This window comes from Convolutriloba macropyga, chromosome 3, assembly GCF_964194025.1.
Source record: "Convolutriloba macropyga chromosome 3, txConMacr16.3, whole genome shotgun sequence".
In the NCBI taxonomy this organism is placed as follows: domain Eukaryota; kingdom Metazoa; phylum Xenacoelomorpha; order Acoela; family Convolutidae; genus Convolutriloba; species Convolutriloba macropyga.
This window is the reverse complement of record NC_134470.1, coordinates 25,572,760-25,716,938: the sequence shown is the minus strand read 5'-3', so window position 1 is coordinate 25,716,938 and position 144,179 is coordinate 25,572,760. Positions and strand designations below refer to the sequence as shown.

General features: G+C 34.6%; 2 protein-coding genes across 3 annotated transcripts; both read left to right on the top strand.

Moving 5' to 3' along the window:
* The first annotated feature begins 34,358 nt into the window (after nucleotides 1-34,358).
* Nucleotides 34,359-84,502, top strand: LOC142336101 (kinesin-like protein KIF9). Of its 2 annotated transcripts, XM_075384645.1 has the most exons (17): nucleotides 34,359-34,554; nucleotides 39,583-39,748; nucleotides 44,664-44,770; nucleotides 45,169-45,390; nucleotides 54,165-54,248; nucleotides 58,328-58,568; nucleotides 59,514-59,641; nucleotides 59,929-60,078; nucleotides 71,972-72,066; nucleotides 72,569-72,877; nucleotides 73,627-73,829; nucleotides 80,791-80,913; nucleotides 81,206-81,394; nucleotides 81,902-82,011; nucleotides 82,587-82,691; nucleotides 83,149-83,172; nucleotides 83,933-84,502. In XM_075384645.1, the coding sequence occupies exons 1-17, from the start codon at nucleotides 34,459-34,461 to the stop codon at nucleotides 84,029-84,031; spliced, it is 2,451 nt and encodes an 816-aa protein (XP_075240760.1). In that variant the 5' UTR covers nucleotides 34,359-34,458; the 3' UTR covers nucleotides 84,032-84,502. The 2 variants fall into 2 exon arrangements, with proteins under 2 accessions (XP_075240760.1, XP_075240761.1); XM_075384646.1 differs by lacking the exon at nucleotides 83,149-83,172 and having other exon boundaries at nucleotides 34,367-34,554.
* Nucleotides 84,503-103,152: 18,650 nt separating this feature from the next.
* LOC142336958 (putative N-acetyltransferase 14) lies at nucleotides 103,153-110,973 on the top strand. The gene is made up of 2 exons (XM_075385954.1): nucleotides 103,153-103,286; nucleotides 110,482-110,973. Exons 1-2 carry the CDS (start codon nucleotides 103,217-103,219, stop codon nucleotides 110,718-110,720), a joined length of 309 nt encoding a protein of 102 aa, XP_075242069.1. The 5' UTR covers nucleotides 103,153-103,216; the 3' UTR covers nucleotides 110,721-110,973.
* Nucleotides 110,974-144,179: the final 33,206 nt, after the last annotated feature.

The window sequence follows — 144,179 nt, the reverse complement described above, 5'->3', positions numbered from 1 at the left end:
TCGATCATCCACGCAAAAACATCGCCATTTGACGTGCATATCCCTCTAAAAACTTCGTATATATGGCGAGATCTGCCTACAGTGTTCTTCCTTCTGAGTAAAATTGCAATCACCCAGTTCCTTCTGAACTTCTTTGAAGGTTGAAATTGCTGGCATGGTCTTTACAAAAAAGAAAGTTGAGCGCATTGAGGTGTAGGGCAGGAGTTGGTGGTGTTGCGTTTGCAATGCTGTCATCAGCCTCTTGAGTTTGATTGTATTGGCGTGTCAATTGGCCAGCTCCATCTGAGAATATCGGGCCTTGGTTGGCTTATTCGATTTAATTGCTTTTAGTGTTTCGTCGTCACAATTGGACATTTTGAGAACCGATAGAAATTCGTCTGCAATTTCGATTATTTTTCGTGAAGTTGTGTTCCACTGCTTTCTGAAGGCGATTCTGTCAAAAAGCAATTCGTTATTTTGTAAATGCTGACAGTTTCAGGCAAAAATTGAATTGATTTACTTCATGAAAGCTGTTAAAGTCAATTCGATTAGAATTATAAACCGCCTGTTTTCGCGCGCTGCCAGTTTTGCACTTATTTTGTCGTCATTTGGATTCCTTAGATTTGCTTCCTTTTGTTGATGATTTTGAGGTGCGAAATCAGTATAAATATTCTCGATACATTTTATACTCCACGTCACATTTTATTGCATCTAATTTAGATACAACGAATTCCTTGCGACAAGTTGAATTTTTGACAGCTTTTTGTTGTGGTTGTCTGCATATGAAGTATTCTAATCCCATCATTGAGCCAGGAAGGCGGTCTATTGTAAAATCAAATGGTAGTAGTATACCGATCCAACGTGTTAGCCTACTATTGTAGGATTTTTTATCAATGTTTACGCATTATTGACAATAGAGCTCTATTATCCGTGATGACTGGCAAAATTTTTCCGTGTGAATAGTTTTTAATTGACCAAGCGATACATAAAAACAATTTTTGTTACGTTTCTCTTAAGAGAGGTGTAAGTGGGAGCACACTGGCAAAAAGCCTGGTATAAATATTTCATTATGATGAAGCGATCAAGAGAATGTTCATAATTTCTTGAAATTTCCAGGCATTTTTAGCTATGATAACCAGCAAATAATTACAGATAGATTTTCTCTGATATCATTATTGTAAACATTTGTTTCTGTTAGCCACGGGAAGAGCAGGTAAAATACTTCAGCTCAAACCGTTTACCCAGTTGCTGTATTTGTATTTCAATTTCAGTCTAAACCTGTACTAATTTTGAATGTTAAAATCATTCATTTGTGTTTCCGTTGTTTGCCTTAATACGTGTTCATAAGTACTTCATCTTTTTTTCAAATGTTTCTTGTTCTGATGAGTCATTGTCTACAGCGGAAGTCACGACCTACTTTGATCAACTAATCTTCAATTTTTTTAAAACTTTTGCTCGTCTTCATCAATGCTCAACTGATTTTAGTTCATTTCGTGTGATTTAATCGAAAACTTCAATTGTTCTCTTTGATTTTAATTCAAAAGTCAGTATTTAATTGTTTTCTGTAAGTCAACGATGCAAAATTTAGCTATATCCGAGCCTAACAAGTATTAGTAGGTTCCTAAGCAACTTACAGTAATGGTAGTCATCTGATTCAGCAATAAAACCTGAACAAAATAACCAGTAACCAAATAGGTCGTGATTTGTTGCCACCAAATTAATTAACTAAAGTGCCATGCTGTTGATGACAAAGCTGTTGCCCGCAAGGCAATCTCTATGAATGCTTGATAAAATCCGGATTTGTGTTGATTGGTTGATTTCGCCGTGATAAATCATCTATAATTCCGTTTTGTTACAAAATTTAGCTTGACTATACGGAATATAATCAGGTGACAAAGTTCCACGGTAAAATGCCTGATCATTTACCGTCAATTTTTGGATTGGTTTTTGCTAACATTTGCCTCGCTGATTCAAAAAGAGTATAAAATTATTTGAAAAAAGGTAAAACTTGAGCAGAGTGAAATTAAATTAAATCAGAGGAATTGAATTCAAAACCGTTCACGGCAAAGACTAACAAAATTGGTTTTTAAATTTCAAGTTGAGAGATCAAACTATAAAACTTCGGCGACAAGCAAGGAATCAACTGAAAGAACTTTTGCAAAGTTTATTGAAAATACCAAAGAAAGGAAACTACGAGAAACACAAAAACAAATTCAAATGAGAGGCAAGCTAACTACATATTGAAGCAGAAAATGATGAATTTACAAATTGAAAATTGGTTTGAATTGGGTATCATATCCCCCCGACTAAGAGAAACAAACGTTCAATTTCTTTTTAATAATTTTATCGTTAGATTAATGAAGTATCTACTGAGTTCTATTATAGGCTATCTGTCTCTGATGCTTTTTCTGCATGGTGAAGAGTCATGTCAACTCGTTGTTAGGTAAGATGTAATTTGTAACTGGATGGAATTGTGTGGGGGAACAAATTCTAATTACCAATTTTTTATCAGCCGTCGTTGCCTGTATCGGATGTATCGGATTTAGCGCCGTCGTTGCTTGTATAATTTCAACAATGCTTTTTTTCTCTTTGTTTCTGTTCAATAGCTTGTTTTCATTTTTGTCGTGATGGTGTATCAACTGGGGGATATGACTGTAGAGTCGTTTGATTCACCGGGTTCCATATTGGAGATTGGTGATCGCTTCCTTTTTGTTTGTTGCTTCTGAGGTTGGTCTGGCTGTTTTTTCAGCCTTGTTGTGGACTTGGGAGCAACTGCGTTGCGTTTTGGTTTTTCTTGTCTGTGATTGGCTTTTGCGGCGCGGGATTGGGCGTATCTGGCATTTATGTCATTTGCACCTTTACTGCTTGCAGTACGTTTGATTGTATGGTTGAACCGCAGCTTGTATCATCCTATGTTTCTTGTTTTTGATTTTTATTCTGTCTTCAAGTCTTTTTACTTTTGCTCAAATATTGCTAGTTTCAAAAATCTTTCTTCATTTGTTTTTCCTTTGAGGGTTGGTGGTTGCCTTTTGCATAATCCACCAAAACAAATCTTTTCTTCTCTTTTGTTACAAATTTTGCAATGTCACAGTTTCTTTTAGTGCCTTCTTTTTTTGGTTTCTTTGATGATAGAAGTGTAGTTTTTTGTATTTATCACTGTTGACAGTGGAGATAACACATCATAGATCCCATCAAGATCTTTTTTGGAGCTTTTATGTTGTGGCGCTTTTCCCTCGTCTGTTGGCGTTTTGCGTCTCCTTCGTGCAGTTTTGCCCCAGCTGCGAGTCATTTCTTTCTTCCACCTGGTCTTAATATTCGGGAATTACTTTGTCCCAAGTCACTGTAACAATACCTAAATAATCATCCAAGCTAAGTTTATAAATTAGTTTCTTCCAGATCTGACTCTGTATTTAATCTACTTAGATTTGAGGTGGGTTTTCTTTGAAATTAAACTTTGAATAAGGAGATTTTGACAGTCTTTTGACAACAAGCTCTTTATTGATGGACGACTTATTTAACGGATGCTTTCAGTTTAAATTTGTCTAAAGCTTTCTTGTTAATACAAGATAAACAGAATTTAACAGTTTGTTTTAGTCATTACACTAGTCCAATTATTCTGTGATCGTGTATTGGCGCCTCTATTTACTAAAAACTACTCTATAACTGTCTGTAATTGCCGGACAATTTTAAATTTTGCTTGATCCCTTTTTATTAAGCGTGGTACACCGTGTGAAAAAAAATAACTCTCTAAAAATTGATGTACACCATTTGTAATTTAGGAAGGCGATTCGATCATCCACGCAAAAACATCGCCATTTGACGTGCATATCCCTCTAAAAACTTCGTATATATGGCGAGATCTGCCTACAGTGTTCTTCCTTCTGAGTAAAATTGCAATCACCCAGTTCCTTCTGAACTTCTTTGAAGGTTGAAACTGCTGGCATGGTCTTTACAAAAAAGAAAGTTGAGCGCATTGAGGTGTAGGGCAGGAGTTGGTGGTGTTGCGTTTGCAATGCTGTCATCAGCCTCTTGAGTTTGATTGTATTGGCGTGTCAATTGGCCAGCTCCATCTGAGAATATCGGGCCTTGGTTGGCTTATTCGATTTAATTGCTTTTAGTGTTTCGTCGTCACAATTGGACATTTTGAGAACCGATAGAAATTCGTCTGCAATTTCGATTATTTTTCGTGAAGTTGTGTTCCACTGCTTTCTGAAGGCTATTCTGTCAAAAAGCAATTCGTTATTTTGTAAATGCTGACAGTTTCAGGCAAAAATTGAATTGATTTACTTCATGAAAGCTGTTAAAGTCAATTCGATTAGAATTATAAACCGCCTGTTTTCGCGCGCTGCCAGTTTTGCACTTATTTTGTCGTCATTTGGATTCCTTAGATTTGCTTCCTTTTGTTGATGATTTTGAGGTGCGAAATCAGTATAAATATTCTCGATACATTTTATACTCCACGTCACATTTTATTGCATCTAATTTAGATACAACGAATTCCTTGCGACAAGTTGAATTTTTGACAGCTTTTTGTTGTGGTTGTCTGCATATGAAGTATTCTAATCCCATCATTGAGCCAGGAAGGCGGTCTATTGTAAAATCAAATGGTAGTAGTATACCGATCCAACGTGTTAGCCTACTATTGTAGGATTTTTTATCAATGTTTACGCATTATTGACAATAGAGCTCTATTATCCGTGATGACTGGCAAAATTTTTCCGTGTGAATAGTTTTTAATTGACCAAGCGATACATAAAAACAATTTTTGTTACGTTTCTCTTAAGAGAGGTGTAAGTGGGAGCACACTGGCAAAAAGCCTGGTATAAATATTTCATTATGATGAAGCGATCAAGAGAATGTTCATAATTTCTTGAAATTTCCAGGCATTTTTAGCTATGATAACCAGCAAATAATTACAGATAGATTTTCTCTGATATCATTTTTGTAAACATTTGTTTCTGTTAGCCACGGGAAGAGCCTGTAAAATACTTCAGCTCAAACCGTTTACCCAGTTGCTGTATTTGTATTTCAATTTCAGTCTAAACCTGTACTAATTTTGAATGTTAAAATCATTCATTTGTGTTTCCGTTGTTTGCCTTAATACGTGTTCATAAGTACTTCATCTTTTTTTCAAATGTTTCTTGTTCTGATGAGTCATTGTCTACTGCGGAAGTCACGACCTACTTTGATCAACTAATCTTCAATTTTTTTAAAACTTTTGCTCGTCTTCATCAATGCTCAACTGATTTTAGTTCATTTCGTGTGATTTAATCGAAAACTTCAATTGTTCTCTTTGATTTTAATTCAAAAGTCAGTATTTAATTGTTTTCTGTAAGTCAACGATGCAAAATTTAGCTATATCCGAGCCTAACAAGTATTAGTAGGTTCCTAAGCAACTTACAGTAATGGTAGTCATCTGATTCAGCAATAAAACCTGAACAAAATAACCAGTAACCAAATAGGTCGTGATTTGTTGCCACCAAATTAATTAACTAAAGTGCCATGCTGTTGATGACAAAGCTGTTGCCCGCAAGGCAATCTCTATGAATGCTTGATAAAATCCGGATTTGTGTTGATTGGTTGATTTCGCCGTGATAAATCATCTATAATTCCGTTTTGTTACAAAATTTAGCTTGACTATACGGAATATAATCAGGTGACAAAGTTCCACGGTAAAATGCCTGATCATTTACCGTCAATTTTTGGATTGGTTTTTGCTAACATTTGCCTCGCTGATTCAAAAAGAGTATAAAATTATTTGAAAAAAGGTAAAACTTGAGCAGAGTGAAATTAAATTAAATCAGAGGAATTGAATTCAAAACCGTTCACGGCAAAGACTAACAAAATTGGTTTTTAAATTTCAAGTTGAGAGATCAAACTATAAAACTTCGGCGACAAGCAAGGAATCAACTGAAAGAACTTTTGCAAAGTTTATTGAAAATACCAAAGAAAGGAAACTACGAGAAACACAAAAACAAATTCAAATGAGAGGCAAGCTAACTACATATTGAAGCAGAAAATGATGAATTTACAAATTGAAAATTGGTTTGAATTGGGTATCATATCCCCCCGACTAAGAGAAACAAACGTTCAATTTCTTTTTAATAATTTTATCGTTAGATTAATGAAGTATCTACTGAGTTCTATTATAGGCTATCTGTCTCTGATGCTTTTTCTGCATGGTGAAGACTCATGTCAACTCGTTGTTAGGTAAGATGTAATTTGTAACTGGATGGAATTGTGTGGGGGAACAAATTTTAATTACCAATTTTTTATCAGCCGTCGTTGCCTGTATCGGATGTATCGGATTTAGCGCCGTCGTTGCTTGTATAATTTCAACAATGCTTTTTTCTCTTTGTTTCGTTTAATAGCTTTTTTTCATTTTTGTCGTGATGGTGTAACCACTGGGGGATACGACTGTGTAGAGTCGTTTGATTCACCGTGTTCCGTATTGGATATTGGTGATCGCTACCTTTTTGTTTGTTGCTTCTGAGGTGGGTCTGGCTGTTTTTTCGGCCTCGTTGGGGACTTGGGAGCACCTGCGTTGCGTTTTTGTTTTTCTTGTCTGTGATTGGCTAATGCGGCGCGGGATTGGGCGTATCTGGCATTTAAGTCATTTGCACCTTTTTTGCTTGCAGTACGTTCAATTTTATGGTTGAAAAGCAGCTTGTATCATCTTATTGTATCTTGTTTTTGATTTTTATTCAGGTCTTTTTGATCTTCAAGTCTTTTCACTTTCGCTCAAATATTGCTTACTTCAATAATTTTTCTGCATTTGTTTTTCATTTGAGTGTTGGTGCTTGCCTTTTGCATTGTCCACCAAAGCAAATCTTTTCTCCTCTTTTGTTACAAATTTTGCAATGTCACAGTTTCTTTTAATGCCTTCTTTTTTCGGGCTTTTTGATGATAGAAGTGTAGTTTTTTGTATTTATCATTGTTGACACTGGAGATAACACATCATAGATCCCATCAACATCTTTTTTAGAGCTTTGATGTTGTGGTTTCCTCTTGACTAATTTCAATTCAGGTGACGCTTCAGAACGTGGAATAGTCATGCCGATTACGGGAAAACGTTTTTTGCCATGTTAGAACAAGCTTTTTTTGCCTTGCCTATCGCTTTTCCTTCGTCTGTTGGCGTTTTGTGCCTCTTTCGTGCAGTTTTACCCCAGCTGCGAGTCATTTCTTTCTTCCACCTGGTCTTAGTATTCGGGAATTACTTTGTCCCAAGTCACTGTAACAATACCTAAATAATCATCCAAGCTAAGTTTATAACTTAGTTTCTTCCAGATCTGACTCTGTATTTAATCTACTTAGATTTGAGTTGGGTTTTCTTTGAAATTGAACTTTGAATAGGGAGATTTTGACTGTATTTTGACAACAAGCTCTTTATTGATGGACGACTTATTTAACGGATGCTTTCAGTTCAAATTTGTCTAAAGCTGTCTCTTTGGAACAAGATAAGCAGAATTTAACAGTTTGCATTAGTCATTATACAAGTCCAACTGCTCTGTGATCGTGTATTGTCGCCTCAATTTAAGAAAAACAATATTTTCAAAGAAAATGTCTCTATTTGCTGGACGATTTGAAATTTTGCTTGCTCTCTTTTTATTGAGCGTGGTACACCGAGTGACAAATATACATTTTTAAAAATTGATGTACATCAAGTGTAATTTGGGAACGCGATTCGATCATCCACGCAAAAGCATTGCCATTTGACGTGCATATCCCTCTGAACATTTGGTATATATGGGGTGATCTGCTTACAGTGTTCTTCCCTCTGAGTGATATTGCAATCACGCACTTCCTTCTGAACAGCATCTTTGGATGTTAAAATTGCTAGCATGGTCTTTAAAAATATATTGAGCGCATTGGGGTGTAGCGCAGGAATTGGTGGTGTTGCGTTGGCGATGCTGTTATCCGCCTCTTGAGTTTGGTTTAATTGGCGTGTCAATTGGCCAGCTTCATCTGAGAATAGGGTTTTGGTGGGCTTATTCAAATTAATTGCATTTAGTGTTTCGTCGTCACAATTGGACATTGTGAGAACCGATAAAAATCCGTCTGCAAATTCGATTCTTTTCGGTGAAGTTGTACTCCAATGGTTTCGGAGGGAGAATTTGTCAAAAAGCGATTTGTTATTTTGTAATTGCTGACTGTTTTGTCAAGAATTGAATAAAGTCAATTCGATTGGGATTAAAAACCGCCTGTTTTCGCGTGCTGCAATTTTTGCACTAATTTTGTTGTCGTTTGGATTATTTAGATTTGCTTCATTTTGTTGATGATTTTGAGGTGCGAAATCAGTGTAATTTTTCTTGTTATGCAAAAGTACTCCACGTCACATTTTATCGCATCTAAATTAGATTCAAAAATCTCCTTGCAAAAAGTTGAATTGTTGATAGCTTTTTTTGTGGTTGTCTGCATATGTAGTAATCGAATCCCATCTTTGAGCCAGGAAGGTGGTCTATTGTAAAATCAAATGGTAGTAGTATATCGATCCAACGTGTTAACCTACTACTGTAAGATTTTTTATCAGTGTTTTTGCATTACTGACTCTATCATCCGTGTAGAGCTCTATCATCCGTGATGACTGGCTAAATTTGCCTATATGAATAGTACTTAATTGACAAAGCAATACCTAAAAACTGTAATTTGCTTACACTATTTCAGTCTTTGGCTTTATTCAGAAATCGATACCCGTTTATCACTGTTCGCCTACTTTCTTTAGTTAATTGCTCTAACGTTGCTTGTAATCCTTGGCGCGAGGCGTCGCATTCGATGAGCATTTATAGTTCCGGATTGAAATGCAAAATTTCTATGTCGTTTGCAATCATCTTCTTGTTTTCTGTTCATTTTTTGTTACGTTTCTCTAAATAGAAGTGTAAGTGGGGGTACACTTGCATTAAGTTTGGTATAAATTTTCCAATATGATGAAGCGGTCACGAGAATGATTGTAACTTCTTGAAATTTCCCTGCATTTATAATAGTTGAAATGTTTCTACTTTATCATAAAGTGGTGTCATACCTGCTTATGTTATTCTGTGACCACGCCATATCCTCTTTATGTTCAGCAAAATGACATTTCGCCAGCTTTATTCAAACATTTTCCTCATCTGAACTCTTAGGGCACTCTTAAACTAAATTCATGTGATCGTCGTTGTTTCTTTTGCTAACTATCAGGATATTGTCCAGAAAACAAAACTTATCATCCCGTCCAAATAACATACAATAAAGGTTTTTTTGAATCAAGTCAAGCATGTCGGTTAATCTGAACGATTCCGTTTAAAACGGTAAGTGCTTGTCATATCTTCGCTTACAATAATGAATTTACTAGGACTGGCCGTCTCTGAATGCAAGTGTTTTTGGTTCTATACGTACTGCAATTTTGTCGCTGCAAAATCAGACGGATCCTCAGAGCGTCAAAGCCAGATGTTTCAGAGATTGCTTTCAGTAAATAGTTGAGGCTTAGTAATTGATATACGTTTTTCTGGGTTGATTTATTGAGCATCTTTGAATCAAGATCTACCTATCGATGAATATTTTTTAGACTGATGACGATTGAAGATAAAAATTTATGACCCCAACAATTTGAAACTTTTTTATACGTCCATCTGCTTATAGTGTTGACAAAAATGCTCCATAATCCCTGTTGTCTAGAAATTAGCGATTGTTGATTTATTTTTCTAATTTTCTAGACCCGACAACACCTAGTAGTTCTAATTCATTGACACTTTATGGCTCTTCAACCTTATAAAGAAATCGCGACGCCAAAGCAACCGTGTTTAAGTCTTCCTGAGATAACTGCTCTAACTTGGCGCTTTTTTTTGACATGACGCGTCACACTTGATGCGCGTTTCAGACTCAGGATTAACGGCTGATTTTTCGGGACCTTTAAGATTCTAGCTGTTATTTCGTGGAGTGTTCTTCTTGGCTTTCAATCCGTTGATACCTTACCTTTTTCATGATGAAGGTCTAAGTTGTGGCACACTTGGCAATAGGCTTGGAAAGAAAATTTCCAATATAATGAAGTTATCACGGGAATGATCATAACTTCTTGAATTTTCAAGCTAATTATAGTGCTTCAAATGTTTCTACTTTAACACGAACTGGTGTCATACCTGTTGACGTTATTTTGTAACCAAACCATTTGGTTTTTTAGTTCAGCAAATTGTCATTTGGTCAGATTGATTCGACAATTTTTATCATTTGATCTTTTAGCGCACTTTTTAACTAATGTCATATGGTCGTCGTAGATTCTTTCGCTAACTATGAAAATCTTGTCGAGAAGACATAAGGTATCGTCCCGTCCAAATAACGTACAATCGAAAGTTTACTGAAACAAACAGGTATGTTGGTTAATCTGAAGGATTCCATTTTAGAGCGGTAAGTGCCTGTCATATCTTCGCTTACATTAATGAAGTTACAATGGCGGTCCGTATCTGGATGCAAGTTTATTGGATCTATGCGTACTGCATATCAAATCTGTCGTTGCAATTAGAGCGCTAAAGCTTGATGTTTGAGAGATTGATTGCAGTGATGACTTAATGTTTAGAAAGTGATATATGTTTTTTGCGGATTAATTTATTGAGCATTTTTTAATCAAGAGATGTTTTCATCGAATAATTTTTTTCAACAGTGATGACAGTTGAAGACGAAAAAATTTGATCCGAACAACTTGAAAAATTTTGCTTTATGTTCGTCTGCTGGTATTATTGACAAAAATACGCGATGACTAGGCAGCGTTGTCTGTTAAAGATAAAAAATTTATGACTCGAACAACTTGAGCGTTTTTTCTATACGTCCATCTGCTTATGGTGTTGACAAAAAGTCTCCATGAGCCCTGATTACTGGAAAGCGTTGTCTGTTTTTTTATATTTCTAACGTATAAAAGACCTGACAACACCTAGCAGGTCTAACTAACTGACACTTTAAGGCTCCTCAATCTTATAAAAAAAAATTGCAAGCCAAAGCGACAGTGTGTCAGCCATCCCAAGATAGCTACTCCAAATCGGCTACTAATTTTTGATATGACGCATCACACATGATGCGCTTTTCACTCAGGATTTAGAGGCTGATATTCAGTCGCGTTTAAGATCCTACCTGTTTTTTGTTGGAGCGTTCTTATTGGTTTTTCAGTCCGTTCATACTATACGTTTTTTAATAGAAATTTATGTGGGTGACACACTTAAAATAATTTTGGTTTGACTTTTCTAAGATGATTGACCGATCCTCAGAATGATCATATCTTTTTCAATTTTCCTGGAAAAGTTAGTATTTCTTCGCTCCGATTTCATAATGGAGCAGTGTCATGTCTCTCGATGTTTTTTTTTGTGACCCAACCATTTTGTTTTTGCTCGGCAAAATGGTTTGTTTCCCGGGCTGATTCAAGATTTTCCTCACCCAATCCTATAGAACACTTCGTCACTAATGTGACAGGGTCATCGTAGGTTCCTTTGTTTTTTAGGGTATCAACCAGAAAGCAGAAGGTATTAATTATTCGCATTAGGATACCATCAATAGCTTTGTGAAACACAGCAGTCATATCTGTTAATCTTAGAGTCCTGTTTTAAAGAGGAATATGCCTGTCACATCTGCGTGTGAAATTTTAAAGTCACAATGGCATGTAGTATTGGAGTGAAGTTTTAGCCGGATGCTTGCGTACTGCGAATCTATCGTTGTAAAGAAAGCCGTATTTTTTCGAATCAAGAGGCATTCTCATATTTTTCGAATCAAGAGGTATTATCATCGATTGATCCTCTAAACAGTATTGACGGTTGGATACTCAAAGTTTTGATCCGAACAATCAGAGCGTTTTACTATACGTCTTTCTGCTAACAGTTTTTTAGTTCAAATTTGACTTTTGATTGAGAGACGAATAGGTACTTTTTGTCCTTTTTATTGATGTGTCCTATATCGTTTGTGGAATAATGATTTGACAAACAGGTTTTTTAATTTTTCGATAAAATTTTTTAATCCTAAAAACTCTTTTGCTAATTATTTCTTAATTAGACATTGATTGTTAACGCTATTAACTTTAATTTGTGCTATATGTTTTGGATTGATTCATATTCCTAGTTTATTGAAAGGGGCTCCCTCGAGGATTGCATGATGGCAATCGGCTACTACAAATATAGCTATTTTGTTGGTGGCAATCATTATATTTTACAAGTGTCGTCAAGCAACCAATTGTAACAACTATTTCAAATGCATAGGAGTAATCACCTTTGTAATTTAATCAGAAAATAATTATCCTAGGATGATTATAAATGAACGCACATTTTTTTTTTAATTTTGATGTATTTACTGTTCGTTCTATTTCATTCCCATTTTGAACAGTAATTACTTGTCTACAGTTGACATCTAATCTAATTTCAAAAAAACGTTTGAAATTAGCCAAGATTGTATTCCTTGCCAATTGCAGGGCAAGTCTGCTTGTTTGCAGGGTTCCCACTTTTGCCGCATTTGTTGATACCTCGGCCGTTGTTGAAGTTATTTGCCTCCGCATTTTTCCATGTTTTCTCTTTGCTGATTTAGTCTTGAGATCAGTCCGAGAAAATGCAGAAAACGGTGATGCTGTAGTATCACATTTCCGTGCTGCAGACTTTTAGCCTTGGCTGCAAATTGTTGTTTGTTTATCTGATCCATTTCCATGTATATTGCAATACTCAAAACTCGCTCGGGTGTTACTGTATCTCGCAACAGTTAGTTTTGTATGTCAACATTGGACAACTTCATGGTGAAAACATCTCTGGTTAATTCATTTTCACAGTGGGGTTCAAAATTACATGTTTTTGCCAATTCTTTTGGAATCGCATAGGATTGTTCACAGGTTTCTCCCTTTTTCTGCTTTCTTGAAAACGAAATTTAGCTTTCAGAAAATTTAGCTTTCTTCTTGGTGCAAAAAAAAAAGAGTTTTTTAGCATTTCACAGAGGCGTCGAATTCTAAAATCAAAGATTTCCTCACGTGGATTCGTTTTGTCAAGATTTGCTATCCCTCGGTTCCTAAACTTATATTTATGAGTGAGACATATTTCTGATCACACATTTTCCAGCGTCTTGAAGCACATAAAAAGCCTTTTTGGATCAATTTTTAGCATTTTACCTGCCAAAGAGAATTTAGTTGACTGTTTAATGTATAGCTGTCGCAGCCAGATTGTTCGGAATGGTCATCAGTTGGCTCTTCATATTTCGGCTCTTTTGGCAGACTCATTTTTTTGGGTTTTTTGTCGAGTGGAGTGTCAATTGCAGTTTTTTACTAATCTTATTTCTGAATTCGGCCGATCACAGAAAAGTTTGATGGAGAGGCTTTGTTTTTCTTTATGCTTCTCTGTGTGCTGACTGCACTATGTCGTTACCAGCAAGGCAATAACTTTTGATGTTGAATTCGCTTGGCAAATGCTTGATTTGTGTTTTGACTTCAATGGTTTGATTGTGCGGTGTAAAATCAATAATTATTTTGTTTCTGAATTTAACTCCGTTTTGTTACAGATTTAAGCTTGATTCAGCGGAGTTTAATCAGGTGACAATATTTTACTGTAATTTTTTTTTCAAATTTTACAGGAAACTTTTCGTCAATTATTTGGATTTAATTAGGCTAACCTGTGCTTCGCTGATTTGACGAGAATTCATAGAATTTATAATTACTGAAAATTAAAATAAAAATGAGCAGAGGAAAATTAATTTTTTTTCAGAGGAAATAAACTAAAACTTAAAGTTGAAGCAACGTATTAAAACACGATTTCAGCAACAGACAATGACTCATCTTGTATATTATTAATGAAGAAAGTTTGTTGATTCGTTCAGTGTTTCAAATCAACAGTTGAGGCCGTGACATCTTAGTTGTTTTTTTGGAACTCAGAGCAAAATATTGAGAAGAATTTTTCTTTGTAAATAATTAGTACGTCGTCCAATTGTCTACAGTGAGTTTCAAATTCTATTTTCTTCCAATTGCAGTCCCAAATTTAGACACCAAAATTACATTATTGTATGTTTACCGTGGTTGTTGATTAAGAATTTACTTATCTGACCACCAAGATGGGGGCTATAATGGGAGAGTTCTAAAATCAGCCTTTTCATGGAATCTGCAGAATTTCAATCTTTCCTGCCACTTATGGCAGCCTTAAAATTTTTACGTTTCCTCTGAGACGAAGAAGGCTAAAATAATCGACAAACTTTAATATTAGATTTTCATATAGATGGACAATCATTAAAAAAGTAACTTTCATTCAGCTGATGAGTGTGGAAGATTTTTAGAAGCGATGAAATGTTAAACAATAATGCGCAGCAAGACATAAGTACCCCCGAATAGCCACAAGTACCAGGAAAAAATCTTCCGAAGAAGGTAGAGGTGTGCTATGTAAAAAAAATGCGGAGTTTGCGCAGACGTCCGAGACTACTCGGCCGAGCACCTGGAGAGACTAGAAGCCAAAGAAAGTACTTTGACGTGCAGTTTGTGTGCCTACAATGAGATCTGGATACTGGAAAAAGAAATAGACACCCTAAAAAATTCCGCAAAACACTACAAAAGACCTAGTTATGCTGAGGTAGTTGCTAAATGATCTGCAGCAGCTTCACTTGAAACAATATGACGAAGAAAAATGACAGTCGGCTCTTGAGGCGAATCTGATTGCATCAAATCCACCAAATTTAGTTGATTCGCCAACGCAGGAGCTGTTAGTGTTGCGAATTTTCATCTACGTACGCACCAACACTCAAGCGCAAAATGTGGCAGCGAAAGTTCTCAGGAAAGCAACCATCGAGGCTCAAAGCGAAATTCTAATTGTCAAATTAAGAGATGCAGATGAAAAATGGGAAGTTCTAAAAACTTCCGGCTATTACCTCGGTACAGAGATAATTACATCAACCCCAATATGAAAAGAGAACAACGTAAAGATGAATATCTAGTAAGACAACAACTCCCGGAAATGCGTAATTTTAGCCCCCGAAATGGTTAAAAACTTCACCAAGTAGAAGTCAAGAAGTGTGAACCTGAACGGCTGATATCCAACTTAACACAGAAGTGTGACCAGCAAAACACACGCACTCTCCGGAAAAAACAGTTAAAATTATATTCTGGAAGGTGCTTGGAGCAATGAAAACTATCCTATGGGGACTAACAATTGCAAAAAAAACCAAGACACATTGATGTTTACTGAAACTAAATACTTGCGACTATTCATGTAAACGGAATCAACAGTTTCTATTCACCTGCTACAAAACTATCTGAGCGGGGCGGACTGTCTGGTGGCATTGCAATTATAACTAACTTTAATCTAGACTGCACCACGCAACTCCATTTTTTCATCATTGGAAACCCTCGAGATTCAGTTATATCAATTTTCATATTATTGTGGCATTTTTTCGACAACATAAGGTTATAGAGGTAATAAACGACAAAAATTGCGTGTTCTATCCAAAAACTACCTTCTAACTCAACAGCGGTTAAATGCTTTTGCGCGATTTCAATTGTCGTCTGGATAACAAGAACAAAATGGGCAAAATTTTGACTAATCTGTTGCTTGCATTCAATCTCTGCCTGAAAATGACACCCTAGTATCAACACACTGTTCCCAAAAACAGTAGCAGTACCAGAGACCTTGTTTTTGTTGTTAAACAAATAAACAAAAAATCAAGTTTTGAAATTAGAGAATGAAAGAAAACTACCAGGTTTTGTTCAAGGTTCCCCTGCACCTCGCCAAAAATAGCCAATGGCATCAATCTATCCGTAATTGCGGCCCAATCACAGTATCGGAACAGTTAAACGAAGAACCATGTTTGTTCTTTGACAGAAACGGCATAGATTATATAGGTAATTTGAATACCAAAGCAGTACGGCTTCGGCTCTTTCACCGAATGAACCAAAATTTAAACTTTTGTTCAACAAATACTCTACCAAAAATTGTGCCTATTTATTCTAATGAGACGCCCAGAAAACACATTGGTTGCATCCGCCAAATAATTTTTTAAACGCTCCTGTTGGCGACGCATTTTAGAATATAACAAAGACAACAAGAGCCGTATAGTACGTCAAGCTATTTATACGAAATCTTTAGATCGAAAAAACTTTCACCACAATTTTCTTCTCCTACGCAATTTGGAATTCTTTAAGTTCATCCTAGAAAAATCAGTCAGTGAGATACAATATTTCGTCACCAATTTTTATGATGATTACCAATCTTTTCAACGAAGTCGAAATATCAGACCATTAGCCAAGCGTCCCTTCAAAGTTGCCCTTGATAGAGGTGGTATCACTAACGATATCATGAAACATAATGCATATAACTTAATTGAACCCTTATGTCAATTATTCAACTTCATGTTAGCACACGCCAAGATTCCGGATTCTGAGAAAATCATTCTGCTGATGCCAGTATGCAAATGCAAGGCATCCACAATATTACCCGACAGTTAGGGACGTTTTGCTTTGATACCAAAACTCTTAAAAACTTTAAATTCACTGCTTTTCAACCAACCTAAATGGTGCGAAGCAGATAAAAAATTTCTACCAGACTGTCAATATGGATTCCGTAGAGGACGGTGCACAATCGATGATGCCAACGAACCTGAATCATTCATTTTAGCTTCAGTCGAATCCGTATCACGATGTTACTGCGTATTTTTTTATTCCAAGAAAGCCTTTGACAGCATTGACAGTTATAGACTGTTGCACAAGATTCGCGTTCATTTCTTACCTAAACGTCCACTGGATTGCATCACCACCATCCTGTCTAAAACACAAATGAATTTTGTGCAAATTGCTTACTTATCCGGAGAAATCAACCCTGACACGTATTTTTAGCAAAGAGACAAGTTATCACCTCCGCGTCTCAGTGTTTATATTGCAGACGTTGCCAAAACGATCCAAGCACTGGTTGCAAAGTTATTCCCTATGACGACGATATGGTTATACGATCAAGCGGTCTAGAAGATATTCGCAATACCATGTACGATTTATCCGCTTAATGTGCCGCAAAAGCCCTCTAATTTATTCAAAGACAAGACAAAATTCACGAAATTCCGAACAGGTGAACGCCTGAGTGCCGAGGAGGAAGTCATTGGAGAACCAACAGAACTTGTCAGTGAGTTTCCCAGCCCTAGAACACTGTTATTGCCGAAAGTGTTAACCATTTCTCATCTGAACCACTTCAAATTAAAAAGCACAAGGGCTGCAAACTTTTTGAGGTCTAAGGTGGATTTCCCTAAATATGTGTTTTCAGAGCGCTTGCAGGCTGCTGGAAGCAGTTATCAAGCCTCTGGCGACCAACAGCGTCTCCGTTTTTGCTTCATCCGAGACCCACGAATCTGTTAAAAACCACATTTTGTGTCATTGGATAATAGTGGAAGCGCTGAACCAACATCTCCAAGAGCCAAAGACAATTCCTCAAAAACACTTGCATGAAGACAACTTTCTGGGTTTTCAGAGCGCAAAACAGACTGCAATAGACATCCATCTGCCCAATTTTATGCCAACGGGATACACCAGCTGATGAGCAGTACCGGAGGCTGCTACAGTCAAGATGAGCCACGTAGATGCGTCTGTGAGCTCTGCAGCAATGCAATCTTCGGGAAATTTCACCAAATCACCTGAAAGTTCATTCAAACTCCAAATGAACGAAAGGAGGTACTACGTCTCTACCATAACTCTATAAATCTTTCTCTTATCGATTGACGCATAATATAAATATCCGTACAAAGGGGTTCAATAATGTTTTGTTGATTAAATTTGTTTCAAGATATGTTTTTAATACCTTATAAAAGGACGTAAATGGACTTCTCTCTCTCTCTCTTTTTCTCTCGCAGCAAGACATACGATGTTCTTATGAAATAGTTTTTTATCACAAGATCTGCAGAGACACAAGCTTTTCTCGCGTTTATGACAGTCTTCCATTCAGCAAAAAATAGTTGCACATTTTTCACAGTACAACTCGACCAGACGTCTGTGTTTTGGGGCATAGTAATTCTGCCCATGTTGGTCGAAGAACATTAGTTTTAATAAAAAATTTTTGTTGATGTGTATTTACTCACTCAGCACCACTTTCCAGAAAATTCCTTATAGTTTCAATTAATACTACTTCATCTCTATTTCAAATAAATAGTCTATGAAGTAGAGGAATTAAAATAGAAGTTAAAGAAAATTGAAATAACCATCAGATCACACTGACAGTCTGTTGAAATTATTTTTATAGTAATCAAAATCAAACAAACAATTTATATGAGAGCTTATAGATTTTTTAAAGGTGTCCAATTTATAAAATGAATACAATAAAGAATATGATCGGTTGAGAGTAGAGTTCATTCGCAAAATCTGCTTACATATACGTTTTACTCCCATTGGTAACAACCTTTTAAAAAGCAAAAGTTTTTTGCAGTCCATCGACATATAACTTGGCAATTATTCTCCTGTGTTTTGGCGGTGTCTCTAAATCCGTGTATATTTTGAAACATCAATTTATTTAAAAGCGTTTTGGTTGAGGTGTACATGCTCACTCCGCACGAATTTTTCCATAAAACGGCTTCATTTTTTTGATAATGCTGTTCCACTTCAATTTCGAAAAGCTCCTCGACTTACATGTCTAGTCCCGAGGTTGAGGTTGGCAAAACAAATGAATTGAAATGTTTTTGGGCAGAGTTGAAGTCAGCTTTTTTGCAGATTTAATTTTTGGTTGATTGAAGCTACTGACTGATAGGTTTTATTTATTAGTTGCTTCAAATGATGACGGGGGGATAACCTTCTTGAAAATGTTACAACTATATAACAGAAGGTGTTAGTTAATTCAACTTCTCTAATCGGTTTATAACTTTTCATCGACAGCTAAACGACCATCTCTACTGAATTTTATGTCTTCTCATCTTTTACATTGATTTTCAAATAGTTCCTTCTACAGTAGGTGTTGAGATTATTCAAACTTTGTTGTAGTTGGCATTGGCTATGGCTCTCAAGTACTAAGACATCAGCCTAAATTATAACATCTAGCCACTTGCATTTCAACTCCAAATTTAGATCAGTTATAAACTGAAAGAAGGTGGTGAGTTTGTCTGCTGGGGCTACTCCTGTTTTCTGTTCAGTTTAGTTTGACAGAAGGTCTCCGTCAAGGATCTGCTTAAACTTGCATTTTGCACTTATTGCATTGTGTGTAGCATGTTCCCGTCGAGCCCTAGTTTTATCAGCTGTGTAAGCAGCAGGTTCCTGTTTACGAAGTCGAATGCTTCTTCGTAGTCAAGGAAGCAAGCATAGTATTTGCTAATCTAGCTGGTGTTATGCTTGAATGCTTTTTTCAAGTGCGAAACTGCGTCAGTTGTTGAAAGTTTACGTCTCAATCAATAATGGCTTGGTTGTAAAATTAGATTCCACTCGACCCATGATCGCAAGCGATGGTAAATCATACCCGTGAAGATATTGTACATGCAAAGAAACAAGCTAATGCCTCTGTTGGAACTTGGTTCTGTTTTGCTCTCTTTGCTTTTATAAAGCGGTTTAAAATAAGATATTTTCAAATTCGGGGTACGTTTTGCTCAACAAAGCAGAAATTTAATAAATGGAATACGTATCTTTGCACTTGATCAAAAACTAATTTAATATAAGTGTTCGTTATTCCACATAGTCCCTCTGCTTCGAGATTTTTACTTCAAAGCTAGCTTTATCAGTAATTTCTTTGTGCTATTATAGCATTCAAGTGTTCAGTACATTTCCAAATTGCAAATCATAATCGTCGTCATTTCCTAAGATCTGCTCGAATAAAAGTTTATCCGATATTTTGTTCTCTGCTTTAAAGACCTTGGATGTATGATTCCCAGAATGAAATTGTAATTCCGGATACTTTTTTTGATTTGAGAAATTGCTGGTTCTTTGATTTGAAAAATTTCTCTGATTTCAGAAGTTTCCAACAATATCTCCTTTCCGACTCCGCTTTTCAGAATAGGAAACTTTACCGATCTATTTCTAGCATCATTTTGTTTGCTACAAAATTTCATAAAGGCTCTTTTCATTTCGATATAACTAGAATCTGCTTCAATTCTCTGTCTGTATCTAGCTTTCAACTGCTTTTGCAATATGTACAGTTCTCTTTTGAGCCATTTTTTCATTTTCTTTCAAGTCGAATGGTTGCCCATTCATGAATAACCTTGGAAAATTCGTCATATGTCCATTTTGTTGCTATCGTGTGGATTCAGATTTCAATCTAAATCCACACGAGATATTCTTTCTGGATATTGGTTCAGTTCAGTTGGAAGCAACATCTGATTGTCACAATCGTCTTGCCAACGCCTTCGTATACCATTTCCTTAATTCTTTTGTTCCGATATCCTTGTTGTACGCCTTTATGATGTTCGGGGGATTTGATGGTTCCTTCACGGGTGGTGACGTTACATTATACTCGAGTAAATCTCATGTTGGCGTCTGTCGTCTCAATGTGTCCTAAATGGTCTTTTCGACTTCTTGCATTTGTCTCTAAAATTGCTGTTTGTTTGGTTAAATTATGCAGTTTACAGTTCTTTATTATCTTGAAATATCGTATATCTAGGCATGTTTTGAGTTGTTTTCTGAGAAATGAATCAATTTTAGCGTTAGTAGACCTGTTTGCAACCCCAGTTGAGCTATTAAATAGTAAAATCGATCTCACATATACATTATAGATAGCTATCTTGTCTTTAACACCATGTGTCGATTTTTCCAAAGTTGTATTTGAGCAGGGCTATTGTTTCGAATCTTTTTCTTCTTTGGTATTCTGCACATTCATCTAGTGCTGTTCTCAGCCTTTTTTGTTTTTCATAGTTCTGTATCCTTGTGATAGATGATATATTTGGTCGTGGATTGGTGGACATAGAGATTGCATTTCTCTGGGATTTTTGTGGCAATTTGTACAGTTTCCTGTTCTTATTCAAGACTGTAACAGATGAAATCTTCAATTAGAGAGAGAAAAACTTGTCGACTCCTTTGTTAACTCTTCTGCTTCCGGATCGGTGAATTGGTTCTCTAAGTGTTTTAGTGATTTTACAAAGTGTTTTGTTATAGATTTACTAATCTATTTTAGGTCTCTTTGTTCTTTCGTTCCCTTTGATGATCTTCTTTAGGGCTAAGGCTGCTTTTGCGTTGTTCTTTGCTTGTAATTTCACCTGCTTCTGTTATCATTTCCTTTGTTGTGAGGAATTATTTTTGTTGTTTGATAGCTGTTGTTGTTGTTGTTGTTGTTGTTGTTGGGAATTTACGACTGCTTGTCGAGGGGTCTTTCTGACCCTTGAGTCTTGCTTTTAGAGAATTTTCCGTAAATTTCTGCATCGGTGACAATTGTAACACAGTTGCCACGTGCAGATATATTGAGTGCTGAACGATTTATTAACAAACTTCCACATCAAGATTAGTATTCGGTTTTTCAGTCATCGCGGTTCCATAAAACTTATTTCATTGTCAATCCGGTTTGCTGGTCTGCAATTTTTGTAAACGAATTCATTTCGCGCCTTTTCGAGCCTTACTTTTCTGAGCGTGTATAATTGTGTGGATCTTCCTCGAACTTTGTTTTTTTCAGGTATTTCATTATCGTCTCTTCCTTCTTGAGTAAGCTTTGAGAGAGTGAGGAGATCGTTCATCTGAATGTACATTGGTAATGGCAAGATGTTTAAAAGCCTTAGTTGATTCTCGTAGGGCTCGTTTCGTCCTGTTATCCACCTCACTGCTTTTCGCTGGAGTTTTTCAAGATTGACCAAATCAGATTTTGATGACGTGGTACAGTTGATTCCGTATAACAAGACTGGCAGAACCAGCGATTTGTATAATCCCAGTTTTATGAAGGGTTTTACGGCATAGGCGACGTACCTCCTTATCAGGTAAAGGACTCTGTTTGCTTTATTGAATCTGGCATTTATATGAGCCGACCAGGTCAGTTTCTTACTGACGTTGATACCAAGGTCCTTGACTGCTTGCAGAGAGTTCAAATTTTGATTTAAGAGTTCAAAATCCTTTTCTGGCCGTCTTATGTTTAGTATTGCACACTTGTCGACTGCAAGTTCCATTTTGTTTGTCGCTACCCAGTTTTGTACTGCATTTATGTCCTCCTGGAATTCGGTGTCACTGTATCCTATTGAGAGAACCTTCAGGTCATCGGCAAACAGGTATGGATCGCTAAATCTTAGGACATCTGGGAGGTCATTGATGAGTATACAGAACAGAAAGGGTCCAAAAAGAGATCCTTGGGGGACGCGACTTGTGATTTCAAGAATCCGGGAGCTTGTATTATCAGCTCTGACGAATTGTTTTCTACTTTGGAGATAGTCAACCAAAACTGTGAGGAAGCATCCGCCCACACCAATTTGACCTACTTTGAAGAGTAATTCTTTATGCGCTACTTTGTCGAAAGCTTTGGAGAAGTCAGAGTAGAAGGTAACTATGTTGTCACTTGTGTTCTTGTCCATTGCCTCGTAAATCTTTTGCAGGAAGGAAAGCATATTTGTAGTTACAGATCTAACTCGAACAAAACCATGCTGGTGCTTGCTCAAGTGTTTTCCAAAGTGTTCGAAAATTTTACTGTCGATCGATTTTCGATTGGTCGGGAATTTTTCTCAAGCGCTTCATGTTCTTAAAGACTAGGTATAAGACATCAGTCATTGGTATCGCTGTTTTTTGGTAGAAGATAGGGGGGTACCCGTTAGGGCCTCTAGTCTTAGTGATGTCGAGCTCCGATTGTATTTGATTAATTTTTTGTTTTGATATACAGAAGTTTGTTAAAGTTGGGTTCATAGAATTGATGTCTTCTATGCTAAAGGAATGTTTAGGAGTGTAGACAGAATGAAAGAAGTCATTTAGTAAGTTAACTTTGTCTTCAATGTTGGATGCTGATCTTCCACCATTGATTAGAACTTTTGGGAGGTTTGGTGACTTATTAAGACTTTTGAGATGTTTGAAGATCACACTGGTGTCTCTTGTGCTCATTATTTTCTCTTGATAATTACACCGATCTATTTCTGCGGCCTCTGTCACAACGTTTTGAAGTTTTCTTACGATGTTTTTCCGATATGACATTGGTTTGTTCGCTACAAGTTTACGCTGAGTATTCAACTTTTTCATCAAATTGGACGTACTTGGTGTAATCCAAGGTGGTAGAGATTGCCTATGCCTGGTCCTTTTGGGAATCGTTGTTTGTGCTACCTTGTCGAAAAAGTCGAACATCTCTTCGCACATGTTGTTTATGCTTGTGTAACACACTGGTTTGAAGTCAGCAATTTTGATCATTTTGTTTACTTCCGAGTAATCGGCTCTTCCAAAACTTCGAAAATTTCTGATAGTGGGTTTCATTTCCGTATGAGGGCACTCAACTAGAAAACTGATTGCCTTGTGATCTGAGCAGTTAAATGTTTTTGTGAATTTTTCGTCAAGAGCGGAGTGCATGTAACAATTTCGATAGAAGGCAACGTCCAGTATGTTGTTTTCGCGGGTGTTAAAACCAACACTTTGAAGAAAAAAGTTGTTTTCAAAGAGTTCTAGCACTTCCTGTTCGTCAGTGTCCTCACTTGAGAAGTTATGCCAGTTTGTGTTCGGAAAGTTAAGATCTCCACAGATTGTTGCTGTGCTGTTTTTTGGTAGGGCTGAGAGAAGTGTTCCGAAGTCCTCTTGTGTGTATCTGTACCCACTTCCTTTCGGGGGTTTGTAGAACACAGAAATAAAAATGCTGAGTATGTTAATTTTTAGTCTGCAGGTGAGTGAATAGTCGGGTTGGTCAGTACTAAGTTTTTCAGATGCTAGGCTGTTTTTGATGGCAATCATTGCACCTCCGTGAGTGTTGTTTTCCGCATCTTGTTTTCTGTCTGATCTATATATGGTGTAGTTGTCTAAGAGTAGTTCAGATGATGAAATGTTGTCGTTTAACCATGTTTCGCAAGCACAAATAATGTTATAGTCTTTAAGAATTATTGCATTAGCAAATTTGGATCTTCTTTCCAGGCTTGCTAGGCTTTTTGTTTTGATTTGAAGAATATTGATGAAACCTAGTCACCATCCTTCATGGTTATCTCCTAAATCTACTTTCTTACCATCATTGAACAACTCGAGGTTTCGAATTTTCAGTTTATGGCGGGGAACATTTTCCTCAAGTAGTTCTCTTCGTTTTTTTAAGACACAAATTTTCTTTAATTCCGTCTTTTTTTGACAAGGCTGGTAAAATGAACACACCTTTCTCAGTTAGAGTTGTTCTTTTTTCGTGGGTTTTCGCTAAAACTAATTTGGCATCATGTTCAGTCGGAAGCGTCAGAAGTAGTGTCCGTGGTTTTTTCCTGGTGTTGCTGAATTTACCAAGTCCTTTTAGCTCCGTTATTTGGGTTGTTACTCCTATACGGTTTAACACATCGTTCACTGCATTCGTAGGGGGGACAAAATTCTCGGCTTTGGATTTGTCGGGGTCTGCTGGAACCCCTTGTATTCGAATGCTTTTTCTGATATTGTGATTCAAGTCAGGCGGCTCTCTGGAGTGTGCTTTGGAAGTAGCACCTATATTTCTTGGCTGAACGGCAACAGCCTCTGCATAGCTCTTATCTACTTTTTCGCATGTAGTTTTAATGGCATTATCCACTCTTGTATCAACGACTGCTGTTATTCTCTCTTCCAATGTCTGCAATTTTTTGTTGATCTCCTGCGTTTCTTTTTCAACCTTTTCATTCATCTTGTCAATCGTTCGACATTTTATGAAGTTGTCTCTTTCATTAATACTCAGACATTTTACACAGAGAAGCATTGCCAGTTGACCCGCTTCTTTGAGACCATTAACTGCAACTTGCGTAAGTCCAGTACAACTTGGCTCGAAGTGCATATGAACATTACAGGCGACGCATATGTATCTTGGCGATGTTTGATTTATCACTTTTTTACAGGTGTTGCAATTTTTTGTCATTGTTAAGGCGGGATAAATAAAGCGAGACTCAAGGAACAGAAGGATAGATAATACTAGGAGTCTGGACAATTAAATCCATTCTCCTAGCAACAGATGAAGAGTCGATACAAAGTTTTGATCAAAGCCTGGACATTTAAATCCAGTCTTTTCACAAAAACTTTCGATAAATTATTCAATGTCTTGAGTTTCTTCCAATTTCTGTCGTTTCGCTTTTCGTTGTTGTTTGTTCGGCTTCTTTCGTTTCTTTAAGAGTCTATTGAGGTCGATACCGTTATTGATAACAATTTCGAGACTGTGAATTTCTAAAGAATGCTGTTGGTGAAGATGGCTATACTCGTTGGTCTGTGAGCTGTCTTTTCGTTTATTGTTAGATATGAGATCCTTGACTACGTTGACAACAGGTATGTTCAGAGTTTTCAGCTCTGACTGTATGCCGGGTGCACCCTCTCGCTCGCAATACACAACACCTACTATTTGTTTCAAAACCCGAATTTTCTTCAGCAGTTGAGCAGATGACAGGGGAGTTCGGGGGTCAAAAGGATGATCTGTTGTAGTGTTGTTTATAACGTCGTGCCACACAATAAATTCTTGTCGTAATCGAAATCTTTGATGATGTTCTGTAGCGATTTCCTTGGGTTTCTTGCAAGTGGATGTAGACAAATACCAGTGTCACTGTAGACGTTTGCTGATAGTGTCTCTGCTTTTTGATGTAGTTGAGGTTCTCTTGTTTGTAGTGCGTGGTGTATCGAACTTGCTCCAATAATAATAGGAACCATCAGAAAGATAAGGGGGCCACCTCGGCTGCCCCGTAGATCATGTTTAATCTGAAACTTTATAGCATGTGTTACACTGTTGTTTCAGGCCCGCTAATTTGTCCAACTTGACTTGTCCCATCTTTTCATTGAGTTTTTTTCTTTTTGTCTTTAGCTCCATGAGCACTTGATCTTCTGTCGCTCTTTTGGTTTCCTTTGCCTTGCCTCTTTCCCAGTCCTATTTGCGGTGCATCTCAACTAATAGAAGTCTGTGATCCGTTTTGATATTGTTGGCTTTGTAGCTTCTCGCATTTATGACTGAAAATTTGCGACAGCTGGGGATTGCAACGCTGTCTATCCGGTTGTAGACTCTTTTCTGTCTAGAGTTTTCCCATTTTTCACACTTTTCTATCTAGATCCCACTTTTCTCTCTAGATCCCACTTTTCTATCTAGATCCCACTTTTCCCACTTCTCTAGATCCCCTTTCTCTAGAACCCACTTTTCTATCTACATCCCACTTTTCTATCTAGAAGAAGATGAAGAAGAAGAAGAAGATTGAATCAAGCATCAGATCACACTGACAAATTGTCCAAATTATTTACAGATCCAGAAATAAGCATTAAATTTAATTGTTTAAGGGTTTAAGAGTTTATAGAACTTTCTTAAAGGTGTCAAGTTTAAAAAGTGACTACAAAAAAAAGGTCTGCTGATAAAGGAGTTCTTTCGCAAAATCTGCTCACATAGGTTTTCCTTCCATTGGTATCAACCTTCCATACAATTATTGTGCAATCAATTGGCATAGAACTTGGCAATTATTCTCCTGTGTTTTGGCGGGCAGTCTTTTAATCCGTGAATATCATGAAACATCAACTTGTTTAATAGCGTTTTGGTTGAGGTGTACATGCTCACTCCGCGCCTTTCCCAAAAAAAAGGCTTGTTTTCCGGTGTTTATTTCAATTTCAAAAAGTTCATCGACGTAGGTCTCTAATCCGTAAGTTGAGGCTGGAAAAACAATTGAATGGAGGAGTTGTTGTGCTGACATGAAGTTGACTTTATGCAGATTTAGTTTTTGGTTTAGTGAAGCTACTGACTGATAGGCTTTGTTCATTAGGGGCTTTAGATGATGACTGGGAGATAAAGTGCTTGAAAAAATTACACCTGGATAACAGAAGGTGTTAGTAAATTCATACTCTCTTTTCGATAAATAGAATTTCTCATCAACAGCTAAACGGCCACCTCTTCTGAATTTTATGCATTTTGTCTTGTTTACATTAATTTTCAAATAATTCCTGCCACAATAGTTCAGATTACTCAAACTTTGTTGTAGTTGGCATTGGCTGTGGCTCCCAAGACCTTGAGCATGATCATAACTCGCTTGGCGTGGATGGCGCACAAGTTGGTGTCCTCGAACAAGCTGACCAAGTAGCTCTCACTTGGTTCCTGGAGGGACATGATAGTAGTGCTCTGGAACCTCAGTTCAGTTTTCAAGTCCTGGGCAATCTCTCTCACAAGCCTCTGGAATGGAAGCTTTCGGAATAACAGCTCTCAGTCTTGACTCCACCAGTTGAGGGTGCAGTCTTCCTCGCAGCCTTGGTTGCCAGTTGCTTCCTAGGTGCCTCCTAGGTTCCTCCCGTGCTCTTCCTTGCAGTCCGCTTTCTCCTTGCCATCTCTCATCGTCTGTTGTACTTTTCTGAAGAAGAAGAAGAAGAAGATTGAATTAAACATCAGATCACACTGACAAATTGTCCAAATTATTTAAAGATTCAGAAATGAGCATTAAATTTAACTGTTTAAGAGTTTATAGAACTTCTGTAAAGGTGTCAAATTTAAAAAGTGACTACAATAAAGAATATGGTCTGTTGATAAAAGAGTTCTTTCGCAAAATCTACACACACATAAGTTTTCCTCCCATTGATTACAACCTTCCATACAACAAAAATTATTGTGCAGTCCATTGGCATAGAACTTTGCAATTATTCTCCTGTGTTTTGGCGGGCAGTCCTTCAGTCCGTGTATATCATGAAACATCAATTTGTTTAAAAGCGTTGTGGTTGAGGTGTACTTGCTTACTCCGCACCAACTTTTCCAAAAAACGGCTTCTGATTTCCGGTAATGTTGTTTTATATCTATTTCAAAAAGTTCATCGATGTACGTCTCTAATCCGTAAGTTGAGGCAGGAAAAACAATTGAATTAAAGAGTTTTTGTGTTCAGTGTAAGTTGACTTTCTGCAGATTTAGTTTCTGGTTTATTGAAGCTACTGATTGATAGGCTTTGTTCATTAGATGGCTTAGATGGTGACTGGGAGATAACGTGCTCGAAAAAATTACACCTAGATAACAGAAGGTGTTAGCAAATTCAACTTCTTTTTTCGATATATAGAATTTGTCATCGACAGCTAAACGGCCACCTCTTCTAAATTTCATGCATTTTGTCTTGTTCACATTAATTTTCAAAAAATTCCTGCTACAATACGTGTTCAGATTATTCAAAATTTTTTGTAGTTGGCCTTGGCTATGGCTCCCAAGTACTAAGTCATCAGCGTAAAATATAACATCTAGACCCTTGCATTTCAACTCAAAATATAAATCAGCTATGAATAAACTAAACAAGAGTGGTGAGAGTTTGTCTCCTTGTGCTACTCCTGTTTTCTGTTCAATCACGTTTGACAGTTCTCCATCAAGGATCTGCTGAAAGTTGCATTTTAGCACTGATTGTATTGTGTGTAGAATGTTCCCATGGAGCCCCATTTTGATCAGTTTTGTAAGCAGCAGGTTCCTATTCACGAAGTCGAAAGCTTTTTCGTAGTCAATGAAGCAGGAATAGTATTTGCCACTGCAGCTGATGTTATGCTTGATTGCTCTTTATAAGTGCGAAACTGCGTCGATTGTTGACAGTTTGCGTCAAAAACTATATTGGCTTGGTGGTAAAATTTGATTTTTCTCGACCCATGATCGCAAACGCTGGTAAATGATACCCGTGAACAACTTGTACATGCAACATAATAGGCTAATGCCTCTGTAGGAACTTCGTTCTGCTTTGCTTCCCTTGCCTTTGTACAGTGGTTTATTATATGATAACTTCCAAATTCGGTGTACATTATGCTCCGCAAAGCAGAGGTTAAATAAATGGAATACGTATCTTTGCATTGGATGAAAACCTAATTTAATACTAGTGTTGGTTATTCCATCTGGTCCCGCTGCCTTACCAGCTTTTAACTTTGAAGCTTCATCGGTAATTTCTTCCAGTGTTATTGGATCATTCAAATACCCGGTATATTTCCAGTTTGAAAAACATTAATCGTGGTTTCCTAAGGTTTGCTCGTCTAGAAGTTTATCCGATATTTCGCCCTCAGCTTTAAATAGACCTTCGAAATATGATTCCCAAACTGGAATTGTAATTCCAGAAACTTTTGTTAAAACTTTCTTTGATTTCAGAATTTTGCAAAATTCGCGCCTTTCCGATTCCGCTTTTCTGATTATGAAACTTGATTACTTTATTACTCGCTTTATTAACTACTCGCTAACTTTATTACTCGCTATTGTACTTTTCTATCTATATCTAGATTTTCATTTCATTTTTTCCAAAAATTTTGATAAATTCGTTTAGAATTTATTTTTCATTTTTAGTTTCATGTTTGTAGAAAAAATTTTCCAGAAATATTTTCCCAGAAATATTTTCCCAGAAATATTTTCCAGAAATACGACTATGTTGTACATTGCATTTCTTATGCTTTACACGTTGTATATGATTTTATACATTGCTTTTGTATCTTACGCTTTGTTCTGTTATACTGTCTATATAGACGTAATTCACTTCTTTCTTTCTCTCTTTCCAGAAATATTGAACAGTTGTTTATAGACAGCAGCAGCTATAATAAAACAAACAGCCCTCAATCATCCACAGAAACAGAGAGCAAGCAAATCTAGAGTCTTCTGTCAAAACCCAGAAACACCTGACTATTTTTTTTTTCGCAGCAACTGTTAGCTGAGTCACATAAGATAGGCATAAGCAGGAAAAGCCTCGACAGACAAAAGTTCCTTGAATTATGCTGTAAAAGGTATGACTAAGTTCTAACATAATACCGTCGCTTCCTGTAAACCTAGTTTTTTCTCAGATTTACTGCTGTTAATTATTTCATTGTTGTTGTTGATTTTGATTTTTAGCTATGATTGAAGTGATTAATTGTCCCCTGTTCGTTCTTTCATAAGTTAATACCTGTATTTCTACAGTTGCCGCAGTCAGAAAACCCAAAACCTTAGCTGGATATTGTTCTCTGAATAATTGCAGCCCACAAATTTTAATGGGAAACTCAGAATTCTCCGATAGCTACGAAATGAAAGCTCCCATTATGGTTTGTTTACCATCGTTGGGGGCTATTCTCCGTTACATGACCACTAAGCTGTTACATGACCACAATCAGAAGAAAATTTTATAATGTGATTCTTTAAGAAATTTGTTGATGTTTATTTTTTTATTTTGTTTGAATGATTTGAAGTATTTTTTTTGTTTCAAGTATATTAAACCGTATGGTAATAATTTTAATTTACTTGTTGCAAAAAAATATATATTCTTGTATTTTCTTATGTTTGCCAACCAAGAATTGCTGGGCAATTAATTTCAGATGCAAATGAGTTTTGCTGGAGAGCGAGCAACAGAGAAGGAGAGATTCGTTTCCAACCTTTTGGGAACGTCTCCTGTTTCAATAATTTTGATGACACATTTGTTTGCCTTTTTCCCTGTAATAAGAGGGCTACTGTGTCTGATCAAAAATCCAACGGGAACATTTTATCAATTTAATATTGACTTTTTTGTGCTTGTTTTCTCTTCGCTCTTATTCGTAACAGTTTTGCATTCTTATTATACTTTCAGTGTTTTGTCAGCCAGTTTTGTTCTGCTATGTCTTGTGGTATATATACGGATAACAAAAAAGTATGATCCTTGTAGTGAAATGAATCATGCCTTATTTCAAATTGATATGCGGTCGGTGAGGTTCGCTGCCAAATCTATATTAAATGTACTCACTGCCATTTGTATTCTCGCTGTCGATTTTCATGTTTTCCCACGAGAATTGGCAAAAGTTGAGTGGTATGGCACTGGACTCATGGGTGTAGGCGTCGGCTCATTTGTGTTTTTCAATTCTTTTACTCTAGCGGACAGAAGGTATGATCGGAGCTCGTTGCTTCTTTTTGGTATCATAATGCTGATCGGTTTAGTTAAGAGTGCGACTGTTTCAATGATAGGTTATCAAAAGCACGTATCTGAATATGGAGTTCATTGGAATTTTTTCATTACTTTGTCTTTTGTCCAATTACTTTCCAATTTTACTTTTGCTTATGTCAAATTTGCTTATTGTCTTGCTTTCTTAGTATCCATCATTTGCCAATACTGTTCCGTAAATGGGCTGTCTAATTTTATGCGCTTCGAGAACAACCGTACAAATATTGTTTCTGCAAATATTGAAGGAATAATATCTTTGACGGGTTTTGTTTCCATCAGTTTTTTTGCTATGGTGCTTGGACAACTTTCAAAATCATTTTTGATTGGACGGCCAATAACTTATCAATTGACGAGAACGGGTTTTATTATTCTGGCATTCGCAATAATGACTTATGTTGCTGATCGGTTTATTGAACCAATATGTCGATCCTCGGCCAATTTAGCCTATCAACTATGGATGGTTGTTTATAATATGGATACCATTTTTTCCGGAATGGTGATGGGTTTTCTCCTGGATACCCTGCTTCCATTGAAAGAAAACAGTTTATTATTATTTTACGGAAGATGTTCAATTTGCGCGGCTGGGATTCGAGGTTTATGTGGCTGTTTATTCACTGTTATTTATAGAAATCAACTTCTCTTTTTCCTCCTGGCCAATATGCTGACCGGAGTTGTCAATCTGTCGATCAACACTTTGGACGTTACAGATACTGTTGCTTTGATTATATGTGCCTGCTATCTATACGTTACATGTGGAGCAATGCTGTTAAAGGAAATATATTGGTCGCGAAAACTGCCAAGCAGTTGAGGATAACGCAGGCGAAGTTTGCTTCCATGCCTCACTTCCAGCTTTCTCTTTATGTCACGTTTTTCTCATTCCATTGCTCTTTTATCATTTCCTCATAGCTTCTGATCGACTTCTCTAATTGCTTTTTGAACCGTGCTCTTACTGTACTGCGGTATTGCTTCATTTCTAATCACTGATCTTTGATCGCATTTTGCGCACTCTTCGATCCTCTGTTCTCGGTGTTTTCTCTTTGGTACTTGAAAATTTCAGTAGCCCTAAAGATGGTTATTCATTCAGGTGAGTCAGGTTGTCTAGCTAGTAAATTCTTTTCGCCATAGAATATTTTGGTGCTATTTTCATGCTGATAAATTCCAATTTACGTGAGTAAATTGGTTGCTTGGCTTTCTAACCTTCTTGTTCGGTTCTGGAGTTGAAATGGCGTGTGTTCATTTCGGCTGCCAGAAATTGGTCCGGTTTTCGCTCGAGCTTGTACTTATCTTGGTACAACCCATTGTTGTCATGAGTCTATCATACTGCATTGAGCTTGATGTGAACATCAGTTGGTTATAATCTATCCAAGAAATTTCAGCAGTTCCGTTTGCTTCAGTGCTTTAACTTTATGGGCAGGTTATAAATAACCGATTCGACGAGCCTTGAACTTGAATTGATCTGCTATAATAATGTGCTTCTTTATGCCTCAACTCATGTTGGAAAGAGTTTTCTTTTCATAACCAGCATTTTCAAATAAAACAGAATGATTTTCAAGGTCTAAACCAAGCTACACTAATTGAAATGGACAGTTGAATGTTTTAGGGATGTTTGAGAAAATGAGGAGAAAAATATTTCATCCTCTTCATCGGTTTTCTCATTTTGTCTTTCATTTTTCTCGTATAAAATTTCATATTTCAAAAATAACCAAATTTTGCTTCTGCACATCAGTTTCTTTGATTTTTCAATCATGAATCATTTTTGCTTGCTACTGAAAATTTTTGCTATATTTCTCTCAATTGTAAATGTTAAACGTTTTTAATAAAAACCTTATAGAAACTGTTTTGCCCATATATTTAATTAATATATATATAAGCGCTATTAGGGTTAGTAGGTATATGCTTTGCATTTAGAAACCGCTTCTATGCTTCACACTATTGATAGCTTAGTATTTTGATCATTTTTGACATACATATTTAGATATTTAATACTTTTTTAAGCTGTGTCTCTCTTTTTTAATTCTTTGTCGGTTTTTGACCAATTTCCATTGTTTGTTGTCCAAGAGGAACTAAATGCATGGCTTGAATTTTTCATTGGTATCACTTGATTGAGCTTTTTTTAGTTCTGGCGACGGCAACATCAGAATTTTACAGAAGACTACAGAAAAAACTGACTGTTTGTGCAAGTTTCTCTCACTTTGAACAATTTTTCAGAATGAAGTTGTCCTGTGTAAACTTGAGGTTTGATTCTTACTTTTTTACGTGAGTTTGAGCTCGTGGTGGTTTCAATCTTTTGTCGTGTTTTGATTACTATCTTAACTATTTTGATTAGTATTTTGCATATGAGCAGTTTGCCTATTTCTTTTAAGAAAAGTGTCATTTTTTTGATAGTTAAACATTTTTTTTAAATTGTTCTTTTTTTAACTGTTTATCTGCTATTCATTTGTCTGGCTCAGATGGAATAATGAATAGAATTACAGCTGTTTTACAGAAAATTTAGATTTTTCATTTTTGCTGCATAGCTGAAATATGGCTAAAATGCCACTCATTCTTTTACTATTCTACCTTTATGTTTTTGTTTTAAATTGTCGATAGACGACTGCTTATGCACAAATATGAAAATATCCATTTGCACAAATTTGAGACAACTTAACGGGTTTTTCTTGCTTAAAATGGCATTGGGTAAAATGGCATTGGGTAAATTGTCATGTAACCGAAAGGCATTCTTATAATTTAAAGTTAATTTGTGGCCGCAGCAATTTATTACGATTGTTTATGATATTAGTTTAGAATAATGAAAAGTCATTTGTTCCAAATAGATCAATTATTTGTTCTACTGCTCCGATTTGGAATGTTAATAGTCAAATATTGAAGCTGGATCCTGACATTTATTCTTCTCTGAAGCAAAGTTTTCGATGAGGTTGAATGCTTTTACAGAAAGTTGCAAAAAATCATTTTCAAAAATCCTTTTAGTTCGCCCTTTCTTATTTGTGATTTTAGAAATTTTGCTACGAGTTATTTCACAAATTTTTTCTGCTTTTTATTTTTTTTGTGATATCTGTTCCACATTTTGATTTCTGCAGTCAGTTAGAGGTCAAACTTCAGTTGTCGTTTTAGTCAGTTAAAAGCAGTAAAATGAGCAATTAAGCTTTCTGATTGAGATGCTCATATAAATTTTATTTATTTTGTTATAAGAGTCCTCAAGTAGACAAATAAACAGTTTTAACAGCGTATTACCATTTTTCCCTAATATCTCAAAATGCAGCGACGGGAAAGAAAGTTTCATTCTTAGATGCTCTAAAAAATATTGCAATCTTTTAATGCTTATATAAAAAATCAATGAGCGTCCAATTGCGTTCCTCTTAAAGCCATTTTCTTCATCATTTTTCTTTCATAGGCTTCGTCATAACAATGACACGTAATCAATAACACTAAGTGCAATAAAATTTTTAAAGTGCTGCAGCTGGAAAAACAGTGTCCAGCCAAAAAGACGTTTAATGTTTTATAGGTGTTTAAGGAAGCCCGTTTTGGCTCTGCTTGAGGCTCTGTTCTACTGCCTTATTTTCATGTCTCTCATTTTCCATCTGATATGTGTAATTGATGTTTCATGTAGTTTAATAATTCCGAAGCGACGTTGTAGATTGAGATATGCCCGAGGAACCCAAAACAGTGAAAGTGTATGCAAGAACCAGGCCTACTGATCACTTTGCCTACAACCATATCGTGCTCAACCCCGATGGAAAGGTTACACCTCTTCGCTATTCTCCCGTCTATGAACAATTTTATATCTCACAATATTTGTATTAGATTATTCTTTTTTTCGTAAACTGATAAACTAATGAATTAAGAATAAATTCATAAATGGAACTTAAAGGATATGCTCTATAAAGTTTCGACCAAAAGGTTACTCCAAAACTTATAAGACACTTCAAAGCACTGAAATCGTCATATTAGATTAGGGGAATTGCTAGACGAGCATTACCCTGAAGTTTGTCATCTGGGAAACATTTGCTCGTAATTTTGCCGACACAGTTCACAAAATCTCAACACTGGGAAAAGTTGCAATTTGGCTTAGATGATTGTCTACCATGAAATGTAAACCCGATTGTGTTGGGTTTATGGGCACAAATTGCAGACACAGTTGTCTTGATGTTTCGGAAGATGAACTGGTATTGAATGATTCTATGAACTGGTTTAATTATGAATGACAAATATACACTATGGTACCAAATAGCTAGCTGAAGAATTTTAGAAACCGCAACAAACTTTGAATATATATTTTAACAGTTACGTTTTTAAATTCTTGTATATGTGCTAGACGGTTAAATGATTTTTGTACTACTTTATAACGACATTGTCGTCCATTTCATTCTCAATTTCCGACACTTATTGTTCTGAATTTACCCAAAAAACTCTGTTTTCTGTTCGCTGCTTTAATATCGCATATAAATTTTCAATTTCATTCAGATTTGGACTAAATGTGGGCCTTTCTAGCATGTCAACTCCTTTTCTTGGGAAAAAATTGACTATATCATGCTTTAAGCTGAGTTATCTGTATCTTGTCCTTGAAAATTAAGCATTTCGATTCGCAACAATTTTTTCGTTTGTAGCTTTTTGGTACCATGCTGTAATTACATCACCAAGCAGTTTAACGTTTTGGTTTATTAGCGATTATTTTGCAGGATCTCAGACTGAAAAAAAGCGGTCGTTAGATTTTTTGCCGTGGATTATTTTTTTTCGCCCTTACCAAAATTTGTTTCAATTGTTCATGTTATCAACTTTGTACCAATTGGAGCTGCCAAAATTTTCGTCTATTGAAGATTGTAAGAAAACATTCATATCCTGCTGTAATCCTGTTAAATATCTATCAAACCAAGTTTATAGCAATTATATTAGAGTTATATTAGTCCTGTTGGTCTTTTTTATGCGATTTTTCGCTTGACCGATTTTTCGTCCGACCCATTTAACTTTTCGTCCCTAATAACGGGATAAACAGGTAGTACCCATCGAGCTTTAAGTTTCATTAGTAGAACTTAGCCGGTTTTAGTAGTCCTTCAAGTGCTTAGTCTGGTGAAGCTACTGGTAAGGTCGTAGTTTAAGGTTAAAAGGTCATTTTTAGGAGTTTTTGAGCCCAAAATGTTGCAATTTTTCGAATTTTTTGTTAAACCAGTCTTAAATTGAGGCTGGTTAAAGTTGGTAAAGGTCTAGTTTTCAAGTATGCGATTCACAGAAACTGTTTTAGAGATGATACTTGTGATATGAAGGGCGATATACTTGTGATGTGAAGGGCTGTTCTTAGAAATTGATCCCCCTTCCCACTGCGCTCACCTCACGCCCCTTCATTTAAGCTAAAGCTAGCCTCACTAAACCGTGGCTAGCTACTCACGGACCCAACCGCTCGCCGTTCGTTTGGGAGCAATTCGCCTGACGTTAGTCATCTATTATATAAATTCCACAACTAACTCTTATAGGATTTTTTTTTGGTTCATTGCAAATCTCGCAAGATCATTATTGATTTTCAGGTCTCAGAAGTGTGCTCTCCTTTCTGACCTTAAAGGGTGTTTAATATATGTTAAAATCTCGTGGAATTTTTGTTGTGTGTGAGGTCTTGATTTTTTCCGTACTTTATTCCATGATAAAAATGTACCATCCCTCAATTTCATTTCTAAGCAAAGCTAATTTGTCTGAAATTGTTATTAAAAAAGTAAAAAGAAGTCAACAAACAATCACTTTTTAGCCATTTGTTTTACAAAATGAAGATGCTAAGCTATGAAATTACCTGAACATTTTGGTCTTGCAGCAAAACGTCCTGACGAAAATTCCATATTTTGTGGAGGAAATAAATAAAAGCCAATAGCAGAAGTAGCTATTTGATATGAATTCCTGTAACTGCTCAGAAGTATTTTATAAAATGTTTTTAATTTAGTAGTATAGATCTGGCAACCATTGCAAAACGTTTATATAATTATTTTATATAATAGCGTGAGAACAGAATTGATCGAAACGATGAATGCGGATAATTGAACATAAAAAGAGGACACACATTTTCATCTTATCTTTGTTAAAATGTGCAAAGATTTCTCTGTCATCCCGTTCTTACAGATAATGTTCAATCATATTTCTACGGTGCCGCCGCTAACGAATTTTTTCACATGGTAAGTTTGTTTGAACGTATTGCAAATGTCATCCAGATAGCTGAGTCGAAGTGCGAACCTCCACTAAGAGGTGCACAAGAAATTTATTTGAGAAAGTTGGACCTGTCCTTGATAATAGCAATAGTTATTCAAAACACCTTTTTATTACAAAAAAAAAAACAGTTTTCATTTTAACTTTTATGCAAACCGAAAATCTATGACTTTAATTGTTTTCAAAAAAGCTTCAGTAACTTTTTTGAGTTTGGCCTGTTTGTCTGCAATCTTTGTACTTAGTCTTAGTAATGAAAGGTATAAATAATTACGTTTATGTGATCAAACAATATAAATCTATTTCGTAATTGCAGTTTATAGGTAATGGTTTTGTTTACTTATGTAATGAAATAATGTCAGTGACATATTTAATCTTGCCTTCGATTTTAGTCTTTCTACTTTACAGTCAGTTGGTTCCAATACAGAGAGAAAAATTTTTTGACTTTTCAATTGCACATGACTGAAACCTTTTCCGGACTTAAATATGTTGCTTAGGTTTTAAATATTTTGTCATTAATTGTTTTCAAAATGTTTGTTTTAAGTAATATTTGTTTTGCAAACTTTTGTGGTTTTTGTTATGTAAGTACTCAGTCTCTGTACTGACAGTTCGGTAGGTTTAAAATTCTGTTTAATTCATTTTTGCCAGTTGTTCAATATTTTACCGTTTTGCTTTGCCTATCGTTGGTTTTGTATGACGATTGTTGTGTAAATTCTTAATATGAAAGTGTTTTCTGGATATTATTTTGGGTTCCATTGACTTTTTACAAAAAATAAAAATTTGCTTATTAAATATTCGTAGTATTCTGTTTTTGGTAAATGTATTTTGGTAAATCTATTCGTATCTTGTTTGTAAATTATTGAAAGCTGTTGATCTAGTGAGGTTGACAGTGCAGTGTTTAGTTTGTACAATTTTTTATACTGCATTTCAGGATTTTTTACGCTATGTTTTTTTTGACGGGTTGGAACATTATGCAAACAGACATTACCGATCCGCTTCCGTCTCAATCGCCTAATAATACTTCTTTGAATCTATCTATTGTTGTCAATTATATCTAACGATTTTGACACTATTTGTAACCGAAAAATTCGTGTTTGGGTACGTGGTTTTTTCTCTAAGCTCATGTCGTTGTTCTGTGACCCATTTTTTAAATGACAGATATCATAAGCTTTCTTCTTATGAGAAATATTTATATGTTTAAAGTTTTAATTCACATTTAACAGCTTTATCGGCTTTGGAAATATCTTTTCAAAAGCTATCGGGGGCTATTCGAGTCTCGTATGTGCTTGTGCTTTTCTGTTGTGTTTTTTTTAATTAGCAAGAGACTTCTTTGTTTTTGTGATGCAATATATTTGAATCTATTTTATGGTTTCAATTTTGCTCCAAACATTTTAATCTCTGTGACTTTAATTATCTTCAAAAAAGCCTCATTAACTTTTTTTGAGTGGCCTTTTTTTCTGCAATCTTTGTACTTAGTCCCAGTAATGAAAGATGTAAATGATTAGGCTTATGTAACAAAACATTTTAAATCTATTTCTTAATGTCAGTTTTTAACTAATTGTTTTTTTTTTTACTTAAGCAGCATTCATAATGAAATAATGTCAGTGATATATTTAATCTTGCCTTCGATTTTAGGCTTTTTATATTCAAGTCGCTTAGTTACAATACAAAGAGAAAGATTTTGTCGACTTTTCAATGGGGCAGGACTGAAATTTTCTGATCAATAGTTTTCAAGATGTTTGTTTTAGCTGTTATGGACTTTTTAATGGGGCAGGACGTTTCAATTATTTTGTGATCAATTGTTTTCAAAGTATTTGTTTTAACATTTCTATGTTTTGCAAATTTTTTCTTTTTGTTATGTTGGTACTCATTCTCTGTAATGACTGTTCTGTAGGGCTAATTTCTATTGAATTCGTCTGTTTCTAGCTGTTCAATAATTTACCGTTTTGTGTTCCCTCTCGTTGTTTTGTATAACGTTAACGTTTGTTGAGTAAATTTTTAAGATGAAAGTGTTTTCTTGATGTTATTTTGAGGTCCATTGACTTTTAACACTGTTTTTTTTTCAAAAAAGGTTTAAATTTTGCTTTTTAGATATTCGTACTATTTTGTTTTTGGTAAATCTATTCGTATATGAACGAACGTTACCGAACCACCTCTGATGTAATTGAACCTTTCGCTAATCAGATCGTTGATCAGGAATCACGACCAAATTCCAGTTTTTATTCCTAAATATTAAAGTAAACAGTTCGATTCAACTCTTTCACTCAAGCCGGTTGTGTAATACAATTTCTAATCTTTGTATTCTTTTTTGTAATGTATCTTCAAAATTAGATATCGCTTTAAAGAATAGATTGCCATAGGCTTTCAATTAAAACCATTTGATCATCATTTTTGAATCTGCTTCCCTTCATAGCCCCATCCTTCGGTTACATATGTTGTTTTCAGTATGACGCGGTGCAAGCTAACCATTACAGTTTTTACATTTCTCTACAATCGTGTTTGCATTAATTTCCTTTATTTATGATATTCTACTGCACGCAAGGCAGGGGGTGAGGGATTATTTCACAAAACAGTGTTTTTGTGTTGCAGTCGGTGGATTTGCACGGTCGGCCGAGTGACAAGGGTGGCTTCGTGAACAACCAGGTGTCCGATTGGTCCTTCAAATTGGACGGAGTGTTCCATGATGTGAGTCAAGACTTGCTCTATGAAGTAGCTGTCAAAGATGTTGTCTCCAGGGCATTCGCAGGATACAATGGTATGTTAGAATTATTGTATTTCACGCATAAAAGTTCACAAGCCTGAAGGAAAATGAGTAGAAGTCCAAAACTTACTTAAAAATTGTTAAAACACTATCAAAATCATTGAAAATAATCATAATTTGAATGAATCCAATAGAATCTACTTTTCATTACGAATCGAGTTAAGTTTCTGCATTCAAAGAATTGCTAAATTAATTTCAAGCGCAAATAAATGTTTGTATATGAACAACACTCTTCAATGTGCTTCTAGACCAGTCAATTTTTTCATCGCTTTAAAATTTATGGTATCCCGTATTCTTGTCTCGGAAAATAAATAATTTGAAGCCAATGAAGTTACTGTAAACTTTAGTGTTTAAGGTGTTAGCCAGAGTTTCGAAGATACTTCTGCGGAGTCACGCGGCTAATCTAAAACGTGCAACGCATCTAGACTATCTTTCCTCCACTATTTTTTTGTCCCTTCGCAAACTAACAGTAGCGGAAAATTACAGTCTAATCTTAAAGCACAGTTTCTCCACTGCTTCAGGTTTTCGTTGCATCCAAATAACGATACTAACAACCAGGCTAACATGTTATTTCGAGGGAAAATTATGCTCTTATTGTTATGTTGTAGTTTCAACGAGAGTTACTTAAGAAGACTTTCTAGAGATCCACAAATTTCTATTTTGTCCGCTTTTAATTTGAAACCTTTTCTTGGTTTTTTAAGTGCAGCTGTTGTAGACCAGAAAAGTACATTTATTAGTTGTATTTTTAAACAATTGGTGCTTGATAGTATTCGGGGGTTTTAGACAGTTGAATTATTTAGCTCAGGTGAACTGTGTTTGTAAACAATGATCTATACAGCTACGGTAGTTTTATTCTAATTAAAAATTGTTAAATGAAAAACAAAGGAAAGAAGTTGTAACTTTTTTCGTTCTTTACAAGTAGGATTGTTGCAATGCTATATACCATTGATTGTATAAAAATCGACTGGAAAATTTAAGAAAAAATATATTATTCTTCCCTCAAATTTGTGTAGGAATTTTCACGGATCCTGTCACCAAAACGCTTACTCAAAGAATTTACCCTTATTACCAAAATTGTTAAGGATCATTTTCAAATTGTTGACACTCAATTTTCAAGATTGAGTGATCGCCAGCTTCTATCTATATACAATTGGTATATACAAATGAATACTGCATGCTATGAGAAGAAGTTTCAATTTTCTTGCGTACAGTAGAAAAGTGTAAACTTTTAGAGAGTTCAACAATCTTTCAGCCTTCATTCAATTCGCAGGGTGGGAATTTATTGTTCCGTTCCCTCTTGAGGGGGAAGGAACTATATACTAAAACGGGTTTTTTTGTTCAGTCAATTTTGGCCGATCAATATATTCATCGTAGAGAGTTGATACTGGTATCATTAGAAAGATTGTCCAGCGTAGAATATGGAACTAAAAAGATTTTTTTTTATTTTCGTTTTTTGCAGGGAGTTATCGAGGATTAAACTTTTGAGAAAATAGAGTGAATTCCGTTGATTTTATTCACATTTTCTGGAATTCTTGACTAAACTTTCGCTAATTTTGCTAAAATTTGTTAAATTTTATTTCAAAAAGTGTTGTTGATTTTATTTATAAAGACAAAAACATAATATCGGCTATTTTTTTCAAATTTCTTCACGAAATAAGTTTCTTAAGTCCACTGTCATTAAATTTGCAGGAAGTGCACACTCAAAGACCACTAACACAATTTTTGTAGGCTCAAAAGGGGCTATTTCTACTTCAACTTCCGTGCTTCGTATTTAAAACTTTGCCGTTTTTTGCTAACTATACTCGTTGGTTATCAAAAACGCAGCATTTATGATTTTTTAACTAACAAAATATCTATATCTATAACATTCGAAAAATTAAGTTTCCATAATGGACGAACAGCATTCGCACAGCTAGTTTTGGACCAGTCTTGGACTGTTACAATCCTGAAATAATTCGGATTGTAATCAGTCGATCTTTTATAAAGAAAAATTGGATCTTTTTTATATATTAATTAAATAACATTTCAAATCAAAGTGCCCTAGTGATAGGTCCAATGCGCTTCCTAATCAGCTCTAAATTATTGTATCTAGTTTTTTACTTGAAATTTTATGATCGTTTCGACTTTTAAAAATTTTTGATTTTTAAATAAATAATGGCTTATTGAACTTTGCCTCCATTTTTCTCTCAGTTTGGTCAACTTGTAGCTTTGATTCAGCAAGGAAAAAATGTTTCGTCTTTATACTGTATTCAAATTCAATATCTATTGCGGTTTTACACCTAAAGTTATGTATTCTGGCTTTGATACTACTAGATTTAACGTTTTTTTAATTTTCAGGTGTTTGCCCATTTTTCACGTTTTCTAGTTTTCTCACATTATCACGTTATTGACAGTTCATATATCACATTTTTGTTGTTCAAAATAAGTCGCAAGCGATAATATTAAAATCCTTAAGGATATAGACTCTGGTTTTAACGGCTTTGACAATACTTGCTCGATGAATTTAATTGAATTTTTTAATTTTGTCTTTAACTGTCGTTTTTACTTTGTCTTTTTAAACGCATGAAATTTTCTGTACAATGAACCGGTTCCATTGGTTTTTCTTGGAAGAATAGAGTTTCTGGTATTCCGATATTAGTATATAGCTGATGGTTTTCATGGCTTTGAAAACAATTGTTTTCCAAAATAAAAAAAAACAGTTTTTAGTTTCGCAATTTTGTTCCTTTTGTCTGTTTGTTGCCTAGTGTCGTTAATTACAGGCAAAATATGACAATATTGCTGTCAAGAGAAGGTGTCAAAGGGATTGGTGTCACAAAATCTAATATTTTTGAAGAATTCGTTTTGACTTTACGGGCTTCGACACGGGTTTTTCACAAAAAAAAAGTAAATTAAATTTTAAATTTTGTGATATTTTACATTCTTTCTGTAGACGTAAGATATATTCTGGAGAATTGCAGGTCTCAACGGCTTCCTTTGGAAGAATAAACGAACCTATTTAATTATTTCATTATGTAATTGTTGGCTTTTATGTCTTTGGAAGTAATTTTTTGAGCACCTTAACGGCTTCGAATGCGTTTTCTGGCAAAATTTAACTGATTTTTTGCTTGTTGTTTATTTTTTTGTTCTTTTTGTAACCGCATAAAAATTGAGTACCGACAGTTCTTAATTCCTATCTTTAGAAACACTTGTAGTCGATATTTTCGTTGATTTCTAATTGTTTTCATTACTTTGAAATTAATTGTTTTTAAAAAAATTGAGCGAATTTCTCAAATTTACTGTTTTTGTTCTTTATTGTCTAATTGTCGCCAAGCTTTATTATAGACTGGTCCCACATCTTTTCTTGTGAATTGCAAGTTATTTTCTTTAGTTTCAGTTTTATCTGGCGCTATTTTGACTTGGTTTTTGTTTTTAAAACGGACATAAAATTTTTGATGTAATGTTTGTTGTTGTTGTTTGATTTTGCTGTTCGTCTTGACTCGCTATCTTAATATTGGCATGTATCATGAATCCAATGCATCATTTTTTACTCCATTTTTTTTGCTTTGGAGGCTATCTTTTCGTTCAAACATTTTTTTGAAAAATACTTGAATTTTTGGAGTTTTCTATCTGTTCCTCATTTGGTGGACAATTATGTCAAAATTGTGGATGAGCGGGGTCAGAACTTTATGTGCAATCGCACATTACCGAGCCTCCTTGTCTAGATTTATATCCCAATCTCACTTTCGAGTGTTCGGAGATTGTAAAGGACAGCATACAGGAATCGGCAACTGTCGTTCCCGCATAATGTTCCAACCAATGATTTAAAATGCAAAACATTTTATTGTAACTTGAATACAGTGGGCTGCCATGCCAATTGAAAGAGTTTGCTTTGAACGTAGCCTTCCTCCTTGGCATTATTCACTTGTTTTATCATTCACACTTGGCCCTATTTTGAAAACAGCTTAACAGAAATTTCACAAAATCTTAAAAACCGCTTTGAATTGCTTATATTTTTTGTTCTATGTAAAATATTAAATTCAAGTAAATAAACCAGAAGCAGAAATTGAAGCAAAACTGCAAGCGATTGGATTGTGGTTTGCTTGAGTTTTGCTAGTTTAAGCTAACGATAATGGACTTATTGGACTCTTACAACTATCGTTTTTACTTAGATGTGGGAAAATACTTCTTACCTGCTGTAATCAATTTAGCTCACATTCGTTTTCAATTAGTGTCGAACTTATAGCGTCAAATTGCTGAAGTTACTGCGGAGAAAGTACTTTTTTGCAATATCATTAACATTTTTAGTTTGATTGACTTTTCATAATATCAAAGAGCTACTTTAGCTTGCCTTCTATATTGATTTTCCCTCTCTAAACATGTACATAATTAACATTAAGTAAACTTGGTTCTGTAAGACTTCAGAATGCGGAGCACAACAGGCTAGCGACACATTGTTTTTTTTTGAAAAAAATGTTTGTGCTCGGATATAAAATTTACGGCCTGTAAAATTTTACTATTAAAAGGAAAGGAAAATACTTGGTATCAATTAAAAGGGGGTATGCGCGTACTGAAAGCTGGTTTGGGCTAAAAATATCTTGATTTGACCTTGATCTCGCCTCAAAAGTCAAAAATTTGTAATGATTATATTCGCAGAAGATAGAAATGTTTTGTGCCAAATTTACTAGGCGCAGTAGCGTTTTCAAAATAAAAGAAAATCAAACCTTTTGAATGAATTCGAAATCTTTTATATCTTTTATATGTTTTACATATGTTTCGTATTTTTAAACTTCAATGTTTCCTCGAGAAAAAAAATGTTAATGCTTCCTCAACGATAGATTCAGTTTTAGAGGGATTTTTAATGGCACATCTATTGTATCTCTCCGCAAATGACATACATCCGCAAAAAATTGCTGATGTGTCTTTCGAACAGGGACTGTGATGTCATATGGACAGACTGGATCTGGGAAAACATTCACGATGACAGGTGCCAATGAGACATTCCAGAATAGGGGAGTCATTCCCAGGGCTATTCAACAGGTGCGAAACATTACATTTATAGTGGAAAATTTTCTCTTTTACTTTAACTTCTTTGACTAAGACTTTCTCCCAGGTTGATTTGTTATGAATATTCTGCTACTAAGTAGTGTCCGTTTAATAAGATTTGACATGCATTAGTTAATGAAGCTTTTTTAAATCTCCGTCTTAAATTATTTTGTTTTTTGCAAACAGAGTTTTGGCGTTCTTTGGTAAGGGATCTGAGGATCAGGCTCTGAATGCTTCTAATTTAACAATGCTCTTCAATCGCCTGATAATGGTGGTGCAGCTACTACCACTCGTTTTTACAGTTACCTAATAGTGTATAAAAACACTTTTCAAGGAACAGCAAAATTATTGAACAACTAATACTACGCTCCATGTTTTCTTTTATTCTCCAGGTGTTCCGTGAAATAGGAGAGATGCCAGACTATGCAATCAACATCAAAGTATCCTACCTGGAGATATACAATGAGACCCTGTTTGACCTGCTCTCTGGTGGGGCAGGCGGAAGGGGTCAGCAGCCCATCAGCATTATGGAGGATGAGTTTGGCATCAAAGTAGTGGGGCTGTCCCAACAGATTGCAAACACAGAAGAAGAGGCTCTTAATCTCCTCTTTGAGGTTTGTTACCCTTGCAGCTTTGATGCGCGTTGTTCACCATAAACAAGCCAAAAATTAAGTTAAGCCAATTCGTATAAAACTAGCAGGCCCGCAAAAGCATTACAAGAAAATCATTTAAAGGATCAGAAGGTTTAAAAGAACTTTGTTTAAAAGATGGTTCAGAAGATTTTTGTTTCGCGGCAACTGGGGCTCGAACCCATGTCCTTCGTTCAACAGCCAGAGTTCTTACGTTTACGCTACCGATGTCTATTACTTGCGTCTATTACCCTATGTGCCAGCCATTTTTTTAACATTTTTTTGGCTTTGCTGTTTCATATTTAAGGGCGCTGAGACTTGTGCACATACCGGCTTCTATATGGTGGCATAGCGCTTCTCAAAACGCATAAACTGCCATAAGCTGCGTATTTAATAAGCGTTAAAGCATGCAAAGATTAGGAGCCTAAGAACATGGTGACATAGCAATCGAGTTAGAATATATAGTAGATAGATAGCAAGAACAAAATATTATACAAAAGAAGGATAAAAAGAATTAAAGAGAAAAAAGAAAGAAAGACAGACAGACAGACAGGGGTGAATGAAAGCAAAAATTACACCATTTATTGGGCCAAGAAAATAGTACCCATTTTTGGCACAGTCTTGGGCCCGAATCCGTGCCCCTCACTTAACAACCATAGGTATCGCGCGTCTCAAAACGCATTCATTTCATTGGGCCCCATGTTTAAGGACCGTTAAAACACGTAAAATCGGAGCGCTGTTAACCATTGCGCTCAAGTGCAACTTACATTTATGATAATAGATACATAGACGGAAGAAAAAAGTAGTATTAACAAAGCAAGATAAAAACAATTAAAGAGAAAAAAAGAAAGAACGATTGACAGACAGAAAGACGGGAGTGGATGAAAAAAAAACAATTAACCATTTTTTTGGTCAAGAATACAGGAGATGTTTTCAGCAGCAAAACGCGCACGAGCCGGTGGGCCTCGGCTAACTGCCATAGGTCTTATCCCTTATGCTACTGATGCGTTTTGCTATTGTCTATTGCACTTTCTACATCGGCAAATGTTTGGTCAATTGCTTTTTTGGCTTGCTTATTTTTGCTGTCCCGCATACTTAATGCGCGCAAAACATGTGCAGATAAGTAGCTTTAATATGACGCTATATCATGTTTCAAAAAGTAATTATTACGCTAGATTCCATGTTTAAGGACCTTTGAAACACGCGAAAACAGGAGCGCTGTTAGCCATTGCGCTCACACACAAACTACCAAGAATATTATTTCGTTTCTTTGGGCGAGCTATCTGCACGACCATACAGCTAAGTGCGCCTGAGTATCAATTTTTTGACCCAGGTTCGATTCCCATCCTTTTCTTTTTGCGCTTTTCAGGTCATTAACCTCTCTCGTGCGTTAGCTTCAGCATGCTGTTCAAGGCGGCTCTTAAGCATGCGCTTCGAGGGCCCTTAAACATGCAAAAATTTAACGTTTAAACGTGCAAAATTGTGACGCTTAAACATGCATTTTTTGCTCGCGTTAAACATGGTCCCTTATCCTGTCGCACGTTTTTTATATAGGATGATCGATAAAATATCAATCCAATTATCGTTGGAAAGGATTCCGCAATTGATATTCTAGTATCCCGTAAACAATTCTAGTTGCGATGACAACAGTTGCATCACTTGTCAATCGATGAGTATTACCATACAGTTGTTATTGCCATCGAGAAGTTCTTGTCTCCAAACTACAGGGCGAGGCCGAGTTGTTGAATAACTTTTTGCCCTGCGACGCCAGGGCTAAAACAGCTCTGTAGTGATGTTTCTATTCATAACTTACTCCTAAATACAACTGACTAGACAATCTTTTTCCACTATTTTTCCTTCACTTCACAAACTAACAATAGCGAAAAAATATAGTATAATCCTAAAGCAGAGTTTCTCCAGTGCTTCAGGTTTCGGTTGTATCCAAACAACGATACTAACAACCTTGCTAACCAGTTATATCGTCGATAAGTTATGCAACTGTTGTTATGGCAACGAGAGTTGATTAAATAACTTGTCAGAGCACAGTGGATCCTACGAAAACCCCCATGTTGAGGTTCCACGCCAAAGTGACCTGTCTTCAGACCATTGCAGACAAACATGGCTTCCGATCACACCCAATACAAATCATTGTCAATATTTTTGTGCGCTTGAACAGAAATCCGAACCCTATAATTCTGATCGCAGATCCCCGTGGACTTGAAGATATTATGATCAGAGGTCTTTTTGATCTGGGACCTCAAACCTGGTCGCTTTGGTATTAGGTCACTTTTCCGACTATCTATTACTATATTATGTAAAAGCGGTCTAACCAGCTACACAGTGGCGTAATTGTTATGCAACTGATGTAATTGCAACGAAAGTTGCTTGAGAAAGTTACCACTTGTTTCTAGCACCATTTTAAAGTTATTCATTTAAACCTTTCCATTATCCTCTTTGTCGTCTAAACCACCTTTCAAAATTCACAGCTCTAATTTAACCGACTGCACTTGCGGGGGAACTGTATGCTCAACTGTTTTTCTGTTCAGTCAGTTTCGACTGATATATTCTGCGTAGAAAGATATGATAGCTATCTTTGGAAAGCCTGTCGTGTGTAGATTATATAAGTTGGAGGGTCTTTCGATGTTCGACTTTTCCGCGGACTTATCGTGGTTTCGAAGTTTGCTCAAAATATCGGTCCACTTTTAGATGTTAGATTGCATGTATATAGTTCCACAAGTAGAAATATGTTTTATAAACAGAAAAAGTGTTCTATGAAAAAAATTGTTTTGATAAATTATGAGAAAAGCCACTTTATAATTATCTTATATGACATTATGACATTATCTTATAGTTTTTTTAACTGCAAGGCGCAAATTAGGTTCAAACCACAAATAATTGTTTTCGACAAAAGAACTATGTTACTTCTGATTAAAATGAAACAAAAAGTATAATTTTGATAACTTTTACAAAATGCTTTTTTTAAAATTTTTTGTCCAAAATCTCTATTTCCTATTGCAACGGAGTAAAGTAAAATTCAAGGTCACTTGAACTGCCCAATGAATTCCACGCTATTCGTGCCACAATGAGTTTCTAGTCCTACAAGGAAAATTTGACATTTAGCTGGCCTGTATGTTTTTTTGGGTTTACAGATATCTCTGAGTATTAAAAATACCGTAAGACTTTCCAAAAAATTTTGCTTGAATTATCAATTTGATGTCCGGTTTGCTAAAAATAGGCTCATCACATTCAAATTCTCCATTGGAAAACAATACGGATCGAATTACTGGAAACAAATATTGAATGAACAATTTCTGAAGTTTAAAAGTACAAATATTAATTTCTTGGTTTGTCTACAACTTGTTCCTATTTGTTCTGAAGAGTGAGTCTCTTGACCCAGCGTGACCCTAATTATCTTCCCTAATTAAAAATCTCTTTAATACAAAAATTTTCCATGGGGAAGATTTGTGTTCTTTTCGTTGACCTTTATAACTCTGAACTAGACAGGCAGTTTTTTTGTTTTTTTTTAGCATCCATAGTAAATTGTTCATATTCACTTTCAAAATTTTTCTAACCTAGATTTTTTTGAATCCCGATTTTAATGGTTTCTTTACTTATCAACGTTCAGTCATTTTTTTTCGTTTATATAACTGTTGCCCGTTTCTTTGTTTTCATCGCGCATTAAAGAATGTGGAGATATCGAAGTTTCAAAAACATTAGTGAGTCTATGTAGAAAATATGGCGAAGTAATGTTGCTTGTCTCTTCTCTTCTTTTCCCAATTATATGTTATGAATTTAATTATTATTATTAATATCTTGTAAATGTAAACATTACAGGATAAAGGTTTGGATGCGACGTGATTTTCAAAAATTTAAATTTTTGAAAAACTCACCTCTGGCATTGAATCAAATTTTCTCAAATTAAAATATTTCTCTGGCTGTTAAAATTATCAATCGAATTGTGTTACTTCATGTTACATTGTTTGTTCTGATAAACGTTGAAAACTTGTGTTTAACAATAAAGTTGGAATGTGTTCAACTACGTTTCATAGAGTTTAAAAAGTCTTTATGAGATGCAGGACTGCGTTTAGCATACCATATGAAAAAAAATAATAATTTTTTCTTATTTTATGAATATATTGCTAATTGGAATTTTTGTCCCTTTTGCATAGGGGTTGCAGTTTTCAGCATTCAAATTTAGCGTCGTGTTGACACTTTCTGTCTTGTCTGCTAAAAATGGCTTCCCTGGATTAATTTTTTTCTGTGAAAATGAGCATCCCACATGGAAAAGTCCTTTGTTGACTTAGTTCGGTAAAAATGCATGCCTTTGACGGCGGTCAATAGATCGAAAGTCAAAATGCAAGGCCACATAAACTACTTAATGAAAGTCAACTCTACTCGTCCCACAATGGTAATTATGCGTTTCTAGTCCTACGAGGAGAAGTTTGACATTTAGCTGGCCTGCATGACTTTTTTGGGTTTAAAGATATATTTGAGTATTAAAATACCGTAAAAAACTTTCCAAAGAATTTTGCTTGAGTTTTCAATTTTTTGACCGTTTTCGCTTAAAATAGGCTCATTGTATTCAATTTTTTTATTGGAAACCAATATGGATCGAATTACTGGAAACAAATGATGAATGAACAATTTCTGAAGTTTAAAACGTACAGATATTAATTTCTTGATTGGTCTACATTTTGTTCCTATTTGTTCCGAAGAATGAGTTTCTATTGACCTAGCGTGACCCCAATTATCTTTAGTCTCTTTAATACAAAAGCATACCATATTAAAAATAAATATTTTTTCCTTATAGTTGAATAATTTTTCCTTAGGTTGTGGATATATGGCTATTTTGTATTTTTGGTCTCTTTCGCATAGGGGTTGCAGTTTTCAGCATTCAAATTTAGCATGGTGTTGAAGAATTTTTTTTCGGTCCTCTCTACTTGAAATTGACTTCCCTGGATCAAGTGTTTTTATGAAAAAATGAGCATTCCACATAGAAAACAGTCCTTTGCTGACTTAGTTCGGCAAACATGCATGCCTTTGACGGCGGTCAATAGATCGAAAGATGGCAGATCGAAAATGAAATTTGGAACAATAGTTAAATTTGAACTAGCACATTTAATTTATATTTTTTGTCATTATATGTTTGGTTTTGATCGATCCATATCAAGGGCGTGCAGCAGTTTGTCGTAAAATGAGATTGCAAAAACAACAATTTAAGCATTCTGTCACATTTTGTTTCTGTTCAAACCTTCAATTGATTTTCCATTTTAATTGAAATCGTTGGACAGAGAGATGTTGTTAAAGTGATCGCAGAAAAAGCTATATGCGTTCTTGCTTTTGTTTGATACGAACTTTGACATTGATTATAAAGAGAAATAATAACAAAATAAATTTAAGTTGCACTCAAAGCTATTTTACTTCAGTCCTTTTATTTTTTCAACTTGAGACTGATAGAGATAAATTTAGTATCAAAGTGACCATCCGAAATAATAACGTTTCTTTCTAGTCATACTAGGAGAAATGTGATATGTAGCTGATATTTAGGATTTTTGAGGTATGGATCAAATTAATTGAAACCAATAATAATTGAATAATTCCTGAAATTTTAAACTTTCAAATAGTAAACTCTTGGCTTTTTGCAACTTGTTCCTATTGGCTCCGAAGATGACTTTCTCTTGACCCAGCCTGATCCCAATTATCTTTCATCTCTTTTTGTTACAAAAGTTTTCCGCAGGAAAGATTTGTGTTTTGTTCATTGACCTTGATAACTCTGATTTAGAAAGACAGTTTTTTTTTCTTGTTTAGCATTCAATAGTGAAATGTATAGGTTCAGAGGTATTTTAACCCAAATTTTTTATTTGAATTCCTTTTTTTCTGGTTTCTTTCCTTGTCAACGCTCCGTCACTGTGTAACTATTGCTCGTTTCTTTATTTTTATCGCGCATTGTAGAATCTGGAGATACTGAGGTACTGAGATGGCTAAGTAATGTTGCTCGTCTCTTTTCTTTTCTGTAATACTCATAATTGTAAACTTTACAGCATAAAGGTGCGCATGTGACATATTTTTTCATATTTTTTGAAAAAGTCTTTCCTCTGGTATTGATTGAATTTTTCTCAAAATAAAATACTCCTCAGGCTGCCACAATTCCCAATCAAATAGAAACGTGTTAGTTCGCGTGAATTTTTAGGAATCTTTTCAAGTATCGCCCCTTGGTGCCTAATAGAGAATCCCCCTTTCTGTGTTATACTTTACCACAACGGTTGAGGAAAGAAACCCCCACGGAAAAAAACACTTCATCATAGATAGGAAATAAACCCCCACGGAAATAAACCCCCTCGGAAATAAACCCCCCCCCACCCACTTTACTGTTAAAGAACTGCGCGTTTGGCCTTGCCTTGTGGGCCATGGCCATGCCTCAGCGGCCCGTGGGACTTGATATGAAACTATCACAAACGAACAAACTGTGAGAACCAAAATTCAATTTTAAAATGGGGGTTATTTTCCGTGGGGGTTTATTTCCTATCTAAAGTTAAGTGGTTTTTTTCCGTGGGAGTTTATTTCCTAGACCCTACCACAATATTACTTGGCTGCAGTTTAGGCAGCCAAACATAAATTTGAGAGCAATTGAGGAGCACTGTTCACGGCCATGCCTCTCAAGCTCTGTGTGGTGTAATCCGAAATCGTTGGTCGGAAATCATCGCGACGCGCTCTCACCGATTCGCCAGTCGGAAAACCTTTTGGCTTGGTAATCCAATTCGGCTAATTGTCATAGCATGGCGTGGTTTATTTTAATTAGTTTAACAGGTGGCGGTCAAGCAAGCCGATAAGCAAGCAAGCCAAATTTTGAAGAGGTCAAGTACGCAAAAATTTTTGAGATAGCCGTATTATAATTTCTCCCTGGCGTATTATAATTTTCTTGTGCAATAATACAGTGAGAAATTTTTCAACTCCATTAGAGTTTATGAAAGTCATTATAAGGTACCGTACTGCGTTTAGCATACCATAGGAAAGGTTGATTAATTCTTCCCTAGTTTGTCAATATGTCTCTATTTTGGAATTCTGTATTCAAATTATCGTCCCTTTTTATAGGGATTTCAATTTTCAGCATTCAGTTTTAGCATGGTGTTGAAAAGATATTTTTCTCTCTTGTCTACTAAAAATTCACTTCTCTGTATCAAATTTTTCTCTGAGAAAATGAGCCTTAACATGAAGAACAATTATTTGTTGACTTCATTTGATGGACATATGCCTTTGCCCGGGGACAATAGATCGAAAGATAGTTGTTCGCAAGCGAAAATTGGGACAATCGTCAAATTGAACACTCACAGACAATGCAATGCTATTAGTAACTTAACGGCAATTACAGATAGCATAGGGTCGAAGGTCTGTCCGTGGTTGCAACCCAGCATTCGGCTTTAATTCTCATTCGGCTCTGGGATATTTTCTGTCCCCCCCCCCCCCCCCCCCCCCCACTTATTCACATTAGCATATTGAATTCAACTTAGATTATATTCAGACTAAGAATAATAATGCGTGTTTTTACTACTTTCGTGCTCGTCTTTCACAGGCTTAATTGGGATCTTTTCCGCTAGCGCCCCCCCAGTAAGTTAGGCACCCCCCATTTGTATATGTTTTAATATTTTGTATGCATTTGAATTATTACATGTGAATACGCGTAAGTGGGCATTTCGAAAATATTAACAGAGCTGTGGTTCGAAATTAATACGTGCATAATAATAACAAACTGCGTATAATGTAAACATCAACCAAAAACTTGTTCTCATTGCGTTTTTAGGAATTACGTGCATTGTAAAGGGGTCTACTACTTTGATTTTCCTGAAAAATGTTGCAAATGAGGTTGTTGATGTATTGTACTAGGTACGTAATCATGATCATAAGTAACCTTTGCAGAAGGGAGCAAAACAATAATATTTGGGGGGTGCCTAAGTTTCGGCCATATAGGACTGGGGGGGCGCTAGCGGAAAAGATCCCTTAATTGGCTTTATGGCACTAATTTTTTTGACAACCGGAAAGAAAAATCCATCCAATCTTTCTACCGGTGCCGGTAATTTATTATGACTAAAATAAGGGAAGTAAATATTTGGGGCGCGCAAACACACAATATATGGGACGGGGGGGGGGGGGGGGGGGGCAAACAGAAAGGAACCCGGCTTTGCGCTCGTTCGGCTCTGAATAGGTCCCAAGTTAAGTCTCACTGTGGGGAGCGCCGCTGGAGTGGGGCCGTACAATCGTTGAGCGCGTACTAAGCTTGTTCAATTGTAAGTCCTACCTCGGACCGCGTAAATCTTTATTCTTGTGTATATTTGATATATTGACGTACCGTATAATGTATTCAATTCAAGTGAACTTTGGAAGGTGACTTTAAATGTTGTCAATTGTTGGCAGCAGTATATACATGAAGATAATATTGCGAATTGCAATTACAAGTTATCTTTAATTGAATATTATAGATGTTAAAATTCTAACCAGTGTGAGTGATTTTTTCAGCTCTCCTTCCTTGTTAAATTTTCAGCAACTAGTTAAGCAGCGCCTATATAATAGCCGTCTGAGAAGACGAAATTCCCAATGTTTGAGTGGAAAGCCCTTTTTGGGGCTGTCCTGATTAAACTCTGAAAAGAAGGGACTACAATGTGCACACATTTATGTGCACTTTTGCGAGGATACCTAAGCTTTGCACAGTGCCGTATTTTCTCAGTACTTTATAATACCTTTAATAGTTTGGCGCGCTAATTTAGGGCGAGACTACCCGTGCGATCGCAGCCCACCAGATGAACAAACATTCTTCCAGATCTCACGTCATTTTCACCATCACTGTTGAGGTAAACAAAATTTTATTGCAATGAATGACAATTTCGGCTGAGAAGCTATCTTAATTTGTTAATTGTGTATAGAACCTTTTTATGACTGAAGATTAACTGTTTGTTGTGACTCGGCAATTTTTATCTAATTTCTGATAAGATACTGACCACAAAATTTTGTAATAACAGAACTGATGACGAGTGGCTAAATTATTATCTTCGAAGATTTTATCTGAAACTAAGATGCTATAAAAGTTTAGAAAACAAACTCCCTGCCTTAGATCTTTTATGAAGCAAGATCTTATAAGACAAAAAATTCTCCATGCTTTATGCAACTTCTTGGAAGACTAAGATCCTACTGGTGACATAGGCACAGGTTAGCGTAACTGAGCACGACAGTCCTTTTCTACAGAACGCAAAATCATCGTTTCAACACTATCTTTGCGTGGTTCGAACAATTTCACGGCGGTACTTAAGCGACTTATGGCACGCAGTGGTTGATACTGCCGATGAAGCGTAACTAACTCATGTAAAATATATCAACTAATCACTATCGATTTTTCACGCGCTTTCTATGGGAAGTCCGTAGTCGAGTGGCTAACAACTTATAGCTCACCACGAATGTATATATATATATATATATATATATATATATATATATATATATATATATATATATATATAGGATACAGAAGAAATTTGTTGCAACTAACCCTTGTAATATACCCGGGCTGACCAAAGTTATAATCATAGAACTTTCATATTATGGACCATTGACTTCATAATTCAAAAAAGTTTTAAAAGATTGAACACAAGAATAACACAAGATACGCTGGAAAAGTGGTCTGTTTTGCACCAAAATTTTGAATGGCAAGATAACATTTCTTCTTAAGGAAGAAATTAGTTCTTATACGGAAAAAATTGAAGCAAAACTGTTCTATGAAGTTCTATGACTACATTGTTTTCATTGTTGATTGCTAGTTGCGATCTCACTTGATGCGACGGCTTTTCACTGAATAACTCAAGGCGAGGTGTTTTTTAACTTGAAAAAATGTTTTTCACTTTTCTCCAAATTTTTTTCTTTTTCTATGAAGTTCTATGGCTACAACTTTTCCATAATTCTCTGTTCGCTTAAGACTCAATTTTTCAATTTTTTTTTCAAGTTAGTTTTTTGAAACATATTTTTTCCCTCCTTTTCATGATATAAAAAAACTTTGCATAAAAATTTAATTCCATAGAACTCCCTTTTATGAAAGTTCTATGACTACAACTTTTCATAGACGCCATAATATGAAGTTGTAATTTTATAACTTTTTGAATTATGGGGTCAACCCGGGTACCGCTGCACTATGACCGAAAAATGTTTTTTTATTGGCAAATAAATCTCACATGTAATACCTCTAAGGTCTTACATTAAGCATTTATAATTTTTGTATGAAATTGTCTTTCAATTTTCTAGTAAATAAGGCTGAAATAGAAGGCCTATGAAACCTGCCTTTACTGGGACTTCGTGATAACACAAACAACAAAATAAAATAACAGCAATAATCCTTTTTTACGGTCAAAACTCACATTTTTCAAAATCCTTTATTAGGAAATCAAATTAGCATCAGATAACAACTAAACCCAAAATATTGGCTTGCACTTTACTGAGAAAGATTGGGACTATTCCTTAATCAATCTAGGTAACAACTCGACAAAAAAGGGTAAAGTTCAATCGAGTCGTTTTTGACTTTCTGAAAAGAATCAATTTCAACAATGTCATAACAACCATATGTTTCTGCTGAAAATTATTAGATAGTTTAAATTGAAACACTATAGGAAGTCAATAAGACCTGTATTTATTGGTTGTAAGTCATAAGACTACAAAATAACATCGAGTAGAGGTGAAACTGAAACTTTTATAAACAATTATAAGAAAACACAGCGTTGAAGCCCTTCAAACCAAAAGTTGTTCTTTCAATAGATTTAATAAGTTCACTTGGGTTTGATTTGAATATCAATGTACCCTCTTTTCAAAGAGACTATATAAAAAGAAAACAAATATTGACCAGCATCAAAAAAAGTTTTTATGAAAATGTAGAGTTTTATAAAAAAACAGAAACAGTTAAAACTTAGAATCAGTGGAGGGGATAAAATTGTTCCATTAGAGAGTTAATGGGTCCTTTCGTTAGTGACACTGAGTTAAAAGTTGCCAAAATTAGGAAGAAGATGCCCAAAATTCAAAAATTAGTTTATTTTTTGGAAAACAATTAACGCAAAAGTCACTAAAACAAAAAGCTGTCAAATTTAAATTTTGAGTAGGTTAACTAATATTTCCCTGAATAGCCCTTGAGACCTATCATTTCCAGTAGTTGTTATCTGGCTACAAAAACAACGTCAATTACACTGAAAAATACAACAAAATTATATAAATTAGTAAAACGGTTTCGAGGTCTATGAAACCGTGAGCTATTCATGGAAAATATTCAATATAATTAAATCTGCCTTCTTTCAGCGTCAATTAGGCCTGCAATTTATGCAGTTATTTGTCAAGACAACATATAATAACCTCAAAATTTGGGAAACCATCGAAAAGCTTAAAATTTTTCAATGAGAACTCGTGGCACTAAAGCCATAAATACATTTGTTCAAAGTTAAATCGGCTATGAAAAGTTAGTTTTCCTTAAAAAGAAGATGCACCCTTTCTGCACTGAGTTGAAGCTACAGTTTGGCTCAAAAAGTAAGAACATATAGCGAGGTAGAAAAATTTCAACGGTTTTTTTTAAACTAATTTATTTGAAGCCTTAAAAGAATTTGGGTATAAACTGGAAGCATTATATAGATTCCTTTACGCCACTCGAGTAAAACATACAAATCTCTTTGATTAGTGATAAAAAGTTATAGGTCTGTGAGCAGAAAAACAAATGCAGGCTAACACAAGAATTCATTAACTTTATTGAGAAACCTTTTTGAAAGCCATGAAACTTCAGAGTTATCTCTGGAAACATAATATATGTTTGCTGAGTCTGATTTGACTATAAATGGGATCTGTCGTTAATTGATTCTTGATTTGAAATCCTTACTGTCCGTATTTTACATTAAAAGACAAAAAATAAAAGTTTTCAAAGGCAGCGCACCAAAAATGCGGATATTTTTTATTGTAGAAATACGCCATATGTAGAAATACACACACGATGTGGCCACAAAATCCACTATATCAAAAAATGATTTTTTTGGATACTTCTTTGTTAAAATGAGCAAGACGTCGCTGAAATTTTAATTTGAGAACGCTGTCGAAGGAGAAGAAAGTAAAATTGGCCATTTTTGCAGCTTAAAAAGATTGTGTCCGCAGTTTTTAGTTCCGTACTTAAATGAAGTGAATTACTGAAGCATGGCTGTTGCCAATTTTGATGAAATCAGCTGAATTTTGAAAAATTTGGCAAAAATTGTGGCCAATAAATTCAGATCAAACAGTTCAGCAACCATGCTCTATCTTCAAAGATAAAAACAATAACACTATAATTAATAATTTTTGAAAAAATATTAACAAAAGTGGAGAAAACTTGAGCGAAAGTAACAGAATGTATGAAGAGAACAACGAAAATCAGTCTAAAGTTTACAAAAACTTTAAACCTCGATATCTTGAAAAAAAAACGATCGGTCAAATCTCACTGTACAAATAAAAATTAGTTCAGCATAAAGATGTCGAGTCATTTAGTTGGTGTACGAAGTTCTTATTCTACCTTACGAGATCTGATAGGTTCCCTAAAATATAATTCAGAAAAAAATGAAAAATTTTATAATTTTTTTCATAAGAACTGATCAGCGTCTTGGCAGATCTTAAGCGGCAAACATTGACAGTTTTGTCGTGTAAACTGTTATAATGTCTTATTTTAAAAACATTTTCGGTATCTTTTTATCAGAACTTTTATGTTGAATTTTCTTGAATCAATCAACGGATGAATATTTTTTGACACAGCCATTAATATGAGCTACTTGTTCTCTTTATTTTCCGCAACTTTGGTCCGTCTTAAGTTTCTGAGCTTATTTAATTTGCAAAGTCATCAAATATATGTCAAATTTAATAAGATAAACGCAAGAGAAGTTCCGTTCTCCAGGCCAGATCCAGAACTGAATCTTCAACCAGCTACACCGTGTCCAAGCTCAACTTCGTAGATCTGGCTGGGTCTGAGCGACTGGGCAAGACACAGTCACAGGGCAGGACTCAGAATGAAGCCACTTATATAAACAAGAGTCTGACATTCCTGGAGCAGACTATCATTGCACTCACTGATAAGAAGAGAGAGCACGTTCCCTTCAGACAGAGCAAACTTACCCATGTACTCAAAGACTCTATCGGTACGTGAACTAATTTAACTTTTAATATACTAGTAATGTGTTCATGTTTGCCGTCAAAAGAATTTGTGGAACTGATTTCTTCACTGTGAACAACATTTTTTTCTTTTCATAAAACTTGTGAATAAGCTAGTATGTGTCTTTATGTGTTTATATTGGTTTGTGTCGCTCAATAAGAAAACTTCTTAGTAATTATACTAAATCACTGAAAGACCAGTGAAACGAAACTTGCAACATCTTGATGTTTTTTTACTTAACTTAATTTCTTGATGGGAGAAATCGCCCTTATTGATAACATCTTGATTCGCTGCTCCCAGAGAAGGCGTCAGGATTGTAATCGGTTATAGAAAAATTACTCAATTTATTTTCGAATAAGCTCTTTTTAGCTTTTGATGTGCTTTTTTGCGTTGTTTCACTGTTGAGCGTTGTTTCACTGTTGAGTTTAAGACAAACCCCCTGCCTCGGAAACGTATCTTGTTAAGTCAGGCTGGCCATCTTTTTAACTTTCCCGGGCAGAGTAATAAAAGTCGTTCGTAATGTCAACAATGATAACCGTAATCTTGACATTGTTTTGGAAAAGTTAATGTAAACTTGCATTAACTGTGACCAAAACTCCAGTCAAAAACGAAAAAAACGATCATTCAAAAACGAAACGCTTTAGTCCTCAAGGCTATCGCGATACATCTTTTACAGCCTATTGGGCGCCTATACTAAGATCTTAGAAGTTAGGTTAATCCAAGTCAACAATCCAACAATGTGTATCAAGTTTCGGTTCTTTGGGTGGATGTAACAAGATCAATTATATATCATCATATTAAAAGAAATGCGTTAAAAATTACATATGATCGTTTTCTATAGAGTGGAAGAAATTAGGTTCTCGACTTGTTTCCCAATTGTGATAAAAAACTAACTTATTTAATACAGCTTTTGTTCCTGCTGTTTTTACAGGTGGGAATTGTCAGACAGTGATGTTTGCAACTGTGTGGGGTGAAGAGGCACAGCTAGAGGAGACCATATCCACTCTCAGATTTGGGACCAGAATGATGCGGGTGCCCATTCAAGTGGCAGCCAATCAGGTACGAGCGCTTTGGGCATTCGTAGCACTGTTAATTAGGTGGCCACAATTAAATGGACGCTAAATGTCTACTAACTGCATCTTTCGACAGTAATGGCTTTAAGCGTTTAGTTTTTGCTTCTTTGTTTGTAGTTTACATCTTTGTCCGTGATTTATATCGGATTATCTGAAAGACGTTCAGATAAATTTTTACGAGGCACAACATACATTTTTTTGAGGTCTTTAGACTCTAAAAAAATCTTTAACCTCACTCGTTCAATGGAATGAAATGTTTTTTTCCTTTATCAGGTGCAAGATCCTACAGCTATGGTGAAGCAGTTAGAACGTGAAGTTCGCACTCTGAAGCAGGAGCTGTCAATGCATGACACACTCAACAACAGAGCCAATCAGAACTACGATGCCATCACAGACGCACAAATGGCAGAGATACAGAGACAGGTCAGATCATTTATATACTCATCAAGCTTCCATCCTCGACAGCTTTCGGGATTTCCCTAACAAGTTCTATATAGATCAATAAACATTTGTCAGCATAGCTTTAAGATTGTTGGATAGCATTTTTGGGTACCGATTTATTCGCACTAGCGGCCAGTGATTGGGAAAGCGGCCATATGGTAGCAATTTTTGATGTTGTGCCTCTCAAACTCTTACTTTAAATTTGTTTAGTCTGCTGCTAAGTTTCTGATTTATTTATTTGATACCCGCAGATGCTGATTCTCAAGCTCCGTCAATATCTCAGATTGAGTCCCTTGGTCAACCACAAGGAAGCAAAGTTATATGTGATGCCCACAATTTTGGAATTATATTTTTAATGTACTTTACTTGAATCACAATTTTTCAGGTATTATTTATTCTGTTATAATGAGCAATTTATCGTAATCTAATAGTTGTAGGATAGAGTTGATCTGATATTAATCCTATAAAATATAAATTGTTGCTGATTAATAGCCGACCTCATCTTCTCAGCCGGCTATTATCGCTCTCCTATTTTTATTACAATTCAAAGAATTTGAATTGTATTGGGGCGCTGTCTTTTTTACGACTCGAAGAGGAGTATCGGAGAAGTCCTTTTTTATCAATTTTATTGGAGTGATTTTTGAAGCGGGAAATGAAACGCGTGAAAAATTTTGGAGTGATTTTGGGGCTGAAAAAAATTGAGAGCGGAGCGAAAAGAGAGTGGTTTTCGATCATACCGCTGTTTTTGAGAGAGCGAGAAATTGATGTGTGAAAAAATTTTCTCTAAGCGAGCGAAATTTTTTTTGTTCACGTGCGGCTTTTAAAAGCAGTTTTTTTTGCAATTTTTGATGGTTATGAGGTTTGATTATGATATTGTATTAGTTTTAGGCTTGTTTTGATAGGAATTGAAGGTTTCAAGTAGTTAATTCTGAGTTTAATGCTAATTTGGAGGTATTTGATCAGTTTTGCTGATTTTTAGACGAAATTTAATGATTTTTTTTGCCTGTTTTTTTGGTATTAATGCTTTAAGTGGGATTTGAATGGAAGCTTGTTACTAAGAGAATATTCAGCTAACAATTGACTAAAGTTTTATTGGTGTAAATCTTTCTTTTCTTCGGAAAATTGACAGAAAAATTGAGAAATTTTAAACCATTTTTCTTATTTTTTTTGCAGTTTTTCTTTTTTCTTAGTCTTAGACAAGTTTCTTAGCGTATTATGACTTGTCCATTTTTTTCGGGCTTTCCATTGACCTAATTGGAAAGGAACTTTATGTTTCCTTGTACTATTTAAAAAACTCAAGTTAAAAAAAACTCAAGTTTTTATAGTTTTTTGTTCAATTTGTTTTTGAATGCCGTTTCTATTCTTCCTTAATTTTTTTATGGCATTTGTGGAGGTTCAGGGTTTACAATAGTTGTCCTAGTTGTGTAGCCATTTTTATAGTAAATTTGATTTTAATGCTAATTTGTAGATTTTTGATCAGTTTTGCTGATTTTTAGACGAAATTTAATGATTTTTTGCCTGTTTTTTTGTTTTAATGCCTTATGTGGCATTTAGATAAAAGTTTGTTAAGAAATATTCAGATACCGTTTGACTAAAGTTTTCTTGGTATAACTCATTTTTTTTTGAGGAAAATTGACAGAAAAATTGAGAATCTTTAAAACCATCTTTCTTATTTTTTGAAAATTTTCTGTTTCTTTAATCTTAGACAAGTTTTTTAGCTTTATATGACTTGCCCATTGTTTTGCGAGCTTTCCGTTGCTTTAATTGCAGAGGAACTTTTTTCGGCTTTATGTTTCCTTGTACAATAAAAAAAACTCAAGTTCAAAAAAAACTTAGTTTTTTGTTCAATTTGTTTTTGAATGCCGTTTCTATTGTTCCTTATTTTTTTATGGCATTTATGGAGGTTCAGGATTCACAATAGTTGTACAGTTGTTTAGTCATAACGATGGGCAATTTTGTCCTTCGATTCGTTTCCGGATTTCTTCCGGCTATGTTTTTTTTTTAAGATCTGTTCACACATTTTCATGATTTTTGAAGTCAAATTAGAGTAGTGATTTTGGTCACGCCGAAACAGGAAATGGAGCGAAAAGGCGAGTGGTTTTGCGGCGTGAATTTTTTTGATCTAATTTTAAAGTAGAGTGAGAAAACGGTGTTTCAACAAAAATTCGCTTTCTCACTTGTGGTTTTTTGTTCACATGCGGCAATTTCACTTTGATGTTCACTATTTTTTCAACTTTTTGGATCGGATTTTTTTCTAAATGGTTTTCCCAATGCATTTGTAGTACATTCTATGCCTAAGGCCTAGTTTTTTGTTTGAACCAAATTTCCATTTCTTGCTAGTGGTTTTTTGCTCATATGCGGCATTTTGACATAGATTTTAAAAAAATAAATTTTTATCTGTTTTTTTAGAACTGGTTTTTCCAATTCTCCCCGTTTTTTGTTCTCATGCGGAAATTTGGCTCTGATTTTTACTGTTTTTTCGATTTTTTGGATCAGATTTTTTTCTAAATGGTTTTCCCATTCCATTCACAGCTCATTCTATGCCTCGTTTTTCGTTTGAATTGAATTTTCATTTCTCGCTAGTGGTTTTTTTGTTCACATGCGGCATTTTGACATTGATTTTCTGTTTTTTTTTCTTATTTTTTGATCTGATTTTTTTAAAAATGGTTTTCTCAATTCACTCATAGTCCATTCTTGGTCTAGTTTTCTGTTTAGTCAATGAAAATTCTTTGAATTGTACGTCAGGACTTGTCCTGCTATGTTTATTTTACTTCGTCGAATAAAAAAAATGTTTCGTTTTACCTCATTTTGCCGCTTTTTCAACATTTTGCGTGATCTATTTGAACGTCGTTCCTGTAAGTCTTAGTTACCATCTCTAATGCTTATTGGTATTGATAGTAGCCCTTTAGCTTCTCTCTAAGAAACAGAGGTACGTTATGTTCAACTATAAAATGCCATCAAAATAAATAGGACTTAAAAAAATGTTTTTGTACAAAAATCCTTTTTTTTCAATATCTTCTATTCTCTCAATCCCAATCATGCTTATTGGAATCAACGGCGGCTATTTTCCGGCAATCTGCCGGGTATGTTATTTTTTTATACTTTAATTTCTACGTTTTCATGAAAATTGCTCCGACTTTTGTCATACAGACCGCGAAATATGGAGATATTTTAATTGAGAGTTTTATTTGTTTTTGTTTCAACCTTTTATTTTCTGTACAGACATCTTTTTAGTGACCATGTAATATGATATTGCTATACAATTACTTCCTTTATTTTTTTCAGTAACTTCATGAAAGATGCAAAATCGTTGCATAAAGCAGACATTTTTTTCTGGCCTCATTATTCAAGTTTCTTTTATGCAACCATCAGAGGCACTAGAAGAATTTTCAACGATAACTTTCAGAATTATTCTTTTTCTATTCAATGTCAAATGTATGTGTTATTAATACTTTTGCTCCGCTTTTTCTTATAAACGCTAGTTGATTGGAGAAATGGCCGTGAAACAGGATTGAATAAATTCTTTCCACATTGCTGCTTTTCAAAGCTATTGGGGCCAATTTTTTGGGGGCAATTTCGGGCCACAGCTATTGGGTGTTCATTTCTCAAAACCTAGCGGTGGGGTGACTAAAAGGCTTTTTCTTCATGGAAAGGTAATTTGAAGAACCAATTTGGAAAGATATTTTGAAGCACCAATTTGAAAGATATTTTGAAGCACCATATTGGGAAGATATTCTGCAGCACCAAATTGGAAAGATATTTTGAAGCACCAATTTGGAAAGATATTTTGAAGCACCAAATTGGAAAGATATTTTGAAGCACCAAATTGGGAAGATATTTTGAAGCACCAAATTGGAAAGATATTTTGAAGCACCAAATTGGAAAGATATTTTGAAGCACCAAATTGGAAAGATATTTTTGGAGCACTAACTTGGAAAGATATTTTAAAGCACCAAATTGGAAAGATATTTTGAAGCACCAAATTGGAAAAATATTTTGAAGCACCAACTTGGAAAGATTTTTTGAAACACCAAATTGGAAAGAGTTTTTGAAACACCAAATTGGAAAGATATTTTGAAGCACCAAATTGGAAAGATATTTTGAAGCACCAATTTGGAAAGATATTTTGAAGCGCCGACTTGGAAAGATATTTTGAAGCACCAAATTGGAAAGATATTTCGAAGCACCAAATTGGAAAGATATTTTGAAGCACCGAATTGGAAAGATATTTTGAAGCACCAAATTTGAAAGATATTTGAAGCACCAAATTGGAAAGATATTTTTGAAGCACCAAATTGGAAAGATGTTTTGAAGCACCGAATTGGAAAGATATTTTGAAGCACCAATTTGGAAAGATATTTTGAAGCGCCGACTTGGAAAGATATTTTGAAGCACCAAATTGGAAAGATATTTCGAAGCACCAAATTGGAAAGATATTTTGAAGCACCGAATTGGAAAGATATTTTTGAAGCACCAAATTGGAAAGATATTTTGAAGCACCAAATTGGAAAGATATCTTGAGGCACCAAACTGGAAAGATAATTTTGAAGCACCAAATTGGGAAGATATTTTGAAGCACCATATTGGAAAGATATTTTGAAGCACCAAATTGGAAAGATATTTTGAAGAACCAAATTGGAAAGATATTTTGAAGCACCAATTTGGAAAGATATTTTGAAGCACCAAATTGGAAAGATATTTTGAAGCACCAAATTGGAAAGATATTTTGAAGCACCAATTTGGAAAGATATTTTGAAGCGCCGACTTGGAAAGATATTTTGAAGCACCAAATTGGAAAGATATTTCGAAGCACCAAATTGGAAAGATATTTTGAAGCACCGAATTGGAAAGATATTTTTGAAGCACCAAATTGGAAAGATATTTTGAAGCACCAAATTGGAAAGATATCTTGAGGCACCAAATTGGAAAGATAATTTTGAAGCACCAAATTGGGAAGATATTTTGAAGCACCATATTGGAAAGATATTTTGAAGCACCAAATTGGAAAGATATTTTGAAGAACCAAATTGGAAAGATATCTGAAGCACCAAATTGGAAAGCTTATTTTGAAGCACCAATTTGGAACAATATTTTTGAAGCGCCAAATTTTTCTATATTATTCTAGGAGAAAAAAACCCTGACAGTTTTCGCAAGTATAGCCCACTAAACTATAGTTAGAATCATTATTTAAAATGGCTGGCAAGACTGCCCGCTAATTAGAATCAATTGGTGCCCCAAAATGCGATCCAAAAATCCTGAAGCTATGCTGACAAATTTTTATTGATCGAACCATAATGGAGCAGTGCATTAGAAACAAATTGACGGGAAAAGTCTCCCATTTTGTTCTGCATCTAACTAATTTCCGACCAAACTGCTATTGGCCAGTTTCCAAAATTGATTTAAAACCCAGCCGTCGGGGGCCATTTTTTCACTTCTAAATAATTAAACTATTGCCGCTGTGAAAAAATGGATGTAACTGTACTGGTAGGTGTAAGCGAAAAACTAAAAAAATTAGAAATTTATCTTGTAATCCTGATATACCAATGCTTAATGTTTTCCTCGAAGTTTCACTAAATCACTGCTCAAGAATATTACGGCTTGTCAAAGCAATTTTGAAATGAAGAAATTAAAAGTTACTTTATCCAAAACACTCTAATTTTTGTTTTGAAGTGTAATCCTTTTCACATAGATTACTGTTCTGGGTTTTGTCTGAGTAAATATAAGGTTTGATGTTCCCATAGTACAAAAATTAATTTTAATGAACCCTTTCTGATGTGAATAATTCACTAACTAACATTTTACTATTTTTTTACTATTTTTCTAGATTTTCTTATTGTTTTCTCCAAACAAATAAGCCTTTTTTATCTTGTATGCCTAATTGTGATTTTTTTTAAGCTCACTGTTCAACAATTGTTTATCAATGATTTTGGAAGAGAATAGCAACAATATGCAATATCTGATTCTTTTCATGACAAGGAGGCTCGGTAATGTGCGTTTGCACATAAAGTTCCGACCCCGCATTTTTGGCGTAATTGTCTACCAAATGAGGAACACATAGAAAACCACCAAAAATTCAAGTATTTTTCAAAAAATTGGTGTTTGAAGGAAAATATTGCCTGCAACGCAAATATTTCAGTGAAGTAAAAAATGCCGCATTAGATTGATGATGTCTGATCTTCGAAAGAGAGGCAAGACGAAAATTAATTAGAAAGCGAGACAAGACGATCAACAAAATCAAACAACACCAGCAAACATTAATTACATCCAAAACTTTATGTCCGTTTTTTAAAAAGCCTAACAAAGTCAAGATAGCGTCAGATAAAACTGAAACTGAGCACCATAAATTGAACTTTACTAGTAAAGATATGGAACCAGTCCATAATAAGGCTGGGTTACAATAAGAACAACAAAAAAGAACAAAAACAGCCAAGTTATTAAATTCGCTTATATTTCTAACAATCAATTTCAAAGTAATGAAAACCATTAGATATCAACTCAAAAGTATTCATATGTGTTATTATCACTGATGCCTATATAGTCGGGCATTAGGACCTGCCCTTATTACATTCTCTTTGCGGTTAGAAAAAGAACAACAAATAGAGACAACAAACGAAAACTCAATTCAAACTTGTTAGAAAACGTTGTCGAAGCCGTAAAGCCATATTCTGCCCCTCAAAATTTGTTCGGTTGCTCCTTCTGCTAATGGAATTAATGTGGTATGTAAACTCTGCTTAATGAGACACGTCAAAAAGTTGACAAAAAAGCGGAAAAGGGGTAAAATTAAGAAATAATTTTGTGTTTTTCGAAATCAAATTTTTTCAAAATCATGAAAGCCATTAGCTATAACAAAATGAATTGATTAAATAGGTTTGTTTAATTGTCGAAAGGAAGCCCTTGAGATCTTTAATGAATCAGAATATATCTTACGTTTACAAAAAGCACGTCAAATATAGACAAAAATCAAAAACTAATTCATTTTTGCAAAAAAACCCGTGTCGAAGCCAGTAATGTCATTAATTCTTTAAAAACTATACATTTTGTAGACTTGGGCGTTCTCTTGACGCCAATATTGTCATGTTTGATCTGTAATTAACGACACTAAGTAACAAAAACAGAACAAAAATAAAAAATAAAAAGGTATATATTCAATCAATTGTTTTCAAAGTCATGAAAGCCATCAGCTATCTACTGAAATCAGAATATTGGCTCGTCTAATGCTCCAAAAAGCCAGTGAGAGGTGTCGTTTTCCAGTAAATTTCATACAACTAAAAGACGAAGTCAAAACGACAGTTAAAGAGAAAAAAACTTAATTTAATTCTTCGAGAAAGTGGTGTCGAAGCCGTCAAAGTCATAATCTTAACCTTTAAAGATTTTTATTTGTTCAATTGTGCCTTTATTAACGCCAGTAATGTGTTATTAGAACTGTCAATAATGTAAGAATGTGAAAAAAAGGAAAAAAAGTCGAGAAAAATGGGCAAATGCCTAGAAGTCAAAAATCTGGTAGTATCAAAGCCAGAAAACTTCAACTTATCGCTTAAAACCGCAATAAATATTAAATTTTAATTCAGTTAAAAGAGGAAGCATTCGTTCAAGTTGAGCAACTTAAGAGAAAAACAGTGGCAAAATTCAAAAAGTCATTTTTTCTTTAAAAATCAAATAATTTTTAAAGTCAAAACGACCACAAGCTTTCGAGTAAAAAACTAGATACAGTAGTTTAGAACTGCTTAGGAAGCCAATGGCACTTATCTACTGAGCTTTGATTTCAATTGTTCTAGTCCTTAATTAACATAAAAAAATCGATTTTTTTAAAGAACCGACTGACTAGAATCCGAATTATTTTTCGATTGTAACAGTCCAAGATTGGACCAAAACTAGCCTTGCTATTGCTGTTCGTCCATTAAGATTTAACACTTAATTGTTTCGAATGTTATAGATATAGATAATTGTTAGTTGAAAAATTAAAAATAAATGCTTCGTTTTTGCTAATCATCGAGAAATATTAGCAAAAAAACAGCAAAACTTTAATTCAAAAGCACTCTCAATGGAAATGGAAGTAGGACTAGACCCCTTTGGAGTTTACAAAAAATATGTTAGTTTTTTTGGGTGTGTACTGCCGGCTATTTTTTTCAAAGTGGACCAAAGAAGCTTATTTCGTGCAATTTTTGATGAAAAAGGCTGAGTTTTGAAATATTTAATCAAAATTTTTGGTCAAAAAATCAGCTTAATTTTTCAACAATATTTTTTGTCTTTGAAAATCAAAGCAACAACACTATTGTTAGAAGTTTTAAATTGTTGTAGCAAAATTGACTAAGTGTTAGGCAAAACTTCCGGAAAATGTGAATAAAAATAACGCAAATCAGTCTCAATATTCACAAAAGCCCGATGACTCGCTCTAGAAGACGAAATTCAAAAAAGTATGTTCAATTCTATATTCTAAGCTGGACGGGCTTTTTAATGATGTCACTCACAACTCTCTCTACGATGAATATATCGATCGGTCAAAATTGACTGTTTAAAAAACGCATTTGAGTATATAGTTCTCCCCCCCCCCGTCAATAGGGGTCGAACAAAAATCATGAAAGCCATTAGCTATAACAAAATGAATTGATTAAATAGGTTTGTTTAATTGTCGAAAGGAAGCCCTTGAGATCTTTAATGAATCAGAATATATCTTACGTTTACAAAAAGCACGTCAAATATAGACAAAAATCAAAAACTAATTCATTTTTGCAAAAAAACCCGTGTCGAAGCCAGTAATGTCATTAATTCTTTAAAAACTATAAATTTTGTAGACTTGGGCGTTCTCTTGACGCCAATATTGTCATGTCTGATCTGTAATTAACGACACTAAGTAACAAAAACAGAACAAAAATAAAAAATAAAAAGGTATATATTCAATCAATTGTTTTCAAAGTCATGAAAGCCATCAGCTATCTACTGAAATCAGAATATTGGCTCGTCTAATGCTCCAAAAAGCCAGTGAGAGGTGTCGTTTTCCAGTAAATTTCATACAACTAAAAGACGAAGTCAAAACGACAGTTAAAGAGAAAAAAACTTAATTTAATTCTTCGAGAAAGTGGTGTCGAAGCCGTCAAAGTCATAATCTTAAACTTTAAAGATTTTTATTTGTTCAATTGTGCCTTTATTAACGCCAGTAATGTGTTATTAGAACTGTCAATAATGTAAGAATGTGAAAAAAAGGAAAAAAAGTCGAGAAAAATGGGCAAATGCCTAGAAGTCAAAAATCTGGTAGTATCAAAGCCAGAAAACTTCAACTTATCGCTTAAAACCGCAATAAATATTAAGTTTTAATTCAGTTAAAAGAGGAAGCATTCGTTCAAGTTGAGCAACTTAAGAGAAAAACAGTGGCAAAATTCAAAAAGTCATTTTTTCTTTAAAAATCAAATAATTTTTAAAGTCAAAACGACCACAAGCTTTCGAGTAAAAAACTAGATACAGTAGTTTAGAACTGCTTAGGAAGCCAATGGCACTTATCTACTGAGCTTTGATTTCAATTGTTCTAGTCCTTAGTTAACATAAAAAAATCGATTTTTTTAAAGAACCGACTGACTAGAATCCGAATTGTTTTTCGATTGTAACAGTCCAAGATTGGACCAAAACTAGCCTTGCTATTGCTGTTCGTCCATTAAGATTTAACACTTAATTGTTTCGAATGTTATAGATATAGATAATTGTTAGTTGAAAAATTAAAAATAAATGCTGCGTTTTTGCTAATCATCGAGAAATATTAGCAAAAAAACAGCAAAACTTTAATTCAAAAGCACTCTCAATGGAAATGGAAGTAGGACTAGACCCCTTTGGAGTTTACAAAAAATATGTTAGTTTTTTTGGGTGTGTACTGCCGGCTATTTTTTTCAAAGTGGACCAAAGAAGCTTATTTCGTGCAATTTTTGATGAAAAAGGCTGAGTTTTGAAATATTTAATCAAAATTTTTGGTCAAAAAATCACCTTAATTTTTCAACAGTATTTTTTGTCTTTGAAAATCAAAGCAACAACACTATTGTTAGAAGTTTTAAATTGTTGTAGCAAAATTGACTAAGTGTTAGGCAAAACTTCCGGAAAATGTGAATAAAAATAACGCAAATCAGTCTCAATATTCACAAAAGCCCGATGACTCGCTCTAGAAGACGAAATTCAAAAAAGTATGTTCAATTCTATATTCTAAGCTGGACGGGCTTTTTAATGATGTCACTCACAACTCTCTCTACGATGAATATATCGATCGGTCAAAATTGACTGTTTAAAAAACGCATTTGAGTATATAGTTCTCCCCCCCCCCCCCCCCCCCGTCAATAGGGGTCGAACAAAAATCTTTATTTTTTGTCTTTCACGCTTACGCTTAATTCTACTCTTAGTTATGAACTATGTTCAAGCAGCTACTGGCAACTTTAACGGCGTAATAATTAAAAACTTTTTAAATATATTTTCCCGAGGCAGCTCAATGTTTGGAGTTTCATATTAAAGCTAAGAATAAAACGCTCGTTTTATCAACTTTTTTAGGTAGCACAACAAAAATACAATATTTTTGTTTACAAAATCACTGTATAATTTGCGTCAATCTCATCTTTTTTATGGGTCACTCATTAGCTTAATGATTTGGCAAAAAATGTCAATAATAAGCTGTTCTCAAACAAAGTTTTTCAGCAGTTCTTTGTGGTCCTTTTATGCGTTGTTTAGTACGACCCTTTGACAGTTTTTCACCGGAAATTTTTAGGGCATTAAGTTGCTGAGCAGTTCTCGTAGAGACATACTTTACAAGTCTGCGTATGTTATTCACCGAAACGGGCATATTTATGATAGGAAGGGCAATTTTTAAGGCGACCTGAGCTTAAGCTAGCAAATTTGTTTGACAGCGGTTCGTCAGATGTTAGTCGGTTAATAAGTTTAATTGATTAATCATTACCTGATGTCATTTTTTGAATTTTTTGATATAGTTGATTCAGTGATGTTAATTTTTAACAATGGATAATTCAAATTCGTACTGCTTTCTGAATAACAAAACAGTAGTTACGCTCATGAGTAACGAAATCGTAAGTTAATATAAAAGTTATTAGCAATTTAATTTTCTGATGCCTATTGGTTGCCGGAAATGATTGAGTTATGCTGAATTTTGAAGTGTTGAACTCCTAGCGGTAAAAAAACTAACAACAGAACATTGCACGTTTGAAAACCTGACTTATTAAAGTGAAAAAGAACCCACTTTTGAATAATCGGTTCGGAATGAATGGAACTTTTACTATAAATGGCAGCTTTTTACTGGTACTAAATTGTACACATTATCAGTTATACTCAATCATAGTTTTTAGAAGATTTTTTCCGCATAATTTTCCTGCATCCCACCGTTGCATAGCTTCAACAAAAAATATGACAATTTCCAAAGCGCAACTTTGCACTTGTGTTTATGATACGAATTTTTAGTATTTGTGAATGGTTTGACTAATATTTCACCGCCGTCTGTCGCGTGTCCTTCCAAGAAATAGAGGTCATTGGTGTTGGTGTTACCTGCTGGTGTTTTCTTCCTCTAAGTGTTACTTATTCTTTTTAGAATTTCTACTCTCTCATTATTAATATTTCTTATATTTTTGCTGATATCACTATAGTGGGATATTGTTTATTTTGTTCTCCATCATATGTTGCGTTGCGACTACTCTTTTCTTTTGTTTGAAGCCCCTTGAGTTTTTCCATAGTCATTTTTTCCAGCAACCTTATTTCTGGACTTCACTTAAATCCAGAAGATTTATGGTATTGACACAATTGTGATGTCATTAGGTCTCAATGAAACAGATTTTCATTGTGTTGGTGCATCAACTGGGATAAGAGGCTTAATTGTCCTAGAAGTGTTGTTTTATTGCAGGTGAAAGGATTCCTCTCTGGATCAGTTGACTCCCTTGACATCGTCAATGTGCGTCAAATCCAGACTGTATTTGGGGTCTTCCGCCAGGTATACAGGTCAGCCAGAACTTTCCTTAATTTCCAGCTTAAATATACTAATAGTTTTTGTTGGCACAAAACGTCAGGCCAATAGGTTGAATGACGTAGTATGATTTTTTCTTTTCTTTACGTTCGAACTTGTCATAGCCATGTTTTGCTTTCTCGGCCCTTTCAATTAATGTTCTCAAAAATTGATTGTGCCACCAAATTTGCATAAGATAGGGTCTATGAGACTCAGAGACATGTAAACTCAGAAGCATTGGTAGTCATTTTTACAATCATTCTCAATTTTATTATTTCTAGTTGCGCCTGGAAATTGTCTCTCATTGTCACATTTAGATGGGTTGCTAATATAAATGACATAGAATAACATAAGAGCTCCAAATTCATGTTTGTGTATTTTTTTTGTAAAGTTGAGAATACAGAGATAATCAATTGACGTCATGTTTTGCTGTCTTTGTCAAACGTGTTTTCCTTTAATCTGATACATCTTTTTCGTGACTGATTTATTTTTTCTCAGGAGTCTTGAAAAAGACATTGAGCAGAAATTCCGAGAAAAATATGAACTAACCGAAAAAGCAGCCCAGGCATCTGGCACAGCGCAAGGTGCAGATCAGAGTGGTGGTCCAGGACGCAAGACTAGTGGAATGTCCCAGGATGTCCGACTAGTCGGAGAGTTAGATGGACAAGGTTTCTCGGTCGGCGTTGCTCCGGCTAGTAACAAACCTGCTAAGTCCAGTGTCGTTGAGCAGAAGAAGGTGGCATTGTCCAGTGGGAACAATCAGATGGCTGGAGCTGCAGTGCCTAAGAAGAAAACTGGGAAATCCAGGTAGACCTTTTCAGACCCTAAGATGAATTGAAAGGACCCCTTTGTTTATATTGATCAATTTTTAGATCAATATATTTGTATTAGTTTGTATCTTTGACTAGCTTGGGTCTTGCGTACTATTTCGGTCTTAGAGTACCATTTGGTTCTTAAATTGTAATTTGTACTTCTCTGAATTTTGAAGTAGAGAATGGCAATTATCGATAATAAGTGAAAATTATAAGATTTCTGCTGTATTAATTATACTGCTTGTATCTTCATGACAAGTTTATCTACTTGCTGTGACATCACATTAAAATCTATTTTAAAGTTTTGGTCGAAAATGTTGACATCTTGTACGTTTCATACATTTATACAATAACATAATGCGTACTTAAATCATGTCTCATATACAGCATTCTGAAAAAGTAAGTCATTCAAAATGTGACGACTAATAACAGCAATTACAGTCGTTCAGAGTTTAGTCATTTGTTTTAACTTTTTGCACAGTTGCAGCTGATTAATAACCCCTTGCATAATGCAGAGAAAATATTCCTCATTTGTGAAAGCCCAAATTTTGGACAATCATGTGTGTATGGCGGCTGGATTGTTTTAGTGAAATTTAAACCTTGGAAAATTTAATGCCCCCAACTCAAACCTTGGAAACTTTTAGTTTTAATTTGTGTTTCCTTGTTCTAGCTTTTTGTGTTTTCTTTTCTGCACATACGAAATTTTGAGTTCCTCTAATTTTTTAAATTTAAGCTCCATTTTAGCCCTAGAAGTAGCCACGACGTTTCACCCAGTAGGGCTGGGTCCCCGAGTCAGGCTGCGGGTGAGAAAGACTCCGCTTCGGGGGCGCCAGGGGGAGCTGGAGCAGCAGAGCGACCCTCTACGCCTCCCCCTAGACATGTTGCTTTTGAAGACTTCAAACGTGAGGATGGTGCACAGCTCAACAAAATTCTAAATGAAAATAAGGGTGAGACATTTGATTTCCATTTTTTCATTGGAGAAACTGCTCTATTTACAAATTGATAACAATAATTCACATTCTATGTATTATGTAGAATATTGCATGATCTTGCAACACCGATGTCAAATTTTCAGGAATCTTGTTAGCAAGAGTTAATCTTGTAAAATTTTTGTTTGAATCTTGCAAAAAATCTTAAAAGAGTTTACAAGATCATATATTGCTTTCGCGTCAACCTGTACATATCACTACGATCATTGTCAACATTTGGCCGAGCAGTTAGGTTGTTTATGAGTAGTCCAAACCTCTATAAAGATCATCTGACTTTTGATGTATTTTGATTGAATTAAGCCTGAGGCTCAATGTAATTATTTTAGCTGGCGTGTTTTGGAAAGTCATCAAATCGGTTAACACATTTAACTTTATGATTTGATATAACTAAATGATTTGATCGTTAAATTTCCTCTGTACAATGATGCGGTGGTAATATTTCATGACTTTATGGGCAAGCTAGATTATTTTTCTAATTGACCTGAAATTATCCGATCTCAATTGAACTTGGTACTGAGAAAGTCTGTTTTTTATATAAACAGTTTTTGACCTTAGCAGGGATGTTCCTAACAACGTATGGAAATATTCGTTTGCCTTTCAACGAAAGGAAAAACTTTCAAAAAATAAGTATTTTAGTCAAATATCGTAGCAGCAAAGTAACAAATGAGGTTGGTAACTTATTATTATTATTACTGCGTTGCCTCCAATAATCAGTCCAATCAATTGATACCTTTTTGATATTTTTATAGCAATAATATTTGATTCTTTTGTTGTATAGAAAAGCCTACCTTTTCCTCACTTTTTACGTCGAATAAAGTTATTAAACCTGGTCTTTAATATGGTCAGCTGGTAAGGCCAGGCTATATCTGCATATTTTCTCAAAGTAAATGTCATTAACTTCCAATCAACCAAAGCAATGACCAAAGAAAAATTTTTCGAATCCTATTTTTGAAAAGTTGTTACTTCAAAATAATTTGCTACATGTTGAGACCTGATTTTGTAACGGCTGCTCTCCCAATTATGACAAGGAGAGCTTTACACCGTCCAGTTTGTTTCAGCAGTTTCAAATTTGTCTGGATAATTCGTTTTTGGGAACTGTATTATCCTCTGTCTTGTAGATTACCGTTGCATTACGAGAGACTCAATTAGTCCCAATATTTATGAGTTCATCTTTGTTGTTCAACGAAATCATTTCTCTAAAAATATCAAAATAATTTCACCTTGAAACAATCAAAATTTGCTTGAGTTTTAGTTGATAACTAAAATTATTAGTTGAGTTTGCAATATGATTTACTAGACAATTGTTTTAGCCACTGGATAGGTCAGTTAATTTATATATCTGCATCGTTAGTAATTTGAGAGATGTTTTCCCGAAATCAATGCTAAAAATGTTATAAGAACAACACTATGTGCGTTTTCACTTAATTGGTCAGTAACACAATTCGATTAACAATGCTACGCTACTGTGAGCCAGTTAGAGAAATTGTCGTTGTATTCTGTTCTTTCTGAGAAATAAATCAACTAGAATTGATTTTTTATGGTCTTTTTTGTTTCGTTGTTATTGTATTGTGCTGTCTTATCGAAAATTGATTTTTTTGGAACGGGATTCAAACCTCGTTTATTATAGAAACGTGTAGCAACGTCTAGAGAATGTAACGTATACCCCTCCATTACAGTAATTTTAAAATAATGGGGCCTATAATTGGAAAAACCCTTGATACCAACAGTCTTCCCCGTCTCAAATATGCTGAATATAATATCTACTCTGTTCAAATTAGCCTAATCTTCAGACAAACTATAATCCGACAGATTACAACAGACCACTGTTCACAGCCATGGCTATCACTGGCCGGCAAGGGTCAACTTCGTCTTTAATCTTACAATTATCTTTAAAAATCCAACACAATTTCCTAAATCACTTAAGTTATTGTGTACCTGGGTTATGAAATGCAGCAAAGATTGGGCTATAACTTGTCTAAGTGGGAGTTGGAATTGAACATGACCTGTGGACATACTAGTGAATCTCATTTAAGATCCAAAATGGGAATTCGATTTTATAAATACACCAGAAGCAGGCTCATGCGAGTCTCAATGCATAGCATAGAATGTTTAACTGCTCTCAAACAAAGTTTGTAGCAATTATATTAGTCCTGTGGTTTTAATGCAGTTTTTCACTTGACCGATTTTTTTTTTTGACCTATCTGATTAATCGTCCTCCAAAATAAGTTAAACAGGTAACGCACGGACGGAATTAAGGGCTCCTAGAGCCTTACGCCTTACCAGTCTCTAAAAATAGGATTCACCAGAACTGTTTTGAACAGACAATTTTATAGTGTGGAAGTCGGTTCTTTATTTTAAAATTTTGACCAACTCTCAGACACCCTTTTACACCCACCCCACCCCCACTAACCCATATCCCTCCTCATTCCCTCCCTCTAACACCCCCAGTTCACCCTCTTACACCTGGTGGTTTGGATCCTTTCTGGTCCAGCCCTCCCAACACTGCCCCCCCCGTCTCTTAAGCTCCCACCGCCTCACCCCACTCCGCTCACCCAACACCCCACCCCCCCCCCCCCCCGATGCCAGGATCTCTAAACCCAATCTAGGTACTACCGAAGCCAACCGCTGGCCGGTCGTTTGAGAGCAATTCGCCCGACGTTAGTCGGTTATATTCCAGCATATCACTAAAGCTTCCCAAAAAAAGTTTTAATTGCTATCAGAGAACTGAACTCTGATTACGTTTATGAAAAAAATCATAACTATCAACTCGATAAAATTATTACGAAAATTTAATGTAATTTATTGTATCTTTTTAAAAAATGCATATTGATTTTTCTTTAAAACTTACAGATCAACCCATTTGTTTAACTTTTCTATAGGTTGTAGACCAGTTGACTTTTCTCAAAAAGCACACAAGACAAAAAATCAAAATTCAACTTATGAAAGTCGTTGACTTTAGAAAGGTAGCCCTCAATGCCTTTTTCATGTTATAAAAAAGAACATACGATTATATGAATTGACAAGGCGGCTCTTTCGAGTCTGTGCATGGCACAGAAAGTTCCAAACTAGTCCTCGAACAAAATTGATCGAAGCCATTGTTGCAAAAAGTGCTATCATGAAAAAGATGAAATAATGATTGTCATTTATAGGAACGGCATAATAAACAACAGTCTATTCGGAAACTTCGTGGAACACTTCTATCGCCGTTTGCCATTTTGGTGCGTTTTTCTTCCATATAGTGACTTACAGATCAAACAATATGTCAGTTTCCTTAGGTTGAAGACCAGTTGACTTTCCTTAAAAAGCACACAATACAAAAAAATATAAATTCAATTTATAAAAGTCGTTGACTTTAGAAGGGTAACCCTCAATGCCTTTTCATACGATTATTTGAACTGACAAGACGGCTCTTTCGAGTCTGTGCATGGCACAGCAAGTTCCAAAATAGTTCACGAAGAAATTAGAAATGATCAAAGTCATTGTTGCAAAAAGTGCTATCAGGAACCAGATGAAATAATGAATGTCATGAATTTATAGGAACGGCATGATAAACAACAGTCCATTGGGAAACTTTGTGGAACACATTTGTCGCCGTTTGCGTATTTGGTGCATTTTTCTTTCATATAGTGATTTAAGATGCGCTTTAAGCCTCTTCATTTAAAACTATGAGAATTTGGATATTTGCTTTGTGTCTATTTTGCCATTGTTTTTGACAACTCCGTATTTCAGATAAAAGCTTGTTTTCTTTCTTTACTAAAATCTCTCGGCAAGTTGCTGTAAGCGTCTTCTATGCGTTATAACCACTGACGTTTCGGTTTTCCGTTTATCCTAATTTGCTGGAAAACAGAGTTCTTCAAATAGTTAATAAATTTTTGTTTTACAAGGTGAGAATGTTGCTGAAGAACTTTTTCCTGTCTTTTATAAAGGCTGTTGTTTTTGTTTTCGCTTATTGAGTGTATTCTCAGTTCATTTTTTGCCCTATTAGATTTCTGGAAATGAGTAAGGTTTTTATTCTGAATTTTTTATTTCTCAATAAATTTATGCATCTGTCCTCTTGATTTTTAGAACTCTTTTACTCAAGAGTAAATTAGTCTTCATGCAAACAAACTCCAGAAGCACTAGAAAAGATCATTTTTTAAGTTTTTGACATTATTTTGCTAAAAAGGTAAAGTTGAGTTGGTTTTCCGCTTAGTCTTTTCATTTTTATCTTGGGCAGTTTTTGTTTGACTATACCCTACTTTTTTAATCTTTTCTCAAACCCAAAATTAAACTTTCCAAATCAAATAAATACTGAAGTACTGAAATAGAATAGTTTTCATTCTATTTTCAAATTAAGCAGATAATGGAAGAGAACATATAATATCTGTTGATGTTGTTCACCGCAACTGCTACCCTTCCCGCCCAATAGCTTCCAGCCGGCAACCGTTCCACAACCATCCTCACTTCCTTTCTTTCTCACACTCGAACACTTGCAGAAATGAGTCGTAGTTCGGTTCAATAAATTCTAATTTGGAACTGAAGTTTGGTATGAAACGTCTACGCACTGATAATAGAAAAACAGCGGAAAAGTAATTGGTCATGAAAACGGGCACGAACTAAAAAAATCAACGTATCATTTAAGAACAAGCATGTTCCTATCTGCTTTGATTCACTTTCAAGTCGATGCTCAAACTTAAATTTTCTCTGAATTGACAGAAGCTAGTGGCCTTGTTGATAATGCTGTTCAAAGTCCAAAACTTGTTGAAAAAAAGTTAGCAAAAATCATCTGCCAGCTAAACTGACCTAGTAGATTTAGTTAACCAGAGGAGCGTGTTCTTGACGGTGAATAAGATCTTCTGATGCGAGAAAAAGTTTTTCTATTAGATGATTCATGATCCGTGGCCTCATGATAATTTATCTTTCTCGGAAAAGTTATGGAGCACAAGTTGTACACGTTAATTCAAATTTTGCCGCTTGGCAACTGGAAAGATAGGAAATGAATACTTTTAATCGCTGACTGAAAAAGTTTAATGGACACCTTTTTCAAATCAAACAATGCATCCTAGTGATTTATTTTATCCTCAGAGTCAATTGTTCTCAAGACAAAAGAAAAGCAGTCTGAAGATGTTAGTGATTAAAAAAAGATCGATCCAATGTTCAGAACAAAATTTAACGTTTATTATTTCGATCAATCAGAACATGCATGCACCGCAGCTCACCATTAAAATAATCCACAATCCAAAATTTAATTGTGAAAATCAAATGCGACGTTTTGTTAAAATATAGAGAGGGAAATGCCACGGTGCCGAAAAGTTGTCTTGTTGATAAAAGGTTCTTCAAAAGTTCTTAACTATTTAGACATCATTGAAGGCAAGACAGTTACCGAGTTCTTTTTTAAATTCACTCACAGTTTCACCTATTTAGCGAAGAAGGTTCAATATGAATGATTCACAGTCATCAGAGTTTCTTAATATTAGCAGTGACTTAACTGAAAAGCCATCCTGGAAACTTTTTATTAGCTCAAGAGCATCAGTATCAGATGCCAACTATTGGTTTGTTGCATTTATTATGTTTGGACTCAAAATTCCGAAACTTGGATGTTCACTTTCGAAATTATGGCAATGGGTTTGCAGACAATGTTTTTGCGTTGCACTATGTTTAACCAGATTTCTTCTATCGTAAAGCAGATAAAAACAAAAGCCTATGCTGATGCGCAGTTTCACTGATGTTGTTTTGTACAGTGAAGTAGGCAAATAGAACGACAATCACTTTCTACGTTATTCATTGGGTTGCCTAGATGCCGCCTATTGAAAATTAGTGTAATCCTGGAAAACCTTCAAAGATGACGCCGCTCCACGCTGTATTTTTTAATATTTCAAGGAACGACCGGAAAAATCCTTGAAGCCAGACATCCTTTTGGCTATTACTCAGATCCTACCAGGAGCTGTCTTATTGTTACCCTCAATGACTTTGAGAAAACTCAATCCAGTTTTGACGAGTTTGTTTTAAAGTTTTCCACTGAAATCGGTATGCTGGTTTTTATCAGCCATGATAGCAGATGCAACGATTTTGTGATTTTTATAGTTAGAAACTGACAACATAAAATTCATGACTTTAGTAACGCTGGAATTCTTGTTGCCTGAAGGCTGTTTCTGAAATAAATCTTTCTGATCCTTCTGTAAAAAAAGCTATTTGATGCTATTATTCAATGCATTGGTCTCAATTAGAAGCAATATTCTGCAGAATTGTTGGATGTAGTGTTGGTTGGATGCATTCATCTATTGAAATGCAGCGTGAATTCTCAAAGGCATACCGCAATAAGAGATACGTTTCTGGGATTTATCTAAATTGATTTGACTTGTTCCTACACTCACAAGGAACCAATTATCAAACATCATTCAGAGTAAGCCTGCTCTAAGAGGCGGCCTCTTCGCAGTAAATTTCCTTGTTGTGTATTCGTATGACTGGCACTAATGCAAAATCTAACTGTAACAGAAACGCAATAGACATATTGGACAGCTGCGCTTAAGTAAAGCGAAAAAAGTTCTTTGAAGCGTGTCAGGCGGTTGGCATCTCGTTTTACTCCCCCGTGCTTTTAGCTGATGGCATTGTGTCCAGAGAAAGCACCTTTTTTGTGAAATAACTGGTTGACATTGCCATCGAAACAGCAAAATTTTACGCCAAAATAATGAGCTGGGTCAACACAAGAATATGCTTTGCGATCCTGAAGGCATCAAACTTTTGTATCAGAGGCACCAGAAGCAGAAGTTTTTTTGTTTCTGTTTTTCTTAATTGCAATTAGAACAAAATTTTTGGGGTTTTGTCCCGAAATTTTGGGTTGTTTTCATGTTCTCAGGTTTTAAATCTGTTCTCTCTTGGTCGTTTAATGATAAAAATGCGTGCATAGAGGTGACTTTTCCAAAAATGTGTTTGTTTTCAGAGGTTCTGAAGACTAAGATCAACCAGAGCAGAGAGATAGCCAATCAGATCAATGAAGTGAAGAGGAACATGGACAGGACGAAAGACGAGCTCAACCAGATTGCGGCCGAACGAGAGAATCTCGGTTACCAATGCAAACCATACAAATCATAGCTATCATTTTCACAGTTATTTAATATAGTCAGACTTTTTTCTCATAATTGAGGGAGGATGATTGTTATTATGATAGCCTTTAATTGACGGTAGGTCTATCTTTTTCGCGGTATTCCCCAAGATGAGTGAATTTTTATCGTTGAAGAAAAACCGTTTTAAAGCGAGATATCCAGTTTGTTTTTTAATAGCAACTCAAGTAAAATCAATGGAATCTTTTTTCAGCTGAGTGGATCGAGAATAATTATCCGTTGTTGGTATTCCAGGTGGATTCCAAGGCCTAGATGAGAGTAGCAGTGAGCAGATTGTGGAAGAGAGTGAATATGGATTAATATTGCGTCTCAAGGGTCTCAAGAGGGACTATAGAGAACACTACAGTGAGTTGCAGAGGGTCAGATCAGAGGTACAGTACTGCCAGAAGCTTGTCGACCAGTGCAGACAAAGACTCATTTCAGGTTAGGTCCAAACTTTTTATCGCCATTATTTAAGAGCCGTGTTTTCATTAATACTTTTTTCACATTCACATGCAGAACGTTGTTGATTGGGCTGAACATTTTCAGGAATTTTTCAACGAGATTGTTTTTAATGGATTTTTTAAATTATTTAGCTTGATCTTAGGTATCACTTTGGCGTTTTGTTGAGCCCTCTCTACTAACGATTCCAGAACATCAATGTTCACAGACTTTCTGTTGTCAATTGGAGAATTTTTTTCTTTTAGTAGAATCATACATACTGATTGGCCTATCATAATTGTTGGATATCATTTCGACATTCGGTTATTTGATCACATGAGTACAAGATTTGTGGACCAAGCTTCTTAAAATTTAAAATAAAGATTTTTAGGTACCTCTGAGTTTGGTTTATAAAGTTTTAGAATCACTTGAACTATTATATAAGATATTTTCCTATTTGACTTTGCTTTTGCTGAGCTATGATGATTATTGTTGTTGTTGTTGTTTTAGATTTCGACACGTGGTACCTGCAGAGCTACTTGGGCCCCAATGTTGACTTCACCCCCACTGTGCAGACAGAATATGGACACGCACAGGCCACCACCATATCACACATCACGGTACGTCTCATTCACTATTTCCTGCTCATTACTGTCCCTAAATTGAAAAACAGGGAATACAAACGAGTTCGAATCGCAAATGGAGAAAACAATTTGGGCGATTTTTTGGCTGCTTATATTTTTTTAGTTAAGGATTCTTTTTTGTTAGCAAATACAGAATAGTCAGGTTACGGGATAAAAACATCATTTTTTCTTAATGGTCAGTTATAGGACGTGTCATATTTGCTATTTTTTTATGTTCGAGTTTTAGAGATGATGATCAATATGTGATTAGACCAGTACGACGAATACTAGCGATTGCTATTTCACGATAACCTCAATTGCTAATCGTACTTCGGTGCGTGGAGAGTTCTGCGATATTTATTTTATTTTATATCAAGACTCAGCTATTCATATCAATACAGAGATCCTCATTGAAGATTGGTGCTTCTGATTCTATTCGAAAGGGCACTTTCAATCTTTAATAATTCTAATTTAGCATTTTGTGCCACGTGATCAGTTTATAACTAGTGTCTTGTCTGAGTATGAAATCCTTTAGCATCTAATTTCTGATTGTTGTTTGTTGTGCGTTGAAGGAGGATAAAGGCGAGAGGCTAGAGAGGGCACAGACTGACCTCATGATGGATAGTGAACCAGACAGCTTCACATTCCACAAGGCCAAACGACAGTCTATCCGGAAGGTACCACACACGCACCAAAGTTACACTAACAGAAACTTGTGATTAATCATTTGTTTGTTAAAATTGACTGGTGGACTTTGAGCACAGTCTTTAAGAAGAAAATCGTTAAATTCGTAAGTTAGCACCACATAAATCCTTTCAATTAAGTCTTGGATTGTATTTTTTCTAGCGCCGTGTCTGAGAAATAAAATTCTTGGTGTCTTAATTGCCAGCTTTTTGGTTTTGTTGAAGAAAGTTGCTAATAACCACACTATTATTCAATAATAACGCTACATAACAACAACAAAATTGACAACAGGTTCATAAACGACATTTAGCGTATTGGATTGATTCTGAACTTAAAATGTTCATAGCAGATTTGAACAGTAAATTTTCTGTATTATGTACCAAACAATTTATGCACTTCTTGAAACGGAGATCATTCGGTGTGTTCACTTTTTTGTTTATTTCCTTGTAGTGTCACACTGCCCACGTGAACAAGGTATGAATGAGTTCTGATGACGTCACTGATTGCCAATCATTGGATGGTTCTAATGGTTGTGTTCCACCACCCACACCTTATACTGAATTTCTTTCTGTCTATCTCGGGTTTTCTCTTCCACCATTACTGTACTATCCCTTAAGATGGACCTCGTAGTCTTTATGATCTAGTTACTTTAAATTTATCATTCAATATTCTTACTTGATACGGTCTTTTTAGGAAGTATGAACAGTTTTAATTGTCACATGTTAACTGCAATTTTATGGCCTGTTGCAGATCGAGCTTGTAAGTTGGATGTTATATGTATAAAAATTTGTAAGTTTTTAGCAGAAAAAAAGAGGCCAGAAGTAAGACAATGTATCGCCTGATAAAAACTTGCACGTATCTTTTAAGATCTTATGAGATCACTATCCCGTCTCAATCCGGGTCCTGTACAGGAAACTTAAAGTGTCACTGTAATTAACTCCTTAAATGTCTGTAAGTAAATTCCTGACTTTTCTGCTTAGACCAATATTTTTTTAGAAGTAGTCTCCACGTTACTTCTCTTCATTCGCGCAAAATACTCCCTTCCCGCTCGTCAATGGAGCCACGAATAATTACTTTAGTTATGGGGGGTGATCTTAAATTTTGATTTTTGTGCTAGGAGATTTTAAGGATCTAAGAGTTTATGTACATAACATACAACTACCATAAATTTAAAGTTACTATAACTTGTTGTCTTCACAGTCACAAATATCTTAGGGGACCAACTCTGTTTTAGTACAACCAGTCTAAAACCCAGAACCAGACCGTACACAACGATGGTCTCATAATGCCTGCGAAGAAACCTACACAGATGATTCTAACAGCACCGTACTAAAAATTCAACCAGTCTATCACAACAACAACAGGGATAGAATAAAAAGAGACTAAATCCGAATAAACTAATATTCAATCATCTGTACACTTAGCTTTGATAAAGACTTCACATGCGCAAACGCGAATCTTAAGCATAAACTTGTTTATCGTAGAAGTTGACGCGTAGTAAGAAAAACTCTATTGAAAATTATATAGAATATCATTAATAACGCAACTTTTGAGGTGAAAATTGGAATCTTAACGTTCCCTCCCATGATCAAATATTCATACATCATTTATATTAGCTGAATGTTTTTGGTAATCGTTATATTCCCGCCAATTGTTTTAGTCAAATTTTGGTAAACTGACATTGTCATGAATATTAACAAAACGACAGTCCGTTTACATGAAGTTGAATTAAGGATAGATTTTATAGATATCTGACATATCAATAAATGCGAATTATAATGAATTTAAACTATTTTTATCGTTCTTTTTGAATAGCAGCAAGAAGAAAATGAAGCGCAAATTATATAGCAGAAACTTTTCGAATTCTGCACTAGGCTTTATGTTATTTTACTGGGTTTCAGCGAATGTTTTTCCGCTGTGAGCTTCCATCGTACTTTTCACAATTGCCATTTGTTAATTTTTAGCTAATATTTCACTGTTCCTGTGGAAAAGAACTCTTCGCTAGCTACCCTTGGCTTTATTTTTACCCCGTCAATTTTGATTTCCTAAAATAATAATCGGAGGAGCTTTAAAATGTTTACTTTTCTCGAACCCCATATATATCACTGAGTGAGTTATGAATGCCACCCAGATCATAGTAAAATTGTAAATGAGCATTGACTTATACATGTATTATTACGCAGACTGTTTGTTAGTCTGCCATGATTATTCATCATGTCAGTTTTTACCCTGTTCATACTGAAAAAAGAGTGAAATACTGAAGAAATGGGTTTCAAGAAAAGCCTTGAACAGTCTCTTTGACAACTTTAAGGAGTTACAACTTTAAAATCTAATCTTCGTGATCAGTTTCATCAACTATTGGGCTTTAGTTACCATAACAGATGTTAAAAACCCTTTTGTCAGAGTTCGAAAGGTCTTCAAATACTCCCGAATCTCTGAAGGCGTTGGACCTCTGCCATCGAATTGGACAAAAAAGCGTTGTTAAAGATTAATTGCAAATTGATAAACATCGAAAATCGAGATTCGAACTTATAAAATAGAAAAACGAAGGGGAACAAGATGGAAACAAATAACATCAGCCCTATTACTAAAAATGCCCAGTTATTTAAAGTCAATGCCCCTGCCCGCCCAGCCACCCATCTTAAATAGCAGTTATTTATTAAATACCCTGCAATCACGAGATGAATATTTACACTAGGCTAGGAGAGGGGTGGTGTAATTTTCAACAATTGTACCTACTAGAGTTTATACTGCAACAAGTTGCAAGAGACGTGAGTTCAAAAACAGGAATTAAATACAAGGTAAAAAGAGAAATGTTAAAATTAATTTTTTTTCTCAAGAGCTGTCAATTGAAACTGGACGACGTAAGGAAATGAATAGGTAGACTTTAAAAAATAAGACGGCTTAATCATTTCCCACGTCTGTATTAAGTCGCTTTTGGCTTGTTTTACGGCTCTTTTCTAATACCATTGAACTATCGCTGTTAAAATTTAAACGAGTGTTGTTGTTGTTGTTGAGGATTTTCTTTACAGAAGGGATTTCTCTCGATCAAAACAGTTATAGAAAATTAGTCCATGTCTCTCTGCAGTGTTGACAGTCACAACAGATCTGCCACGTGCAGACGTTTTCTGGTTTGTACCGCATCATGATATCATTCCACATCTGCTTTAGAATTCTGTGTTTTAGGTCGTGTTGATTTCCGAAGTCAATGCTGTGATGAAGTATGCTGGCTATCCTTTGGGTGCGAAAGAAGAATTCGCCGCGAGATTTTTCGAGTCGTTTTTTCGTTAAGTCAAAGTAATCATCTCTTCTCATTGATCTGTTTCCAGGCAGCACCGGCTGTTTTGTATTTGTCGGTTGAATTTGTTGAAGACTTGATAGTAGTAGAAGATCATTGAGCTGATAGTAAATTGGCAAGGGTAGTAGATTGGCAAGGGTATATTCTGATAACAAAAATATCCGCGAAATTCTTTGTCTTTTTGGCAATGAAATCATACTGAAATGAAATCATGAAATAAAAAAATTGTTATTTATTTCGCATTGAGGAAATTAAATATTATACTTTTGTAAATATCAGATGAGAAATATTTTGTTTTCATTCAGAGAAAAAGCAACAGTTAAAATAAAAACAATTATTTAGGTGTTTGTTATTTTACATAGTATCTCAAACCTTTTAAAACCCTTGAGGGTGTCGTGAAAACGAGTTTACCTACAATTGTGTTTCTCAGCCTTCAGAGTGTCTTAAAATTAGAAGATCCTTTTGCGCACTAATTGAACATTTTTGACTGAAGGGCGCTTAAAATGGGAGAACAAGAAATGTCGAACAAAATATGTATGTTTTTCTACAATTGTCAGGTTTGTTATACAAAACTCTATGAGCTATTGAGGATCTAATGATGAACTCAATGAAAAAGGCAGCCAAAGGTAGCCAAAAAACTAATACTCTATCAGTTTGAAATCAATACTGGCTATGAAACAAATCCAGTGACAAACCAGCTTTATGGTGGCCAATCATTTACAGATACACTAGATGTTGTTCTGTATCAACGTAATGATTGTTTTTGTATTGATAAAAATTTTGTGGGAGGCGTGATGAAAAATCGACAAGATTAAAAAAGAATCTGCTTTTGAAATTTTTGTAATTTTGAATGTCAATGATTCTTTCTGTGATACTCATTATGAGCTGATAACTAGTGCTTATGTTTTACCAAACACATGTGTTGCCGTCGTTCAACGAAAACAAAGCTGTTCAGTTTCGATTGCTCTGCTAACATTCTAATTGACAAGTCCTAAGTCCAGAAATCATATCTTTGATTGTTCAAATAGCTGACCAAGCTAACAGTTATTTCAATTTCACGTTTCGAAATGGAAATCCTTAGATACCACGAATGCAATCCGATTGTGAAAAAGAAAGTAAAATATTGGACTATACGCACTTTCATCCAATCAAGGCCTTACCAACATTTCTTACTAAGACATACTTTTCCAATGTTCTATTTTTACATAGGGTTATTGACTTTTATCCTATATTATACAGTTGAGTGCAACCTGATATACGGTATAGTTGGAGCGTATTTCTTATTGAACGGATACATTCACGTATGGTGCGTTTATTATGCATTCCAGGCATTTGTGAGAGGGAGTCCCGAAATATACCAAGAAGATATCGACACCTACTTTAAAAAAGGGGCACTGAGTTTAAGTGTCAACTTTGTTTAAAAATAAAAGAGTAATTCAGATAGTTTGAAATGATTTGAACCGGATGAGGTCTGCGAATCAAGACAGGTATGGTTCAGACAGACCCGAGGCCCGGACAGGGGGACCTGGAGCTTCAATCTTGCCGGACCCCATTTTTGGTCTGTTTCTTCTGGCCGAATCCCATTTTTGGTCTGTTTCTTCTGGCCGAATCCCATTTTTGGTCGGACCTAAACTCTAGAAATTTCTTTTGTGAATTAAACAAAAAATCGAATTTTCAATACACCAACTAAAAAACAGCTTGCAAAAAATATTCCCTTATAAAGTGCTAATTTCCCTTATACGCTCCTTCACACAAAAAATTATGTAATTTTTCATCACACGAGGAAACTTTTCCCGTATGAAATTACGCGAGACGCTTTTTTTCACTCGAAAAATTGCGTGACTTTTCATCACAGGAGAAAAATTGTGTATTTATGCACACATGAGTTTTAGATTGCTGCCCATATTTTGATCTGGCTCATATTCACGGTTCACGGGAAAGTAGAGAAAATTTAACCTCACCCATGCCCAATTTTTTGCATGTTTGATTTGGAGCCGCTGTTCGTGACTTTGAAAGGCCTGTGTTGGTTCAAGGACCTCAACCTAAGTCTTATATTCAAAATTTCGTTTTCTCAGTTTTCCTGGCAAATTTCTAACTGCTTCTATTGAAATATGTCAAATCTAATGTTATTTTTTGAAGAATTAAATTCTACTTGATCATTGATTACACAGCAATTGGTTCAAAAACAAATTGCTGCTTCAATAATCACTTTGCTTTTTTAAGAAGCCCATAGGTGGCATTTTTTATCTGAACAAATTCGATATATAGAATAAAAATGGACATACACATTTACATAATATATACATATATAAATACCATAATATATAACGTATATACATAATATATAAACTATAATACGTAGACAAAAATCAACTAATCAGAATGAATTTTTGTCATTAACTTGGATAATCCAGTCAACATTATGAAATCAATTAGTCAAAACAAAAGCTTCAGAGTGACGTCGACTACGTCCAAATTCTCTGTCATATCTCTATTTTGACAGAGAGAAAAAACTTGTTCACTCCACAGATCCTGCTACTTTCGAAATTTCATATCCCATCGGAATTCAATCTCACCGCTTTTGAGTGAGTGCAATCAATGTGTCTGAGTTCAAATAAAAAGATTCTTGTTCACTCTTATTAAAAATTAAAAAGTATCTGCTTTTCTCTATCAAGGAAGCTATGATGAAACAGCTAGAAGTTCACGGGATCCTGGAGTTCTTGCCAGAAGTATCGTAGATGTAGCCCTAATGGCAACAATTAAAACGAATTGATCAAATCTGGTATTGAAGCACAGAAAAGAACTTAGAAAATATCTTAGAGCTTAGAAAATTAACTTATGTTGATAAACTCAGAAAGAAAACAAACTTACCAGATTTATAACGACAACTGCAGCTCACAATTTAGAAAATGAATGTAAATCAGTTTAGATCTGTATGTTTATCAAATATTGATATTTATCTACTAATATTGAATAGGAAATGCAACTTTGTGAACCATCTCAAGTGAAAAAAATTTTGCATGTAATAATGAAATGACGCCCACTCATACGCCCCAAAATCGCCTGATTTTTGATACATTAACCTTTTAACAAATGTACACTATAAATGTTATATTTATCTTTTAGACTATATATACGACTGATTTTTGCTAAAATCTTCACAATTTTCTTCTCTTTTGAATCTCCTAAAATTCATTCTTATTCTCTCAAATAACTTTTGAGCTTAAACAGCTTCAATCTCTAACGTGCCAAAACTCGTCCCGCCTCATCGGGGTTGTTGCGCTACAGTTTTCGTAATCCTGCTAATAGGTTATGGGCCCAGCCATCAGACCGTTGAAAAGCTAATAAAGTTTTGGTTGAGATTGTAGTGTCAGTGTTGGCAGTTTTAGCTCTTCTAGATTGACGAGAGTTAAGATATTAAAATTGTGATTTCCCTCTTAAATAAGGCTAAATCAGAAAATGTAATAGAAAAGTTGAAGTTTAAACTTCATAATGGAACGATCAAACAATTGTTTGAAGTGGATGTCGTTTAGCGGGTTGGCTGAGGACTACCCAACATGGAGCACTCGTTTCTCTGCCTTTGCACAAACCAAGGGGTTTTTCGAAACGCTCACAGACACAGTTACCTGCAGGCCAGCACCACTGAGGGAAGATGCCAATGATGAGCAAACGCGTGAACACGAGGCACAGACTCAAGCTAGAGCTACAGCTGTACAGGAAGATGAGAGCCGCAAAAATCAGATTTGGTGCTACCTGGCAATGACGCTAGACGCCAGCAGCCTCATGCTCATCCAACAAGACTGTGTGAACAGCAAGGGACTTGGAGATGGCCAGAGTTGCTGGAGAAGCTTGGCTACTTCTCCAGCAACGCTTCAGAAGCGACGAGACAACCACAGTTATCAGTCTGATGAGGCAGTTGGCCAAACTACAACTTCGAGAGGACAAAGCCATCCACCAGTACTTCATCAGAGCGCAAGAATTGGTCATCCGGTTGCATCATGCTGGTGAGGAGCTTTCTGAGACGCTGTTTATTGCAATGGTATTGAATGGTCTTCCACAACGATACGAGCATTTTGTGGTGCAGGAGAGCTTCAGTCCTGCAGAGAACTTTTCGAACTGATGAAGCGTCTCACCAACTTTGAGGAGAGCCGCAGACAGAGAGATGATGTGGAGCAGGATCAGCACGTTGCCATGTCAGCAAAGAATGCTTCTCATCAAATTTTTATACACTCTTCATTCAAATCACATCCTAAGAAGACTTTTTCTAAGCCTAGTAGTTCCAAAGGCCCTAGATTGTGTTTTGTATGTAACAAACCTGCACATTTAGCAGCTAGTTGTTACAAAAAAGACAACGCCGTATGTAGTATAAGCAAAGCTAAAAGCCACCTAGCAAGTGCATGTAAACATCAACAAAAAAAGTCCTCATAAAGGCTTAGCATCTAGTTTAAGCGCTGACAGCTCATTTGAAGTTTCAAAAACTGATTTAGTAGTAGATTCAGGCAGTACTGATCACATGATGATAGATAAAACTTGGTTTAATAATTACCAAAAACTAGAAACCACAGTTAACAATCCAGATGGAGGGAAAACAAAAGTTGAAGGAATAGGAGATGTAGATGTGGAAGCACGAGACACTAAAGTTGTGCTACATAAGTTGACATTTGAAAAAGTTCTGCATGTACCAGAGCACAAAACAAACTTAATTTCAGTTTCAAGTTTAGTTCAAAAGCAACACGAATTATTTCACACAAAATCTAAGTCAGTGCTAAAACTCAGAAGCAAAGAAAGCTTCAGACTGATAAGAAGAGGCAAATTGTTCTTCTTACCATACAGAAAAGAAAATAAGCACCACTTTTGAAACTTAAGTGGGGGCACGTGTCAAGCAAAACTTTGGTATAAAAGACTTGGACATTTGAACTCTAGAGATGTAGCAAATACAACAGACGAAGCTTCCCAAGCTTCAGATTTTTGTGAAATTTGTGCTTTGGGAAAATTTTCGAAAAAGCCTGTTCCAAATGTGAGCGATAACAGAGCAACTCAAAAACTAGAAGGAGTTTACTCTGACGTTATTGGACCAGTTAGTCCATCAAGTATAGGTGGCAACAGGTATGCAATCAGTTTCATAGACGATTTCAGTGCCTACACAGTAGTAAAATTTATGAAATACAAAATGCAGGCATTGCAAACTTTCAAAGAGTATGTTGCACAATATGGCCGACCAAAAAATTTGAGAACTGATAATGAAACAGAATACAAAAACAAAGCCTTTAAAAATTTTTGCATAAGCAAATAAATAGCTCGTGAGTTCACGGTTCCTGAAACACCCGAGCAAAATGGTGTTGCAGAACGTTTTAATAGAACAGTAGTAGAGGCTGCAAGATGCCTTCTAATAGATTCAAAATTGCCAAAAAAACTATTGGGTTCGAGCAGTAGATACAGCATGTTATGCAAGAAATTTAGTTGTCAAAGACAAAAATACAAAATCAGACTTTAAAATTTTTTTTGGCAGAAAACCGAGAAGCGACAATCTAAAAGTATTTGTTTGTGTAGCCTATTCAAAAAAACTGTGATGCCAGTAAGAAATCAAAGTTTGATCCAAAAGCAACTAAGTGCCTGTTCATTGGTTACTCTGATCACACAACAGCTTATTTGTTGCAAAACATAAAAACTAGGCAAATTTTCACTTCTAGAAACGTTAGGCTCAATGAAAACAATCTACCAGGTTTTCATAATGAAACCGAAGATATAGAAGTCAGCTTTCTATATCTAGACTTAGGCGAAGTAAGAGGAGAACTTCAGAATACAAGCACCTCAAGTGAGTTAAATTCAGAGATTGAGTTAACTGAAACAGAGAGCGTTCAAGAAAGTGAAAACAATACAGAAACTGAAGTTGATCAAGAAAATAAAGAAGAAAAACCCAGTCCTAGCGTCAAACCAAAATACAAAATTAATGTACAGTTTAATCCAAATGTCGCAGTGAAAAACATAGAAAGAAAGCCTTCAAAAATTCCAGTACTTGTCAAAAATTCGCAACAGAAAAAAATAAAGCCACCCACAAGACTGCAAATGATAGGTAAACTAGGTCAAATAGCAGTTCCTTCAGGAGACCAAAAGACTTTCCAACTTTGGTCAGAGTACGATGATATGAAAAGATTGAGAAAGGAAGCAGCTCAAGATAGAGAATTTAAGCGAAGTGATAGGTCTAGAGCGCCTCCGGAACGTTTTGGTAAAAGCTATTCTCATGCTGTTCAAAGCACATTAACAAAAAATTTCATCGAGCCTGAAAACTTCGAAAACGCTATTAGTTCGGAACAAAAACACAAATGGCTCGCAGCAAAGAAAACAGAGATAGAAATCTTAAATGAAACAGAAACATGGGACTTAGTTCCAAAAGAAAAAGGATAAAATATTATTCCTGGCCGATGGGTGTACAAAATTAAACAAGATTCAAACGTAAATATCGATGTTTAAAGCTCGTTATGTAGCAAAGGGTTTAAACAAATTGAGGGAATTGAACATTCGGATACCTTTGCTCCCACAAGCAAGCCTGAAACCTTTAAAATTCTACTAGCTTTATCAGCTATCGAAAACTTTTGTTTAAAACAAATGGATGTAAGAGCAGCTTATTTGCATCCTAAAATAGAAGAAGAAGTCTATCTAGAGCAATCAAAAAGTTTTGAAAAGTTAGACAACAATGGCAACAAGTTAGTTTGTAAGCTTAAAAAATCAATATATGGACTGAAGCAAGCAGCCAAAAATTGGTATCAGGAGCTTTCAACTTTTCTAATTCAGCAAGGTTTTGAGAGAATTAAACACGATTACTGTCTTTTTCTAAAAAACAAAGAAAATGACAAACTTTGTGTTCTAACCTGGGTTGATGACTTATTCATAGCAGGAAATAGTCAAAACCAGATCGACAAATTAAAAAGTTCACTAGAATCAAAGTTTAAAATGGACGACAGAGGAGATCTTGAATGGTTTCTTGGAATGCGAAGTCTGAAAACAGAAAAAGGAATAACTTTAGATCAAGAAAAGTACACTCAAAACATTTTAGAACAGTTCAATATGCAAGACTGCAAACCAAGCGAAACGCCAGCAGAAAATAACCTAAAACTTGAAGTAGCTCAGGAAGATTCAGTAAGAGTTGATTCACATGAGTTTAGAAGTCTAGTAGGTTCACTACTTTACCTAGCTGAGCAAACTAGACCAGATATCATGTGGATCACAAATGTCTTATCACGCTTCATGAATGACCCAACTGTTGAGCATTTCAATGCTGGGAAGCGCGTGTTGAGATACCTACAACATACTAAATCTCTTAGACTCTTTTTCCCATCAACCAGCGACAGCACTCTAGTTGGCGGATGCAGACTGGAGTGGAGACGTGAATGATAGACGATCAACAACAGGATACCATTTCAACCTGGGAAACAGTGGGGGATCTGTCATTTGGCAAGTCAAGAAGCAACCGACAGTGTCACTCTCATCGTGTGACGCAGAATACAAGGGTTTAGCTGCCGCGGTGCAAGAAGCCATCTTCTTGCGTGGTCTTCTCAGAGAACTGGGGTACGAACAATTTGAGCCCACAACCATTGGAGAGGACAACCAGAGTTGCAAAAAGCTTGCAACTAACCCAGTGCTTCACAAACGATCAAAGCACATCGACACGAAATACCATTTCATCCGAGAACGAGTTGATGACAACTCAATCAAATTGATCTACACGCCAACAGAAGAAATGGCAGCAGATCTTCTGACAAAATCTTTGCCACAGCAGAGAATAGAACAACATCGAGAACAACTATTGGTCGAGTCCAGATTCTTACCTAGCGGCAACAATTTGAGTGGGTTTATTGGAGCACAGAAAAGAACTTAGAAAATATCTCAGAGCTTAGAAAATTAACTTATGTTGATAAACTCAGAAAGAAAACAAACTTATCAGATTTATAACAACTGCAGCTCACAATTTAGAAAATGAATGTAAATCAGTTTAGATCTGTATGTTTGTCAAATATTTATATTTATCTACTAATATTGAATAGGAAATGCAACTTTGTGAACCATCTCAAGTGAAGTAAATTTTGCATGTAATAATGAGATGACGCCCACTCATACGCCCCAAAATCGCCTGATTTTTGATACATTAACTTTTTAACAAATTTACACTGTAAAGATTATATTTATCTTTTAGACTATATATACGACTGATTTTTGCTAAAATCTTCACAATTGTCTTCTCTTTTTAATCTTCTAAAATTAATTCTTATTCTCTGAAATATCTTTTGAGCCTAAATAGCTTCATTCTCTAACGTGCCAAAACTCGTCCCGCCTCATCGGGGTTGATGCGCTACAGTGTTCGTAATCCTGCTAACATCTGGTAAATTAAACAGAAAGGCTCCCAGACATGTATCTTCTGGTGTCAGCTAAAAGTACAATTTTTTCGTGTTTTCTTTGACGTTAAAAAAACCATGTAAGACTTGCGCATTAAAAATGACAAATGATGTCCCCATTTTACAACTTTTGTGCCTAATCATCGTGTTACCATCGTTCAACGCAGCATTTGACGTTGAGCTTTTTTCAATCATAAGAAAATATTCACGTTGATAGCAGCTAGTTTACCAGTTCTCCAAAAAGAACAACAAAAACGTCTCCTGGCTGCGAACTTTTTTTTGGTATCCAGTTCTTCTTCTCAACCACTGGAGATAAGTTCACTGATTAAGCAGAGAAAATGCAGTCTTGAATTTTGTCATGCCGTTTTGCGTCTCCTTTATAATGGCAAGTGTTACGTTGGCCGCCTTAGGAACTTTGTGAGATTTATTTGATTATTGAATTAATAAAGGATTACATTGGTTTAGTATAAATTAATCAGTTTCCAGTTTCTAGTTTTTGTTAAATTGACTGTTCTTCACGATTTCTGATGTTGTTATGGCTGAATACTTGCATGACTTTTCTTAACCATGTCCAATCAGTATCGGGCACAGATGGTAAATAGTGCACATATGGCAAATAATCCACTGGGCATCAATGTTGATGACATCGCCGGCCCCATTTGCAGGGTTGCAAAAAATAGTCGGCTTCCGTAAAGACGATGCTTTGTTAGGTAAAAACTTTGTAGCCAATAAATATTTCCGGTAAAAGAACTGAGGGGAGAAAAAGATGGTTACAAGAGATAACAAAGCATATAATTTTCAAAATTGGCGTTTCTAACTAACGGAAGGGTAAAGGCAAAAAATTGTAATACCCGAAAATTGCGACACAAGCGGAAAAAGCTAAAGCGGAGTTTGCTGCGGTGTAGCAACTTTCTACACATCGCAAAAAAACCGAGATTCCTACCTGTTGCGGACTGTACCTACCTGTACCTAACTATAACCACTCAAGAGTGACGGACCTCAAGAGTGACGTACTGGACTTTTTAAATCGTATGTTGATCGACAAGTAAGTGATGTGACTTCACATTAACGATAGTGTAGATTTCTGCAGGAGGAATTTATGGAAGCTGAGTGCTAAAATGATGTGAATTTGTCCGTTGAATGTGAATGTAATTTACTCTTCAGAAATTTTACTTAGCTTGAGAACGGGGCGGATCTTTTCACCGTATGCAGTCTTTATTTTGACTGACCGAACTACTTTATCCGAGCCTGGATACACTTCAACTACCTTTGCTAGAGGCCAGAGACCACGAGGTGTGAAATCTTCCAAAATCCAGACTAAGTCGTGAACTTTTAAATTCTGATTTACTTAATGCCATTTAGAGTGTTTCTGCTGGTTAGGGAGATACTCTCTAATAAATCGGTTCCAAAAATGTTGGGCTAGAATTTGTGATGTTTTCCAAGATTTAGTAACTGCTACTTTGCTTTGAGAGAAGACTCCTGAAGGGAGATTGATTGAGGTCTACCCAAAAGGAAATGATTTGGCGTTAAAGGGAGTGGATCGTTTATATCGCTAGAAACATTCGTCAATGGTCGCGAATTCATGTTGGACTCAATTTCACAAGTGAATGTCGACAGCGTTTCGTCTGTTAGCGTTCTTGAGCCAATAACTTTGTAGAGGGAGAGTTTGAAAACTTGAACTAATCTTTCCCAGCTGCCGCCAAAATGCGGAGCCAGAGGGGGTTAAATTTCCAATTGATATCTACGTCTAAGATGTGGAGCTTAGATGCAAATTCTCGAGAGGATCTGAGAGCTTCTATTCCTTTTCTCAATTCGGAACAAGAGCCGACAAAAGATTTTCCGTTGTCAGAATAAATTATTTTTGGTTTTGCGCGGCGGCTAATGAATCTGCGGATGCAACTCATTGTAGAATCTGTAGAAAGACTTTCAGAAACTTCCAAGTGAACGGCTCTTACAACTAAGCATGAAAATAGAAGGATATAACGGGTAGCAAATTTACCACACTGTTTTATAGGAAAAGGACCTATGAAGTCCAGGCCTGTTGTGGCAAACGCAAAGTGATTTTGTAGCGGTAAACGTTCACTGGGCAGATCTGACATCTGAGGTTGACTAATTTTTTGAGCCATTCTTCGGCAGGGAATGCACTGACGTATTGTTTGTCTAACGACAGCTCGGCATTTCAGAATCCAATAGTATTCCATTAAAAAGGAACGTGTTTGTTCAACACCAGAGTGACTATTCACCACGTGAGTGTTTTTGATGAGGAGCTTAACAATTGGGTTAACCCCGTCTAAAATTAACGGATGGCGAGCAGTTTCTAAGACCATTGCCTTAGACAGCCGACCTTTGGCGCGGAGTTCATTTTTTTCGTTAACAAAAGGACAGAGTGTCTTTAGAGGGCTCGACGAAAGTATCTCCTTGCGTTTTTGTAAAGACAAAATCTCACTTCCAAAATTCTGACTTTGAGCAACGCCGATGAGGTACTTGTAAGCCAGTGTGTGATGTGCGAGCGATAAGCTACTGCTCTGTTTTTTCAAGCGATCGAGGAAGAAGAAGCAGTATGCTGCAACTCTAACAAGACGATTCCAATTGCTGAAGCTTGCAATGTCGATGGGACATTGAATTGCTGAGTGCAGATCGGTTTGCAACGCATGAACGATGAGAACGTTTGAATTTCGTGCTTTCAAGATGTCCTGACTTGGCCAGTCACTTTTTGATAACTGTAGAAAGGAAGGACCGTTGAGCCATCGAGAACTGCAGTTCATCTGTTTAACTTCATAGCCTCTTGAGCCATCATCGGCTGGATTGTCAGCTGAGGTGATGTAATTCCATTCATGTGCTGTTGATACATCAAGTATCTTCGCCAACCTGTTAGCAACAAATATGCGATGACGTATCTCTGGGGTTCTGAGCCAATAAAGAACTGTGGTACTATCGGACCAGAAAACTTTTTCTTTAATGTGAATGTCGTGCTCTTCTGTCACGAATTGTGCGAGCAGAGCTGCGTAGACGGCGGCTTGCAACTCGAGATTTGGAATTGTCATTCTTTTGATTGGAGCTACGCGGGCTTTTCCCATGATGAATTTCACTTGAACGGTTTCATCAACGTATTCAATCCTAAGATACGAAACTGCTGAGAGTGCATACTCCGACGCGTCTGAGAATGTATGGAGAGCTGTTTCCTTTATTGCTGTGTTAATGAATAAACAGCGAGGTATTGAAATTTCGCGGAATTCCCGTAGTTCGTTTTGCAGCTGAGTTAGATCTGCAAATTCATTGAGGTCCAATGGTTTGTCCCATTTTGGTCCATGATTCCAGGCGGCCTGTAGACTTTTACGAACTCGGATGGTGAGCGGTGCTATAAAACCTAGGGGGTCAAAAATGGATGCGACAAACCGCAGAAGTTTTCTTTGGGTTACCATAGTGTTATCCAAGGGAAACTTCTTGAAAAGTTTCTTCTCGATTACATAATTGTCTGTTTTTGCATTCCACGGTAATCCGAGGACCTTTTGAATTTGAGGTGAAGCTTCGTTTGTGTTTAAAAGTTGATCCCTTCTGACTTGTTGCAAAAAAGCAGCCGAATTAGAACTCCACTTGGTGAGGTTAAAACCCCCAAGAGACAGGCAAGCTTTAGTGCTGCTCATTATGTTTACAACTTTTTCAACGTCGTCAGTGGAAATATACAAATCGTCCATGTAGATATTGCGTTCAACAATATGGGAAACCTCAGAAAAATGTTTCTGATTATCTATTGCAGAGCGACGTAGAGCGTACGATGCAATGCAAGGTGATGACGTGGCACCAAATATGTGGCTAGTGTATTCATATTCTTCTATTTTGCCGTTGTGATCCCACAAAAAACGAAGATATGAACGGTCTGAAGGAGCAATTTTGACTTGCATAAACATTTGCTCAATGTCAGCGGATATTGTGATATGACTTTATCTGAAACGCAAAATAATCCCAACAAGATTGCTGAGCAAGTCCGGGCCTTTCAACAGATTTGAGTTGAGAGATTGGCCTTGAAAGATGCTGGACGCGTTAGTCACCCGTCGAATTTTTCCGGGCTCATTTTCGTTTGAGACCGGATGAAGAGGTAGATAAGAAACTGACTTTGTGTTGTCGGTACAAAGATCAATTTTTACAACATATCCGTTTTGCAAGTCCTTTTGCAAAGTCTCTTCATATTTTTCTCTTAATACTGGCTTTGTGGAAAGCTTTGCTTTTAGCTGCTTCAACTGTTTCTCAGCGAGCCGTCTGTTATTCGGCAATTTTGCGTTCTCTTTCCACAAGAGACCAACTTCGTAATGACCATCCTTGAATCTGGTTGTGGATTGTAAAATTTCCAAAGCCTTTTCATCGTTCTTGGACATTGCTTTTTTCTTGGATGCAATGCCATAATTTTCGATCTTCATCCAATCCTGAACTTTAGTGAAAAGTTCGTTGTCCAATTGGCCACGGGAACAAATTTGGGTTTTGAGAACTGGATTTTGCTCATCTGCAATTATGTTGGTCTTTCTGGCACAAGTCCAACCTAATGGTGTCTTGACAGCCCAAGGTGTGTTTTTCGGGCCTTTAACTATCTCTTTGTAGTGGATTAGTTCAAGGTTATCAATTTCAATGATTATACACACTTGATTTTGTTTGACATTTGGAAACGTGATGTGTTTAAGGTGATCAAACTTACTACAAAGTTTGTTCAGCTCACTGGTTTTAACTGGTGTCATATTGAGATCTGGTACTGCTAGCACATCGATTGAAACTACTGAGCTATTCTGAGATCTGTATGGCTTGATTTGGACAGAAACTTGAGAACAGTCTATTTTTCTAGTTGTATGGTAGCCACTGATAGGCATTTTAGCGACTGTGTTCATGTCAATCTCCAATTCTGATGCTGCAGATGTAAGCAGCAAGCTTTGACAACTTCCGTTGTCTAGATACGCATAAGTATCAAGAGTTTTTACACAATTGGAAAGTTCAACCGGAACAAGGGCTACTTGTCCTGTTCCATGTAATTGAACGGATTTAACGCCCGATGGCGGCTTCACTCTCTGATTATTGTCTCTAAAGCTCTCATGTAGCAGAGTATGATGCTTTCGGCCACAATTGCCAGTTCGACAAACATTTTTTGATTGCAATGTTCAACATGATGACTGCCAAAGCAGTTGAAGCAAAGTTTTAAGTTTTTGACATGTTCTCTCCGATCGAAAGGAGAGAGGGTTTGGAAATGAGAACATTTGTAGAGATATTGACAGGTCTCATTACTGGGGCAAACAACAGTTCTGGAGGGGCCTTGTTTGTTAACGTCTGAAAAGGAGCCAACTTGTTGACCATTGCTTGTCGTTCTCGTAGATGAGGGCAAGGGACTTTGAGTTTTCTGAATCCATGGTTTATGGGCAAAGTTTGGTCTTGCATGGCTGGGTCGTGTTATGGAAATTGGCGCTGGCAAATCTCTACAAGCCTTTGCGTAGATTGATAACCAATCAGAAAGGTCTTTAAGAGACGGCTGGAGTAAAAACTTTTCGAGGGCATACTTGTTCCAGTCCAGGCGGACTGGTGTCGGAAGTTTATTTAATGCCTGATTGAGATTTGTAGAAGAATGGATGTCGTGATTGAATCCAAGTTGTTGAAATGTATCCACTAGGGTCAAGAGAAAGGCTGAAAATTGGGTATAAATTTCAGGGACAGTCAATTTAGGTGGTTTGAACTGCGAGAGTTTATCAAGAAAGGCATTTACTATCCGGTTTGGGTTTCGAAGTGTTCCTCAAGACGATTCAACGCTGGGACATACAGAATACCGTTGCAGCCGTATCCGTCTATTAAATTCTTTGCCTCTCCAGTTAATAGCGATTGAAGATGTATCATCTTTTCTGATAATGACATAGGCCATCGATCTATTGTAGCTTGAAAAATGCTGAACCACTTCATCCAGTCGAGTGGGTTGCCATCAAATTTTTTTGCCTGCAACTTGGGTACAGATTTCTGGAAACAAGTGGACATGGAGATGGGGTTCTGATATGAAGCAGAGCCAAGTGTAGCGGACGCCGACGGATCTGAGAATTGTTGATTGGAAAGGAATCTCCATGATGGATTGCTGTTCGAAACATGAAATGATGTGTCCTGGTTGACTGAACTACTGGTTGAATTAGCAAGAAACGGTTCCGAAGACAAGGCACTGTGAACAGGATTTCCAGATTAAGTAGCCGTTGAGAAACCAATATTGGATTCCATATTAGCCGGCGGCGAAATGGAATTGGATTGAACTGAGCTAGCGGGCGCTGCAGAGTCCGACGAAAAACATTGACCTGACACTTCGTTCCCTGCGGATGCTGAGAAACTTGTAGAGGTCCTGTTAGTGTTAAGAATGGTTTGGTTACTGCTGCTACTATCAAACGTTACCCTTAAGTTGCCTGATGAAACATTGCTTAATTCTGCGCTTTGAGTTTCTTTTTTGTGTTTGCGGAGGGCAGCGGTTGTTTTTCGAATCTTGAATTTTAGTTTGCTAAGTTGAAAACAGAGCGTATCTGCGTCTTCTGATGGTGAGATGTCCAAAAGCTTTTGAACGGAGTTGTCGAGTTTCTCTTGCAGCTCTTTAATTTCGCTCAATGTTTCTTCTAGAGTTTCCGTGTCCTCCCCGGAATCAATTCCTGAAACAACAAATTCGATGCAGGATTCAATTTCGCTTTCAAACATTAGCTTTTGGTTTTTAATGTGTTTCAAATGAGGATCAACAGAGGATTCTTCGTTTTCACCCATTGCTGGCGTTTGTGAACTCGTAGAATTTACCTGACGTTTAACTCTTGTTGATTTTCCGGTTCGAGTAAGAACCATTAACTCTGTTTTGTTGAGTGGGTCTAGAGCTTTGAATTTAATTTAGCCACTTTTAGTAGCATTGTTAACCAAATCTCAAGGCCACAACCTGTTTATTTAACTACCGGTTAACAATTACCTACCAAAGTGTACTAAACCCTGCCAAAACGTTGATACGGTACTTTACCAAAACTACCGAACCTTACCAAACCTTACCGAACCTGATCAAACCTTACCAAGCCTTACCGAAACTTACCAAGCCTTACCGAACCTTACCAAGCCTTACCGAACCTTACCAAGCCTTACCGAACCTTACCAATCCTTACCGAGTCTGATCAAACCTTACCAAGCCTTACCGAACCTTACCAAGCCTTACCGAACCTTACGAAGCCTTACCGAACCTTACCAAGCCTTACCGAACCTTACCAATCTCTACCGAACTTTACCAAGCCTTACCGAACCTTACCAATATCTACCGAACTTTACCAAGCCTTACCGAACCTTACCAATACTTACCGAACCTTACCAAGCCTACCGAACCTTACCGGATACCATCAAATACCAATACCAGAATGATAAACTCAAAATCTACCAAATAACCACAGTAAAATCCGGACACAAACCGAGGTTTATGCCAAAACACACGGTAGGAAACGTTGGTTTTGCCAATAGCGAAATAAAATTTTAATGGCGGTATCGGAGCAATAAAACAAATGGCTGAAATTTATTGCAAATTGTTAACACGTCCGGAAAAAATTCTCCAGGTGCGAGAAAAAAACAACGCTGGGGAAATTACTGGCGAATCACCAGAGTCAAAGGAAATAAGAATAAGGTAATCAAGGTAGTCCCAGATATAAACTCTCTGTTGGGTTGGGCGATGATGGGTTGCCTCGGGTTGGGTTGGTTGGGATGGGTCTTTGTCTAAAATTTCCTTCTCTACCCTGATCACGAGAAAAAAAATTCTCGAGAAGGAAATTTTAGCTGTCCATTCTTTCGTTGGGCGCCAGAATGTTACGTTGGCCGCCTTAGGAACTTTGTGAGATTTATTTGATTATTGAATTAATAAAGGATTACATTGGTTTAGTATAAATTAATCAGTTTCCAGTTTCTAGTTATTGTTAAATTGACTGTTCTTCACGATTTCTGATGTTGTTATGGCTGAATACTTGCATGACTTTTCTTAACCATGTCGAATCAGTATCGGGCACAGATGGTAAATAGTGCACATATGGCAAATAATCCACTGGGCATCAATGTTGATGACAGCAAGCAACTTAATGATTACAATGAATGTCATGAATTCTTGTTCCGCTGAAGGACAATTCTCTCCTCTAGTTAAATCTGGACACCAAATTTGTTTTTTGTATTTGCTGTCAATTCAATAGGTGCGAGATGTTGTTCGAGTAAAATTATTGAGGGAGCAGATAACCAAGCTCCGGAATGAATCAATGGGATCGAAAAAGTCCAGCGTTTTCTCAATAGAGTTTTGTTTTTCACTCAATTCAAAATGTTGCTTCTTTTGCATAGTTTCTTCTTTGTCTTTCAACATATATACGTACAGGTGTGTTTTTAAGCCAAACTAAAGTAACCAATGAATCCTTAATGAGATCGCCTCCAGTTGATGGCAAAGTTTTACAGTAACTTTTTTTGCGTATATCTTTGACTCCAGTGTTTTTTGAACGGAGAGCAAAGTGCATTTTCATTGTTAAATTAACTTGTTGGTCTTAGCGGTGTAAACGTATTGATAAAAATTGGCCATTCCAGATGTTAAAAAACACCGCACAAGGAAATTGCAGTTCCGCAATATAGGAAATCTGGTATCCTTATGCATTTGAAATTTTCTTAGAGTTGTATAGTGCTGAGGAAATATTTTTTAATTATAAAAAATTCTTCTAATTGTAAACTTTAAGCAATCTTCTCTCAATGAACATCTGAACCAGAATAATGTCCCTTTTTGACAGATTACAATGAGCTATTTGTTTGTGCTGATGACGACAACAATATCATTGGATGTGTGGCCATGAGCAAAGAATCTCCTGATGATGCAACAATAGAGCTACGGCGAATGAGAGTTACCAGGCGAGCTAGAGGTAATAAAATTTGGACTCCATTGTATACCCTTTTGAGCGAGTGTTTTATCAAACTATTGGTGATACTGAATTCATCAATGTGAAAAATAAACATATAGCGATCTTGCACCATTTAGGTTTTCACTCGTTAGGCGAACCGATACCATAGTACTAGGGATGTGTCAACAAATAGACGTATCTTAATATAGAATTTAGAATGGATCTGATTGGCCCTAAAATATTGTCACTTTATGTGCTCAATTAACTTTCGGTTAGCGACGCTTAATTCTAAAAGAAAAACAAAGCGGCTCGGTAATGGCATAAGGTTCCGACCCCGCTCATCCACAATTCTGGCATAATTGTCCACCAAATGAGGAACAGATGGAAAAACACAAAGAATTCAAGTATTTTTCAAAAAAACACTGGTCTATGAACGAAAAGATAGCCTCCAAAGCAAATAACTCAGTGGAGTTTAAAAGGATGCATTAGATTGATGAGATATGCCGACATTAAAAAAACGAGCGAAGACGAATGGCAAAATCAAACAACAACAACAAATATTAATACATCAAAAAATTTATGTCCGTATTAAAAAAAAAATTCAGTATTAAAAAAAACAAAGTCAAAATAGCGTCAGATAAAACTGAAAATAAACAAAATAACTTGTAATTCACCAGAAAAAAATGGTTATTCACCAGTTCATAATAAAGCTTGGTAACAATTAGACAAAAAAGAACAGAAACTTAAAAGTTAGAAAATTCGCTTAATTTTAAAAAAGAACAATTAAATTCAAAGTAATGAAAACCATTAGGAATCAACTAAAATATCCCATAGGTTTACAATTACCAATGCTTCCATAGAAGGGAATTAAGAACTCTTGGTATTCAATTTTTTATGCAGTTACAACAAGAAGAACAAATAGACAACAAACTAAAAATCAATTGAAACTTGCCAGAAAATGCTTTAGAAGCCGTAAAGCCATACTTTGGCCCCCAAAATATGTTCGATTGCACCATCGTCAAACACCGATAATGTATTATGTGGCCGCTCATTAGAGAAAATCAGCAATATTAGACAAAAAAGAAAAAAACTGCAAAATTGTGTAATACTTGTTTTTTTTCGAAAAAAATTTATTTCCAAAGACATAAAAGCCATTAATTACAAAATGAAAAAATTGTATAAGTTCGTCCATTCCTCCCAATGAAGCCCTTGAATGCTGCAATTATCTGGGATATGTCTTACGTCTACAAAAAGGACGTCAAATATGACAAAAATCAAAGATTCATTTTTTTTGTCAAAAACCCGTGTGGAAGCCAGTAAAGTCATAACGAATTCTCTTAAAACATTAGTTTTTTTGACACCAATCCTCTCTGACACCTTCCCTTAAATGTATTTTGTGACCTCTCATTAATGAAAGTGGGTAACAATTAGACCAAAAACAAGACTATGTAATAGAAAAAAACAAGACTATGTAATACTTGTTTTTAAAAAATTTATTTCCAAAGACATGAAAGCCATTAATTACAAAATCGAAAAATTGAATAGGTTCGTTTGTTCTTCCATAGGAAGCCCTCGAGACCTGCAATTATCCAGAACAAGTCTTAGGTCTACCGAAAGAACGTCAAATGTGATAAAAATCAGAAATTAATTTACTTTTTTTAATGAAAAACCAGTGTCGAAGCCAGTAGTCATACCAATTTTTTTAAAAACATTAGATATTGTGACAAAAATCCGTTTTGACACCTTCCTTTGACAAAACTAATGTCATCTTTAACCTTTAATTAACGAGACCAGGTAACAAACAGACAATAAAAGGAACAAAATTGCGAAGTTGAAATGTTTTTTTTTTTAATTTTGCAAAACAATTGTTTTCAAAGCCATGAAAGCCATTATCTATCTTCTAATATCGGAACATCGGCTCATCTACTCTTTCAAAGAAAGCCAATCAAACCGGGTCAATGTACAGGAAATAAAATATGACTAAAAAGACAAAGTAAAAACGACAGATAAAGACAAAATTTAAAAATTCATATAAATTCTTCGAGAAAGTACTGTCGAAGCGGTAAAGAACCACAATCTTTATCTTTAAGGATTTAAATATCATCAATATTGTACATTGATGATATTTAATGTGTTGATGTGTATTGATGTGTTCAGTTATATTGAACAAAAAAATGTGATATATGAACTGACAATAACTTGATAATTTGACAAAATTAGAAAACATGAAAAATGGGCAAATAAATAAAAATTGAGAAATCTAGTAATTATCAAAGCCAGAAAACCATAACTTAAGGCGTAAAACTGCAATAAAACTAAATTTTAATTCAGCAGAAAGAATGAGCACATTTTGATTGCTGAAAATAAGCTACAAGTTGACCAAACTAAGAGAAAAATGGAGGCAAAGTTCAATAAGCCATTTTTATTTAAAAATCAAATACCTTAAAAGTCAAAACGACCTTGAGCTTTCAAGCAATCAACTAGATAAATTAATTTCGAGCTGAATAGGAAGCCAATAGGACCTATCACTAGTGAGCTTTGATTTGAAATGTTCTGTTATTTAATTAAAATAAAAAAGATCGATTTTTTTTTAAAAAACCGACTGACGACAATCCGAATTTTTTTTTGGATTGTAACGGTCCAAGATTGGTACTGAACTAGTATTGCTGATGCTGATTGTCCATTAGGATATTTAGTTTCTGAAGTGTCATTGATTTAGATATTTTGTTAGTTAAAGAATCAAAAATAAATGCTGCGTTTTTGATAATCAACGAATAAAGTTAGCAAAAAACAAGGCAAACTTTTATTGACAGAGCACTCTCAACGGAAATTGAAGTGAAATTCGCCCCTTTTCTGTCTAAAAAGAATCGGTTAGTGGTGTTTGGGCGTGCACTTCCTGCAAATTTAATCAGAGTGGACTAAAGAAGCTTATTTCGTGCTGTTTTTGATGAAAAAGTCTGAATTTTGTAAAATATTTAGCCGGAATTTTTGTGACAAAAGAAATTTCAAAGAAAATAGCCGACAAAAAATAGCCAACAAAAAAAATTTTCAATGAAAATAGCCGACAATATATAACCGAAAATAGCCGAATCAAAAATAAATGCTGCGTTTTTGATAATCGACGAATAAAGTTAGCAAAAAATGCAAAGTTTTATTGACAGAGCACTCTCAACGGAAGTTGAAGTGAAATTCGCCCCTTTTCAGTCTAAAAAGATTCTGTTAGTGGTGTTTAGGTGTGCACTTCCAGCAAATTTAATCAGAGTGGACTAAAGAAACTTCTTTCGTGCTGTTTTTGATGAAAAAGTCTGAATTTTGTGAAATATTTAGCCGGAATTTGTGACAAAAAAATTTCAATGAAAATAGCCGACAATATATTTTGTCTTTAAACCTAAAATCAATAACCTTTTCGTGAAAAATTTTATCAAAATTGGCGAAATTTTAGTCAAAAATTCCGAAAAAAGGTGAATGAAATCAACGGAATTCACTCTATTTTCTCGAAACTTTAAACCTCGATATCTCCCTGTCAAAAGCGAAAATCAAAAAAGTCTTTTTAATTCCAGTTTCTACGCTGGACAAGCTTTCTAATGATACCAGTTTCAACTCTCTACGATGAATATATCGATCGGCCAAAATTGACTAAACAAAAAAACCCATTTGAGTTTATAGTTCCTCTCCCCTCAAGAGGGATCGGAAAATTTATACCCCGCGTACGACCGTTCCCGTGGTACTTGATATTAATATATTCCAAACAAATGTGGGGCCAATTTACACAAAAACTCAAGTTTTTTTTTCTTCTAACGAGATTTCTGGACATAATTATTAAAACATTTACAGCCGATCTGAAAACATGGCATTTTTGTAGAGCCTAATATTCATCGAATAGCCATAATATAAAAAAGGGACCCTTCTGCCCCCCCGCTCACCGGTTTTTTATGGCCACCACTTACAATTTAAGAGTCATTATACAACACGCTACTATATAAAAATTATCACGTGCACCTGAGGGCGTGAGCATAATACATCCATTAAGCTAGGGCGGGTTGAAAAAGATTAGATCCGGAAAGAGAATTACAAATTAATATTTGCAAAAAGTATACTTTGTATACCTATACCATTTTCATTTCTCCTAAACTACCAGTTGCATATGACGCAATAACTCATTTTAATTTAAGTTTCAATGGCGCGTATTTTAGTATTGGGGTGCAAAAAAAATCGAAAATAAATGGTATGAATAAAAACTGAACAATTACTGCAAAACATTACTAACAGAATTTGATTTCATTAATATAAGGAGTAGAAGCAGCCAAGGAACGTTAACAAACGGTTATTATTGTCAACAAATAGCTATCAGCTATTCCATAAAACCCATAGGAATTTAGTCATTTTGTGAGGGTGATAACAACCGTGTTGATCGGTTTACATGCAACTTTCGTTGCATTTGAAACAGTTGTTTTACTCGACTGTGTTTTATTCGACTACTTGCTTTTCGCCACTCCTCGTAGAGCAAAATTGACAAGAAGAACGGGCGGAGAAAATTACTTCACTACCCATCTCATTTTTCCTTCTGGTGCTGATTTTTTAGTAAAAAATGTGCGCCAAATTGGTATTTTATTAATGAATTATTCAACCACTCTTATCACAAGAAGTGAGAGACGATATAAACAATTCACCCTATTACTTGTCAGCTTATTGGGAATATTTTTCAGTGGAAATTTAATGGACACCAACCCATTTATTTGATTTAGATGCCCTTCACCGGAGCTACAACATTAGAATAGAAAGAATTTGAAGCACATAATTTTTTTTAAAAAATTCGTAGATTGAGTTGGTTGAGTTTCATAGCAGATGGTTGCTGTTCATAACTCAATTAAGTTGATCCCGTTCTGTTGCACTTCACAGCTCAAGGTCTTCAAAGCATAGGAATTTTTCTGAAATGTAAATTACTATTTCAACGAAACGAATTTTTCGCAGTTATGTTGATCTCAGTGTGCTACACTACAAAAGACTGGTAAAATTTCTGCGTGAGATTTTTATGCTTTCTCCGTACAAATTCTACGTGAAAGATTTTAAAAATAATTGAGGGGAATTTGTAGAAAGGTCACCAGAAAATTAGAAGACTCCTGGGTAAAATGATCAAATAGTTTTATTGTCTCAATTTAAAAAGAGACTTATTGGCGATGTCGAAAAACTCCTGAAGGATTCCAAGTAGATTAAATATCTTCAAATTTCAATTTTGTTTGTTACAGTGCTCCTTTGTGTCACCTAATTTTAAACAGGCTGACTTATTTCATATGCCTCAAAATTTATGTCTCAAAAAGTATCCACCTTGTTTTTCCAGTCAATCTCTTCATTCATTCATTAATTCATTCATTCATTCAAAAACGCATGTCATAAAAGTTTTATGAGCTTCTAATATATAGTTCACTTCCTATAAGATTTCAATAGACGTGATATATTGAATAAATCGTTGGAGACTATTTAACTTACAAAACGTATGACGATTTTCAAATAATTGAGGGGAATCGAAGTACAAAACAAATCAAGAGTCGCCATAGTAGATCTTAAACGAATCCCTCCTTAACAGAGCACTCCCCTAAAACTCTAAAAAATATATGAGCGAAATTGTTTTTTTTTGACAAAAATCGAACAGAATAAAAATTTCACTAAAAAAATGATCTAAATTTTATGGATGATGGGTCTGCGTGCAATTGATCTGTTGTCTGAATTTCGGCTAGGCCAACAGGTTATCGACCTTTTTCACATCAATGCTACCAATTCCAACAAGGTTATCAATTCCTCTGAAAAACCATGCGTTAGTACGTAAACTAAATTAAACCCGAAAACCAAGAGGTACTGTGTTATTGTTGGTCTCATTTTGAAACCATTTGATGCAATGGCACATTTAGAAAACACACAACAGTTACCTTAACCGTCAAAAAGGCTTCTACCAATACTCCACTATCAATTCAAGCTTTACGTCCCATAGCACTGGCGTGCTGTGGTTCCGTGGTGTTTGGTTTGCACTAAAAATTGGCTCTTCAGATTCCCGCACCAAAATTTGTCTACTTTTCAAATTTCAGGTCAATCTGACGTCAAATTTTCGAAAAAAGAGTATAGGTGCTTACTACCTTTGTGCAAAAATTGCCTATTGTCAGCAAAAAATCCAATTTCACATTCTACAACTTTCCAGTAGTCGTCCAATGCCTTGTTCCAAATATATGTTTTCTTGCAATTGTTGTATGATCTCATTTCGCATTTAAACCGCCATTCATAATATCCAATAACCTTCAAATCACACTACTGCTGGTGTTAATAACTCAGGGATGGGTGTTGAGGTTGGCTCGAAAATTGTACCAATGCGAGAGAAACCTTGAAGTTTTATGCCAGAAAAAAATTTTCACATTCGGTATATTTGCTCTCTCAAAATTGATTTGACGCGTTTGTCACTGGTAAAATTTAATTTAATCTTTTCTAATATAATTTCTAATTCTCTTCATAACAACAATTTCACTTTCAAAATTTAGGTTTGCTCTCTTGTTTATTTTTACTCTTTCTGATCAGATAATTGGACTTTGGCCTGATGCATGCACAGAACTTCGTTTTAAGTAATTGAAACATAATGACCGTTCGATATGCTCTTGTTCAGCATTTTTTTTGCTTAATATATATCACTCAAACTCCTCTCCAACACTTTTGTTTTAGAACGCTCAACTCAAATAGAACAGAAATCTCTATCGTAACTCAAAATAACTAATTAACCGATTAGCAGCATGAAATTACGCACCTTACGTTTAGCAAAATTTGATCATATCATTTTCTGTTAATTTTTATCAACTTGTCACTGACTTAAGTTGGTTCAGTTCGGCTTAACAATTGTCCAGTCATTCCACCAAGTAATTGAAATCATTTGAAACCTGTTAGAAGATTTTGGCAGAATTTTTATCAGCGTTTTGCGGGCACGCTTGAAAAAATGTAGCGCAGTATTAAGTTCCTTCTAGTTTGTTGTTTTTTCCAATTTTATCTGTATGTCTGTAGAATTTGCCAAATGAGCACAAAATTATCAAAAAAATAAAACTCCAGTTCGCCTTGAAAAACTCAAAGCATCGAAACATCACTTGATCTTGAATATTGCTGTAAATTTGAATTATGAAAAAATTGGAATTTTGTGAGATATCAATAAAAGAAACCCAAATACAAGATTTGATTCTTTCTGTAGGTACTGGTATTGCTCAAAAGTTACTGGATAAAGCCGAGGAATTTGCGTGGAGTCGAGGGGAGACTCGAATTGTGTTGCTGACAACATATGCACAGGTTGCAGCTATCAAGTTGTACAAGAGGAATGGCTATGAAGTGACCAAAATTACACCGGGTAGACGGCCCACCATTGGATTCCTTCCCGGAATCTTGTGGCGATTTGTCTATATGCACAAAGATCGCCCTACTTTTTCGAACTGAACAATTTTAGTTTAGTGTGACTCAAAGCGCTCAGTAATTATTTCAGTACAGGCTACATGACTCTGGTGAAGTCACTGACCGAAAATCTGACATTGCTCAGGCTTTTAAGAGTTATTTCATTTTAGGAAGAAAACAATCCGAAGAATTTTATGCATGTGATTTTAAAACAAAATTCATGTTTTTAAATTTATACTTAAATGATTTTAAATTTATGTTTTTGTTGCAAGTATTTTTAAACCACCTGGTTATAATTTGAATTTGCTTGTTTGAGAAAAAAAGAGAACGGCGTTAGCCGTTTGAATTGTTTAACGGAATTTCGAAGAGACTTTGGCAGACGTAACCTTGCTCGGAACCTTGCTCGGAACAAGCACTTTGCAAGTTTGATAATGCCGACAGTTTTGAATTCTGACATTGCATGTAAGAAGCTCTGTGGAGGAATGTGACACTGGATAGATCTGTCATTTTGAAATTTGCAGTTTCAAATGGATAGATCTGCAGTTGCACTGGATAGATCTGTCATTTTGAAGTTTCAATTCAAATTAAGTGTGCGCAGTTTTTATATTTAAATGGTTTTAAACTAGTGCTCTCAATTATAGTTTTAAACTGTTTGATGAAATTCAATGGTTCATTGTGTAATTCGTACACTATTTTCAATACTGACACGCTAGCTAGTAACTTCAAGACCACCTTTGCCAGAAATTCTACTAGTACCACTAGAAAAAATGAATGTGTTTCCCTAATGCCCCTTCACAAAAGCTCAGTAGGTGAAAAGTTTTTGTAACCTCAGAACATTGTAGAGGGTAATGAGAAGACTTTTTTGAATCCCCCAACAAAGATCATACCAAAAATTAATTAAAAAAAGATATTGAAGTTGAAATCAAGAAAGCAAAATATAATTTCACAATGGATGCAAAATTTGCCTGCAATAGTTGACAAACACAAAGATTAATTCACATTTTTTTCGGCAAAAACTAGTAATAGCTTAAAAGATGTACTTAAACATTTTCCGCTGACTTTGATAATTCCCGGAGACTACTTTGAAATAGATACTAGGAACCCTGATGCCTAATGCGATCCAGCATGCGTGGCAATCAAAAAAATTTTATAATAAAAGCATAAGTTCAGCAAGTTGCTGTCGCGCATGTTGGCTCTTCGCAAGACCTCTTAGACAAAGTTCAAAAATACGCTTTTCTGTTTTGAAAAACACCAAATTCAAACAGATTGAAACGACTTCGAGTTAATCCATTGTGACTTGTAGTTATCCTCAATATGTCACACGCCTGCAAAAAATTACAAAAAAAACGAAACCAAGAAACAATTGAATTTAACAAGAAGTCGGTGCAGCAACAGTTGAAAACACAGGCTATCCATGGAGAATACTAAACACCGTTCAGTTGGCATTTTTGAACGCCAATTGGGCGATCCCATTAGTGTGAGAATGTGGAAAGGAGACAAAAAGCTCAGAATGAGCAAATATCCAAAATCACCTTTTTAATATGGAAATGCGCAGTACGAAAGTAAAAAAAACAATAGTTTAAATGAAAACTTTTTTAAATGTTAGACCATGGTTTACTAGAAAGAAGATGCGACCTGTCGTTACAGAGTCCAAGCTACAAAATTGAAAGAAAAATTATAATGGCGAAAAGATCGAATATTCACTAACTTTTTTAAAGAAATGATTTCAAAAATTCAAACAAACCATAAGCTTCAACTTATAACAAAAACAGATCAATTTGCAATTGATCAGATATCCAGTTTTGCTTGTTATTATTGAGACCAAATCAAAGGACGACAAAAAAGCAAACACGGACACAAGTCAAAATAAATTTTCACAAACATTTTATCGAAGCCTCTTTGTTGAAACCATTATAACTATAATACATTAAAAATCACCAAAAAGTTTGAACTGTGGCATTTAATAAAATTGTTTGCTTTGGTCCTGTTTATTTTAAACTTGGTTTTCTAGGTAAAAAGTATTTGTTGGAAACCAGTATCAAAATTCTTATCAAAAATTTTTTCTAAGCTCTATAGAGATCTATCAAAACATTAAAAACAACAAAAACATTGCCCAAGCAACAGAAAACTGGTGAGTTCTGTCAGAAAAAGGAATCTGTTTCTTGTTGAAGACAAAGAGATCAAAAATTAGGCGTAACAAAAATTTTTTCTTCAAAAAAATAATCCAAAGTTTTTTAAATCGTTAGCTAAATATTTAAATTGAAAAATAAATTCATTTGAAGAATCGTGACAGCAGCCAACGTTTTTGGTTGTCATCAATATGCCTAACAAAAAAAAGAATTTAGTGGCAAAAACAAAAACTTATTGAAATTTGGGAGAGCAAGGATGCGCAGCCGTTAAAACTATAGGCTATTCACTGAATTCTTTATAGAGTTTCTTCTGCGTATTCTTCATTTGCCAGTAAAATTAATGTGATAAGTTCGGGAAAAAAATTAAAAAACAACCAAAACTCGGAGGTACAAAATTGTTTTTTTTTCTAAATATTGACCGTCTTTAAAACTTTTATCTCTTATCCGAAATCAGTAAATAGCCTCATGCAAACATTTTTAGAGGCAATTAGGGATTTTGATTAGCATGAATATGCCGTACGAAAACGAAAAGAACCAAAATTACAGGCAAAGTCACAAATCCAATAAGTTTTCTGAGAGATCAGCTTTGCAGTCGTTAAAACTGTTAAGGAAGTTATCGGAAAAGTTTATGATGTTCTTTTTTTATTAACATTTGGAGTTATACTTAATATAACTAGTCGAAAAAAGAATAAAAAACTACCTCAAATACAGAAAGTTATGCAAAATTTCACAAAGTTTTTTGAAACTTCATAGTAAGAAAGCCAAAAAAAAGCATTACTTGAACTTAGAACCACTATAAAGACTAGTTTTTTCCTCCACTTGGAATAAGTCTTGCCCTTCATAAATTCGGTCTGATGTAGATTTGGACTGATAAATGATTAAAACATGACAGATTCCAAAACTTAACTAATATTCTTTTAAAACAAATTCAATCAAAGAAATAAGAGGCATTAGATAACAACTGAAGGCCTTGCGGAGTCTCACCTGCAGCTCTTTAGGAGCACAATTGAAATTTTTATTTAATAAAGAATTCCTAATTAAAATGGAGTGAAATGTCTGCAGAAAGAATGACAAATGAAACCAAACGAAATGAATCTTTTAAAGTTTACGAAAACACATCGTCATAGCTATAAAATCTATGAACTTTTCCCTGAAGAAACACTTTAACTTCATTTGGCCATAAGTCAATGTAAATAGAATCTTTGATTGATTGAGCCGTAATTTGAAATAATTGTCAGTAGTCAACATAAAAAACAAAACTGCAAAAAAAGTTTTTGAAAAACTCCGCGCCCTTTTATAATCCCAGTAATTATTGATTGAAAGAATCCAAGATGAATTCAAACCTGCCCCCAATTTTTCTCAACGCCCAACAACAACAATTGATTTTTCCATATTTAGCAAAATAGATCAATTAGCATATGAAATATTTCAATAAACCGCAATCAAATCATGCATTTTGTACATTTTTACGTATATTTTTTTGAAAAAACCGGCTAAAATTAAGTTCGAGAAAACTCGTAAAGAAAGCAAATGTACAGTTACTTTTTTGGATTTTTCAAAGATTGTGGCATCAGTTGCAAAATTTTGAAATTTTAGCAGAAATGCGTACCAAAAAAACACGGATAAAACAAATTGGCGAGCCTTCTTTATCCTTAAGAATACCAATAATATTGTTTTTCAAATATTTTTCACAAGTTTTACCAAAATTGACAAAAAAATTTGGTCAAAAAATTATGGAAACTATGAATAAAAACAAAGGAGTTCACTCTACTTTTCTCAAAAGCTTAAACTTCGATAACTCTCTGTAAAAAACGAAACTCAAAATATCTTTTTATTTCCATGTTCTACGCTGGAGGAGTTTTCTAATGGCACCACTTAAAATTCCTCTCTACCACGAATTTATCGCTCGGCCAAATTTGTCTGAACGAAAAACAAACCATATGAGTATATAGTTCCTCCCCCCACAAGTGGGTCGAATTAATAAAACAGGATAACAACGAGCAATGCGCCCAAAATTTAGCAACGTTGGTATCTACTTCATTCCCCTGGCTTTTGAAACTTTTGGGAAATTCTTGTAGACATTTCGCAAGACGTTCAATTGAACTGACATGTTATGCGATTTTTAAAAAAATTCATTTTCGGTCGCTTAAAATTTTTTTATATCTTTAGGTTGACTAGATCTGGCAGTTTCAGTTCTAGCAATTCGTGGGTTTTGCTATTGTGTTGGAAGATGGCAATTCAAACATATAGGCCTCAAAAAACTCCAGTTTGTACTTGATCTCATTACTCTTCGCTGCGCTCGGATAGACGATTCGGGCTGTAGTCAAATTGAAAACACAGGCTATCCATGGAAAATACAAAACACCGTTAAGTTGGCATTTTTGAACGCCAATTGGGCGATCCCATTAGTGTGAGAATGTGGAAAGGAGACACAAAGCTCAGAATGAGCAAATATCCAAAATCACCTTTTTCATATGGAAATGCGCAGTACGAAAGTAAAAAAAAACAATAGTTTAAATGAAAACTTTTTTAAATGTTAGACCATGGTTTACTAGAAAGAAGATGCGACCTGTCGTTACAGAGTCCAAGCTACAAAATTGAAAGAAAAATTATAATGGCGAAAAGATCGAATATTCACTAACTTTTTTAAAGAAATGATTTCAAAAATTCAAACAAACCATAAGCTTCAACTTAAAACAAAAACAGATCAATTTGCAATTGATCAGATATCCAGTTTTGCTTGTTATTATTGAGACCAAATCAAAGGACGACAAAAAAGCAAACACGGACAGAAGTCAAAATAAATTTTCACAAACATTTTATCGAAGCCTCTTTGTTGAAACCATTATAACTATAATACATTAAAAATCACCAAAAAGTTTGAACTGTGGCATTTAATAAAATTGTTTGCTTTGGTCCTGTTTATTTTAAACTTGGTTTTCTAGGTACAAAGTATTTGTTGGAAACCAGTATCAAAATTCTTATCAAAAATTTTTTCTAAGCTCTATAGAGATCTATCAAAACATTAAAAACAACAAAAACATTGCCCAAGCAACAGAAAATTGGTGAGTTCTGTCAGAAAAAGGAATCTGTTTCTTGTTGAAGACAAAGAGATCAAAAATTAGGCGTAACAAAAATGTTTTCAAAAAAATTTGAAATAAATGTTCTAATGAAATAAATGAAATAAATATTTCCATGTTCTACGCTGGAGGAGTTTTCTAATGGCACCACTTGAAATTCCTCTCTACCACGAATTTATCGCTCGGCCAAATTTGTCTGAACGAAAAACAAAACATATGAGTATATATTTCCTCCCCCCACAAGTGGGTCGAATTAATAAAGCAGGATAACAACGAGCAATGCGCCCAAAATTTAGCAACGTTGGTATCTACTTCATTCCCCTGGCTTTTGAAACCTTTGGGAAATTCTTGAAGACATTTCGCAAGACGTTCAATTGAACTGACATGTTATGCGATTTTTAAAAAAATTCATTTTCGGTCGCTTAATATTTTTTTATATCTTTAGGTCGACTAGATCTGGCAGTTTCAGTTCCAGCAATTCGTGGGTTTTGCTATGGTGTTGGAGGGTGGCAATTCAAACTTATAGGCCTCAAAAAACTCCAGTTTGTACTTGATCTCATTACTCTTCGCTGCGCTCGGATAGACGATTCGGGCTGTAGTCAAATTGGATTTTTTTCATTATTGAATTTTTTTGTTGATGAAATGGGGAGATCTTCATTTGATGGGGCAATCCAGGAAATTTGCCCAGGAAAACATAATTTAATTACTTCAACCAATAATTTCTGTTATCTACCAAAATGGGGCACAAAGGAGCTTTTCTGGACAATAAGTGCCGTTACGTATTCACAGATTGCAAAGAGCCCCATTGAATGATTTGAAAAATTATACGGATTGCTGATGTGTTATTCATTATCCTGTAAGCGTTGATGACCAATATTATGATAACCAAGTTTACAGTCAATTCATATTTCATATGATATCTTTTTAAGCATTATAAAAAAACTCAAATCACAATGGGCGAAGGTGGAGGCAGTAAACTGAATGAGCTGAAAGTTGAGAAAATTCATACTTACGTCGCCAAACCTGCATTTTTTGCTAGCACAATTGCTCGCTAACGTGAACATTGTCTACGCCCCTTTGTTTTAAGAGGAGGCGCTTTGGGTTTTCGCGGACAACAGTGACAGTGAGGCAGACCATTAAAAGTTTACTCAATATTGGGAATATTTACCAATGATGTCCGGTTGCGGAATTTAGAGACACAAGAGAAAGCCGGAGAGATTTCTGTCATTCAGGTGCGAGAACTTGCGTCGCTATTATCCGCGCTAAGGTAACTACTTTCCACGATTTGAACGTTTAATTTTTCCGCAGTTTCTAGAGTCTTTGTCACTTTTATCCGGGTTGCTATTGTCCGCAACTGAAAAGCCTATATTATTCGCGTCTTTGTTATCCAAAACGTTTATGTATCTATTATCAGCGTCTTTATTATCCCCAATTTTAATTTGTCTATCATCCGCGTTTTTTTATCCGCAATTTTAGTGTCACTATTATCCGGGGTCTATAGATTGAAAAAAGCTTAAATGTCTTTTAACTGCTTCAAATTTTGTATCAGAAAGAAAAAATTATCGTCCCAAAACAGTTGCCATAGTTTCCAAATGTGAAAGCTGATGAAATATAAATAAAAACAGAGAAGTAACTACTACAAACGACAGATAAATATAACTGATGAACAATGACTGATGAACTATGACCAATTTTGTATAAAATCTCTCAGTCACAACTGCCTTTTAAATCAATAACAAATATATACCAACATGTTTATATGTTTCAATTTTTGTTAAATGGATCTGAGAAAAGCCATCTGAAACAACCATTTATATGAAAAAAAGCACATTAGTCATGATGTTCATGATGCTTACATGTGAGGGATCTTTTTCTACCAAAATAGTCAAAGATTGGGTTAAATATGTTAAATATGAAGATCTGAATGAAAGATAAACAAGTAAAACAAATAATTTCATCAGTAAGAGAACAGAAACAATACAATATGACCAGAAGCAGAAAAAAAGAAAGATAATTAAACTTATAGCTTTCAGTAAAACTTAAAATTTTGTTTTTCATCAAATCCTGTTTTTTACTTTGTCTTCGACCGGCACTTCTTTGGAATTTTGATGGACTGCTAACTAAAAGGCTAGATTTATCTATAAAAAAACCAGATCTGAGCGTTTATTAAGTTAATCAGAAGACCAGTTTTAGTTAGGAAAATGAAACAGCTTTATAGGTATTTGTATTAAATTAATCCTGGGACCAAATTTATCTAAAAAGAAAAATAACATTCTAGATTTCGCTAGCGTAATCAAAAAAATTTTTTCTTTATAAAGAAAAAAATACAATTTTTTTTTCGAGAATAACCAAATGGCTACTTTCATCTATAGAAAACATAAACACTGAGTTATTTGAATAAAAAACTTACGCTATTCATAAAAAGTCTAGTTTCTAATTCTTCAATTTGTGTGACGTCACTAAAATGATCCAAATTGTAACTAATTAATTGTCAGATGAACCAAAATGAAAAAAAAATTAGCGTTAATTAATTGCAACTGTTTTGCGCGCTTTGACCATAATTCGGAAATTGTGGACAAATTTTTGTCATTAATCTTGAAATTGATTTAAAAAACTCAATGACCGCAAACCAAGTTCAGAGCGAAGCATAAAAAAGAAAAAAGCAAAAAATGCTTGAAATCGCGGACCTCGATGATGATAAAATCTCTTCACAATTTTAGAACGTTTACGACAACAAAACTTATTTTTATGATACCAGTGAGAAAATTTTTCTAGGATTGTTCGCACTTTCATTGTGAATGTTGTACGCAATTTAACCATTGTTCTTCCATGCGAGAATGGGTGACAAAATATCGTAACTCGTGTACTCAAATGCCGACACCGCTTAATAAGATAGATTGGCGACCTATTGATTTCAAAACACCAGACATAATAGTTCAACAAAATTTGAAAAAATGTATAGAAGTCTTGTGAAAAAGGAACCTCAAAAAATAGTAGACTTGAATTAGATGCAAAAAACTGGCGGAATAATCAACCCATGTACAAGCGTAGACCCAAATGGCAGGAACAGACCAACTTATGGAGCATTTTAAACTCTTTCAATATATTCATTTGAATTGGGCAACAAAAATTAGTACCGAGTTGATTAGTTTTCAATTATTTTTTGAAGATAAGAATCAACTATAATAGACAAGTTCTGTCTTTGTCACGTTTTTTTTGGAAACCATCACAATGCCTCTACGCTTTAGATGCGAAATAGCTTACAAAAAACAAAGTTTTATTTCCAATAAATTCAATAAGGAACGTAAATTTTTAATCTATATCCGCATTAGAATTTCCTGGAGTCCTCGAGAAAAACAGTTTCATTTTCTAAGAGCATTAAATTCATATCTACAAATTTTCCAAAAACAAAATTGTTTGAAAGATTTGATGAAACGAACCATAAAATTTAGTTTCCAACTCATGTGACCTAATCGGATCTAGAAGCAATCCGCACTCTAGTTTTTTCAGCAACAATTCAAAATTCAATAAAAGACATGATTAACAAATATTCTTGCTATTGATGTTGTAAGGGCTGCTCTCCGATTTAAGGCAAAAAAGCTCTACACTGCTCAGTTGGCTTCACTGGTTTCAAACCTGTCTGGATATTAGAATGTTGCAATTAATTTTTGTTAATTGTATTATCCTCTATAATGTAATTTACCCTTTAATAGCTAAATCACTTTGTGGCTCCTTGTTAATCGTGGTTTCTCAATACCAAATTAGACTGTGTTTCAGACAGATCACTCAAAACGAGAATTCTTTATTAAAACCAGATCACCTCAGTATTGAAAGAAATCTAACTCAACTATCAATGCCTGAGACTTGAATACGTGAGAACATTTGAACTTGTACTTAGTTTGCGTTTAGCACTTTGAACCCAAAATTCGAAATACCCAAAGTACAAAGAGTTTCATTAAAAATTTTTTTTATGGCTTTTTGCTGGTAAGAGTTTTTTTAAATTCCAATTTGGTCGGGGTTACTGGCAGAACACACAATACGGAACTTCTTTGTTTAATATATTTCTGTTCAGTATGGAAATAAATCGAAATCAGCTATTAATGTCTAACACCTGATTATGTTTAAAAAATTAAATCGAAACTTAAGTTCTATTAGGCTTTTGTACTCAAAACTCTGAATGTCAAACGTACCAAAAAGACCTAAAATTGCGAAACATTCTGTTTATGACTATTTGCTTTCATACTTTTTTCAATACCAATTTGGACTGGATTTATGACAGATCACACAAGACGAGATTTATTCATTTGATATTTTTATTTTTTAATGTTCAATTAACTCAAAAACTGCTGTAATGTCTCCAAATTGTACTGAATTTACGACAAATCACACAATGCGGGCTTTTTGTATACACCAATCAAATCAATAGAGAAAGACATCTAAATTCGTTTTCTTTTTAACTATCTAATATATGTTAAATTAATTTCGTGTTGGATTTGTTTTTATTGAGAAATTTTATTAAACGATGGCCTTCTCATTGTCAGCCATCTTTTTTCAACGCGAAAACATCTTTCACGTTGGGTGCCAGTTTTACTGCTGCCCTGTATTCTCCATTGTTTGTTTGATCTTTCGCTGATCAAATCTCAACGTCAGACTTTTCGAAGATTTCCCTATCTTGACTTAATTTTAAATGCCCTTTCTTGTCACTATGTTCAAACAAGCAAACGAATTCACCCCCTTTATTAATTTGTTTGCTGTAAATAGACGTTTTAACCGAAAAGTGGAAGTTGACAAATACTCTTCCTGAACTATACTTCAATTGAGCATTGTAGATATGGTAAGCAAACATTAGTGTTGCCAAGTAAGAAACTATTGGGAGAGAATTTTTCTAAATTTTTAAAGTCTGAACTGACTTAATACAACGGTCTTGCATTCAACGTATATTCAACATTACATATTGCAGTTGAAAGAGCGTCCTTAATGATTGGTCTGTTCCCTGATACCGAATACAACAAACAATAGAGGTTTTTGTTGGCTCCAATTCTGAAATTAAACAGTTGTTGAAAAAGCAAAAGAAAAATATTTTCTCTATTACCCTACAAAACTTTTCAGGTAATGATAGAAATTTTTTTCTAGTTTTCATATTACTAAGGTGACTATATGCTTGCAGAGTATGCCAGCAAAACTTCGTTGCGATAAATAATGACTATTTGGAAAATTATTTGTATCAGGCGAAGATAACGCTTGATACAAATAGGCAGAGATGATGTGCAACCAGTAACTCTTTTTCTGCAAAAGTTTGTGGCAATATAAAATTGTTATAAGTTTTGATTGCCTATTGCTGATTTGTTGTTTCGTTCTGTCGAAAGCTTTTCTCGCATAGAAAAGAATAACAAGTTCGTTCAGAAAAATGTTTGCATGAATAATTTTTATTTTTAATAGTTTTAATATCAGTCAGTTATAGGGATTAATTGGTTTATGTGAGTAATAATTTCAAAGTTGTTGGCATATAATGCCCATCAGTTTTAAAATCAGCCAAAAATTTTAACCCCGCTACCAAAGAAGACAAAAAATTGGAGAGTTTTTATCACTTTTGTTAAAGTTATCAATACTCATGATATCTATTCGGAACTCCAAGTTTTAAACTCTCCAGCAGCGAACCTGAAAGTTTTCTGTTTCTCCATTTTTTATCCACCCCAATCCCACAAACCAACTAAATGTACAAAAGATCTGCACTTTTAAATCTATTTCCAATGCTTGCATGATAATTGGCCACATATGTAATTTAATGAGCGGAAAACAAATCAGATTTTAAAGTTTGACTTTTTCATGTGAACAAATTTTCACTTCGACTAATGCGTGACTACTGTGTCCTACGCACATCTAAGCATGCAAATTTTGACTTACAAAGAGTGCAACGAAGTTGTAAAAGAAAAGGCCAAATATTGGACACTTCAGACTTACATAAAATCATGGCCACTTTCCAGCTTCAAAATGTGGCATATAAATCCATTATTTTATATTTATTGCGCAATAATTTCACTCGCATTGATTTACCTTCTTAACTTTGATGAGATTGTTGGGATTATATTGGGATATTTGGGTTTGAATCTCTATTTATATACTTTTAATATTGTTAAAGGATTAAGAATGTTCTGCAGAGATCATCCTGAAGTTTTCTGGAAAGACTATGAATCATACTTTGACAATGGGACACTTTCACATTTCTCTTTCATTTTCTCCAAACAAGTTTTTAAAAAAAGAAAATTAGTCCGACCGAAAACGCTTTGGTCAAATTTTTCTCAACTGCTTTTTATAGTACTGATGCTTTATTCCACTTTTGCCCATAATGTCGTGACGAGATCTCTTATTTCGAAAAACATATGAATAATTAATTAATCAGCTGTACTTAATTATACGAAAATGTTCTCAAGTTCACATAATTTGGTTACCAAAACATGATCAGCAGTGGTCAAAATATATATTTATGGTATAGTTCATACTCCTGCAACTCATGGATGACTCATCTTGAAGGATTAGTAATCATTTTTATAAACTTTTGATCAAAATTTTCACAGGCTGAGTTCCCAAATGAAACTAACCTGTGCCTAAACGAGCTCACACTGCCGAATTCTGTACTCGTAATTACAGCGTCTAGAAAGCCACAGAAGGTTTGATGATCTGGTCAGGGGGGAAATTGAGCGTATTTGGATTAGCTAACTGTAATTGGAAGTATATTCAACTTCCGAAACATTTTGTATAAGTGAACCGTTACTTCTCCCTCCATCTTGACTTATTTACTTACAATTTGATGTTAAATAAAGTCTTATGGTTACGGTGTTTCCATTTTAAATTGGGACATCAACTTGTGTTTAGTTCCCGTACAGTGTCAACATATTTGAACTGCTTCTTCCGAGAAACCTTCAAGTTTAATCTAAAAAGCCCCAATAAAATGCCTTTTTTTTGCATTTTGAGTGAAATAGCGGGAGCATTTTTGTCCCCATCCATCTTAATGGGGGAGGAACTATATGCTGAACAGGTTTTTTGTTCAGTTAAATTTGGCGGATCCATATATTCAATTTAGAGAGTTATGAGTGGTATCAGTAGAAAGCTTGAGAGTTACAATGTTGCTAACATTTCAATGATAACCATGCATTTGTTCAAGTTTTCCGAAGTTTTGCTTAACTTTTTGTTATCTTTGCTAAAAAATGTTAAATTTTTTAATAAAAGCGTTGTTGGTTTTGCCAATGAACATTGTTTGATCAGACAATTTTAGCTCAAATTTTGTTAAGATTTTAAAAGTTCAGTCTTTTTTCATAGAAATTGGAATCGAATCTGCTCCTTTGGCCCATTTTGTTCAAATCGGGTGCAGTGACCCAAAATTGCTGCAAAAGTGCAACAAAACGTTGGGTAAGCTCAAAAGGATGGTAGTTTGTTGCGCTTCCTATATGAGTTTTGTGGAATAGAAATTTGGCCATCATTTAATTTTGTTGGTTTCAATTTTATGCCATATTATCTATTTCGGTAACAATTCAAAAAATAATTTTCGATAAAACGCCTTTCAGCAAAATTAGGGCTAGTTTTAATCTCCACGTAATTGTGAGAATATATAAATTTTCTAATTTTTTTTAGACTATGTCCTTTTAAAAAATTATTTTTAGCACATTTAAAGCTTTATTTATTAATCACAGGCAAAAAAAAGTTTTCTATCCAAGGACGGAATTGGACAACTCCTATGTACTTGAAATTGATGTCCAACAATCATGTTTTGTAATTTCAGAAACAAAACTCACTAATTTGGTGGCTTCATTAAAATTTTGTCGGAAATTTGAACTGGTTTCTTAAAATCTGCCCGAAATTGCTGTATTTTTTTACAATCTCGTGGCTTAGTATCGGCAATAGAAGACACAGCTGGCTTGCTTCAATGATATAATTGAACTTATTTACTGCTTTTATTTGATACCTAGTGGCTCCCATGAATTTGAATAATTTTCTTCGGAGATAGTGTTAGTGAATTTTTAAACTTTGCTTCTTATTTCTTAATTTCTGTTGGTTTGCAGCTGAGTCAAAATGAGGTTGCTTTTTAAAGCTAATGTTTTGAACGTTCCAATACTTATCGTTTTTAAATGCTTTCATGGCTTTGATGCAAGGTGTTCTCACAAATTTTTGCTTCTGGTTTTTGGAAATTTAAAATTATTTTGTCTTGCCTTTTCAAACTATCAAACTTATAACACGTCTCATTGGCTTTGGAAGAAGCCGCTTTTGAACAATTTTAACGTTTTAGTATATAGCGTATGGTTTTAACGCTTTCCAAATAAATTTTCTTACATAATTATATTTGATTGTTTGATTTTGCTTGTAATTGTAGTCTTTTGCCGTAAAATTTATTCTGGATAGAGAAATCTTCCTCTGGAGAAATAGCAGAATTTATTTAAACATTTTAGTTGACAGCTAGTTTTTAATGATATCGAAATGAATTGCTCTGAAAAACTAGTTTAGGTTCTGGACTCCGCTCCATTTGTTCTTTTTTTGACAACATGTAACGTAGTATCATTAATGGCATGTCCGATTCAGTTTTTTGACGAAGCATTCATTTTTCATTTTAATGTTGCCACTCTTGGTTTCATTACTATGACACAGTGTTTTCATATTTTTTCTACAACTTGATACTGGTCAAAGATGTTGGTACTTTATGTTGTAATTTTTGTCTTTTTTGTATTGTCCCGTTAAAATAAGCGCTCATTGATTTTTAAACAGAAATATGTTAAACCAACGTAGTGTTTCAATATGATAACTTACGGTTCAAATCAATTTAATTGTTTTTAAGACCATAAACCTCTTTTCAACCCTTTTGTTCTTTTTTGTCGGAGCTTCTTAGGTAGTCTCATTTATGACTACAATTCACTTTTTAGATTAAGGACCGATTTATTTTATAGACAAAAAAAATTATGTTTTTACTGATGCTCTTTAAACTTTAATTTGGTAAAAACCTTAAAATTTTATGTGATGTTATTTAGACTTCTGTCTGGTTTTATTGCGATGGTATTTTGAATTTGTTATTTTTCAAAAAGTATAAGATTTTGAGTTTTTATCTGAGTGAATGTTTGTTCTTTTAAATGAATTTTGTCGTTTATCATGTCTCCTAGTCTTTCTATGCATAAAAATCTTTTTGACTCTCCAAGTTGGCATTTTTAATCTATTGTTTTTCTAATGACATTCATTTTGGCATTCTATGGAGTAATATAAGATTCTATATAGTATTTTTAGTTGACTGCTGATTGTTAATTTGACTTCCTTTTTTTCATTATTGATTCAGTTGACTTGATGTCGAGTTTCGATAAATAGCGGTCCCATCTGTCTTGAAACAGAGTACAAGTTTATTTGTTCAATATAATTTTTTGGTTGACGCCACTTTGATTTTACTATTTGGTATTTTTTAAGGAAACATTGAAATTGAACCTAATTAATGATTTAATTGTTTTGTTTTGATCTTTGTCTTGCCTTTTTGTGATATCAATGGTCGGCATCATTGGTTCCTTAATGCGGCATTATTTATTTCATTAATTTTTTTGCGTTTAAATATTTTCTTTACTCAGTGTTCCGACCCTACTTGTGGGGGGGAGGAAATAAATACTCAAATGGGTTTTTTTTTGTTCTGACAATTTTGATATATTCATCGTAGAGAAAAGTGAGCGGTATCATTAAAAAATGCGTCCAGAGCAGAGTTCGCAACTAAGATTTGTTAATGTCGTTTTTTTTTCGAGGAGCAATTGATGATTGAAGTTTTGTGTGAAAACGAGATGTTTGGCTAGATTTTTTTCATTTTTAGAGAAATTTGTCTTCAAATAATATTTGTTTGTTAAATATTAATTCCAAATTACGAAACAAAACGAAACCAAAACGAAACATTCTTGAATTCCTAACAGAAGAAAGGCAATAAAAAGAATAGTTCTGGTCTCATAGGGAAGTTTACTATTTAAAAAATTCGTATTCTATTTGAGAGCTTTTTTTTAGAAAACTTTTTTTGTGTTCTTGGATCATCAAGGGACTAGTCATTTTTCATATCTAGGTCCCGTTAATGAAAAATCTGAATTACTGTCAAATGAGGCCCAATGAACAAAAAAGTTTCCAAGAATCGCTCGTGTTTTTTTGGGCTTGGACTCTGAGTTTTCGTAATTTTAAATGCAAATTTAAAAATTTGATGTCTTTTGGAAGTTTTACTAAATTTTTGGAGTCATATGGCGTAGTGTCGCTGACTAACAGTGCAAAAGGTATTTTAATGAGCATTAAATGAACCTATCTAGAGCTTTCAGTGGTCAGCTAATGGCTGTTAAGACTTTAAAAATGGTTTTTCGAGATTTTTTTTAACATTAACCGATAATAAACTTATTTTCATGAAATTTATGTCAATCTCAGTAATGACAGGATCCCCCTACTTTCTAGTGATGCCAAAATTATTCTGGTTAGCGATTTCTTCCAACTATATGTTATATGCCTTCAATGCCACATGATTTTTAAAAATTCCAAAAATTTTTTGGATATTTTCTGGTTAATGGTTTCTCTTGAAAAGTTGTCTCTTTATACTAATATTGATGACTGCCATTGTTTTCAAGAAATTTTTCAGTGTATCATGGATAATGATTTCAGAGAATAGCTTATGATTGAAATGGCTTCGACAATTTCTTCTCGCACTTTTCTTAACTTCGAGTTTTTAACTTTTGACTGTATTTGTTGTTGTTTCCATAGTCATAAGACTTATTGTAATATTTTATTTATTACCTATGCATGAAAAATATCTTTATCCCTAAATTGAGTTTTAGGCTCCAATTGAGCGTCTTTATTGACTTCTGTCGAAAGCTATTGAATTTAATGGCGGTTAAGACTTTAAGAATAATTTTTTAGAATTCTTTGTTGAAAATTTACCGACCTTAAATTTATTTTTGGTGAACTATAAGTCAAACTCAGTAAGGGGTGGATCTGGTATTTTACGTCAATCAGAATTATACTTGTTAGCGGTTTTATCTTCTAACTATTGGTGTTGTAACTTCGAAGCACTAATTTTCATAGTTTTTTTTTATTTTTTGGATACTTTTTCGTTGTTTCGGTTCTTTTTGGAACATTATCATTATAATGATAGTTGTTTTTTTAGGCATGACGTTCCATGTATCATCCCTAAAGTTTTTAGAGAGAACTACTGTTTTAAATGACTTCAACACTTTTTTTCAAGCTTTTCTACTTAGTTTTTAGAGTTTGTCTGTATTTGTGGTTTTTTCATAGGCAATGGTTTATTGTAATGTCTCATTGATGAAAAATGTATGAAAAGGAAACATAATTGTTGTCTCATTGAGGCTTAACTTAGCGTGTTCATTAGCTTCTGTTGAAAGCTTTGAAAATTATTGGCATTGATGCTACCTGTTTTTTCAAAATTTCGTGGTTTTGATGTATTTGTTCATGTTTGATGATTTATTGCGTTCTATTGGAGTCAAGTAGCTAAATAGAAAAATCCCATTTCTGTTAAAAATTATTCTAAAATGGAAAAGTTTTTACTACGAAGTTCTTTTTTCAATGACTTCGACACTCTTCAAGCTCAATTTTTTTTATTCTGCTGCTTTTGCTTTTTTTATTTTTTAGGTAGCCGTAAAATGCTAACCTGTCCCGTAAGCTTGTTATTGAGGATTGATTGAATGATTGATTGTATCCGAAGCAGTCAGTTTAATGCGAATAGTCTCAAAGTTATTGATATCATATGTCTTTAAATTTTTTTGGATTTTTCAACTTATTCAGTTTTTGTTGTCGTTTTGTCAAATTGTAACTTATTTTTGTCATTGAGATATCCCATGCAATTTCATGTTTTTTTAAAAAACTAACCCTTTTCATAATATTATGATGTAACTGATAATTTGTTTGTTTAACAATATGCGTCTTCATAAAAAGTTATGGGAGTGGTATATATTTGTGTCCTTTAGCACAATCGCGTAATAACAGATCCCAATGGTTTTCAATTGTAGACCAAGTCAACTTATTTATTCATTCAGTCTAATTTTAGCTGAGTTAATATATATATATATATATATATATATATATATATATATATATTATATATATATATATATATATATATATATATAAAATGACAAATGTAAATAATATTCATATAAAAGCGAATGATTTTGATGGCTTCACTAATTTGTCTTTTCGCAATGTTTGCAATTTATTGTTCGTATATTTTCGAGTTTTTTGCATCTTTATTCCGTTCTTATGGCTTTGGCTTAATCTAGACAGAGACAGGTCCTATTGTTTTCATTGTTAATTTTTTCTTAAATATATCAAGCATTATTTCGTTAAAAGCTAATTATTTTTTAGACTTTTAAATTATTTGGTTTGAAAAGTGTTGATTGATTTTTGAATTTCGCCTCATTATTTCTTCATTTTGTCAACTTGTTACCTAGTTTCATTAAGGAAAAAATTCATGTGATGTGTAGTGAGAAAAGAAATTGAGTTTGTGTAGGTAGGGTTTTGTCTGATTTTAAATTGACGTTATTACTAGGTGCTTTGATTTAAGATATTGAGTTTTAGCCCTGAAATTTTTGGTTTTGCTTTTTTGTTGTTTTTTTTGTAGTCTTTTCAACGTAGACCTCGTAGTAATTAGACATGAAATTATGTAATTCAAATATTAGTTTGGTTATATAACAATTTTCTTAAACTCAAACATCTATTTTCGATTATCTCTGTAAAAATGTAAGTCAAAAGACAGTTAAGTCAAAAATGCAGATGAGCACGGGTCGGAACATCATGTGCGAACGCGCATTAACGAGCCTCTTTTTTCTTTAAAACATCAGTTGTATATTTGTAAGTTTTCGTTCTCCTACTAATTTGGTAGACGATTAAATAAAAAAAATGTTAATTAGCGGGGTCGGAACATTATATGGCAACGCACATTACCAAGCCTCCTTGTTTCAAAAATGGTGCAACAAATGTTAATACATTAGCCGCTATGGATCTGGTTCCTACTCCTTCCTTTCTTGACTTTGCGTGAATAAAAAATGTTTTTTGCCATTTTTGCGTTTATAATGATTAGCATTTGGTAATAGATGTTGTGGTTATTCATTACCATTAATACATAGCATTGTAAGGCAGTAAAAAAGTTTATATAAGTTGACACCTCGGCCCGGGATTATAGCTTACAATATTCCACCTCAGAGAAATTAAGAAAATTCGTCCGTTATGTAATTAAGTTAGTGTCCTACCTTGTCTAACAGATTACAACGAACTGTTCATTTGCGCCGATGACAAAAATAATATTTTGGGCTGTGTGGGCGTAAGAAAGAAATCCGCTCAGAATCCAATTGAATTGTGCCGAATGCGGGTTGCCAGAAGCCTCCGGGGTACGGGACTAGCCCAGAAACTCGTTCAAAGAGCCGAGGAGTTTGCATGGAGTTTAGGTGAAACTCGGATCGAGCTCGTGACATCGGTTGAGCTACAGGCAGCAATGAAGCTGTATTCCAGAAGTGGTTTTAAGGTGTCCAGAATTAGGGATAAATATGTTGGCTATGTTCCAGGTATTTTATGGAGATTCGTTGACATGTACAAAGAACGAGCCGATCAATGAACTGCTGGTGAAATTTTGATTTAAGCATAATTCAGAACTTTCAAAACCAAGTCTTGCTGATTTGTTAATTAAATTGTACTTTTGTGACCCCATAGTTTCAATTCAGTCCTCAATGTAGAGAGTGCAGTGAAGGAGAGAGGTCTGTTAACCCTAGTCGGAAAAAAGTTTATCTTGCAAGATCTTGCAAGATTCTGGCAGAATCTTGCAAGACGATGCATCGTCTTGCAAGAATTTCTTCCAAAATTTTGCAATATCTTACAAGATAAACTTTTTTCTTACAAGAATCTTACAAGATACACTTTTTCTTTCAAGAATCTTACAAGATACACTTTTTCTTTCAAGAATCTTACAAGATACACTTTTTCTTTCAAGAATCTTACAAGATAGCCTTTTTTATTTCAAAATTGGTTTTCCGCCTCCAGCGCCTATTCTTATGACCTATACTTGCAAAAAAAAAATAAAACGTTGCAAGATATGAATGTACACATATTTTGGCATCGACAAAGGTAAGCCGAAGAGTAAAAACATCAGAAAAATATTAATCTAAGGCACCGGGAAAGGGTCTTTCGATCTTTTTTTAAAACTTTTCCTGGTTTTTTCATTTCTGTTTTCTTGCTTTTCTGTTTTCTTGGCTTTCTGTTTTCTTGGCTTTCTGTTTTCTTGGTTTTCTGTTTTCTTCATTGCTTCCTTGGCGAAGAAGTTGGTTGAAGATGGTTTCCGCCAAGATGATTTCCGTCTTCAAGATAGTTTTTCTAAAACATATACAATATTTAAAAACAGGAACACAGAAAAACGCAAAACACGGGCACGATGTGGCCAAAACAGGAATATAAAGTGTATATATATATATATATATATATATATATATATATATATATATATGTATATATATATATATATATATATATATATATATCCCCTACTATATCCATTTCTCTGCCTATATATATATATATATATATATATATATAGGCAGAGAAATGACTTTATTAAGAGTGCAATCAGCTTAATAGGTAAAATAGAAAAACGTTAAAGCAGTCTGTAGTTGCACCCTCCCCCCCCCCCCAGTTACCCCATTAAGATCGTTCAAGCAATACTGCCATAGCGTGGTAAAGGTGAGTCAACCTTCTGAAGAAGACCTCTCAAGACTGGGCTCAAGAAAAAAGTACCCAGGTACATAGAATCACTCAGTTAAACATCAAAGATCAATTGTCTCCATGAGTGAAGTTAAAATTTTTAACGAAACTTGTTTCCTATTATCCATTTCTAAGCAATGCAATTTTGAGTAATTCTCAGCCCATCCGATTCTATTAAAAAAAACTATTGAAAAAAAAGCGAGAAGTTTAACCTGATTTATTTCAGTATAGTTTGGCATATTAGATATGAAATTAGGCTTACTAACATTGAGAATCTTTGGATATTTGCGTATGAAACACATAAATCATTTTGGCTATGTGCATTTTTTTACGCAAAATTGTGCACTTAATGTGTATATACAGTTGTGGATGTAGTAGGGGATAAAACAGGGGTAGCAGTTAGACACCCGACTTTGTGCCATTTCACTACACGCGCAAATTGTATAGGGAAAAGGGAAAAGTTGGGTTGATGGCTAGTATCCCTCTTTTATCCCCTTTTGGAAATAAGAAGAACTGAGAAAAAATGGAACCACGAAATATTTGTCTGTGTATGTGAACAGATTAACATCAACTTTAATATACAAATACAGTAATAAAATTGACGGGCCGAGGAAATTGCCAAATTTATGTAAGATCAGCGGTAACTAGTGATGACAAAATGGACAATTCGACAATTCACCGCAATTTTCTTACATAATTTTGCGTTAAATTTGTTGATTTTTTGCTGCTCCGACCGTGCTAGACCAAAATAGCTACTAATCAGAGCAAATCCTCGTGTGACCTAAAAAAAACACTGCAATATCTGTGCGTCTGTACCCAAATTTGCTCAGAAAACTCCAGACGAATGTGGCCACAGATAATCGTGCACAGGGAATTTTTGAGCAATTTAACTGCGGTCAATGCTGCCACTGGGTATAAGATCATTCTCTGGTACATTTTTAAGTTACTTGAAAATTGAATTAAACAGGCAATTCTAAATTATGGTTCTGAACTGCTCTACAATTTGGTAAGCTCATTCAATCTTATTTTTTGGAGTCAACAGCATCAAATTTATCAACTGGAAAAGGTCATGTCTTGTTTTGTGATCAGGTTTAAGTTCAACTTACAATTACATTTTCTTAGACTCTCCTCTTATGGGATTTTCAGAAGACCCTCTAGACCAGACTGCTGCGCGACCCTTGTCTATACTTCCGTGCGAACTGCGATCAGACATTTTGAAACTCTTGCCTCTGATCAGACTTTAGTGCAACTTATGATCAGATCGCAAGTGACTGAGCGCGAGAACTGAAAAACCATATATGTAACCAAAACGAATTTGATTGTCGAAATCTTGGTAAAGTAATAGTCACTAGCAGTAGGACATCGCAGATTAAGCCCCCATTTAGTTTTGTTCTCAGAGTGACATACACCAAGTATTGGCACCACCAGAGCAGATACTTAGACAGAGCTCATTCTTGGTAAACTACAAGAATACAAGTCCGGAAAATGTTACCAGATCTTACTAGTTTGACGGTTCTTTTCATATATTTTGTTATTTAAAGTCATTTCTCTGCCAATATATTTATATATATATATATATATATATATATATATATATATGTGTGTTTATTATATACATTCATGTATATATATATATATATATATATATATATATATATATATATATATATATATATACATACATATATTGGCAGAGAAATGACTTTAAATAACAAAATATATGAAAAGAACCGTCAAACTAGTAAGATCTGGTAAATTTTTCCGGTCTTGTATTCTTGTAGTTTACCAAGAATGAGCTCTGCCTAATTATCTGCTCTGGTGGTGCCAATACTTGGTGTATGTCACTCTGTGAACATAACTAAATGGGGGCTTAATCTTCGATTTCCTACAGTTAGTGACTATTACTTTACCAAGATTTCGACAATCAAATTCGTTTTGGTTACATATATGGTTTTTCAGTTCTCGCACTCAGTCACTTGGGCTGATCATAAGTTGCACTAAAGTCTTATCAGAGGCAAGAGTTTCAAAATGTCTGATCGCAGTTCGCACGGAAGTATAGACAAGGGTCGCGCAGCAGTCTGGTCTAGAGGGTCTTCTGAAAATCCCATTAGAGGAGAGTCTAAGAAAGTGTAATTGTAAGTTGAACTTAAACCTGATCACAAAACAAGACATGACATTTTCCAGTTGATAAAATTGATTCTGTTGACTCCAAAAAATAAGATTGAATGGGCTTACCAAACTGTAGAGCAGTTCAGAACCACAATTTAGAATTGCCTGTTTAATTCAAATTTCAAGTAACTTAAAAATGTATCAGAGAATGATCTTATAACCAGTGGCAGCGTTGACCGCAGTTAAATTGCTCAAAAATTCCATGTGCACGGTTATCTGTGGCCACATTGGTTTGGAGCTAATCAAATTTGGGTGCAGACGCACAGATATTGCAGTATTTTTTAGGTCACACGAGGATTTGCTCTGATTAGTGGATGTTTTGGTCTGGCACTGTCGGAACAGCGAAAAAATTAACGCATTCAACGCAAAATTATGTAAGAAAATTGCTGTGAATTGTCGAATTGTCCATTTTGTCAACACTAGTTACCGCTGATCTTACATAAATTTCGCAAAATTCCTCGGCCCGTCAAAGTCATTACTGTATTTGTATATTGAAGTTGATGTTAATCTGTTCACATACACAGACAAGTAATTCGTGGTTCCATTTTTTCCTCAGTTCTTCTTAATTCCAAAAGGGGATAAAAGAGGGATACTAGCCATCAACCCAACTTTTCCCATTTCCCTGTACAATTTCCGCATGTAGTGAAATTGCACAAAGTCGTGTGTTTAACTTGTACCCCTGGTTTATCCCCTACTATATCTACAACTATATATACAACAAGAATATTTCTGAAAATGTTCATAGCACAGCTCAAAAAGGATAGCAGCCACAATCTAGGTGCATAAGAAAATTACAGTTTTCATAAATGACACGAGAATGATTGTTATTGGGAAATCTTTTTACGATAATATTGGTATCCCTACTATTGATTATTAATTTTTACATATTGTTTCCATTTTTTTAAAAAATTAAATTTTTTTCAAATACAACGTCAGTAATGAATTTCGTTTTTCTTTCGAATGAACCTTCCAATAGAAATTCTATGACTTCAGTGCAAAAATCACATATATCGAAACAACTACATATCCAACAATGTCAGCATAGTTTAATACTCACATTTGTGTGATTTGTGTGATTTATGTGATTTATGTGATATATGTGAAAACTGTAATTTTCTACCATTTTATAAACATCAATATCTACATCTATTAATTTAATTATCTTAATTTGATATTTACAAAAATTAGACCCGCAGGTTGTATCCACCAAAGGTGAACAAGTCCCAAAATTAATATTAACTGGACTTTGTCCATGCTTCACCACCCATTCACCAACTGGATTTATATCTTTCAGCTCATTAATAGAATAAGCACCCCTACGGAAATCTACATCTCGATGAAATCGTTTCATATGACTTTAAAACCCAAAAGAACCAAAAATAGAAGTACAATTTTCACATTTAACTTGAGTTTAATTACCTTCCTTGCGTATGGATTTTCTTACATCAAAACTTTTTACATGTTTAAAAACCTTACATTTATTACAAACTCGACTTCCTCTATTAATTATGTTGTTTGTGTTATTGTTATGGGACTAGGACTAAGATTGAGTTTAGGACTGGAACTAAGATTGGCGTTAGGACCAGAACTAAAATTGAGAGTACGACTAGAGTTAGGATTGATGTTAGGACTAGAAATGGGGTTAGGACTCCAATTGTTGTTAATAATATCCCCCAGTCTAGAACTAGAACTAGAATCATTTCTCTTTTTTTCTCAATTGGTTCCACTTTTGATCCCCGTCCAAGTTTCTACCCCCATAAAAGGACAAACAATATTAACACAAGTACCACTGATTGATTTAACATCACATGCACATTTATCCATTTTGTCTTTATGAAATTTTTGTTAATGAAAAGCGAGATTCAAAAAGGTATTACATTTATGATTACACTCTTAACCTTTAGCAACCATTAATTATATTTGGCTAAAATTTCGGTAAAATTTTGAGAGTGATCTTTAGATTGGAAACATCCAGTTAAGTATTCATAGCCCAACTTATTAAGAGTAATATATTCACATCTTTTATCTTAAATCTGTTCATCCCTCGCTGCTAGCCTATCCCTACCATAATTAACAAGATCACCACTTAATTTTTTGTTCATGTTATATAGATCACTTAAACACCTCTACCCTTTTTATTTAAAACCATTGTTTTTTTGTTTTTATATTTTTCATACATATTGGCTCCACCCACGTTTTACCATTGGACTTGATTTGCTGAAAGCCGCAGGTATAACCTGTTCTCCATTGTTCAATTTAGACTCCCTTTCTTTCAAGTGTTCACTTTGGTCATCGGTGAAAGCGGCGATGTCTTTGGTACCCCAACCGCTTCTGGGATCAGTGTAATTGCTTCGCAGATAACTCTCTACACTGACTGGGTCTACTTCTATATCATTATCATCACCATTAGTATAAAAATAACCATGTTGAAACATCTGCGAGGCAGGTTCCCTGATGGACGGAGTCCCATACCCATTAACCAATCTATTCGCTCTATCTAATATAGTGCTTGCACCTGCTGCCATAAGACCAGCAGCTCTTGCTGTGGTATCTGGTTTCAAATGAATATACATCGTAATAGCTGTACTGATAATTCCAAAAATAGCCGATTTCGACTTTAACCAATTGGCTTTAAGTATTTTTTTTGTTAATACATCATTCTGTATTTCAATACTTTAGACGAAAAAACGTTTAATAAAATATAACTCATAATAATCAGAAGTAATGTTATTTCTATCTGCAGGATTTTTCATGAGTGGTTTCATATATGCATTAGCTTTTTTTACCTCCTCATTTGTTAGTTCCCCTTTTAAATTAAGAATTTTTAAATTTCAGAAACTAACTCTTGAATCATATATCATAGTTCTAATAAATTATCCTCTTTCATATTATATTGGATTTAATCATAATGAAATTCAAGAGTTATTCCAGCTGTGTAATTATAATAGTTGCTCTTCAATTCACTAACTGTTTTGTGGAACTTATGTTTGCACTTATCTATTTTGCTGAAATTGTGAAAAAGATCAGCTCTATTATAAGCTGTTATATAAATAGTTTCACTACACATTCTTGCAGTACTAATTATTTCAGCTGATTTTTGACACACTACAATCATTTGAATATTATAATGTTTTCTTTCTGTGAAACAATAAGCTATTTCTTTTTTTAACTTATCACCATCAAGAATAGATACACTATCGCTGAATTTAGGTGTTTTTTTTGATGTGATCATATGTATATCACACATATTAAAATCGGTATAAACCATTTTAGTTTCTGGATTGATCCAACCCTTTCATCATTACATACTATAATTATGGACCTCTGGTTGTGTTCCACTATGTTTTTTTCTTGTTCTGGAACTTGGTTTTGGATTTCGTCTAAGGATTGTTGTTCAGCCGGGTTAAACCAATCACTGATATGGTATATAAATCGTTCTAGGACTTCATCTAAGGATTGGTCTTTACTTGGGTTAAGAGGTTTCACCCTCTTGTTTGGCCGATGGTTTGGTTTGTGTTTTTGTTTTTGTTTGACTAATTTTAGCTTTATTTTCTCTATATGTGTAAGGGCTTAGCGCCTCAGTCAAAGTTTTTTGCCTATATAGTTTTAAATACTGTTCGACAAAATAGGTCTTTCCTGTTCCCGTGCCTCCATAAACTATAGTATGTAATGGTGACTTTTCAAACTCAAATCTAAGTAGACATCTCTCTATAAATCCACCAAAGCTCTCTTCTAGTTTTGTTTATTTACTTGGTATTGAATCATATACTATAAAACAAATTACAATTAGGAAAAAATTATAACAGCTTTACTCTTCTTCTTTTTTTATGATAAAATGTTGATCTTAACTTTTGTGAAATTCAATAATAAAATTAGTGTACCAAAATAAAAGATATAGATAGAGATATAAGTTTAACACCAATAGAAATAGTAATGAGACATCAAATTCAGTTTACCATTAATGACAACAACTTAAACATTTTTTTAAATTTACATCCAACTGATTGCACCCAATGGGTTTTAGTTATTTGGAGAGAAGGCGGTGAACAGGCTCCACTTGTGGCCTTCGGCCAAATGGAGAAGCGTGTGCAAAGCCCTGTGTATTACTTTGAAAGTTTTGGTGTTGAGACTCCACCATTATTCTTAGAAGAATATGTTGATCGAGGATCAGATTAGAGACAACAAGAATATGATGAATCTTTTTGTGGTGCACATTTTCTATACATGATCTATTTTTTTGATAGAGGAATTGGAATAAAGAGCGCTCTCAAGGTTCTAATTATTCAGTGTAACCATCCAAGAATATTTAATGAGTGTTTTTGTTTAAATTGAATTAGTTATAGTAGTACAGATTCTAATGTTAAATATAATAATGATAACGTCAATGTCAATGTCAATAACAATGATAGTGCTGATAGTGATGAATATATCTATCTGAGAGGGGAACAGACTCTACCTGTTGCCTTCAGCCAAACAAAAAATGTGAAACCGAATCTAAAAAGTATTTAAACCATTGGTGAACGGGCTCCAAATGTCGCCTTCGGCAAAACCCTATCAACGAAGTAGTCACACTAATGGTGCAACATGAGTTAAACCCTATCTGCGAAGCAGATGCACTGATCAATAAAGAAAACAAACTTTCTATTAATAATAATGGAGATCTACAATCATGGTCAGACGGTGATGATATTATTTTCAATGCTATATTCCCCGAGAACTTTAGATGTATAATATTTGATCCTAGTGAGTGTGGTAAGACATTCTTAATAAAAGAAATAATTATATGTTATATATATTTTACTAAACTATACATCAGGTGTCTTACTAGTGATCAATATGAAGGTGTTGAGCAATATAATTATAAAGCAGGTGTCGAGTTTATTAAAGATGTAAAAGATTTACCCTCTCCAACAGAGTTAAATCTACCCTCTACCAAAAGAGTTAAGGAAACTTATGATATTTGATGATGTTAAAGCGAAACAATCAGTTTTTAATGAATACTTTTGGATAGATAGGCATAATAATTGCAATAGGATGTATCTTAATCGAAACCTGTTCCCTTTGGATAGACAGAAAATTAGAGAGAATTGTAAGCTATTTATTCTATTTCAACAAAGAGGTCAAGCTCCGCACATCCATATATCAAGATTTCTTTAAGGATTCTGAACTTAATTATAAAGACTTTATTAGATTATGTAATAAAGTATGGAAAGAGCCTTATAACTACAATGTCATTGTAATTCTAAATATAGAAAACTAATGGAAAACTAAAAATTTATTGGGATTGGAGAGTTTTTTTAGGCTAAACTATATATCAAAGTCTAACTATATATTATAGGTTAACTATATATTACAGTTAGAGATTAAACTATAACTATGGGGCTTCACCTATTTTTCACTTTAACTATATCTATGACTATGTCTTTTATTATAGATAGAGGATAAACTATAAAAATATCGATAACTCTAACTATATTTTAAATCGAACAGACCTCTGGTCTGCTGATTACGTCAGATGTAAAGTGAAACCTTATCTATATCTACGAATATGGCTATTAATAGATACAGATTAAACTATAACTATATCGATAACTATATCTATATTCTAAATCAAATGTAAAGTAAAATTCAATACGTCACCATTGAAATCAAAAGGTCTTCCTTGCTCATCTTTAATATGAAATTCAATATATTCTGTTCTAATTTTTGTTACATTTTGATATAGTACATTTTTTGGAATAATATTTATCAAGTAGCTTGGTGGTTCTGTTAGATTGAAAAAATTACAGTTACCATTATCTTTTTCACCAGATACCACATTACAATGAAAGTCATTAGTACTAAAACCCATAATAACAATAATCTTTTGAGATGTATCTTTACCAGCCTTCAATACTGTTTTCAAAAATCCTAGTAATGGGGCTATTGAGTTCTATGAAAGAAAGCTAAGTGAACCCTGTTTTGTTTCCATTCTAATTTTCATTGTATTTTTATATTCTTCGATTGTAAGATTACCTTCAGTTTCTGCTTTTATTAACTCTGCTCTTTCAGATAATTGATATCCTTCTTTTCAAACTAAACACCAAGTTATAAACTGATAATCTAATTCACCTTATTTGTTGTATTAAGTACATGTTCACTATATTTTTCTGTTGAATTTATCATTCTTAAGTCCATTGTGTGTTCTTCTTTAGTTTCAGTTAGAGCTTCATGTATCTTTCGTAGTTCTCATTAGATTAAGTTGGCTGTCATCTTATTAGTATAAATATGGCTCTAGCTTAGCCAATTATTTTAAAAATAAAAATGAACTTTATATTGAATAAATTTTATGGTTATAATAAGGACATACACAAAAACAAGATTATAAAATATAAACTAAATATTCTAGCAATAATAAATACAGTTAATACAAATTTTAATATCATTCTCAGATGAGAAGATAATCATTTAAATTCACGTGATTCATGTCTAAAGATATAATTTGTTATATCAGATAATGCTGGTGGTGTATTTGGTATTAATGCTAATATCAGACTAGTTAATTATGGTATGATGGCATTGTTTAGTTCAGTTAAATGTGAAACTAGTGGTGGTAGGACTACCGAATATATCGATCATTGTCATCCTAATCTGTTAATGTATAAGTTATTAACTAATACTGATGACGAATATGAGTGTTTAGAAATCAAGGTACAACAAATGGTCAACTAAGGTGATCATACTGCTGCAGAACGAGATCAAATGTATATGATGATTAAGACGAGTGATCTGTTTTGGTTTGTAAATGATTTAGAAAAGATTATATTTGGGTTAGGATATAAACTAATATTAAAAAAATAATAAAGATAGAGCTCTATTCAGAGTTAATGCTGGTGCTTATGCAGTAGCTAAAGATGTAAATATTGATATTAGAGTTAAATGATGGTGTGTACTTAGTATTGTGCAGAAGGGTTAAGTAAAAAGAATAACATTGGCTTCAGTTATTTATGAAAAAAGACATTTTATAGGAAAAAACCCAATGCTACTAACTTCTTCTGGCTTTTGAGTATGGAATGTGGTACTGAAAGACCAAAAATGCAAAAATTGTATTAAGAATATTAATGTTAATGAACAAACTCATGATGCAAGTATATTTCGTATAATGAATGTTACTGAATGTTATTGTAAGATTGGAAGTGAATTTTCTTCTGGGGATAGAATGAATCTTATTTATGGTACTAAAAATTATAACGAAGCTTTTAAAGAGATTGTTAGCTTTAATAATGATTATTATTGATTACCACCTAATATTAACCCATATATAAATCATAGAACATTCAAAAGTAGTTAAAGAATATATGTATTTGATATTAGTTATTAGATTTAATAGTGGTGTTAAAAGATAGTTGATATAGTCTCGTAGAGATTAATTGGCACCACCAATTCATGGATCCTTGAAACTGCATTTTTCTCATTTAATCTCATTTAATCACTTTAATCTCATAGCTCAAGCTCTAGTCATTATTATAGTTGTAGTTACAGTCATAAACTATTTCTTACTTGACTTAACTTAACATAAATAATATCTATTTTTTTATTCACTGGAGGTAGACATCTAGCTTTCTGTTTAGTCTTAGGCTTAGGATTAGTCTTAGGTTTAGCCAGAAGCTCAGACATAGCTTTTTTAAGGTTACACTTTTAAACTTCCATATAGAAATAAGTCTTTTACAGAAATATAAAACTAATTCATATTGTGTTGGTGGTAGACATTTTAGTGGTACTAATAACATAAGAATTTTTATTACTTCAGAGGGTACTAGAATTTTAAAGGGTAATTGTGTTAAGTGTAAGAGAAATAAGTCAATGAAGGTCAGTGATGAAACAATAGGAGCAGAGGGATTGAAATATTTCTCTAAAAGTGTTGGTAAAGCAACAGTTAACTTTGGAAAAAAAGTTGCTAATAACCCAGTAGAGCATTAGAAATAGCAAGTTAAACAAGAAGAGCAGCTGCAACTAAGAACCCTAGAGCAGCTTTATCAGCCCCACCTGATTTAATTAAATTTGCAACTACTGGTGAAGATATAAATTTAGTACAAAAAGGAAAATAGTTATATCTAGCTACTAAAAAAAGATAATTTAATTCTAGATTGGTAAAATTACTTGGTAAACTTAGCTCTAAATTTTATCTCTCTATATATTAATATTAATATCATTGTTGCTAAATTTATGATTAATACTAAACACTATTAACTTCAGTTTAAAAAAGACTCTTAATTTTTCTTATTTTTTTATATTCCTCATATACCTTAAGTAATTCATTATATTTATCATTATCTATCTTATTATCATTCATTGATTTAGTACACAGTTTATTAAACTTGTCACTAAAACGTTTACTTAAAATATACAATTGTGAATACTTTATATTTTTATTTCTTATTTTGTAATAATTGTTTTTGATAATGAACTACAAACAGTTGCAGTAGGATAAGCTGTTGGTATTGAATATGCTAACCCTGTACTTGTTAAGGCAACTGATGTTGATCTTGCAAATGTTGCTCTTGATGATAATAGTATTTCTGTTATCTCATCTAGGTTAATATAATTTTTTTATCTACTTAACATCTTATTATAGTTATTGGTTTCAGCTTCATAATAATTTGTAATATCTTTTATAATGTTAATATTGTTATTCAATTTCTTATTAGTAAGCATTTTTTCGTTTATGTATTGTTCTGAGAAGTTAAAAATTTTGGGGTAGGGTAATGGTGCAAAAAGTTTAGTTTCTTTCATTTTAATTAACGGAATTTTCTTTCATTTTAATTAATGAAATATATTGCTTTGGTCATAACCATAGATATAGTCATAGTCATAGCCATAATTATATAATATAATAACTATCAATCTCGTTCAATACATCCTCATGATTAAAATAATCATAATCTCAAGTCTTGCTTGTTCTTTGTTGTCCACTAGCTTATTCTCTAAGAAAATAGCTATTATATAATTTACTATGGTCTTTAATTAATTTTTATAAGAGCTTCATCAACAGCAGAACTATTCTTTTCAATACGTAATTGAATTTATCCTAGACCAGTAGTAAGCATATCATCTAACTGTATGTTTTGTAAACTGAATCGGTATATTCTTATTTAATTCTTATTATCAAAATCTTGTTTTAATTGATTATATATGGTGATAGCATCGGCTGCAATTTAATTCCAAAAGTAACTGTATTTTTAACTTTATCTGTTGATTTAGTAAACTCTTTAATTAAATCATTATTAGCAACTTTTTGTTTGTTTGTATTGTTTTGTAACCTTATCAAACTCACCTTTTTTTTAGTTCAGTTATGTTTTCAATTAAAATATCGATTTTATTAGAAAAAGATAACAAGTTGCTATCACAATACTTTTAATTAATAACATCTTTTTCATCTGACGGGGGATGTACAATTTGTAATTTTATAGGTTTTTTTCATGTCAATGTTATCATTTCCTTCTAGGAAAAAATTGCGAGCCTTTTTTATTGTTAATTTGTTCGTTGATGTTGATGTTGAGTGATCTTTCGCTCTGTTAATAATATTTCTTGTCATCTTTGTATTTGTTAGCAGAAAGATTTATTTTTAATGATTCTAAACTTTATGATTAGATTCAAAATCAAACTCGGATTTTGATAATTCCTGTTCATAGTATTTGCCTTCTATGATTTCGCCATTAATATCTTCTATTCTATATGGTGGTGGTTGAGTTTATAAAACTTCATTAACTTCAAATATTTCTCTATTCCAGTTAGAGGTGTATCCTTTGGAGAAAATGTGACGTATGTCAGCATTCCTGACATAATTACCAATTTTAATTTTTGGTTTAAATTTCTTGACACTAAATGTGTATTTAATTTTATCAGGATCATTAGAAGCATCAACAGGTGTCATATTAATTGTTGAATGAGTTTTTTTGTTACATCTTATTACTGCATCATTTAATATACTTACCCAATTACCATCCCCGTCGATGAACATTGGTTTATTAAATATGTGTAATAACGTACAATTGAATCTCTCTGTAAGCACAGCCTTTAAATCACTATAAGTAGAATATGGTTCTATCTCGGAACCTGCTTCACCGGTTTCATATTCTTTAAAAAATGATTTAAATGTTTTATTTTAAAACTCACTGCCTCTATCTAACCATTATTTTTCTGGTTTTCTAATTTCACCAAATGCTATTTCAAAACCAATAGTTATAGATATAACGCATTTACTGTTTAAGGGTGTAGCTCATGGATATTTTGTGAATATATCTATAACAGTTTATGTAAACTTATCATTATTATTGTAACTACTTAGAGATGTTTTTTCTATCAAATGGGCTGACCATCTTTTATCTTTATCTAACGGTATTATTCTTTCTCTTCTAGACTGTTATCTGAGAACTCAATACTTTTTTTAGCTAGTATTAGTTGTTGTTGTTGTTACAATTTATCTATGGATGTGATCATAGCTTTGCTCATGGACAAAAAATATCTAGATGTTCTTTATTAATAAAATTCATTGATAATAGTTGCTTAGATATAATTAACATTTTTCATATAATCCATAATAACCAGATTTTGTTTTTAGTATTAGTAATTCTAATCTCTCTTCTAAATTTTTTGGGTCAGCTTTGCGACAACCACAAGCTTCCACTTCTTCATCACTCTCGTAAACAGTTTCTGACTCTTCTTCTTCTACTGCCTCTTTTTCATAATCACTAATAACACGTCGGTATATTTCATCTTCGCTAGTGGAAACCACTATTGGTGATGCAATCTGTGCGCTGGGTTCCCCAATACTAGCTGATATTCTTCTTATAAGTTTCAATCTATTAATTGTAGTATCTTCTCTTTGTTTTTGACAGATATACCTTAGAAATTGTTAAATTTTGTTTTCATCACCTTTTATATCTCTTTCGTTTACATCTTTATTAGTCAAAAACATAGAAAAACCCTTAACAAATTCATAGACTTTACCTTTCTTTTTAATACCATCAGTCAATAGGGATACATCTTTACTATTTACTTTAAGTTTGTTTGAATTTGGATCAGTTGATATTTATTCGAATTGTTTATTTGTTTGTTTACCCGTCAGTAATAAAATATCAATCATATCATTGTTTACAGAAAATGTTTTGTCTCTATCATCTTTTAATGTTACAAGTAGATCAAGTGTGGGTGATAAGAGAGCAGCTCGTTCATCAAGAAAGCTGATTTGTTTATCGCTGGTACCCCACACTCTTTTGGGTGGCGTAGGCTAGTGCTGATAAATTTTGGTTCTGGATATCCTGCATTGTTTCAGCATTATCATTTAATGTTTTAGTTACTAGATCAAATATTTATTCTAAGTCACCATAATATTTCTTGTCATC

What these genes read in the sequence shown, in the direction of transcription:
- LOC142336101 (XM_075384645.1), top strand. Translation starts at nt 34,459, where the DNA reads ATGCCCGAGGAACCCAAAACAGTGAAAGTGTATGCAAGAACCAGGCCT. An exon ending in AATTCTAAATGAAAATAAGG is followed by an intron (nt 73,830 to 80,790) that starts GTGAGACATTTG and finishes GTTTGTTTTCAG; the next exon opens with AGGTTCTGAAGACTAAGATC. An exon ending in AACGACAGTCTATCCGGAAG is followed by an intron (nt 82,692 to 83,148) that starts GTACCACACACG and finishes ATTTCCTTGTAG; the next exon opens with TGTCACACTGCCCACGTGAA.
- LOC142336958 (XM_075385954.1), top strand. Translation starts at nt 103,217, where the DNA reads ATGAGCAAAGAATCTCCTGATGATGCAACAATAGAGCTACGGCGAATG. An exon ending in AGTTACCAGGCGAGCTAGAG is followed by an intron (nt 103,287 to 110,481) that starts GTAATAAAATTT and finishes TTCTTTCTGTAG; the next exon opens with GTACTGGTATTGCTCAAAAG.